Consider the following 121,896-nt stretch of genomic DNA (forward strand, 5'->3'; position numbering starts at 1 on the left):
TTATATCGAAAAAGCACTTAACAAATTGAAGCAACGCAAACTCGCAGACCGAAATCACTTTCCGGCGAAGTTTAAAAGCGACACATTCATTATCAGTCCTGTCTCCATTATTTTTCGGCAATCAGCAGTGACTTAATACCACGTTCATACTTACGCGATCTCATTTAACTTTAAAATAATGTGATATTCCACTTGTCCCATTTTATATACGTAAGTTCAAAAAATTCTACCGCTGCAAACAAGTAACTTATTACAACTTATTATTATCTCGTAAAGATATTTTGTTGCGAAGGTCGGAAGAGAATGTGGAAAGTTACAGCTTTATCATCCTGAGAGTATCTCTTTATATTTCTAAAACAACAAATTCCATTACATATTGTTTGTTTGAGACACACAGCGTCTTTTAAATCCAATTTGTAACAAGCGTTGTTTTGCGCAAAATTATTACCAATCTTTTTACTTTTGTCAAACAAAGACAACGGTATTTCTTTAAAAGGAAGTAATTTTGCCCGTGATAAAGCGACGACTGTGTTCCAGTTAATACAAAAAAATCGCGATAAAAAAATGTCTCGACAATAGTATATGCAGAACCGGATGCGCGACGGATTTAACAGAAATTTGCGGACCGTGGACTATATTCCGCAGAATTTACCTTTGGTAATATATCACCGACACATAGTGACACGACATAAAAGAGATGCATCGCTCTGTATTTGAAATACAAATGATTGTGTAATGTTATTTATAATTATATGCCGCGAAGCCATGCGTTTGAACGCATTATGTACACGCATCTTCCACGCACAATATCACAACTGAGAGTTAAGATCATACGTTTAAACAGCGCAATATGTCGGCCATGCGAATGCAGAAATCGATTCTTCAAACGCTCTTTTATTTCCCCGGAGAGCATATTTTACGACGTAACTGGACGAAACGCACCGTGACGGTGCCCACGCGCCGTTTTATAACTAGATTTCGGCTAAAACAAGAACGCTTATTTCACGCGACTTGCATTCTACACCGAAACTGCATGAGCACGCATAATAATCATACATTATACATATACAATTGTCAAAAGATGTAGAAATAGTGGAATTATTTTCCACACAGCGGAGTTTTCCTCCTATCGTACATTTTCTCTTATTAAAAAAATTCTTATTTTTTAGCTCTTTAACAATAAACTAGAAATTATTTTTCTCTGAAAAATATTGTCAGTATATTAAACCGTTAATTATCCAAGTTTATTACAAAAAATAGATATAGATAAAAAGACGATTATAAGTTATTTACAGTACACTTTGTACATTACTTCGCAGAACATACATATCGAATTTCTCGCGTCAACAAGTAGAACGAGTTAATATTGATCAGACGGGTGATATTACGCCTCGTATTTAAGGCACTCGTTTTTAAGATTAATCAATCAAAGTCAGTCTCTGCCTAAATATTTGCATATTTAGGCGATATTTTATATTGCATATTTTGCGATATTTTATATTGGTTAATTACGGTAACCGACGGTAATCGACAAAACCTGTGTATATTTTGTATATATTTTAGAAACCAGATTTCGTCGCTTTTGCAGATCATATTCAGATATTTTAAATCTCAGTCTTCGCACGACTTTTTATCTTAATGCACACATTTGTGTGCATACTAATATATCATATGGTATAGTCCACATATATCTCGCAGTAACATCAGAAAAGCATATGTTGGTCAAAAATACTCTACACCAGATTTTTTTTAAAGACTGACCTCCGCCGTGCACATGAAATATGTAATGCAAAATGTGTGCATATAATAAATATTTTAGAAATGCTTTAGAAATAAAAATCTTATAATGAAAATGAAAAATGTTTTTTCTTCAACATTGGACTGTCGCGCTCGTTGAAAAATCGATGAGAACAAGCTAACACCATTCAAATTAATTCCTTAAGGATTCAGACGAAAGAATCGCGTCACTAATGCCACAAAGAACATTAAAAGATCCATTTAATTTCATCCGCGTTACACCCCACGAGCACCACTCGAGGGAAAGTCGCCATCCGATCGAAGACCAAATTGGCGTCTTCGTTCTCGCTGAATATTTCAGCCGGATCGCTTGAAGAATCGCTATTGTAACACTGGTAATACCGAATTAACTCGGGATCCTGCATAATATATCTAACATCGGCTCCCCGGCGAGTCGGAGCTTTAAGGGGAGGAAGCGCCGACGGAAATAAAACACGATGGGGCCAAAATTCGAGCGGTTTATTCATAGGTGACCTGTTCTACTCGCTGAGAATTGCCCTGCGAGTCGTAACCTTGACCGTTTCCCCTAATATAACATATCAATCCCTGCGGCTGATTGATGGATCCAGGATCTCTCCTGTGGGCGAATCTCTTTCCTTCGTAACGGAGGGATCGCCTCCTCTGGCGGTGCGTCATGTATAATCATTAAGATAAACAAAAGCTCGTATCGACTATCACGAGGTTTGCAGCTTCGCAAAATGACGATGGGGTATTTTCATCCGTATCCAAGATGCTTACATTTCGAGATTCATATATCGATCAGATATACCTCCGCTCAAACTTTCGTCTGTCCTGCTTAAAAAATTATTCAATAATATAGTCATCGAGTAGTGCGATCACGTTATAAATAACATCGCTACTTGTTCACTCTTTCTCCTACGACTCGTAAATCTCAACGACACAGCTCTCTAAAGCGAGATCGTCTGTCTCTTTTATCGCACGTAACTCTAAAAAAATCTTAAAATATAAGGGTAGTTATAAAAAAAAAATGACCGTTTTTTTTTATTCTGCAATATAAACCATACATGCCATAGAATTTAATTTCTCGTTTTACCTATATAAATATACTTATCACTTGCTATATATATTTAAATCTATATTACACACAAACGCTTACATCCACCCTTGGAGACGGATATTCCGTTTTTCTATTTTTATTTCTATGCCCCAACAATCTCGGTTCACGAAGGGTTGAGCTCACAGGGGTCGCGGATTGATAATTTCAGCGATTTTCTAGCCAATTAAAATTAATTTAGTTCTAAAATTACAAACGAAATAGCTCGCACTTGTTACATATCGATCTTTCCATTCCGATTTTCACATTTAGCAAAGAGGAATAACGATGCGCCACTTATTCCGATCAAGTGGAAACTGTGCTCGAGCACAGCCCATATCTGCCGTAGTAGCGATTTGACCGTTATATGTACACTCATATCACCTACTTTCCTCAGAGCACAAGGTCCCTCGTTATACCCCGATGTCGATTACAACATTTATAGCTGTTCGATTACATTGTTCCGTACAGCCAACTATCCCGACTGATGTTGCTCCCTGAATATAACGTCCGACGCGGTACACACACACAAACGCGTGTGCTTTGTCATAAAACCAATTCTATCTAATTAAACCGCCCTTTCCTATGTATTTATGGAAATTAGTTGAACCGCATTGGCGGCAAAGTAATATTGGTAATAGCATCGTAGTACGAATATGTAACAGGTCATATATGTTTTAATCGGAATGTATAGTGCGGAATAATTACGAGACAGAGGGATAACAATGTATCGTTCGCTCTCCTTCCGTCTTTGCAGAAACAAAAGCTAAAGCCAAAAGAACTGTCATAATACGAGATCGATAGTCACCGAACCCGTTGATACCCACGTCGAAACAATTTTGACACAGGATTTTGACATCTATCTTTCGACTCAATCGGACGTTCGTAAATTTTGACGACGTGAAACATCGTTTTATCGATGTCAACGTGACTTCGCACGTACCTTTGATGGAGACATAAATGAAACAAACAAATTACCGTCCCCCTCTTCCTCCCAATAACGCGAACGCACATATGGTGAACTAGACCGGAAGAACCTCCGTCAAAACTCGTTAATTCGAATACGAACCCTGGAATGAAGAGGGTTGAGAAATTGCGTTACCCCACAGAGGTAATTTCAATCTCCCTCGTCGCTTATTGAAAGGCGACCTCGGGGCAGGACGTACTTATCGCAGTGGGTGATGAATCGCGTTAATGCCAGAATACCTAGTTTATGTAACAACGACGGAAGATAGTTTTTTCGAAATCGGACGGCCGTCGGCTCTGCATTAAGATTCTCTTATCGACGCCTCGTTATCACGCGGTCGTCTGCGCGATAAATTATAAAATCCAAGGCGGGACGGGGGAGGGGGTGGATGGGAGACATTAACGTGTCGTCACGGGAGCATAATAAATAATTCAACAAGGCAAATAAACTTAGCACGTGTCGTCCCAAGGAAGAGAATTCACTTCGAATCTTGGCAATGCATTCCGATATTTGCGTCTAACAGCCGAACGACCGATATCGATTTTCGGACCGTCAATGTCTTATAACTCAGAGCATTCACTATCGTCGGGATTAGAAGACTGGTAAAGAACAGTTAGCTGGATCAATCGCGTGTATATATATATATATATATATATATATATATATAAATAACCCGAAGTAATTGCGCGGGAAAATGTGAAAACTAAAGCGGATTACACCCAATTTATTTCCCTAAACTTCTTCCTTTACAGAAAACTATTTCCAAGAGTGAGACAAAGGGGGCGTGAAATTTATTGATGGGAAATATATCAAAGAATTTAGAGTCCACGAGAAAAATCCAACATTGAGAAGTCTACAGTTTTTTTTTTATAATCTGCAAAGTTAAAATTAGACGTAATTTAAAGTCACGATTAAAATGTAATTTAAAATAACAACTGAATTCTTATTTCTTGTTCAATTCATTTAATGATTCAATATATATAAAATGGCGTGATAAAACATTTCGTTTCTTTAAAGATTGAAAGAAAAACTACAGTCAACATACTATCTCGTTTATTAAATATTTTATTAGTAGATTGGCCTCTGCTAGTATAAAAGCTCAGTAAACTTCAGCTCTGTTGAAATCGATTTCGAATTACGCGATGAACAAATCTCTTTCCCTGGTATCTATCCTTTTAGAACAGCCCCGAATAATTTGTACGGCAATCGTGAAATCAGCGATTTCTGGGTATAAAAATATCACGCGATTTTTCAGCTCAGGTTCCGCTGATACAGCCGGAGAGGGTGTTAAAGTCGAGATCAGCCGTGCGCGATGCAGCATGATCAAATTGCGACGGGATGCACTGAGGGATACCGCCGTTCGATCTCTCAGGCGAGTCGACAAATGCACGGCAGCTGTACAGATCCGCAGGAGATATTTCACCATTATATTGAAAGTTACAGTTCAGACTTTCGCGCATATGCGACTTTCATCGTGTTCTTAATGAGACGCGGACATTCTCCCGAATTAATCGCGCGCACGCGATGCCGAAGCGAAAAAAAGAAGGAATAAGAAAGAGGGAGAGAGAGAAAGAGGGAGAGAGATCAAACGTGAAAATAGGTACATGCAGAATTGAATATTTCAAAAATATATTCAAGCCGTGTCTCATATGCAAATTTTATTATAATACATATGATCATTGTTCTGTAAAATAAAAATGATGTAGGAAGGAGTACAGCTATTTTCATATAAAAAAAAAAATTTTTTTTTTTTATTTAAAAGAAAAATTTACTTTTCATAAATAATTTCTGTAGGAAATGCGCGTATGTACGTTGTTAAGAGATAAAAGCAGACAATAACTTTACTGATTCTTAATCCACTATCTATACATATACCATACATACTATTATCCTTAATTCATTACGTTCCCTGGAGGTTAGAGAGTACAGAATCCTAAGAATTTGCATACTCGTACAAACACATGTATTAGTGTATTGGTATATTGTTAGCCCTTAATTCTGGACGACATTCTCTCCTTCATTACGGAATATTGTGCTCAGAAATGTCTGAAATTGGTGGTATCTGCATCAAAGTGAAGTTATGCTTGTGGTCTCCAGTTGTAAAATCATATACAGCTAGATTGACCAGACCTTAGAATTTATGTTTGCGGTAAAAAGCTATGCCTAGGTTGTTAAAGAGATAAAATAAGATTAGAATCTTTCTCTTACGTTTTCTCATATAACACATAAAACATTAGTAAAGAGAATCTCGTAAGAAAGAGTCGCAAAAATGAAATAGATATCTATCTTTACACGGAAAGAACACTTCTGCTGGTAAATCTAAAAATTTGATATAGATCTGAAAACGATTTTGTTGAGTCTTCTAAAATTATTATATACGATGTTCAAATTGATCGTTAGAAGATCAACAATTTTTGCAGTATTATCATTATATTTAAGCGTTCTACAAAATAATTTTGACCGGTCAACAAAATTATTTTCAGATCCGTATCTGGTCAAATTTTTAGATTTGTCAGCAAAAGTGTTCTTTCCGTGAGTATACTCAGCGTGTATACTCACGCATCAAGCATAAAATATCTTTCAGACGTAAAAAAATATTGCCACAAAATTAATAAGATCCGTTCACATTTACAAAATGTTTCAGAAAAGTATTTGATTCAATCACCAACAGATTGGTCCAAATAAATTATCTGTAGATACATAAACAAAAAGCGTAAAAAAGAAAGAGAGAGAGAGAGAGAGAGAGAAAGTAAAGTATTCTTTCTTTACATAAATCTATACACAATCTATATATAGTCTATTATATCTGTCTACATTAGCTAGGAGGAAACTACGCGATCGATGATATCGATTTCCTGTAGCGAAATTTAGTTCTATTCCGCACTGGCGGAACAATGAATCACACAGAGTCATTTTCTGTGTATTTAGGATAAAATTTATGTTAACGCCAACGACGTTTCCGTATACGCGTTCAAGTAGAAAATCGCTCCTATTGAAAATGTCACGCTCTGAAAATCGCATTGAACGAATCGCACGCTAAGCCTGGCCTAATTCCCGACGAGAGCCTTCGAGTAGGCATAAAATGTGCGTATTCTACCCAAAGCATATTTATATTCCATTTTATGTGTCAGAGAGAGTATTTTGTACTATCACGTCAGAAAAGTGTTTTCGTTCTTGAAAACGAATCGTCATCGCCTCTCATGTTACATCGATACGCGAAATTTCATAAAACTCGCAAGCGTTTTACGCAGCTTGTGATTAATGATTTGCTCGGATCGTGATATTTTCTCTCCGCCCCCGACCTCTCGACACTTAAAATCGGAATTCGCCCTTACGGAGATTAAAGACATTATAGACGAGCGAATGTTGAAAGACGGCAAATTCACGTGACTTACCGATAATTCGAGGATGCAAGCCTATCCTATCCTAAATCCTCATTAAAGCTCGAAAAGGGCGGATGGGATGGAGCCCGTCCGACGAGATTACGCGCGTTTACATCCTCCAGGAGGTGGAAATCACCTGCAAAGAAAACAGTGATTTATCAAGGGCTTTCGGTAACGAAGCTTACCACCAAGCATTCTACTACAACATGTTTAAGAGTTTAGCGTTTTAAATCTGCGTAAATCTTTTAATAAAACTAATACTTTCTGCTGTTTACATTGCAGCTTGAATTTTACATTTTTACTATTCTATAAAAGGAGAGAAAAATCTCCTTTTAAATTAAAATTAATTTTTCTTTATTACAGAAAAGTAAAGAGTTCAAAATAAAGTTATAAAAACATATAGAAAAATCTCCGTTCGTTTAAAATTTTCGAATCAAAATATCAATATAATATAGATTTGTGTTTTAGATAGGAAAGACGTGCAAGTATTATTAAAGCGCAAGTATTATTTTTGAAATTTTAGATCGCAAATTGTAGATCGCGCTGATCTCACGACAAAAGCCTCTCGGGGGAAACTAAATATATTTCTCAGCAATAACGATACGGATAGGTCGGTGTCTTATGGAGACACGCTCGCATAATTAATGCCTGCCATCACAATCAATAACGGACGGTGACGCGCGGAGAGGCGCGAGGGTGAGGCTAAGGAGGGTCTTCGGATCGGAGCGCAAATCTCAAGGAGCGTTGTCATTCCTCGAGAATGATGTGTCCATCTCGTGAGACCAGACATCCGATCAGAAATTGAAATTCGAGGGACCCGACGGAGAACGCGCGCGCGAGGGGTAATTTAAAGTCGCTCATCCGCGCAATCCCGCCGTGAGTTCGGTAATTTGGCTTGCCCGGTAAGTTTCCTCGCCTAAACTTTCCCTTTGCGCCCTTTCTCTGCTCAGCTCCGTTCCGCTCTCGCGCGTTCCCTCCCCGGAAACTATCGCGCGCGGCGTGCGAGCATGAAAGAGCGTGCACGACATATGTAAAACCGCGTATCGATTGCAAGACGCGATATACGCTCCATATTCCATTCCATTCCATTTGCACTGCGGACGGACGGACGGACGGACGGGCGGGCGGATCAGCCGGCAATTAAGCGAAGTAGCTCAATTGTTCCGGCCGTTTCCCGTGACAGGTCCGCGCTGTCGATAACGCTCTAATGCCATGTGGAAGCTAAAATATACGTTACGCGCGTCGCGGCCGACACATACACACACACACACACACACACACACACACACACACGCCGGCGTGTGTCGGAAGCTAACGCGCGAATGTCACACGGCTGATGGATGACAAAGTAAGACTTCGTGCGAACGTTACACGGAATAATAATGGATCTCCGAATCGATGTCGCGAATGAACGCTAACGTGTTCAGTTCATTATTAGCTAGGCAGAAAAGCATCGTGTATAGAAACTTGCCACTTGTGAAATTTTAATAACCCGAGTAAAGAAGAGGCAGTTCTCCACCGTTTACTATATAATTTTTTAATCTTCAATCTTATCGCGCTCACGCCTAAGCCTAAAATAGAAAATGAAGTGCTAGAGTGGTTCGACTCTATCGAAGTGGGGATTCATTGAAGCTGAGAGTGAGAAGTTTAGTCTTATCTAGCTGCTTTCGGCTGCTTTCTCGAAGCTCGGTTCGTGAGAAGCATATTCGATCGCTAAGTACTGTTGACGTTTACGTAAACTCGATAGAAAAATAAATTCCAAAATCAACTTTGCAATACTTTGTAAAGTTTGCATCACGTTGTTACAAATTTCTTCTCTTTTTTTCTTTTTTAATCTTGCTCCGTTTGAGACGTACAAACGAAGCGCTACGTTAAATAAATCAAGAGATATTGTATCGAGCGCTTGTACGCCTCTGTTAATGTGTAATATTTATAGATTCGTGCGTGCAGAGCTGCCGGTGCATACTCTCAAAACATTCCCTTTCGAGATACAGTGACTCTTATTTGTTGCATGAGTCTCATAGTGGATGTATAAAGTGACCTCCATTTGGCAGTCACGCAGCGCCGTTGGCGCGTCGTGTCATTTACTGCTTCATGTGTTTGTAAAATTCATATTGAACGCGCGTATAGCGAGGCAAGATATTACACCGCAATTCCCATATAAAATACTAATACCCGAACAAAAAGCCACCTCCGCGAAATGCCCGATAGGAAATTCGTCTCCGTCATCTCTTTAAGTTCTTTTTTTTTTTTTTCTTCCAAATGCGTAGTGCAAAAGTAATTTTATTAATTCTCTCGATCATTCATCTTGCCTTCGTCATCAAGCCAAACTTCCGGGTTCGAGAAATGAGTAATAAAAAATTCATAAATCGCATACTTGTCCGCGTCAACGACGCGCAGTATTCGGAAACATGATTCGCTATTAATCATGCGCCTTGTCAAATATGGTTATCAAGAGGGCACTGTAATAACGATGTGTAATGAAGATTCCCCGCCGCCGAGACATAACCTGACCTACATTAATATTGGCTATAGGCGGTTTTCCTGGCCTGGCCTTGAAATCACGCAAGGGATAGTCCCGTATATTCGGTCAGACAGCGATGAATACACCGAGGGGGTGCACGCGAGCGGTATACGTTTCGTTTACGGCAAAAACAGGATCGGACACGGTCCTTCATACTCAGACTTGAAAGTAACATCCGTTTAATCAGTCAGAGCGGCGAAATCGGGATTCTGGCGGATTTATTTGCCGCGGCAGCTGCTTGCGGCATTTCCGTCGGATGTAATAAGACGTGTCTCCGACGCGAGCCGAGATTTAATTTGCGCAGCGATGCTTGAAATTGGAACGGATAATCGTCGCCTGTATCGATATGAGAAATCACTGGGTGTAATTAATAAAGTCCGTTAAAGTCCAAAAAAATCTGACTTAAAGATCGAAACGTTCCCGCGCACGTTTAATGCGGCCCGGCACGGAAAGATATTTAAAGCCGATTATATTTCAGCGATCAATTCCGTTATAATGCAGTACAATATATAATTAAGCTTGTAATTAGACCTGCCCGCTCCTCCATCCTATGAATACGCTATATTTTTCTGCGCTTTTTCACTCAACTCGTACGGACTACTCTGCTGCTGACCTAATCATCTCGTTAGTATTCCGCAACGTTAGTCCAAACAGATGGCAATCAAGACGGCAATTATTCCAGCTTTTCCCAAATGACGATACAACAACTTCATCGTATGTACCACTTAGATTTACGTCTGTACTTATTTATGCGTCATACGTCAGCAGCAGCCGTTCCGTGTCGCTACGACATTCGCATACGAACACGTTCATCCCAAATTGCGAATTTAATACAACTCGTAAACGAAAGTCGGCAAAATGCAAATATCTCAACAATGTTCTCTCATCATGTGATCTAAGTCTTCGTATTCATAAACTCGTAGTTTGCCAACAACGTTTACCGAGCGCCAACGCACTTCCGACCGCCTTTGAGAAATACTCGTTTTGTATGACGAACAAACGAAAATTTTGTCCACAAACAGGACAATTGGCAAAAGTTTGTGATTCATTAATTTTAACCGATGATGCCAGTTCGGTCCACCTGGGATTGCGTACTCAATTAACAGACATTCGTGCCATGGGAAAACGGAGCGGACGAGTTCCTCTCATTGTTAGCGTACTCTCGTAGGAGTTACGTTAATTGAAAAGTGATTATCTATGATTTGCTCCAAAATACGTACGTCAGTGTAATAACTGTGTTGATTAATTAAACGATGCTAAGCTACAGTAATCATCCACAAATGGCGATTTTCAGTAAGTTAAATTTCAAATTCAGAATTTTTATTTAAAAACAGCTACAATATACCGCTCATCTCTTTTCGATTTAATAACTTAACTCATTTCTACATTATTAATTTTGAAATTTACTTTAGACAATTTATAATTTGCTTCAAAATATTTCAAAATAGAATTCTCACACTTTTACTTATTCTCGATATTTCTTAATATATATTTGATATATGTATGTAGCATGTATATATTCTGACTTTTCAAATATTTTTTATTTCATGTGATATCATATAAAATTATAAATAAATTTTTATCTTAAATTTTAACATGAATTATAAATCGTCTAAAATGATTTAAAGTAAAAAAAGAAACAAATATATATATATATATATATATATATATATATATATATATATATATTTGTTTTTTATACAATGTTTTACTCTAATTGATATCATTTCGTTATCGGATATCGCGTCATTTCCTTTCCGTTCTAGTACAAGTGTCAGTCTCAATAAAAAACGGATGTATAGCATTGTTCTATGTGACATTTATCTTAATGGAAAATGCCGCGATATAAAAATGTCAGACCAATAATGATTCTCAAATTGTTGAAAATATATCAACAATGAAATATCAATTCATATATTTCAATTCAAAGTGGAATTTTAATGGAACCTTAGTTATTTGATCGCTCAAATATCAAATGTTAAAATGCAGAAAATAATGCGATATGAATATATTTTTTTCTCGATATTTTAGCAGTAAAAAAATTGATTCTAAATGTCACGGAGGATAACGACAAAGTCAAATTTACGTTCGATTATAGGACATTCTGTTTGAGCACAACGTAGTAAACGATATTCCATCTAGTATTCCCCGAGCCTTTGCGAGTCTCTCGGAGACTAGGCGGTAATAACTTCACCTCAGCGGGGGAACTAGAAAAATGGATAAGCAAAAGTTTCGGTGAGATAACGCGATCGGTAGATAAGCCCTAAGTCCGTGAATATATTATCGAAGCTTTGACGAGACCCTCGACCTTGCTCCCAGCTCACAATCTATGCGCGCACCGAGACCATCAGCTGGGCGTGTAGTCTTTTTCTAAAATAAATACGCTATAAAAGGGGCACACGATGGGCGTAAACTATCGATTTGTTGTTCTCGAATGAAGGCGGTTCGACGTAATCAGCAGCGGTCGCAAAAAACTGGTTCGCGCCTCGCCGCCGGATGTAAAGCGAAATAGCCGTTCTTATCGCTATGCTACGCTCCATTAAGGTGGGAATATGTATGTCACTATGCGTATCAACCGATATCATCGAGAAATCCCCTCTTCTAGAATCAATGGGGTAGTCTACTTTTCCGATAGCGACCGTCTTAGGCGATAACTCTTCTTTGCATACGATAACGTGTCACGTGTCACAAATTATGAGATTTCTCCAAGTCAAGATACTCTCTCGAACTAATTGTTACGTAATCGAGCTTTTTGATAAACGGCTAAGCCGATTTCGATTGATTTATCGAATTAATAACGTGATGTTTCTTTCAAGAATTAATTATTCAAAATGTGTAAATTATTAAAAAGGCGTAAAAATGAAGAGAAAATTTAACAAGTGCACCGCTTGCTGTTATTTCTGCTGGCTACTCTTTCTCGCTCTTGTTTAATCATTTTATATGTAAATTTCTGAAAAGCAGATTTGCACTTTCTTTCCTCGGAAAGATTTAATTAAACAAGAATGGAAGTACACGATAAAAAGTATATACATAATGTAGGAGCTATTATTATATTGAGACACTTTCTCTAGCAAATAACAAAATTATCTATGTATTTCCAAGTCCGTTAATCAAAAATGCATCTCGCAATAAAGTTTCCGAAAATAATAAAGTTCTGTTCTCGAATGTCATCACAAGTAATGTCCTCGTACACTTAATAGATTTTGCCGATGACGATAAATTAATTTCGCTCGACGAACGTGATAAATTTTACGATTGTAGTGAATTAACGCGTTACTTCAATTTTTGATAAGGCCCAAATACAAGGATCTATACCATTTGACATTTCTACCAGTGCAATATAAAGGAATTCGCGTATCGAAAAATTTGATCGTGACATATAAATGTGTTAGATATTTATGGAGCGGTAAGGATCAGATGTCGAATTTATCGTCGCTATACGCGAAAATGTACAGCCTTGACACTTCCGATATACGTCAACGGACTTGAAGCATTGGAATACAATTAATCGTAAAAACAAATCGATACGAATATCGATACATATCGATACAATACGAATTTTGGTGCAGCCGATTTCGAAATTTGCCTTCGATCGTTTAATTTTTCAATTTTTTTGTAAGATCGAGAACCGAAAAGACTTATCCAACAATATCAATTATTCAATCGTGTGAATGAAAATTTATTTTTCTGCTGCCAAATTTAACGTGGCCTCAAAGGCCGGGAGTTTTGAACCGTCGCGATTACCTCGCGTCCTCGAGTCGAATTCTGTCGGCTCGAGCGGATTCGGATCGAAGGACGAGTATCCGGGGGAAAGTATCAGGTACTCGCGCACCTCGCAGTTGGCGGTGCAAGTGGGACGAGGGTTTATTCGGGATACTCACGGAAATGGGGTACGGTGCGCCGCACGAGAGAAACGCGCACCGGCCGCGGCTGGCCGATGGAGGGGTACCAGCGCGGTTCACTTGGCGCGGGTGCACGTTTTCACGGGCAACACCTCGGGATACACTCAAACGGCGCACGACGTCTCGCTGCGTATCATGACGATCAACGACGGAGTCACGATTGCAATCTTCGCGGTGAACGCGCGCCACCGGGGACCAAGAAAGAAGCGACCGCCGGACGGGTCGCAACTTTGATAGCACGACAACGGATCGAGTGGTGGAAAGGGCGGCTTACCGAGAGGACAAGAAGGGAGGAGCGAAAGAGACGGAAACTAACAAAAAGAAAGAGAATAAGAAAAAGAAAGGAAGAGAGAAAGAGAGAGAGAGAGAGAGAAGGGGGAGAGAAGAGGGAGAAAGAGAGAGGATGAGAGAAAAAGAGCTGAAAAGGGTGGAAGGATGGCCAAATTGACAAATTACTACCGGTCACACTTGATTGTTACGAGGAGATATAAGTAGGGTGTTCCGATAGTGGGAATAGATTGATAAGACAACCGCGTGGCAGCCAGAGTCGCGACGCACTGCTGCTTCGCGGCTTGCGAAGTCCCCACCATGGATTTTCACGAGCTCGCTCTCGCCTCCACCCACCCACCGCGCGCACAGTCATCCCCCACCTGGTCGCCGGCGCACCAGCCGAACTACGGGCACCTCGCAAAGCTGCCGACCACCACACCCCCGCGACTTGCACACGACTTGTTTGCCCCCGAAGGCTTCTCTCTTACGAACTGCGCGGTTCTCGCGGAAACAGAAAGTCGACGCGAAACTCTCGTACGACCGCGCTCGCCTTGATCCCGCGACTCCGTACAACATCCAAGTGGTCCATAAAGATATCTGAAATGTGATAAACTTCGCCGTAAACGCGCTATAACGCGAGGTCCGAAAAACTTAATCGCGCGAAATACCGAGCTGCGTCGCGGCGCAAGATCGATGAAAGCGATGCTTCCTCAAGCACAGCTTTCGATTATTTCGAAAATTATAAAAAGGAATAAAAAAATATTTATTATTTTATTTATTTTATTTTTAACTCTTTTTGATTTGTACGACCCAGAAACGCCTGACGTGCATTTTTATATTTTTATTTTTGAAATTCTAATTTTGATTTTATTAAATCTCGCGAAGGCAAATTTTGTAATATTTTGTATGCTCTGTGGGCAACATGTTTTTCTTTTTTTCACGAAACTCGTTTATAGACTGGAGGATATAGCTCGCGAATAATTTTAAAATTTTTTATTCAACATATTGTCACTGTAACAACAAATTCTCGCTTCCTTCGTCAACATTATATTTTATATCTCGTTACACTGCATCGTACGATGTGGCAATATTTAGTCACAATGTACTTCTATATGAGCAATAATTACGCTTATGTCACGCCATAAGAGCATGACATTTAGCATCTACTATATTCTGTTATCGACACATTAGTGAATTGACACCACGGCCATTCACAACCACTCCGCATTCCGACGATGCTGTTACGGAAAGGATTAAACTAGGTGAATGCAGTACGGGCGGAACGATGAATCGTAGGTTTAACTACGTTAGTCCGTGAAGAAAATGGAGAAGCTTAGCCCTATTTTCAATTTAACTATTAAATTCTATTTAATTCTAACAGTACTTGACTATTAAATAGTTTTCACGAGATATTAACTCTCTCTTCTATGCACTAATTTCGGATTCTTAACTCTTGTCCAGAAGGTACTTAACATACTTTAATTGAAGTTGTAGCAAATAACATTAGAATAAGGAGTTATTAGATCAAAATTCCTCCAAAATTAGATCAATATATATATATATATATATATAAAACAACAGAAACATGAAAACCAAACTAAAATCATTTTTCACATAAAACATAAATATTTAAACAAATGTAAAGATAAATTATTTTTTTAAAATAATTAAGTACCTAATGTTCCTAATTTACTTAAAATAAAATATAAATTATATTAATATTTAACAAACATACAATAATATATAGTAACAATGACAATACAAAGAAGAAAATAAACAGTTAAAAATTAAGATATTCTATTCTTATATCATGTTTTGCTTGTGCTAATCTAAAGTGATATGGTGATTAAGAAGACTGTCGACGGGTTCTTGACGATACTTGAATCGAAGTTGCTGCTTCAAAATTCTCTTGCATTTACCAGCATCAGCTACGAAGAGGAAAAGTTGGAATCTACGGCTCCGATTAATCGTATAACGAAGCGAACGAGCATAAATGGGAATTATAGGCGAGTTTGTTTAATCCATGGTCAAAATTTAACCTACTGGTTAGTCCGATTCGCGTTAAAGCCTTCGTGCGTTCACTTTGGGAGACTACTAATTAAACAGGCCTGATGCAACGATCGATCTTGAAACTTCAATTGGGCTCAGCGGACCACTTGCTAACAGTCTGACCAAGACTGATATTTCCACCACACTGCCTCATCCTAAATGGAGCAAGCAATAAATCCTTCAGTTTCGTGTAGAATGTGACGATGTAAAAAAATATAAATAAAGATGTTTGTTGGCATTAAACATAAACACATTTTTTTTATTCTTCATCGCTTTTTTTGCAATCATCCTTTTTGCCAGCGGTAAAAGACTGAATTAATAAACAATACTTTTAGAACACAAAATATTACACAAATCTCAATAAATATCAAAAGATTAAAAATTAAATTATTACTTTGATTTCTTCGATATATTGAAATGATATTTAAATTTTAAATGTTAAATGATCAATATTATTGCATGATATCTTATATAAATGTTTTACAATGGTTATGGATTTTTCAATATTTGTATTTTTTCAAATAATATTGCTTTTATATGTATTCATAGGAAAGTTTCATAACTATATAACTTATTAAAAGTTTTATTTTTTGATAAAAGGCACGAAAAACTATAAAAATTCTATTTTGTCGAACGGTTAGTAATCGAATTTGGCATAGACACATATCACTCCGACTGAAATATCGCAATCTCGAATCGTACATATTTTTGTCTGGATGAATATTGAACGAATATCGATGTATATGAAGCATAGCCCTACCATAAAATATCTCTCTTCGTCTCTTCTTTATTTTTAACAATATTTTTTGTGTTTTATTACTTGCCATTTTGTATAGTCTGTCTAAAATGTTCTTTTTTATCAACAAAATGACAATAAGAGTTAGACTGAATTATTTCACAATATAATACTCTAACGACACAATATATTGTGCAAGTTTCAATATAAATCAAATTAAATTGCTTTAATTTCTCTCTCTCTCTCTCTCTTTCTCTCTCTCTCTCTCTCTCTCTCTCTCTCTCTCTCTCTCTCTCTCTCTTCCCCTTCAATATACTGAGACAAATTTCAAAAGTTTAATCATTTCTAATATTTCTTCAAATGATGTTGTTTTCATACAAGTTACAATTTCTATCATTGATTTGTTAAAATCTTACAAACTTTTAATCGTTTTTCAAATTTTTTTATTATTATATTATTATAATAAAATTTTTATATTATTCGCAGAACAAATAGTGCACAATGAACTGCTGTAAAGAGATTTTCATATCAATATTATTATCGAAATTAATTGCATCAATAATATATTTATTACACAAGAATTGTTTAAGAAAACCATCAAATAATGATTATCTGCTTAATTAACAAATATCATCGATATGTATTATTAAATTTTTTACAAATATGACAAAATACGATGAATATCAAAAAACCATTCATTATATATGATTAAGAAAAAAATTGGTTATCAAAGATATTGATGTGATCATTGACAATTGATAAAATTTCAAAAACGTATTTTTTTGCGGTGAGATTAAATTAATATCAACTACGTGGCTAACATATAGACATATATTTTTTCATGAACAAGCTTTTTCTGAATATATCATTTTGAAATCTGGGTAAATAGGTCATAGATATCGACTCATATTCATATTACATATTTAGTATTATACATATTTAATATCACATATTTTTTATCATTTTTTTTATCAGTAGTATTAATTACACGATTCTTAATTCATTACAACACTGCATATAAATTTTATATTAGATAAATTAAATACAGCTTCAAACGATTATACTTAGCATAGTAGTACTAAGCATTTAATATAATACAACAAATAAATCTCCAATTTTATTAATTTCTTTATTGAAATAAAATCATATGTAGTTTCAATAAATTGCATATTATACTACTTGTAGTACAAATGTTTTTTAAGCCAATTTTAGACAATTTATAATACTTTTTAGATTTCAGGGTAGAAAATTTTATTTATATTTTTATATGTTGTACATGTACATATTTCAACAAATATTTTATATCTATATAGTTTAATTGTCTTTCCACATGATTTTGTCTAAAAAAGTTTTACACAATATACAAAATTATATCATAAATAATATTTTATATTAAATTTTTTGACAAAAATAACTATGGAATTGTCTGAAATAGACTTTAGATTCACGATTTCAGTACACTAACGACGATAATATTTCACACAATCAGAGTTGTATCTATCCGAGATTCAAACTGCGACTAATAGACGTGTTTGAGGTACGTACTGCACGACGGAATCTGCACATTGAATTACCATCCAGTGAAATTAATATTCATGCAATACGCAACATCAGCTAATTGTAAGTTTACGGGGAATGTTTATTAACTGTCAATAAAATTTTTTTTTATTTATGCTTAACATTGCATTCGCTATGTAAGATTTGGTTAATTAATAAACACAAGAAAAAAGCAAAGAGAGGAAGGAGAGGTAGAGAGAAAATTGCAATTTTATTGGAAAAGATGTCATATTTTTACTGTTATAGCTGCAAAAAATGTTCTAGATTCAGATATAAATGTTCAAATATCCTCTTCTCGTTTTGTATGCTTAATATTTTCATCTCATATAATCGTGCATTCTTTCGAAAATTTCTGTATTTGTTCAATTTCTCTACATATAATGGTATTATCTTGAATCGATACACAGTTATTTTATTTCTATTGTTAAAATTTAACTTAAATTTTCGACAAAGAGTGGTGTACAATTCTTGGCTTGCATATCAAATATGATGAATAGAAATAACTTCTTTAAATTGCCAATCTAAAAATTATTCACCATTTTAATATAATTTGAGATAATATAATCTCATTTATAATTTCAGATACATATAAATTAATTACTCAGTTTAGTACTAAATTTTTTAAATCTAAGAAATCTAATTTTTTAAATCTCTATTTTCTAAATTTTAGGATGATATTTTATATTGTGTGAATAAATAAAATCCAATTTTAACTATCATGTAATATAAAATATTATCTTAAATAAAATTTTGTAAAAACAAATTTGTTCATATTACATTTATAAATATTTCTCTGACAATAATCTCTCTCTTTTTCCTCTCTCTTCTTCCTTTTTTTTCTTCCTCTTTCATACACATATTTTTATACATACATATATAAATCACTTATCTCTGTACTTATATGTTATCTTTACATGGTTGAAATGAATTATATTATTTTGTAATCATCATTATCTGCAATGTTTGTATTTCATAATAATTACACAAAAATATAGAATGATGATTCAAAAGATCTAATCATTTATCACAAATAGTTTGTCTGCTTTAAAAAAATATAGAATATAGTTAATAACACAGCATGATTATCTTAAAATTAAAAAAAGAATACAAGTCAAGTCAGAGATATCAAGTCAAGTGTCATCAACATCTGTACTTTATATATATATATATATATATATATATATATATATATATATTAAAATTGTAGTGTTATTTACTTTGAAATCAATGTATCAATCAAATAATTACCATTAAGAAAATTAATAGATTGAACTTTACCCTAAATAATAGCATAAAAGTATCTATAATAATTTTTAACCTTCTATAAAAAAAACTTTGGTTTTAAGGTAATAACGTAAGAATAGTCATCCATATGCTTTAATTTATGACATGCTATATTGCATACATACAACTCATAAATAAACGATTTTACATCCATAGTTCTTACGATGATCCAAACACTTTAAATCTTTTATTTATAAAGTCCTCTGTACATAATCTATAATATACGAATTTTATAAGATAAATTTTTACTTATAATTTTATATGCCTCGTATTTTAATATTTTGCATACGTATTTTGAATCTTCAAACGTTTTAGCTTACTTTAAACAATTTACAAAATTCTATTTATAATTTCATATTGTATTTCATATACGAAAAAAATATTTAAAGACACAGAATACAAATCCAACACACACATACACATAAAATATATCATATCAGAATACGCAACATCTATATATATATATATATATATATATATATATATATATATATATCACATATAAAATATATACAAAATAAAATTATAAAACAGAATTCTATTCTGAATTCTGATGTGAATTATAGCTCGTCTAAAACAGATTTATGGTGCTTTTAAGTTTTCCGACACCTTGTATAGGCAAACTAATACCAGATAAATTTATTTTTCCTCTTGCGAAATCGCTATAGTGCGTATAGCGAGTATATGCAACACGCTGACTACGTATGAACGAGGAAATCCGTTCCAATCGCCGCGGAACGTTTTTTCCATTGCCTTTCGGGGAAAGACCAAGTCAGCAGATATGCTGACGTTCGCGGCGGGATCGTAGAAAGGAGGATCTGCAGTTTCTAACGAGACGTGTAGGTGCGGTAGTAGCGCTCAGCACGTGAGACGCTCGCGCGGTGAAACTTGTCGCAAACGTGTGCTGTTACCCTTACGTAAGTATGATTTCAAGTAATTATATTAATTTTTGTCAACCAATCCACTTGCAACTGTTGCCTGAACTCAACTTGCAGTTTATGCTTAGAGTGTTCCAGCTTCTTCCGTCGTAAACTTCGTCCGTGTGTTTCACGAATAGAATATTAGGAAAAAGCTTTTCATGCAAATTCGAGCTTCATCAAATAGTGATAACAAAACCCGAGAGGGATATTTCTATTGTGTGCCAACTACTTTTTCATTCTAGCTACTTACTTTCTAATTAAATCGTTATGACGAAATACATTAATATGCGCCATTTAAAAGCTTCATAATACCAAAAATATATTATATCACTATCACGCGGAAATGATTCTTCGTTAATTATTAGGAATTTTTATATTGTATGTCGATTTCGAAATCTTATATTAACACTCATAATGAATATCTTTTGTTGAATTTTTTAATATAACGGATTATTCAAGACATTACGACTGCTAAGAGCATTTAATTCAATTTGTGGAAATTATTTACAATAAAATTTCTAATGATACAATTTGTCATATGTAATTTCCAACTATTCTTTTTTCTACATTTACTAAGAATAATTAATAATTTCTTCTATATCAATAAAATATTGCACGTGTTACTTAATAAATTAACCATTAAACGTGTGAACCAAAATTTGTCATAGTTTAATTTTTCATTTTTTTCGAAGGTATTCGAAATTTATTTTTATTCGGATCACTCTTCTTCTTTCTTCCTTGTTATTTGCCTATTAATATCCAATTTTTAAAAAATATAGGAAAAATCGAAAACTACTTTATATGAAAAATGATTTTACTTCAAAATCATCAATTAAAAATTTCTAAATTCATCTACCCATCTACACATTATGCAAAATTTTAATAAAATTTTGCATAATGTGTAGATGAGTAGACTAGTCAGAATTTGTGAATTGGCGAGATTTGTTTGTCATTGTCCCAGATTGCTGGGTGTTTCGCCTATATGCAGCTTGGAATTGCAAAAACAGCGGAGTATACACGCATAGGAGATATTATAGAGGCGAAAGTTGATTCTAGGAATTGGGTACATCAAAAAATGTTTTAAAAAAACATATAATATATGCAATTAAATATAGTATATGCAATTAAAGCAAATAAATTAATATTATTATATACTTTGCTCCATTTTCTTGTTGATTTTTTAAAAATCATTTAAATGGTATTAAAAAAAAATTTTAAGAGATTGTGTATGGTACCTTTTCTTTATCCCTACTTCATTGCGTTCACCATCGAATTCACTACGCATGCGCAAATTCAGCTCGTGAGAAGATCAGATTGACTGTTTGGGATTCATGCCAATTCATGAGCAAAAACAGATTTTTGTTTCTGTGTTAGAGCTCGAGACGAGCTTCCAACTTTGCTTTTAACAGAATTGGTATTAATTCGATGAGAGAAATTGATTAGACATGTTCCAAAGTTTGTAGAGTGAAGACATTTATGATTTCGTGGATATAATGTATAAAGCATTGAGTCAGATGATAACCTAAACGCATTGAACATGACGTGAATATTTATAAAATATCATGTAAATATTTTAAGTCCATTAAATAACTGGCAGGAAGAATATTAGCAATATGTCTATGAATTGACAAATTGCTCAGAATATTGCATTAAATTCAGTATCATCTACGTCCGCACTAGCTTGTTTTGCTAACAGTTTGTCATCAATTTGTATTAAACTTACGTAACAAGTGTATCAAAATCTATTCGATACCTGCCTTCACGATCATATTCTGTTAACAAACTTTAATCAATATTCTGCCAATATAACTGACAATATTTATGATATATAACGAGTTAATGAATGTAGAAGTCAGACTCGTAAAGAACTTCTGAGGAGCTACTAATAATAATTCAAATAATAAATTGTAATAAAAATAATATCTGGCGAATGACCTTATTATATAAACACCTTCCTTGTTATCAATCGAAAAGCATAAATTTTAAATGTCTTATTGATATGCCAATTCTTATTTAAAATCTGTAATGTGTAGAAAATTTGTACTAGATACTTTGCAAAACCTATTTTCAATATATTTTCGATATATTTAGCTATCTAGAGATGTTCAAAATTATATATCTATAACATAAATTTGTATTTTATAAGTTATTTCATTTCCTCTGATTTATCATTGTATTCTATCCCTTTACCTTTGCCACCTTTATAATCTGTTTATAATGATTAATAATTCAAGTATTAGACATATATACACAAGTGTTAGATATAACTAAGTATCATATCTAAGTATCATAAATTAAAATTGATATAAACCGTTTTTTTATAATAAAATATATGCAAATAAAAATTATTAATTCATATTCCAAGATCAATTATCATATTATATATAAGTAATTTTTTTCAAGCAGGAAAAAATTAGACTACAGAGAATTTTCCTACATAAATTTTCTACATATTAAAATCTGCTCAATTTTTCCAATAAAATTATAAAATACTCATCATTATAAACAAAGTAAATTATTATAAAAGTTCTTGCTGATAAATACTTTTAAGATATTTTATTGTTAAATATTATCTTTTCTAAAATATATAAGCAGATAGAATTAGAGATTGCTTGTATAAAATTTCTTTTATGATTTTAAATTAAAAACAACTTGATATTTGCTCTTCTGTTAGAATTAGTTATCTCAATTCTTTATGATTGTTCAACATGATATATATGAATTATATTTTTTCTTATCATTTTGCTATAACTTATTAACTTTTTTATATAGAAAGTAAAATTATGGATAAGCCATGGCTTATTCTTTATCTGCTAATAGCGTGTGCACATCTATCATATCAGGTAAGCATAAAATACATTTATTTTACTATGACACATTTTTAATATATTAAATTTTCTTTGAAGTATTCTATTTTCTCTAAATTTTGTAAGTTGTATGTACATATGTTTTATTATTAACAGAAATCAACAGTAGATTCACCAACGTACACAGCAGCTGTGGTAGAATATCCTCCAATATATTTTCTAAACGACGTCCGAACTTTAAAACTAAACACTGAAGCATATATCAGATATATTAAAATAGCTAGCTTAAATGTAAGAGTTTTAAAAAAGGATCTTATATATCATAATTAGATATCACAGTTTATTTTATTAGATTATCTTATGAATTTATATATTGTTGTGTGTTATGCGTGTTCTATGTTAAACATTGTTATTTAAAACATGTTATCTGAACACTTTTTCAGAATACTGATATAATCGTTTTTCCTGAAGATGGCTTGACAACAGTTTATTTGCCGGAAAGAGAAAAAATGGGGGATTGGACAACTATTATTCCTAGTGCCTCATTTAATTATACACCTTGTATTCAAGATACTATTAAAGTTAGTGAAGTATGTATCTGAACATATACTATCTATACAACTTTTTACTATAAAAAACTAATGACAATAGAAATAATTTTACCTTGTTTAAAACAAGAAATTACAATCCTCTCTCCTCAAAAAGGCTGCATTTTTAAATAAATATTTTTAATACTTTCTGAAGTTATATATTTTAAATTATCTAAAAAAAAATTTCAAATCCACAGACATTGAAAAACATATCATGTGCTGCAAGGAATAATGAAATCTATGTGGTAATCAATATCGCTGAGAAAGTTCCTTGCACTGATGTCTCTTGCCCGAAAGATAAAGTGTTGTATTATAACAGCAACGTCGTATTTGATCGCACCGGAAAAATTATTGCTAGGTATCTAGTATTTCGTTATTGTTGCAAAATGTATTTAACAATAATATACATATATATATATATACGTCTAATTAAAATAAAATAGGTATCGTAAAACAAATCTTTTTATGGAACGACAATTTAATGTGACAGCAGTACCGGAGATAGTAACTTTCGATACTGATTTTGGAGTAAAATTTGGGACTTTCATATGCTTTGATATATTATTCCGCGAACCCGCTTTGCAATTAACAAGACTTTATCAAATTACTGATTTTGTATATCCCGCATCATGGTTCTCTGAGGTACCATTCTTAACAGGTAAATAAAATGTTTAGAAATACATAAACTATTACTGCCTTTCAAAATTTCAAGGTATATACATTATATGATGATATTAATATGTACATGTAAAAAACGTAACAAATATATAATATGATGTTAATATTAATTATTCTAGCTGTACAAACTCAAGCAGGATGGTCATTTGCTGAAGATGTAAATCTTTTAGCTTCGGGTTATAACAGACCTGCTGCTGGCAGCACAGGCAGTGGAATTTACTTAGGTGAGATAAAATTACATTTTCCATATTAGTTGCAATTAAAGCCTTCTTCTATGCAAATATGTATATGAGATAATATTTCATACAGGTCGTAAAGGAATCGCTAAGGCAATATTTTCTAAAACTACACATGAGGAAATATTAATATCTGAAGTACCTAAAATAAAAGGAGAAACTAAACATCATAAAAACCATCATGACCATTCGAACGATCAAGATCAGAAAGTTTGGCCGTACTTTCATGGGCAGGAACAGATATATGATAAACCACGAAAGAAGCGGCAAGATAATATAATGGCAGTTGATGATACAATATTCTTGTTACACGAAGATATTCAAGTCTATCAAACACTTTCTTTGAAAGGAAATGCCACGGAAACCGTCTGTCAAAATGACTTCTGTTGCGAGTTCGAAGTAAAAATTGCAAAAATAGATCCAAGTACAAAATATCGTTTAGCGGTTTTCAATGATATTCGTCATCATGTTGCCGCTGAAGCTGCTTTACACGCATGTGGCATAATCCAATGCTCGAACGATTCAATCTCGTCGTGTGTTTCTGTGCAAAAATCGGAAACGGTATTTAATAATATTGAAATTACGGCAACTATCCATGATTACAAAAACCATTTAATCATGCCGTCTACACTAAATACTGATATATTTCCGCTGAAAGATTGGACATTCAACCAGCACATTCACAACGATCACGTACATATTAGCATGTCTTTAAATAATAATAATACGAAAAACTTAGTAACATTTGGAATATTTTCAAGGAACTTTAATACGAATAATGCAAATAGATCCTTCTATAGCATTAATTGTTTCATATTATTCGTTAGTCTCATATTACCAAAGTTCTAAGTTTTATATATATATATATATATATATATATATATATATATATGTGTATGTACGTATATATGTAACGCGCCTATATTTTTATTTATCATTATATTTTGTAAACAGATTTTTATATGGCATAATTTTTAGAGATCTATAATTTTGTTAACGATTCTGGAATAATTAGTTATTTAAATTTTTTGTTAAATTTTTTTTCTCATTTAGATTTCATTTTCTCTCTTTAATTGAAAATTACTTACAGTAAAATTATAATCATCAATTTTTTTATCGGTTTACACAACTTATGGCATACGAATATGAAATATAAATGACATTTTAACGTTTTTAGTATTATACAATTCTATATATAATAATATAGAATTCTATAGATAATATTATATATAATAACATTTACGATTAATATTTTATTTTTGATAAAATTATATACAAATATACATTATAGAATTCTATAATACTTAAGCAAAGTGTCACTATTTTAATGTTTATTTTATTAAACTATTATTATTATACCAAATGTGATCTGTCTGTGAAATTGACAATTGAAAAAATTTTTGCGAAACTTCAGATGTATATGCCAACATGATAAATAATTATAGTGACATTTTAATGTACTCAAATATATATTTTATTTTTAATAATAAAATATTTCTTTTATGAAGACACATTTTTTTATATTTCTCGAGAAAGATGACAAATCCTGCCTTTCATCTTTGTCACAATTATATTTAGTAATTATAATTATTTGAAAAATAGATTTTGTGCGTACTTTATCTTGGAAAAATTTTAAAATCTATATTTAATTACACAAATAATAATATTTAAAAAGAAATTTATATAAAAGATGCATTATGATATTCTGCGGTATTTATATTTTATTCTATATATTTATTAGGCAATATCATATTCCTTGAACGACGTTTAATCATCTATAATTATTTATCGTATTTGTAATTTCTACATTTAGTTTACTAATCGATCAATAATATAAGTAGCAAGATGTCGTCAATATAACGTTAATTTTAAGTCATAAATATTACCAAACTCACGTCATAAAAGACATCAAAAAGGAAATCATAATGATGTCTATAAGTCACAGACCGATGACGTGATACTTATAACGACAAAATTACGATTGCATTCTGATATTGACTGCTAGTACTGAAAATCTAATATATGTGACATAAAATACTCTTACAAAAAATAAGTGAAAAAAAAAAATGAAAAAAAATGAGAGAAAGTGATGAAACATTTTTTATTTCGTATCATCATATGTTTCTGAAACCGATCACCCATCCACTTGGTTCTGCTCGATGCTACTCAACCTCGATGTTGGGATGAAATCTACTACTGAAATGACCAAATAAATAATTACAGGATCCCTCCTTAAGATATGATAGATCTAGTTAATAAATGTTACTATATTGTATAAATAGTTATTTTAAAATCTCGATTGCATATGTGATAATTTAATTACATATATAGAGCCGTAAACCTATGTTTAATAAGAATCATCATTCTTATGAAAATGTTTATAAATTATTGCATATATTTTATTTATTATGTGGGAGCTAGATGGGAAAAACTATGTGGGAACTAGATTGGAAAAACTATGTGGGAAGAAGATGGGAAAAACTATGTGGGAAGAAGATGGGAAAAACTATGTGGGAACTAGATGGGAAAAACTATGTGGGAAGAAGATGGGAAAAACTATGTGGGAAGTATATGGGGAAAATTATGTGGGAAGTATATGGGAAGAACTATGCAGGAGGTATATAGGGAAAATTATGGGAAGTATATGGGAAAAACAATGTAGGAAGTATATGAGAAAAACTACGTGGGAAGAATAACCTGTGTGAAGGTAGCCCCCCAACATTGAAAAACATAAAGTTTCTATAGCTCATTCGATTGCTTATCGTTTGCACGTGTATGCACATTTCGAATTTTCGTTTGCACACTTCTAGTTAAGAAGTTATTAACAAACAAAGTCTTGGGGAGCGGCAGTTCTACATAAAAAAATTCGTTTTCAGGATGAATTCCGAAGATACGCGATTCAAGTTCGATAGATGAGGTGAAAACAAAAATATTGTGTTTAAATGATATCAATCGAAAAATTGTGGCGTTTTCATTCATATTCGGTTCTTGTTTATTTCTCATAAATCTATTGCATGTTTTCGCTCATCTTTAATATCTGTATCTGAACGTTATATCTTGTATTAACTGAAAAAATTCGAACTCGCTCGTTTCTGAAACTTTAATTGTTAATAACTTTTTAACTAGAGGTGTGCAAACGAAAAATCGACCTGTTTGGCAATGTGCAAACGAATATCTATCAATGGAGCTATTTTTTATTTAATTTACTCATAGTTGGGGGGCTAGTGTGAAGATGGCCCCCCGAAATTTGTTTTGTTAATAACTTTTTTACTAGAAGTATGCAAACGAAAATTTGAAATGTGTATATATTTGCAAACAGTGAGCAATCGAATGAGCTATAGAAACTTTATGTTTTTCAATGTTGGGGGGCTATCTTCACACAGGTCCTGCCGACCTTTAAAAAGAATTTTATGAAATTGTATAGTATCTTTTCTTTATCCCTAGTTCATCGAGTTCATCCCGAATTCATCACGCATGCGCAAATCCTAACTTGCCCGGGATCACCGAAGGTGTGATTCACTTGCTGCCACATATGTTTCAAAACATTTTTTGATTGGTCAATTCAAAAAACTTTTTCTTCTAATTGGTTAATCACATGTTTTAAAACATTTGTAGCAGCACTCTGAATTGACTGTTTACAACTATACCAAAGCTGCACGCTATTAGCACTATCACATTATTTCATCTTTATTACTCTGTAAATTAAGGATAGATTGATGCGATAGTTCTAATATCGCGCTCACCGAACTCAGTCCAAATCATATGCGGAAACACGTTTTTGTTTGTAATGCAGACGTGAACTTCGAACTTTGTCCTGAACGGAATTAGTAATACTTCGATAAGAGAAATTGATAACATATGTTCCAAAGTTTGTAATGTGAAAGTATTTATAGTTTCGTGAATATATTGTGTACAGCTTTGAGGCAGATATTAATCGAACGCAGGTAATAATCGAAATGCATTGAACATAACGTGAGTATTCATAAAATATACAAATATTTTAACCTCTTAGTTTCGGTCCACAATAAGTATTTAATCTTTAAGCCGTAAGAATCTAATCAATCATAATCGATTATTCTTTTCATTATTCTTTTCATTATTCGATTATAATTGGTCAATTTCTTACTTCTTAAAGCTTAAATCATCTATTGTGGGCCGACACTTAAATAAGTAGCAAGCAAAATATTAGCAATATATCTATAGATTGGCAGCAGGTTGGTCAGAATAAATTCAATATTATTTTCACATTAGCTTGATTTCCTGCCACTTTGCATTAAACTTATGTAACAAATGTATCAAAATCTGCCCAATTCCTGTCTTCACAGTATTATTTTAATAACATTTAATATTTTGTCAATACTACTGACAATATTTGTGATATATAATGAGTTAATGCATGAGAGTAGAAATCAGACTCTGTAAATAAAGAAGAACTCCTACTCAAGAGCTAATAGTTAATAAATTGTAATAAGGACAATATCTGTCCAATAGCCTTACATAAATGTCTTTCTTGTTGCAGGTTAAGAGGCACAAATTTTATATGTCACAATATTGATTACGTTAAATCCTATTTCAAATCTATAATATGTCTACAAACAAAATATAAGATATCAGATACTTTGCAAAATCTATTCTCGATATGTCTATCTATCTAGAGATCAAAATTACATATCTATAACATAAATTTATATTTTATAAGTTTTTCATTACCTTTGGTTTATCATTATATTCTATCACTTTATTTTAGCAGCTTATTAATGTATTTTATGTATGTAATGTAACATATAATGTTATTAATCTGTTTATAGTAATTATTAATTCTAATATTAAATGTATATACAGCTGTTCTGTACCTAAATATCAAGATAAATTAAAGTTATAAATCATTTTTTATAATAAAGTATATAAGAAATTTTTAATTCAAATTCCAAGATCAATTATTTACATATTAAGTAATTTTTTCAAGTAGGAAAAAATTAAACTAAAGAGAATTTTCCTACATAAATTTCTTATGTATTAGAATCTGCTCAATCTGCCCAATAAAATTGTAAAATACTCTTTATTATAAACAAAATAAATTATTATAAATAATTGTTTTTGCTAATAAATACTTTTAAGATTTTATTGTTAAATATTTTCTTTTCTAAATATATAAGCAGATGTAATTAGGGATTGCTTGTATAAAATTTCCTTTATGTTTTTAAATTTAAAAAAAAAAGATATTTGTGCTTCTGTTCTGTTGCGCTTCTCTTGTTATCTCAATTCTTAATGATTGTTCAATATGATATATAAGTCATATTTTTTCTTATCACTTTACTATAACTTGTTTATTAACTTTTTTAAACAGAAAGGAAAATTCGTGGTTCATTCTTCAAATGGATAAATCGTGGTTCATTCTTCATCTTCTGGCAGCATGTGCACATCTATCATATCAGGTAATCATAAAATACATTTATTTTAATATGACACATTTTTAATATATTAAATTTTCTTTGAAGTAATCTATGTCCTCTAGATTCCATAATTTGTACATATATATTTTTATATTAATAGTTTTTTTATTAACAGAAATCAACAATAGATTCACCAACATACATAGCAGCTGTGGTAGAATATTCCCCAATATATTTAACAAACAGCGCCGAGACTTTGAAAGCAAATACAAAAGCGTACGTTAAATATATTAAAACAGCTAGTTTAAATGTAAGTATTTTTAAAAAAGAATAGTTATGTATCATACTTAAATTAATGTTATTAAAGATTATTTTATGAATTTGTATATCCTTGTCAATATGTTCTATATTACCTAAAGCATATTATCTGAATATATTTCAGAATACTGATATAATTGTTTTCCCTGAAGATGGCTTGACAACAATACATTTGCCAGAAAGACAACAAATGGAGGATTGGACAACTATTATTCCTAGCGCCTCATTCAATTATATACCTTGTATTCAAGACACTATTGAAGTTAGCGAAGTATGTATCTGAACATATACTATCTATACAACTTTTTACTATAAAAAACTAATGACAATAGAAATAATTTTACCTTGTTTAAAACAAAAAATTACAATCCTCTCTCCTCAAAAAGGTTGCATTTTTAAATAAATATTTTTAATACTTTCTGAAGTTATATATTTTAAATTATCTAAAAAAAAATTTCAAATCCACAGACATTGAAAAACATATCATGTGCTGCAAGGAATAATGAAATCTATGTGGTAATCAATATCGCTGAGAAAGTTCCTTGCACTGATGTCTCTTGCCCGAAAGATAAAGTGTTGTATTATAACAGTAATGTTGCATTTGATCGCACGGGAAAGATTATTGCTAGGTATCTAAAATTTTATTGTTGCAGAATGTATCTAATAATATTATACATATATGTCTAATCACAATGAATAGGTATCGTAAAACAAATCTTTTTACGGAACCACAATTTAATGTGACAGCAATACCAGAGATAGTGAGCTTTGATACTGATTTTGGAGTGACATTTGGAACTTTTATATGCTTTGATATATTATTCCGTGAACCTGCGTTACAATTGACAAGGGTTCATAACGTTACTGATTTTGTATATCCTACAGCATGGTTTTCTGAAGTACCATTCTTAACAGGTAAATAAAATATTAAGAAATGTGTAAAATGTTATTTCATTTTTTCAAAATTTCATCAAAATATATTTTAGAATGATATTAATATTAATTATTCTAGCTGTACAAACTCAAGCAGGATGGTCGTTTGCTGAAGATGTAAATCTTTTAGCTTCGGGTTATAACAGACCTGCTGGTGGCAATACAGGCAGTGGAATCTACTTAGGTGAGTAAAATTACATTTTAAATATCAGGGGCAATTAAAGTCTTCTGTATTGTAAATATGTGTGTAAAATAATTTAATTTCGTACAGGTCGTGAAGGAATTGCCAAGGCAGTATTTTCTAAAATTACACATAATGAAGTATTGATATCTGAAGTACCTAAAATAAAAGGAGAAACTAAACATTATAAAAAATATCACGACCATTCAAATGATCAAAATCAGAAAGATTGGTACTTCCTTGGGAAGGAACATATGCATGATGAATTACCGAAAAAACGACAAGACAATATTATAGTAGCTAATAGTGAAATAGTCTTCTTATACGATAATATTCAAGTTTTTCAAACGTTTCCTTTAGAAAGAAATGCCAAGGAAACCGTTTGTCAAAATGACTTCTGCTGCGAGTTCAAAGTAGAAATTGCGGAAATAGATCCAAATACAAAATATCGTTTAGCAGTTTTCAGTGGTACTCGTCGTTATGTTGTCGTTGATGCTAACATACGTGCATGTGGCGTAATTCAATGTTTGAATGATTCAATCTCGTCATGCGGTTCTGTACAAAAGTCGGAAACGGTGTTTAATAATATTGAAATTACAACAACTATTCACGATTACGAAAATCATTTAATCATGCCGTCTACACTAAATGCAGATATATTTCCGCTTAAAGATTGGACATTCGACGAGCATATTCAGGACAATGACGTACATGTTAACATATTCTTAAACAATAATACGAACAACTTAGTGACATTTGGAATATATATGAGAAACTTTAATAAGAACAATTCAAATAGGACATCCTTCTGTAGCATTAATTATTTCGTAATATTATTAGTTACTTTCATATTGTCAAAATTCTAAGTTATATATGTATATATGTAACACGCTTATATTTGTATCTATCATTATTTTTATATAGAGATTTTTGATGTGATATGCTTTTTATAAATTGCTTTTACTTCTTATCTACAAATTATTGGCGATTATTTATTGGCGATTTCGATATAATTTAGTTGTTTATCTTTGTTAAATTTTGTTTCACGCTTAGATCTCAGTTTCTTTCTTAAATAATTGAAAACTTACCTAAAATAACATTATAACCATTAATTTTTCTTATCAACTTGGGGCATTTACGTATGTAGATGTGAAATATACATAATTTTTTAATGTTACTTGTATATATAATATCGAATATATTATAAATGTTATTATATATTACATAAATACATATTATGTATATAAATATTTAATATTTTATTTTTGATGAAATTATATACAAACATATTATAGAATTATAGTAATTTTATAGTTTAAAATAAATTGTTGTTATTTGTTTATTGATCTATTATGCTTATATCAAATGTGATTTGTCTGTGAAATTGACAATTGACGTGCGAAAATGTGAGACTTTTGTGAAACTTCGGACACTAAAGACACATGTGTCAATGTGCCAAATAATTTATAACGGCATAATAACATACTCAGATATATTTCATTGTTAATAATAAAATGTTTCTTTTAAGAAGACACGTTTTTAATGTTTTTACGAATGGCGATAAATTCTGCCTTTCATCCTTGCTACAATTATACCCAATAAATTGTAAGTATTTATATGAAAATAAATTTTTTTATAATTTATCTTGGACAAAACTTTGAAATTTATGTATTTAATTACATAAGTAATCATATCGAAAAAGAAATTTGTAAACGATTCACAATGACACTGCAACATCAATTCATATTTTGCATACATATATATATATATATATATATTTGTCAAACAATATCGTATTCCTTGATTGAACGATCTTATTGTCTACGACTATTTATCATATTTGTAATTCATATTTATTATTCAGTTTACTAATCATATGATAAATTAATTATTGAACAACAACAAATGATGATAGAGATTGATTAATAACGAATGTAATTGAGAATGAACGACATGCTAATTTTATTTGATACTCATGGACAATAATTGTATATACATAATTATGTTTCCGCGTTATTCAGGTTCAAGTCATAAGAGATTGCGCAGATATGCTCATACTGATATACCAAAACCCAATTTTGATGAATATCGACAAAAATGTACCGAAGATCCCAATATATCCTACAGGAAAAATGTTGATGAACGAAGAGCTTTGAAATCCCTGGTCTCTTTTGGTAACAATTCAGAGAAATTTTTTTACAGCAATCATTATTTTTCGGTATTTTTATTATTAAAGCATGTCTTACGCGATGACGATAAAACATTTCTGTAGATTTTTTTTTTTAGCAGAATCAGATATATGTACAATTGAAACATTTTCAGTTGGTTGTGTTGCTGGATTATATGCCTTTAAGGCTCACTTATTACATTATGTACTCTTTATGTCACCCTCGCGAGACATCTTGGCGGAGGCTCAATTGGAAGTGAACTTAAGTAATATACCGGAAGGAAAAGTGTTAGTCGTCAAATGGCGCGGCAAACCTGTCTTTATCTATCATCGGTAAGAAAAGCAATATAGCAAATTAATAATTAGGAGAAAGCAGGATGAGATAAACATCGATGCTCATGCAACCATCATCATAAAATAAAAATAATAGTCGCTTAACCACTACTTGCAAAATAAAAATAATACATGGATATAAAATTTTCTTTAAATAACAATTTTCTTTTTTTACGCTTTTATAACTATAAAATAATAATATTTTGGATTGGATGAAATGCAGTTTTAACTTAAAGATTTTAGAAAAGTAAATTTCTGACATGAAAGTCCGCAGAGTTTTTTTTTTACATCGATAATAAACCGTTCGATCGCTGACGAACGATAATATTGCAGATCTCAATCGATCATCGAGCAGGAGAGAGCGGTGGCTCTGTCAGAGCTGCGCGATCCAGAAACAGACGATGCCAGAGCGAAAAGATCGCAATGGCTAATCGTGATGGGTATTTGCACACATTTGGGATGTGTGCCGATTCCGAATGCTGGCATCATACCGGGTGGTTTCTTCTGTCCGTGTCACGGCTCGCATTTCGACGCAGCCGGTCGCATACGGAAAGGTCCGGCGGCGACCAATTTAGAGATACCAGAATACGAATTCATAAATGACGATAATATTCTTATCGGATGACGTGTCCCTTCTGAATTGAAACGCGTATTAAATAATGAAATCATCTTGAAGAATATAATCTACGTGTTTGTGTAAAAATAAAATATGTTTCTGTCTTTCCACTTGAATTTCATGACGATTTTATAATAAAGCTTTGCGTCTTCGAATAATGTGTTAAAAAAGATTAAGAATTCTTCATTTCTACAATAAAAATAATCATAAGTTGTCATAACGTATAATTTTTTAAAATAGTATAATTTTTTAAATATTTTCAAAAATAATCCTCTCCTAAAATTATTAGATAACGCGATATTTAAAATATTTAAATGGCACACACAGCTCTTTCTCTTTTATTAAATCCTTTCAAAGATTTGCGAATCTTGTCTATTTTGAAGATGTGTATAATTTTAAGATAAAATACAATCATTTCGTATAATAAAACCAAATTCAACATTTTAAAATCATCTTAAGTTCAATTTTACATGATCTTAAAATTCTTCTTTCCAACTTATAAAATGACACAGTATTTTGAGATTATACTAGAAATTGAATATACTTTCCTTGAAACTCCACCATACCTTTTGCGCATGCGTAAAAAATATGAATTCTCCATTAATGTTGGCTTAGAGAGGGCTCTGCTCAGATTCTTTGAATTATTCTAACCTAATTTGAGACCTAAATATTGATGTCGATTTATGTTTATTATTGCTCAGTAGTTTCGATATTTAACATTTTTTAATATTTTGTGATTACGAGCAAATTAGATATGAATAAAGTCTTTTGAAGGATTTTAGCAGAAACATTGCACGAATTGTCTGATCAAACACAGCTACAAGTGCAAACATAAGCCACGATGACGCCGCCGATGGAAAGAATTCAGATTTTAGAAACTATCGAAAAAGACATTATAGTATGTTTACAAAGCGCAGGTAATTGTCGTTAAATATTTTTATTCACCAAGATTTGATCTATCTATCTAGTAATCACATGTGACAAAGTACAAATTCTAACTGTTTATCAAGTACGCAAAACAAGAATGCAGATATACGAAAGTAAAAAGAAATTTGATGTACACGCAATCAAGATGCTTTATGTTATACAGGGCAAGCGTGCATGGAACTGAGCAAGGAAAAATCAAGCTTAAAACAAGCAGAATCACAGACACACCAATTTTTGAAAACTCTAGGACAATTGGAAAGTAAATTAAGCGATCAAATTAATTATCTCACCCAGGTTTCTACTGGTATGTATCTAATGATATCGATCATTTGCGTACTGTTTCCATCGTCAGTGTATATTTTCTACTAAAATACTTTATAGGTCAACCACACGAAGGTTCAGGATATGCAAGTCAAAAAGTTCTACAAATGGCATGGCACAGATTGGAGCACGCGCGAAGTAGAGTTAACGAATTGGAACGTATAAAGAATAAATTACGATAAGTACATAATTTTTCTCAATTCAAAATATGTATATATAGCAATGTTTACTGTGTGACATCTCTTCAATATAATTATAATAAATTTATAAACTTTTCTTAATTAAAATTTTTCTTATCAACCTTATTTACATTCTTGTAATAATCATTGCGACAAGTATAGAACTTCATGTAATATAACTTTACTGTGAATTGCATTAATGGCAATATTTTATGACCAAAATGAAACTTTATATAATGCAAAATAATATTCTGAGTATTTTTTTTATTGTCGAGTGTACAATATACTAAAAAAATACATAAATAATTTTTTTTAATGTATGTCTCCATTTTATATTTATCACATATGTATCATAAAAATAGTAAACTTTATGAAAACATTCCAACAACACGCGACACATATTATGATTAAAACTTTTATAATTAAAACTTGTACATATGAGATGAACGTTATGAACAATTTATTTTGAACACTTCTTTCTGGTGATATGGTTACACATTCTTCGACATTAACGTCATTATTATCCATCTATAACTCCCATGCTGCGTTTTACTGTAGCAGCTAATGAAAGTCGAGATCTTCTCTCTTCGTCTAATTGTTTTGTTAAGAGCGACATTTGCGATTGTAAGTCAGTCATTTGGTTCTTCAAGGTTTTAACCGTTTCCGATAATGTCCTGCAAAAAATAAATAATAAATATTAATGTTTATAGTAATGAGATATATAATAATTAAGTATAGATATTATTATGATATTGTTATTATCAATTGATATCAATTTCTGATATTGAAATATTAACTCTTTCTTGATTTATATAATATATAATAATAACAAAATAATACAAATTGATGCAAGCAATATTTTATCTTTATACAAATTATCAATTACAAATTATCAAATCTAAAATTTATGTGAAATTTTTTCAAAATAATATATTTTTATACTTACCTGTCATTATAAGATTCCCAATTGCCTCTATTATGCGTCAATGATATCCTATCTCTTGATTTTTGTGACTCATAATCTAGTATTGCTGGAAAATAAGCATTTCTTCGTGACTAAAAGATACTTTAGAAAGCAAATTACATAAAGCAATACTTTGATAGACCAATTATAGCTTGTATGAACTTACAATTAGATTCCCCAGAATGTACAGTAAATCTAGCATTGACAGAAAGACAATAACCTTCTATTACTTTCAATATGATTGCATCTTCTTCAAATTGTCGCTCATCTGTAATAGATATAGAATACATAATGGAAAATAAATTGAAAACTTGATCATATATGTCAATTAATTGCTTAACAAGCATTGAAATTTTACATGATCGTGATGGACGTGATGTATCTGTAGTAGTATCTATTTTTCCAAAGTTCTTAAGAGAATATATAGGAGGAGCAGGTCTCAATGATGCAATACTCCAAGGTGTCTTAATCCCTGGAGATATACAATGTTCCATTGCCGGTCGTTGAAGCTTCCCGTTCGGCTGATTGTTCATCTGCTACAATATACAATATTAATTATATCTCAAGAAAAATTAAGATCGTTATTATCATGTGCGTGCACAAGTAATATTAAGACGTGATGTATCTTGTAAAATTTTTATATGTTTCTATTTTCTATTTATATTTTTTTCTATTTTGCAGAATCCTTTTAATAAAAAAATATTCTAATGTGAAGATACAAAGTAGAAAAAGAAAAATCTTATAATAATATCATTCTAGAATGCACGCCCTACCTGAAGACTAAAACGTCAACTCAAAATCAAGCTAATTAGAAATTTTTTGTGAGGTAAATGAAGGTGATGTGGTGAAATAAAGGCGTACGTGTGAAAATTTGATATTTTCCGAGACTATTTTATGACGTATTGTGTTAGTAAAGCAACAGCTTACTTCACACAACATGGCTGTGAAATAAGAGCATACGATTTTCGGTAGAAAAATGATAATTAGTAATAACACCAGAATGGTTAAGAAACTGAAATGATCAAAGAAACAGCCATGCTATGGAAGCTTGCCTTGTTCTGTGCAGCCAAATATCGGGATAGATTTCTTGAGCCACCAATGAGCATATAATCCGGACGAATAAACTTGATTTGTTGGCTCATCATGCTCCTCCATAATCGGCTGGATTGGACGAACTATGCGTCTCCCGACTTTCTTAATTACACGCTGATGTGCATATGGTATCGGTTGCGTATATCTTTTTCCTTGTACGTTTCCATAATTTATTAAAGGATGAATTAATACAGTTTCTTGAAATTTCTTTCTACTATTATTGGGATCGTCATTAATATCACTATCAACAGCATTAGATTTTGTAAGATTTGTACAGTCATCAATATTTTTAGATGAAGCCAATGAATGAGCACTATCTCGAGGCGTAGATCCAAATGGCGAGGTGCAAATACATTGATGCTCAAATTTATTCTCATCGTTATCGCTTTCGCTGTGAGATGTTCTCACAGGATCTATATATTTAGTATGACTAGACGCATATGATTTATAACAGGAATTAATTTCAGATGAACGTAAATGATAACTCTCGGCCATTCCCGAATCGGAAGATCGTAAACTAATATTGATACATGTTTCTCGAAATTCTCCCCCAATACTATCGCAGTTATCTATTTGAGTCGTGGAATATCGAACTGGGGCATTCAAATTTTCTGGATAAGGTTCGAGTGCTTTCAAATATTTATAACTCATAGTTAGATCACCGTGATCTCTGTCACATGGAATTTCCAAATGCTCCCGATAAAATTCGTTACGTGCTTGAAGATTCGAAGTATACGACTTGCTTAACGCGAGTGGAACATTTGGCAGGACGTGACTCATTGTAGCACCAGCAGGTAAACTCTTACTAGTTTCAAAGGTACATCGATTATCGCAATCAACTCTCGGTGCGAAATTCGTGAGTGAGGAAGTGCTCGCTATTCCCACAGTACTAAGATCAGTATTATCTGTTACATATCTAACATCTAGTATTAACGATGATTTGCGCAATACTCGCGGCTCTTCCTGCATATTACTTTGAGTAGATGCATCTGACTCTGATCCTTCACTAGTAGGAAAAATAGTATAGGTCACATTGCACTTTCTCATTTTCACGTTACTTAAATCTGGCTTCAGAACAAATTGGATATATAATAACTTCTTCATTAGTTCAGGATATATAATTTTTCTCCTCACGAGTTTCGCAAAGTATCTCGAGAGTCGAGCGTATGGAGGATGATGGCAACTCACACGAGGCATGGTTGGCGATTTCAGGAGACTAGTGCATTGTTCTTGAATTAAGAGATCGATCCAATGCTGTCTCTCTTCCTTTGTAGCACACAATACAACGATACTTTCAATCATTGGTCCTTAAAGCATAGATATTATATTCCATTTAATTCTGTCATTGTTTTAAAAAACAATTAATATCATTTTGTGAGACAAAGAATATATCTATTGATATATTTTCTTGCTGTTCTAAGTTATAAGATAGCATTTCTTATCTTTATTGAGAAAGTCATGGTACATTTGCGTAAAACATTAATAGACATACCAGTGATCTCCAGAGCATTTCTTATTTCATCCGTATCTTCAATTCCAGTTACATTAATGCCAGTTAACGGAAGTTTTCCCTATGTAAATAATCACAATACGGATCAAAATCTCTGTATATTTGGCTTATGTTTTTAAAATAATAGAAATGTTTCCAATTTTACCTCGTAAATAAAGGAGCTCATCCTATTACTGGTACTAAGTACCAGCAGTGTAGTAGGAAACAAAACAAAATATCTGTCTCTACGATCTACGCCGGTTGCTAGAGTTACAGATCCGACGTGAATAATCTCGCCTAGTGAATTTAATTCTTCACCTTCCCAACCTTTGATTCCGCTAGTTAATACTTGGAGTGCTAATTCACGTTGCTTGCGTATGGAAGCGCAATGTTCCTACGAGTAAAAGTAACACAATAGAAATAATATCATATAATAAACATTGATAATATTTTTTTAAGTATGTACATAAAATATAAATTATCATACCGCGATTTCTCTGTATACAGTTATACTGCGTTGAGTATCTCCTCTGTCAGGATGATTCTTTTCAGTATGTCTTTCTAATTCTTGAAGCATAGCAGAATATTTATCCAATCTGCGAAATGGCTTGCTAAGACCGGTGGTTAATACTAATATACCAGGCGATATCGCTCCACTGCGCTCCATAAATTCGTTTAATTCATCTCTAAAATAATAATAGATAAATATATTTGCAAGCGATTATTTTTTTAGAAATAGCTCAATATTAAAACATAGTTATGTCAAAAGATTTAATCTGCAGCATCAGTAAAGAAGATATTTTGCAATTCTTACCTATATCTATCTAATATGCAAACAGCTTGCGGATGATTATTACAATATGTAGTGTGAATCGATTTTAATCTTGGTGCAATAGTTAGGAAAAGATTTCCTACTCTTGCAGAAAGTCCTTGCACGGTTCCTTCCAAATTTGCCAACAAACATTGATGAGTTTCCAAGATTTCATGTATATTACCAAGTAACTGCTTATATTCTTCTTTTTTCAATCTATAGTTGCAAATTATTGTATAACATACTTTTTTATTGTTATTATTAGGATTGGTTAAAAGTTATTTTTTGAAAATAATTAGTTACTGATTTTGAAAAAAAACTCGTTACAATTACTTAAAAAGAAATGATTTGTTATTATTTTCATTATTTTTTTTAATACTAAAACGAAATCAGATTAAATAAAAAATTTATTTTTCTAATATTTTTTGTTGAATTATCAATATTAAAAATATAATTAATTAAAAATATTAAAACTTTTGATCTTAAATTTGCAAGAAGAAAATTAAAATTATGGCTTCCATTAAATTCATCATAGCTAAATTTACATTTTTTTCTATTCTCAATTATATATTCACAAATTTTTAAAAACCGATATTTATAAAGTCTATTCTTACACTAATATAACTCTGTGTGTACATTGGTTTATGAAAAATTATTTTTAAGATGATCTTAAATATAATAACAGACTATGAATATATTGATCTGATTAAACATTGAATATACAAAAAGAATATGCAAAAGAATAAAGAATATACAAATAAATTTTATCATAGATTCCAAATATAAAAAGTAATGAGAATAGTATAAAAAGTAATTGTCAAATTCATTATTATTATTGAAGAAATGTAACATTACTATAATAAAAAAAATAACACTATTATCAGTGAAAATAAAATAACTAATGATATACAATATTACAAGTAATGCATTGCTTTTCACCCTGCATGTTATATAATATGACTTACATATTCGATGTTTCAAGAGGTTGTAGAAAATTATTCATTAATCCTTGCAATTCAGCTACGTTCACTCTTTCGGAATCAACGATATCTTTCAACACTATGTCACGATTGAGTTTTTGATGCACAGGTGATTCCTGTGGATTTCTTTCTGGAGATGTCTTAATCGACGCATGGCCACCATCTATATTAAAATATATAAAATATCAAGTGAAAGAATTATAAATGGATCAAATGTGTTTAAACTTAAATAATAAAAGATTATTATACCTGGAATTCTATATTCTTTGACATAATTTGAAGGAAACCAACCAGTCTTATCATGCAATGTACCCTCCCACCAGCCTTCATCATCTACCTGAGTTATGGTTATTACATCTCCCTTCTTGAAGCACAGCTAGAAAAATAAAATAGATATTTCTAGATATTATATAAATACATTTTTAGAAATTATGACATTGTTCTAAAAATGATATTCAGAATATTCTACAAGAAAGGAGGAAATGAGAGAAGTAGCTCACATACTTCATCATTATTCTTCCCTTTGAAGGAGAAAAGAGCTATGACAAATTTCGGTGGCTCAAGCTTCGACATAATTCTCGTGTTGGTCAATCACGAGTCATGAAAAAAAATGTCATAGATTTAATTTCGAAGTCGCATCTTTGCGCATCGTTCTCTTGGGATTAACACGTCAAACTGATCGCAGGCCTTCGTGACACGGGAAGCTCATCACGGAGCAAACGTGTCGTCCTATTTTTAAAGAAGTTTGCTGCGTCAGAACGCTGTAATGCGACGAATCACATGTTCCAGCAACACCCTTGCGCCTATCACAAAAAAGTTCGTCGCGCCTATTATGCACAAATGTGATAGTACAGTTGTACAGTATTTATAGTTACATATAGTTATATGTGATATATACAAAGCATTCACGCAGTCACGCGGGCATCTGCCAAAACCCGATAGACCAGTTGCATCTATAAATAATCGCAACTGTTGTGTCACGTGACCATAATTATGAACACATCCGCGGGATGATACATCGTCATGGCCGTGAGGATATTTTTTCACCACATTTAATTCATCGCTTCTAAAAGATGTATATTTATACGATCGAGACAATGCTGCATGCTAGCATTTGTGATCCAGATTGTATTCAACATATAAATTTATTTTATGATGTATCAATTTAAATTTCCCGCCATTGCCAGTTAATTAATTACGATCTTATAAATCTGATGTGCAATCCACATTCAAAGTGTAGCCTTCCACAAAAAAAATATTGCAAGAAATACTATACTATATATAAAAGTATTTCACTTGTCAAACAAATTTCTACAGCGAATAACAGAGAGACTACCTTGTGTTCCGATATGGTAAGATTGAACTGCACTTGCACCGAGCCCCTCCCTCTCCTCTAAACCAACTGGTCAACCAATCGCTGAAGAAGACTTGAAACGCAGCGAGATTTATAGAGGGAGAAGCTCGGTCCAGATTCTATTTACTATATTATCTGAATCTGATTCTGAACCTGAACCTGAACCTGAATATTTATGCCCGATTCCACCAACATAGATTTATTTTAATTTTAATTTAATTTGCTCTTTATCTTTTTCTCTAATTCTTAAAACTAGAAAAAGATGAAGAATAAGTTGAACAGAAATTAAAATTACATCTACGTTAGTGGAATCGAGCATTATATATTATTATTATTATTATTATTATTATTATTATTATTATTATATCTTAAAATTGAAAATTACTCAGTATATATATATATATATATATATATATATAATTTTTATAGCACAATAGTCAGAAGCGGCATGTTTTATATATATATATATATTGCAATAAAATACTATCACGTGGGCAGATCGCATGTGCACTAATAGTCAATCAATGCTGAAGTTGCATGCTAAAATCGTAACTAATATCGATACATCGATATTTTGAAAATCGCACCTTTGCATTTCGATAGATTTCGAATCGTCACAAATTTAAGGGACTATCCTTTGTAAATATAGCACTTCACGTGAAAAACTTTGCCTGTGCTAGGAAACAATATAAACGATTTTGCCAATTTGATTATCTTAAAACAAAAAAAAAATTAATAGTGTCATAAATTAATATACTCCTTGTCATTTGACCGACTTTTTTCTATTTTTTTCAAAATTGAAAATATAAAATGCTTGAATTTTTGTATTATTGTATTGTATAGTATTATAATATTTTTTGATATTATAAATGTTATTATAATTTGTAAATTAAAAATATTTTTGTTGGCAAAGATGCGTTAAAATCAGAATCGTGAGTTAGAAAACTTTTATTTTCCTAAATAGCGATTCTGTAATTTGGTAATCAAATATTTTTGATATTGATTAAAAATCTTTTTTATTATCCTCCTTCAACGAGAAAAAAATTTTGATTTTTTTAAAAATTTCAAAATAGGATAACGCGTTAAATTCGTCACAAATTTGCATTTAAATTATTTCGCATCTGTCTCGATTGTCATATTTAAAAGCAAATTCCATACACTAAAAATTATTGTAATTTTAAATATATTATTATTAAACATTGCTATCATGCGTCACATCTTGAATGATTCATTTTAATGTACATTAGCGACATCTATTACAATTTGTCTGCATTTTTTAACAAGATGCCACGAGAGTACGAATAGTCCAGTTTACTATCAAATATGTATAATGAAATGCGTAGATCTTTTCCTATAAAATGCCATTTAAGAATCTGAATTTTAATCTCAATTTTTTTTATATATTTTAATAATTAACATCTAGTAATTATAATTATTAAATCTACTAATTATAATATTTTAATAATCTACGTACAACTAATTATAATTAACAAATCTCGTTGCAATTTAGTCTTAGCAGATCATACATCTCAACTACCATAACGACACAACGGAAATTCATTTAATGTCCGGAACAATGTTATTAGGGCCGGGACGCAAACCGGATGCGAAAGCTGATTGTCTTGCGATGCAGTCGATCGACTCGAAAATTATATAAGTCTATCTATTGATACAAGTATATTGATTTAGATTATCTTTTAAATAATTAGATAAAATAGAGATTACTAAAATCTAAAATTACAAAATATTTACGGTATATTTTTCGTATTAATCTCAATAGATTTCTTTTAACTTTTAATATTTTTAAATTAGTACATTTTATAAAAAAAATTTATACATCTAATATTATTAACAAAAGGAAAATCTTAAAGAAAGAATATAACCTATTTGAATTACAATATTTTAAGCACTTATCATATTATTTATTATATATAAACAAATTTGATTATATATTAAAACTTAAGACTAAAATATATTTAAATTACAACATTGTATTTTTAAAAGTAAGAACGCTTCTTTCAAAACAGATTCAGGGTAAAAATTTTCTATCATTGATTACCACTGATATATTTCGGAGATTTCTTAACACAAATAATTTGATAATTACAGTTTCTTATAATATTAATCGTAAGACCTCAAGCATATATCGTATCCGAGACAAAAAAAATCATCATTAATTAACCTTTCACATAACCGACACCTTTCACATAACATTGTCACAACACGACCTACGCAACGTACGCTAATTCTATAAAAAGAGAAATGAGAATCGGATGAATAGGAGAGAAACAAGCGGGTAAGGGGAAGAAACAAGGCAAGATGAAGGGTAACGAGGGGAGTACGAACAGAGATAAAGCGATTGACCCTCGCCCTCTCAATGACCTATCGGAGATATCGTTCCACTAAATTCACTGACGTGCCTTCTCGGCCAGTCAAACGCGTGAACACACGCCTTCAGAGTCAGATACTGGCTATATCGCTCGTCGTGATAAGCATTTATACTTTAGTAGAGAGAAAAACATTAGTGCTAGTGAAGGACAAGGTGTGTTGCAGATCAACCGTAAAATTGGCCGTGTTAATTAATATACTACTTCGCGAATGTGTTAATTCGAGAATAAATAGTGAAAAATTTCTGAGGGGCCGCAAACAGAAAATAATTAGAGAAATTTCTGAGAAATTTATAAATTTTTATTACACTTTATTATACTTTCTTTTTTTACCGGTCACATCGAACTAAAAATTGTTTACTAAAATTGTGAGAAAAGTGACGTTGGAAAAGTAACACGTGGTGCAAACAAGTACGCTTGATGAGATCAGAAATGAAAGTGTACACGACAATCTTCTTGGTGATATGCTTCCTGTGTTCCATGTGTGCAGGCGCCGAGTCAAAAACAAACGATGCCTTATCATCTTCGACGGGTACGGCATTCCTTGTTTAACGTGATTTTTGTCAACTCTGTTTCCCAGTATTAAAATCCAATATTATGTTTTTGTTATCATAAATTATTTAAATATAGGATGATCGAACTGAATATTGTGTGAATCAAAGAATCACGTTTTTCCTAATTGATCTTTATTTCCTGTTAACTCTGTGTTAATAATTAAATGTATAAATTATTTAAATATAATAATATAATATATAATATAATAATTAAGTATATAATATAATTATTTGATGAGTATAATAAAGTTAAGTTAAATATTGAACAGAAGACATGATTTTATTGTAATTATTTTATATTATATTCTATACTTGATAAATCATTTGATGAAATGATACATGATGTAAGCTAACGTAAGTCATAATTTTTCTTTAATAGTTGCTTATTTGGATTTCCTATAAATTATCGATATAATAAATTGTTGAAAAATATAAACTGATTATTTGAAAAAGTCAAATTTTGAAAAATTAATTTTTCAACTGTATTAAAAGAAATGATTAACGCTATTTACGCTATTTATCTGGATAATATATACAGCAGATTACTTATTACGTTACAGTTCATAAACGATTCATTTTTCTTGCGCAATAATGTACAGTTCAAAGAGCAATCATAACATTAATCGTCGCAAAATAGATTTATATCTTGCAAATACCGCGTAAAAATCTTAATAATTAATTTTCTGTATCTATGTTTAATAAAATGGTTAATCTACGTTTAAAATAAAAACTTTGGGACGTCGGCATTTGACTTATTGATTAGCTGAAGACTTATTTTTAATTTATTTTAGACAAAAGCAAGGCAGCTCAGATGGCAGCGGGCGAGCAGCGACTCGGGGATCAGATTCGCGCGATTCTTAAGCATTATCAGAAAGATGATCCGGTTGGACTTCCAGGCGCGCCGATACCGGATCCAATGCCAGTCCCAGACATGAAGCATTCCTTCTCCATGTATACTATGAATTTTAAGCAAATTAACGTTTACGGATTGTCTAAGTTCCGTATCGAACATGTAGAATCGGAACTGGCACGTATGCAGGTAAACTGAGAAAAAGAAAGAGAAAGTAATTATAAATATGATATTAATACGAAGCATTACCTCATTACGATGAGTATAATATTATAAATTTTATTAATCAATTTCAACCAGTTTCCCTGTCAAATCAATAATACAAAAATATAACAAAAATTCTAACTGTAACATTTAATTTTTAGCTAATAAAGAAATATGTTGTTAAAAAATAATATTAAACTTATATGACTGTTAAATAATAATAAAATGTTAAAAAATAATATTTTATATGCTCATATAACATGCTTTTAATAAACAAGACTATTTAGACTTTTATATGAACACGCGTTTGTTACATAAAAAATAAAATACGTCACATTTCAAGAAGACGTAGAAGAAACATGATAATGATACTGCAATGCTATATAAAAATGAAAAGAAACGTTTACACAGCAAAATGCAGTCTTTTGATTAATTCAAAGTAATTTTTGTTCAATTAAATGGAAAGATATTTAAACTGATAAATTGCAAAAATGTATCTTGAAATATTATTTATACTATCTATAGAATACACTGTAGATTATATATATTTTAATATTTTTTTCTAACTTTTGTGAATATAAAAGCAAATGTATTTTTAAGGTATCCGTCGCAGTAAAAATCGACAGTCTTGACATTCGTGGATTGTATACTTTGGCGTCATGGCTTTCGAGATCCGCTGGCAATTTTACTGTAAAACTCACCGGTGTGAACGTCGAAGGTGTCGCCAGGCTGGAGGTGGGCACCGATGGCAAATTGCAAGCTCAAAACATTGACATGGACCTGACTTTTGATAAAATTGATCTGGACTTCAAGAATCTAGGGTTCCTCGGTTCTGTTTTTCAAGGCGTCATCAATTCTGTAGGGACCTTTATTTTTGACAGCATCAAACCATTTATGTTGAAAGAAGTTAATACTAATGTAAGGTGGGTACGATTGATTGATTTTTGAAAATATATTTTGTTTATATCGAAACATATCTAAAATGATAAATAAAAAAATAATTTAGAAGAATAGAAAACAAGGAAAATATCGAGGAAAATTGCACGAATAATATTGATCAAAAAATTAATAATTCCAAACGATAATAAATAAATATTGTTGTTGATTAAAAATTTAGTTTAGATATTGACATTATTCTTTTTTTTATATATATATATTATATATTTTTTTAAATATATAATATATAAAAATATATAATATATAAATAAATTATATTTATATATTTTTTTAAATATTAATATTTAGCGATCTATTAATATAAATCTTACATATTCTTTTATAAAATTGTATGCATTTTTACAACATAATAAATAAATTCTTTGTTTTATTTTTCTTCTTTCCTTAAATAATTCAATTTAAATTGAATTTGTAGTAAATTCTCGAATTATGTTTTCACAATATGGCGTATTCTAGGGGTGAAGTGAACAAGCAGATATCAGAATTACCACAATACTTCCCGAATTCGATTTCACCCTTCGATATGTTAATCGCAGAGGCCCGTAAGCAAGTTTCTCAAATGGGCTATGATCCGTACAAAGTGAAGGATTATACGCAAAGCGTCGGTATATTCACAATGACTTTGTCGCATACTTGGATCACCGGCGTAGCCAGTTTCTATCGTATGGGGAATGTAACTCTTACAATGGAAAATGGAAATGTAAGTACAATGTTTAAAGAGATTTATATTAATTTATAATAACTAGCACATTTGCATGTATCAGCACATTTAAAGAACTTCAAATGTTTCTAGCAATAAAAGTACCGTGGAAGTGGCTCCTATATATACATTCTGAAGAAAATAACATTATTCAAATAAACGAGTTTTAGTCGAATTTGAATAAATTTTGTCCACGATGAACTTAATTAAGTTTTGCCAGGTGCAAATCAATTGCATTGATCATAATCGTCAATGTTGTTGCACAAACATTACGTAAGGTATCGCGCTTGTAGCCGATGCAAAGCGTGGTTTTGGGTGGTTTGTGCGCACGTAGGCGATATTTGTTACACTAATACGCACTACGACGCCTTGTACAGATATACGCGCTCGTGGATGTCGGTACCCAGGAACTGGAGGGCAAGACGCACTGGGAGGTGAGCGTGATCGGCGGCTTCCTGTCGCGCGCCGGCACCATGTCCCTCACCATCCAATACTTCCGGGTGCAGGTGAAGTTGAGGCAGCCGTTGGACACGCGGAAGCGCGCCACCCTGGAAGAACTGGAGCTCGAATTGGGCAACATCCAGACGAGAATCCACGGCGCGGTCACAATCGACTATCTTGTGGAAGCGGCAGTTAATATATTACCGAACCTTCTAAGGTAAACCGTAATAACAGCGGCCTTGCAAGATATGCGTCTCGCGCCAATCTCAAGGTGACGCCCGTAATCGGCGATTTTCTCACTGCGATCGAATGACAATGAGCATTAGGAAATTTATCCAATGAAAAAAAAACTGGTATTCTTAATAATCTTCGAAAATTCGAAACAAACGTTTTATTTAAATTCTCAGTTTTAAAACAGTTTTATTTTATGTCGAAAAAGTCTTTTGTCCACATTTTTTTCAGTTTTCGTAAAATTCTATAAGGTCTAAAGTAAGATATTATAAACAATGATTAAGCTAATCTGAGACTAAAGAAAATTACAAACATATATTTATGAATTTCCCTTTTAGCTATTCAAATGTTAAAGATATTAAATTTATTCGATGATCTACATTGTAACTATTTTGTTACTTAGAATATTTTAATTTAAAAAATTTACATTTTAATTTAATATAAATAATGTTTTTTAAAATTAACTTTTTAATTTAATTTAATTTAATTTAATTAAACTTAATTAAATTTAATTTTAACTAAAATTAGTTTTTGGTTTATGTATCTTTTAACGTAACTAAATTAATTTTATAAACCATTAACTTTAACTTAATTTAGTCAGAAAATAATATTAACTTATTCAATCCTACAAATTTCGCTTTTTTCGTTTTTATTTAAGATTTCTTTATAAATTTCCAACGTTCTTTTTTAATGCTTTATTTTCGTAGATATCAGATCATGGACGCGATTGAAGGACCATTGAGAAGACGTATTCAAGAGGAATTGGACAAGGTGGACACGGAGAAATTGATTGATGAGAAAATTCCAGTGATTGAGGAACAAGCTAGATGGATGCAAGGTCTAGTACCAGCAGAAGAAACGATTTTAGAAGAACCGACAATGTCATCCTACAATCAAGATGATCTAATGCCATTCTCTGAGAGTGAGGAAGAACGAGGGCCATCGTAAAAAAAAATTCAGCCATAATTAACAATCTAGCAATAAACATGTTTAATTCTATCTTAGACGATCAATAACTCGATAAAATTCTATTTATAATTTTACGTTACATTATACGTATACTTTACGTATATTGTAGTCTACACGTGCGTCCTTTAATTCTTTAAACGTTCCTATACGTCACGCGACATGCATTTGAATTGTAAATTATAAGTAGAATTCCATCACAAATTACAGATCGTCCAAAAACAGACTTCGCAGCATAAAAAGGAATGGAAGAAGTGAAAAATGTATGCATGTCTTTACACTTGCATTTAAGATTTGAAATATGCATAACTTATGTTGCATATATAATTGAGTAACAATCTGCTCAAGTTGGTGAAATATTTATTGTGGCCTATTTCTACTTTCTACGTACATATATTTTGATGTGTCACGAATGTATCGTTAAGATATGAATATTTAACAAGAAGAATGCATTTTTAAGAAGAAACGTATTGGTCTTCATAATTAAACTACTTATATTGAAATTGATTGTTCAAAGAAATATCGAGATTAAATCACTTTTATTACTTGTTTTAAAGACAAATATTATTGATGTTATTAGAAATATATATTATAATTAGAACATAATTAGAAATTTTTATATAAGAATTATATACATATAAAATGGTTAAAGACAAAATTGATAATAATAACATATAAAAATAAACTGAAATTCAATCTTTATTGAAGAAAATATTATATTAAGCGAAATATTATATTAAGCTTAATACAAAATGAATAAAATTACAAAAAAATATTCGAAAAATATCGCAAAAGTAATATTGAATGGGGAATATTTATATGCGTTTAATCGTTATTTGAACACAACTACAACCGTCTGACTCAAATATGAACACGAAATCAAAGATCATATTACATAATCTCACTTATAACTCTATTTCCTGGCTAGAGACAAGTAATTAATATCGCATGATTTAACTATGTCGTTTATATTCATTTTATGCAACTCGTATTCCTTGCCAAAAAGAGTTGTTACGTAAACAATCTATAAGTACAAACTCTAGATCGAATTATCAAGCTAACGTGAATAAATTAAGTGAACAATTACATAAGATCGATAAGCTCTGCAGAATACGCAATAGCAATTGTTACATTAATAGAGTGTAATTTTAATAGAGTCACGGCAGTATGAACTGTTCGAAACCAATCGCTGAGACGAATCCGAATGATATAACGTTAAACGCTATCGTGAAACTAACAATGTTGTTGTCAACTAATTAATGTATTTTTTAAAGCTACAAAAAAATAATTAATACGACTATACACATATATACCAGTTTTTGTACAATTTTCTATAATTATACCTAATTATATGTTATCGTCACAATCAAACGCGCAAAGAATGAGTCATGATACTTATCGAACAAAATTGATGGTTATTTCTACTTCTAAAAAATCTTAATTGGACGATTCTATTTTAAATAATTATATGTAAATTTACTTTTGAAGTTTTTTAATTTATTCTCCGTGAATCAAATATTTATCATAACTCGTTCTTGCTAATACAGGATGATTTAAAACAATCGTTTGTCCTTAAAATCATATTCCTGAGACGATTCTAGACGATTTTTTTCTCTACCAAATTTTTATCAGAAGCTTAATTTTTGAATATAGGGGAAAACAGTTCGCGAATTACGGGCCGCGTACAGAAGACAGGCAGGGGCGGTGCGACCCAGCGGACGTTTCTACGCGGGTGATTGCATGTGCGTGCATCCGCGCACGCGCGCGCGCATATGTGTGGTAAGATGCAAGGCATGCATGTATTGCATGTATCAATACTCGCGTGTAGCTATCAGCTGATTGCATCGAGTGCCTCACGTAATCGCCCGCATCGGATAGTGAGTTGTATTTCTATCTTCTGTATGCGGTACTTCGCGAACTGTTTTCTCTTATAATTAAAAAACTAAGCTTCTAATAAAAATTTGGTCAAGGAAAAAGTATCTTAGAATCGATTCAGGAATATGACAATTTTTTTAAGGACAAATGGTTGTTTTGAATCACTCAGTATACAAGACACAATACCAATATATTAATATCAGTAAGTGTTTACATTAAATTGAGTACATCGCATTGATCGGTTGAATATAATAATAGACATTCACGAGGAAAGCCGAACAACGCGAACCGGTCGTTAAAACTCGACGAAGATAGAAATATCCAGAGATCGTCCAAATATCCGAAGCTTTTCTCTCTCTTTTTCTCTTCGATTCTTCCTAGATTATAGAATTATTATTACAAGCAATTATTACACACAATTTTACAAACTATCGACCTTAAAAATGGCTTCAAAAGTGTTCTAAAAATGATTCGGATATTTTGGCAATCTTCGGGACTAATCTCTTAGACACTGGACCACTCTCGCGTTATTCGGAAACATTCCCAACGAATTACGAGGCCTTGATCGCCGGGAAATGGGTTCGCTGAATCGGCACGATTCGCTCGCCTGGCGCTGGTAATGCCAGTCTGGGCGCCGTGATGGTCAGGATGCCGTCGGACGATAACTTGGGCTTCACATGACCGATGTCGTAGCCCCTAGGCAGCAGATAGCGACGCACAAATTGTCGCGACACATAGCCGTGTTTGTCCTTCCTCTCGTGATGCTTGGCCTCAACTGTGATATACTTGTCATCGGTGCGCACGGTGATCTCTTCCGGCGCGAACTGTTGCACGTCTACGATTACCTCGTACTTGTTCTCGTCGCGTTCGACTGTCGCCGAGCCGCCCACCTCGCGCTCTATATTTTCAAACATATCGCGCCACGGCCAGAACGACGAACGTAACAACGGGACCGTCGGCGTTCGCCACAGATTGTTGTCGCGCGGAGTCAACTGTCGGAGATGCTCCTCCATTTCACGGTGGTAGCGGTCTATATCATCCCACCAATTGTTGAACATGTTCCTCGATACTAATGCCATGATTTTCTGCAAGCAAATAAAAATACAAGGAAATAGATCAATGTTCATCTGACTTACATCCGTCATATGTAATAAATTATTATCGTTTTTATTACAGATTTTTTGCTTCTGTGTTGGACGGCTTATTTATGGAAGGTAAAAAAACATTGACAATAACCAAACAAAATTTAAATAAGATATAATGCTAATAATAAATGGAAAATAATAAGATGATAATAATAATAATAAAATTAATAAAACAATAATAAAATAATGTTTATAATAAATAGAATATAAATAATTATATCAAATATAGATGTGTACTGGACAAAAATTGATGAAAAGAAATATGTAGTGTCGAATTCTAAAAAATTCTGATTAGTTTAAAATCTAGAAAGCAATATAAACGAAGTTTTCTTTCTCACTATGATATCTGTTTTTCAAATTATATAATTTTTCAAAAGAGAACAGAGATATTTATTTTAAATATTACTTTTAGATATCATTTTGTCCTTCAATGAGTGTAAGTAGTATAAGGACGTATAGAACAAATACGTCTTCAAAACAAACGAAAATCTCAAGTGTCAAATCTACAATTTAAAACAGCTATAATATCTTTTTTTCAATTTTTTTTTGTTAATCAAGATTTTTTTCCTTTTGTGCCTTATTCTATAATTCTATCAATACCATTCCTTTTCTTTTATTATTCTCTAACGATTTTTTGCATTAAAAATTAAAAAATTATTTAAAATTATTTAAAACTGATGAATATTTAACAACTTTGATTTTAAAAATCAATTTAACAATCACTATAAAAAGAAATATTAATTAAATTTGCACATAATAAATAAGATAATCGTAACGATTTAATTTCTCGTACGTAAAAGTTATTCAAACAAAAGGACTGTGTTCAAACAATTTTATAAACTGTTTTTTAATTGTGGCATAATTCTTTCTTTATATAACAAAACTTTAATAATCGTTATTTTAAACGCGGTAAAAAACTTGTAATTCAATTAATTTGCGTAATTTTTGGACAATTCGCTGATGCGATGAAACGCTAACGCGATGAACTTATAGGAAGTAAATCACTATACATACCTTTTTTTTTGAGAAATCACTTGCTCTGTTCGTTAATATCAATGTCAAGCACGTCGAATGCTCGATTCACAAAATTACTCGTAAAACTGCGCAATAAGAAATTATTTGCGAGACTCACTCCCTTCGAGCAATTCAGTGTTGCGATCAACTGCGCAACAGCTCCTATCGCCTCGGTTTATATTCGATTGCCGCACTTTTCGAGATAGTTCTACTGCAAGGTGCGCATGCGCGTTCAATTTCTCGTTGCTTCCAGTAAGATCACTTATTCAAATCGAAGTTTCTTTCAAATATCTACATATCTCTCGAAAAATCCGGAAAAAACATTTGCAAAATCGAAACATTATTTGTTAAATTAGAATATAATAATTTATTTTTATGGACAAAAATACAATACAATATATGATTCAATAAAAATTAAAACTGAATGACATTTAAGTGTCGGTCCACAATAGGTGATTTAAGCTTTAAAAAGTAAGAAATTAACCAATTATAATCGAATATGAAAAGAATACTCGACTATGATTAGTCAATTTCTTACGGCTTAAAGATTAAATACTTATTGTGGACCGACATTAATCCTTTTATTTTCAAGGCAGTTTCTATATAGCTACTTAGAATTATAAAATAACAAACTTACAAATTTATCTTTCATATGTTCTCGAAAAACGTAGATATTTTTATAATTACAATTTATCGAAAAATCTATTTTATTTAAATTAAATATATAAAAAAAAAAAAACATTTTCAAAGAGAAAGGAAAAAAGCAAAAAAAGCATATCAAAAATAAAATCTTTATTAAAAATTTATTTTATTCATTAGGTCGTCATTTTGTTTTGAATAAAATTGTATAGTACAAATACTTTATAGTAAAAATATTTTGTTTAACGTTTATATAATTAAATTGAATGCAGGCAAATGTGCACATATGCGAAAGAAGCTTTTTTGCATTAAATATTTAAATTTCTAATTGCTTGCTTCATTTATTTCCAATCTTCATATCAAGTACATATTTATATATCAATATAAAATTATATGTACATATATAACTATAAATGTTTAAAATATTCTTTTTGTAAAGATTATGGTGTATTTTCTGCTCATTTTTATAAATAAATACATCGATATCTTAAATATAATAATAAATGTATTGTATTTTTTTATTTTTTTACATTTACTAATAATTTTAAAAGAACATCGTCAGTCTTAGGTTAAAAGGAATAATTTTATAGTGAAAATTCTATTCTAAATTATATTTATAGCACTTTTATGTTATTCTTGATAGCTGTGCACCAATAAATGTGCTTAGATATGTACTTATCACATAAGAAAGATACACTATTGTGTTGATGACAAGACACACATTTAATAAATTTTAAATTTAAACATTTATAAATTAAAACAAATTTAATTAATAATATAATTATAAAGCATAATTTTAGTAATGCTTTTATAGTTTTCATGCATTTTGTAATTATCATTGACGGTATAAATATATCGATAAAAATGAGCTGAGAATATGGCTTGTATTTTGATATTCTTTATAGCTGTTACTAATTACGCCTCGTATCTATTTCAAGTGAAACATTAGTCACTGTAACATTTCATCTGCTTTTATCCACAGATGGAAAAGAGATAGCCAAGAGAAAAAAAATATAGTACTTGGATATGAAATCAGCACATATGCAAGATCGAACATATTGTATTAAGACTCTTGATTCTTTTAAATAAACATATTGGTTTTATAACATAGGCGAGAAATGATATATAATAAAATTATTACAACTTTATCTTTTAGTTCTTCTTAAAAAACTGTAAAAACTAAATAACTTTTACATGACAGATCAGAAACGTTTCAGTTTTCCACATATTTTACAAGTTTCAAGATCACAAAATTATTGTTTTTAAGAGAAAATTAAAACATGAAGCTGTGTATAGCAATTAATTTATTGCATTTCATTTCTAACTTAAATATCATAAACCAATATGGCTGTGACAAGAGAAATGAACCTTAACATACAATACGTCGATGATATGTCAACATTTTAAATTCAATTATAGATAGACATCATAGATATCAAGATAATCATTTAGATAGCGGCACAGCTTTGCTTTATCTCCTATCTATTCTACTTAAATGGCACATTAATGATATTAAAATATAAAATAATAGTAAATAATATTAAAAAATTTACATCATTTTGGCTTACGTCATTCTATGACAATCATGATTCTTCGGTAATTGGCTTTAAGACTTTATACGGATTCAGAATGCCATTTGGATCCATCATTTTCTTTAGATTGTACATCATTTCAATCTCGGAAGAACTTCTGTTCATATGAAGATATTTAGTTTTCTTGAATCCAATTCCATGCTCTGCACTTATGCTACCACGGCATTGAGAAACATATTCAAAAATGAATGGTTCCAATTGTGCGGCTACGTCGTTGTAATATTCTGGTATGGAGACTTGTACATGGATATTTCCATCGCCTAAAAATAGAAAAAAAAGAAAAAGAAAATTTATTCGTAAATATTAGATATTATTTCCATATACTTTTTAATCATCTTTATTTGAAAGAGATTATACCTAAATGGCCATAACCGCTTATTCTAACAATACGAGGATCACGTATTCGCTTACGAAGTACTTCAACAACTTCATAAAAGAACGAATGTGGTAAAGAAATGTCGTATTTGAAAACGTAACCATCACGTAATACACCTTCGCTGATTCTTTCTCGAAGTCCCCATATATTCTGCAAATTTAATCAATTTAAATTAATTAAATTAAAATTTAAATTAAATCAAACTTAAATTTTGACCAAATTTGAAAATTTTACTTTCAAATTTATCAATTCAACACGATTTAAATATATAGAGTGTCTTATTTTAATCTATCATTCCCTAAAATTTTATTTATTTTCAATTTTAGAAAAAAATGTTTTATACAAAAATTGTAAGGCTTCGAGGAAGATCATGATTATGATATTGATTCATTCGCAGCTGACGCCACTGTCAAGATTTTTTTATGATCGCTATTTTTTTTTAATGGAATCAAATATTTTTTGTTACGTAATATAATTCCTCTAATCTGGATAAAAAAGTTTTTTAAAATATAAATGTCAAAAAATTAATTTACATATTTTATATTTTATTCTTGCAATATTCTGACATAAAATATAAAATATTTCATAAATTATTCATTTTTTAATATTTGTATCTTAATTTTTTTTTATGTAAAATAATTAGTGCTCCTCGAAAATCTATAACTTTTGTATAAAATGTTTTACTTTAAAATTGGAAATGAATAAAATTTTGAGAAACAATGTGAGATACTTTGTATACAAACAATTAAATTTTTAAAAATCAAGTATAATATTGAAAGATATTTATTAGATTCAGAAAAATAAACGGAGACTGACTGGATTTGAACTCGGGAAGATCCCTCGCCTACTACCAAGACACTTAATCTGCACGACCGCGACGGCTTCTCCCTGTTAGCTGTTTATATTCCGAATCTCTTTCATGACCACTTATAGTCGTCTAATTCTTATAATATGAAATATTCTTTTCTTAAATTTCCAGTGTAAGTTTTTTACTTCAAATAATACAAATATAATAGCAATATAATAGCAATATAATAGCAAATATAATCCTTTAATTACTTACATTAAGTTTTGTCGTTTCATTAGTCAAAGTACCATCTTCGATGAGGTCGTTGTTAATTGCTTCCTCCAAGAAAGAGGATAACTTTTCTTCGTCATGAGTCAAGTGACTACCAGAAGTTTCAATAAGCATGTAAAACTCATGACCATTTTTACGGCTTGTCAATGGATTCTTCATGCCCAGATTAGTAATGGAGACATCCAAAGATAGTCGATCCATCATCTCACACGAAGACAAGATTTCACTTAACTGGCGTTTCGCTAGATGATATGTTTTTAACACCTTATCAAAACTTGCCAATCCTGAAATTACATAAGTGTACATCCTTAAAAATTAGGTTTTTTTCAGACAATCTAACACAATATACTACTATATACTACTTTTTATATTTTATTCATATTACATACCTAGAAACGCGACATTCACAGCTTTCGGTAATGGTGGACATTGAATAACAACTTTAGTTACAATTCCTAATGTTCCTTCCGAACCGATAAAGAGATGCTTTAGATGATATCCGGTGTTATTTTTCTTTAGCACATTCAGAGCATCCACAATATCGCCATTTGCCTTTACCTGAAAAAATAGGGACAATTATTTAATATTATTTCCTTATACATATAAAACTATAAAATAATTTTAGCTCGTATTTAGACTTACCGCTTCGAGTCCCAGAATGTTTCCATGAAGATTGCCGTAACGCAAAAGTCGTACTCCACCAGCGTTAGTCGAAACGCAACCGCCGATTAAACAGCTGCCTTTAGCCCCCAAATCTAAGGGCATCATCAATCCAACGGTAGCCAAGTGATTCTCCAAATCCTGTAAAACGCAGCCAGCCTCGCATGTCAGAACACCTAATATCGGAAGTGTATTTTTTTGTATTTTTAATATAATAACAGTATAAGAAAAAGAAACGCGTAATCAATTTGCATCTAAAATTTCAAGGAATCCTATTGCAATATTTGCACGTGCTATTCTCTGAAACATATAGATTTTTTTCAAAAGATATCAGCATTAAAAAGGAAAGAGAAAAATATTTAAAATTTTTCTAATTTAAAAATTTTACTTTCTCAAAAATATTTCATTTAAAAGATCAAATTATATTGCAAGAACATATAATTTATATAAAATAACATTTTTATCAAATAGCATTTTTTTAATTTTATTAAAATATATAAATAGAAAATTTGAATAATAAAATTTAAATTAATAATTAACTTAAATGACATACTTGAAATTTTCATTTAAGTTTTTTAGCAAAGATTTTCACAGAAAAAGAGAAATTTAGAATTATAACGCCATAATAATAGTTATCATCTACCTGCTAATTCATTTGTGTCCAGAATTTTATTCATAAGCTTCATGGAAATGACTATTTCATCAAAGATGGGATTACTACCTCCAACAAGACCGGTATTACCACTTTGTGGACAAACCGCTAATCGTCTCTTGTTACAATACTTCATAATGGCCGAAACTTCTTCAGTCGATTTTGGTTTCACAACTAGCTGACTGGCACCTGGCATAAAAAAAATTTTTAGGACAAAAAATTTTTTTTACATCATATATTTCTAAAATGTTGTAATTAAAAATTTATCCCTGTACTTCCTTATAACTACCCCTTATAATTACTACTTACCTCTGACGGTTTTAGGGAAATCGATATTATAGCTTTCAATTTCATCTGGATCTGTGATAATACGATTGGAGCCGAGCAACGAATCGAAGAAACGAATGTCTGCATCTGTGACAGTGGCATAAAAACCACGTTTCATTTTGTACCTGACAGACGTTAATTCGGGCTTTAAACTGCTGGTTGAATAGTGGCGACCCATCTTCCCCAAACATGGAGCGGCAGCCTTGTTGCACCGCTGAAGCAGGATGTTCATCAATGCGTGTCGCATCCTGACTGTTTTTCACGTTAAATATTTTCCACGTTAAACTACTTTTCACGTTTCCTAAAGAAAGAAAACATACCGATTGGATATTTGGATTTTTAATTGAACGTAAGCTTTTCTCTTTCCAAAACAATGGGGATAATACAGAAAAAAATAAAAAAATAAAAAAAATCTCTTATTGCTTCACCTGATTATCGACAAAAAAAACAAGAAATAAAAAATTCGCAAATAAAATTGTTATTATTAAAAAAAGGATATATATGAGATAATACTAAAATTAATAATTTATAAAAATAATAACAATTATATATGTATATATTATTATATATGTATATGTATTTTATATATATATATATATTATATGTTTTATATACGTATATGTAAAACATAGTAATCAGTTAAAACTAAATCACTTTCGTATTAATAGCACTGAGACAAATGTTTGGTATAAATAACAAAAATTTTATTACTGATGTTAAAACTATTTCTTGGTATATGACTAAACTATTGATTACCAAGCTGATATTAATTCGTTGAATTATTAAATAAATAATTAATCATTTAGTGATATAAATTTGTTTTGTAAAACATTCAGGAATATTTTACAATTAAGAGAAAAGAACATTTTATATATTTATTATATTAAGTATTTTATTTATTATTTATTACATATTTATTTTAAAAATGTTTGGTTAATTCAGTATCATACCATTTCTACACTTAACTCAGTATCCATTAACTCAGTATACCATTCTACATTTAACAAAAATATTTTCTCATAATAGATAATTTTTTTGAAATTACAAGAAAAAACTTATTTTCTAATTGTAACTCAATTTTATATTATTATTTATAAAATTTGAATAACCAAACAAAATTGTGTTATTAAATCAAAAAGTTTATCAAATTTTGCTTATCTAATAAAATATATTATATTTTGCTATTTTAATAAAATTGTCTAATAAAAATCGGCTTGTAAATAATTCTCTTTTTTTTTGTTACCATTAGTATAACTTTTTTCTCAGAGTGATTGTCGATAATCATTGGGCAACATTAAAGCATATTTTGCATTAAAGTCATTGCTCTTAAAATAAAAATTGTTCATGATTTCATGTAACCGCTAGATACAAAGTTTCATTTTCATAAAGACTCAAATAAAATTATCGATAAAATTGCTGTTAAAGAATTTTTAGTCATTCAATTGGATTGATGGAATTTTCTTCTCTTTCGGTTAAATTTTATTATGTACTAATATATATAATAAATTAAATATAAATAAAAATGTTATAATTATCTATCTAAAGGTATGTATAAATGTTATGGTATATAATTATTTTGTACACAATTACATTAAAAAAAAATTTTATAGAAATAAAATAATCTAAATTTTAATAATCTAAATAATCTATAAAACAATTTATAATGGATAAAAAATATCGATTAATTTGATATAAATAAATAAATTAATTAATTTTTACTTTTATCCTATTAATATTTATTTAATAATAAATAATAAATTTAATTTTGCACAATCGTAATTTTGTACAATCCTAAAAAAGCATTCAAAAGAAAAATCACAAAAGAAAAATTGCGAAAATCGAATTACTGATATGCATTCTATATTAATATATTCGGGATTAATATATTTGTTTTTATAATAAATTCGAATAAATTTCGAAATGCAGAAAAAACGCAAATTAAATTATACTTCTTATTGCATAAATTCGTGAGTTACAAATTGCAAGTTCCATTCTAAAATTCATAAAGAAATAAGATGTTTTATTCGCTTATTGCATTGGATGCATTGTTACGGTGACATTTCGTCCTACGACAAATGAGACAATGCCCTTGGGCATCCTTACAAAAATAGCATCCTCATACCATGCTCATTAATTCTCGGTAATGTGCTACACCACTACTGCACATAATCTGTACAATAACATAATTTGTAGTGTAGTATGATTTATCGACATAAATATCATAATTTGCTGACGGAAGCTACTGCCATCTTCAGGTTACTTGTCAACTTCGAATCTCTGCATGTTTATATCGACATGGTAATACTTTTTATCACAAAAATAGTTTATACTCTCCCCCCCTGCCCTGCAAAATCGAACAAGATAGTAAAGAATAATTTATTTATGTAATAATAAATCTGTCTTTTGTAATTGAATTTTTCACACTTTCTGATTTATGTTCTTCCTTCTCCTTTAACATCTATACACATTTCATTTTCAACATAGAAAATACAAAAATATAGTACAATTATAAAGGGCAAACTTAAAATTTTTTTCCATTGTAATATCAAAAAATACGATATTAATTTTCGCCATTTTGATCCCTCATAGTGATTAAATAAGATTAAATCATATATATGTTGCATAGCTTCAATGTTAAAACGATTTCACAAAATGTCGCAAGAAATATGCAAAGTGTTTATACAGATGAATATATGGAACAAACATTTTAGAAATCGCTTCTTTTATATTTCAATTTATGTTTCAATTTATGGTCCATTTTCTAGAAGATTTGTTTACACTTCCGTCACATATTACTCTATCACTTTTACGCTTTGGATCTGTTTGTCAGAGAAACAATTACATTGTAATCTTTCAGATAAATAAAGATAACATTATACATAAAGACAAATGTTTCTCAGATCAAATGTTTCTTTCTCGATTTTTCATAAACTTTGAGTCTATTCTCCATCTCAATAAAAATCTAGTATCTTCGTGACACAAAACTATTTGCGAGGAAAAGAACCGGCTCGGGTATTTGTTCCAGCTTATCTCCCACGAAGTTGCAATTCGCGGATTTACGATAACCAGGTAGTTCTTCTTTTATCTCTTAGCGAGCTAAATATATATTTAAATTCTTATCGACTTCTGCATCGTTTTGCATCGCAACTCCAGCCGTCGTCGCGAGCGGCCTGTTTGCAGCCATCGCATCCCCGGTGGACAGGATACGATGGAACATGAAATACGTATAGCGGATTGCAAAACGACCGCCTGTTGCAATAATGTCAGCGACGAGCGTTAACGGCCGCTATCCGGCGTTATAGTGATTAAGGCGTGGCTATCTTAGCGTGCCTATTTATAGCCGAACGTGCATACGGTCGGCGCGCGCCTTTCACGCGCGTGATCGTGCGGAAAGTGCGATTCGTCGTCCGCGATTGATGCGAATTGACCGCGCGCTTGCATCTCTCGCTAGCGATCGGCGCGCGAATGGCGCGCCGAAGAGAGGCGGTCGCGAAGAACCGAATTTCATCACTCGCGCGTATAAATCATCGTGTCCAAGCGGATCCACTTCTCACAGCTTGCGCGATATATATTCGACTCTCGATTTTTCCACGCCAAATCGTCACAGAGTCATAAGTTTCAGTTTATGGCGAATTCTCGGATGACTTCCCTCAAGAGAATTCTCGAAATCTTCCTTAACATCTGACGTTAATATGTGCCGTGTATGCGCATTGCTATTGAGCTTCTCGAGTTTCTGAGTAACGTAAAGTCAGCTTGGTTAATCTAAATGCAAAGAGATGCAGTTTACGTATTAATCGGATTTTGACATTTTTTTTTTCTTTTTCGGTAAGAGATAAAGCTACATTTTTTTTCTTAAATATACATGACATTTTTTTAGACACAAATCGCTTCTGCAAATTCGCCGAGGGAACCGATAAACATACAAAAAGATAACTTAGCTCTTCTATCGAGATATCTTTATTTTTCACGAGATAACATCTTCATTTTTAATTTTCTCCTACGAAACGATAATATCGTAATGAGTCTCCTCTTCGCTTCGTTAATAGTAACGTATTTTATCAAGACAGCCACGCGGTTAATCAAACCGTGACTGCAACTTTAACGCTTTTTATCTGCGACAATTGCATACGAGGTCAATGTTGCCGTTTCGCAAATTGTCGTGGAATGCGAAATTCCCATCACTTCAATTTCGAAATCAAATAAAACGCGGAGTCAACGAAATTAATACAGCTTTATTTAAAGATCTCTCTTTTAAAGATACGTCTCTGGAAGAACTTCGTGACACTGTCAAAGGCATTATTACCATTAACACGTCTTTCGTCTTCTCAATATACTCTTCATATTCATGTTGTATATACATATTTCTATCTATTCGTACAAATGGCATGAGACTTTCTGTTCCCACGTCGTCGATGAATTATATATATAATCGAGTAAGAGAAAACGTGAGACACAAAGATACTCGTATGAGACAGATTTCTCCATATGCGAAGAAAATTCGAATAAGAGGACGAATAAGAAACGAGATACTTCGTGTATTTCGTGACGTTTCTATCACTTCCACACTCTCGTTCGCTCATAACAGAGATATCATTAATTTCCACGTTGTAATTGTAATTCGTACAATTAGCAGTATCTCGTTCGAGTGTGACTTTATGAGCGCTCCACATTGTTCGATACATAAATCGTACCTTTTTCGCATACCACACTCGTTCAAGTGCCCCTCTCCCTCCCCCCTCCCCCATAAGTACACGATTTGACGCAAATAAATGGCAGTATCACGCAGGCTCGGTCGCATTGTGATTTTTCGATTGATCGCATGGAATGCATTTCCCGGGTGTTCCGGATAATTGCGTTCCATAATTAATTGGCCTCACGATAAAATGTCCTTCGCGATACGATAACTCGATCTGTCTGTCAGACCGTTCATTCTCGGCTATCACGTTCGCCAGAAAAACCAGAAGAGAAAGAGGGAGAGGGAGAGGGAGGGGGAAGGGGGAGGGGGAATTATTAAGAACTTAATTTTAGCATGACCGATGGCTCGGCAGGTGGAAAATAGATGCGATGGATCGATGAAGCTTAATCCAACCGCTGAAATCTTAAGTATCTAATCGATAAAACCCGTCGCGCCGTCAGTTAAGCGACATCAGGACGGGCGTAACTTATCTTCATTTTTCAAATTCGAGAAGCACAATGGGGAAGAGCACCGCCCAAGGAGCACCGCTCATAGCGATTCGTCGTAGAATGCGCCACGGGACTCGTTAAAGTTCCATTAGGCCTTTTGAAAGAAATAGTGGCACAATGGAGACGGACCTTTCCGGTAGAAAATTTTAGGAATGTTCATACTTAAAAGAAGTTCACTTTATCGATGATGAATTTTAGGAATGTCCATACTTTATCGATGACGATGATATTAGTGAAATGTTGCAATCAACTTGATGTTAGGAAAGCATACGTGCTTACATTGCCAAAAACATTATTATCGATTATTTATCTCTTGTATTTTTCAAAATGATGAAGATGTATATTAACAAGAATTTTTATTTCCAAGCAAAAAAGACAGTTGCAATTAATCTTCGAAAAAGATTACCTGAAATAAAAGAGATTATTGTGCAAAATACATTTACAACCTCAAGCAGTAAATTAAAAAAAGATACGCAAACTGTATAAACAACAAATATAAAAATTGAAAATATATTTCATTATTTTGTGCAATTGTTTTATATTTGTTTGACACTTCTCTTAAGTATAGACTGAATTTATATATATATATATATATATATCTGATATACCGATATATCTTCGTAGAGATAATATTTGAATGGCTCTTGCACGATAATGATCCTTATGTTTGCTCGCGAAATAAATTAAATGAGACATATGGTTTTTGCATATAACGTCAAAAATGAAACTTGCAAGATTATACCGGTTTTGATCTACGATAGTATGTGTATATAATGAATTCCAACAGATCATGGCAAATGACTTAACTTTATTAAAAGGAAATATTATGCAGATATTAGAAAAGAACGATTATGCAAAACTTTCATTCTGCTGTAAAGTCAATGAGATTATATCTTATGATAATCAGCCGATATAACAAATTAAAATTTATAGCGAAAAAAATGTGAATATGTAGCATAGACAAGTTCAGCAACTCTTCAACGATTGGAACTATCGTGCCGAGTCGGATTGTTAATCCCCTAATTGGTCGCGTGAGGGATAATAGCGGCACCACCCATTCCCCAAATCGCAATGCGTGAAGAGTACACCGAGTAAAACAGCCTTGCAAATATATAGACTTTTATATGTGTATAACATATACTCCTTTTTTTAATGCTCAATTTGGCATTAATTTAAAATTATAAACTGATTAATCTTCAATTATGACCAGTCCAACATAGCAGAAACGTAATGGCGTTGTGACGAATCCACGTAATTAATTACGCTAAATCAAGAATTAACAATAATTTAATGCATGATATCAAGAAAAGGCCAATCGACAACCAAATAATAGGCATTAGAAATACGTTAGAATTTCTAACACCTATTATTTGGCCTCATTAATTGGCCTTTTATAGCCTTGATAATCCTTGCATTGTACAATACGAGCGTTATTAATTTTTTATTAATATTAACTCATATAGGACAATGTACAAATAATAAAAGATAATCGTATTCGGAGCAAAGATTTCGTTGCAAATCGAATGTCGTGATGCATCGCAACGAAGAGGATGGCCCGGTGCCCTCGAGCACCGTTGCCTCAATAGGTCCGTCATGGCACTCGCACGGCAATTACGCCGTGCCCCCCGTCGCTACGGTCGCTTCCATTTTCTCGACGTTAATTCGAGGACCGATCGGACGCAGACATCGAATATATTATAATCTACAGCGAATCTTTCGATGGGGAGCCCTCCTACTCCTGCCCCTTCCCCGTCGTATATCGCCAAACGATACGCGGCGGTATATTACCGAGCCGGGGACCGCGTGAGGGAAAACGAGGTCAGGGGAAAAGAGGGAAGGGGCGGGCGAGTGTGGGAAGGAGGAGATGGCAGTAAAATGAGCTCGCGGTAGAGAGGGAAGCGCGATGGACATACGAAGAGAAGAAAGAGCCCGCTCCGGGGTGGGAAGAGAGAAAATACCAAGGGAGAGAGATCGAGTGTAGTGGGAAGGGAACCAATCGTCGCGACGACTTAAGCGCGGTGTGCGCGCGCGCGCGTGCTATATTACGTACGTTGCACGCACACACGTCTATAGGTGTGTAATCGCGCCAGTCAAAATCAAGCAGCACACGGCGCTGCGAGCCCGATAGCTATGTGTACACGCGTATGTGTACACCCGTGCATGTATGCGCGGCGCACATATACGTACACGAGCGCCGTGTGGCCAATTCACCGACATCGACCACCGCTATATCGCGACAGAGACGGACCGGGACAGAGAACGGGACGAATGATATAGGACTGTGGCTGAGCGCGAGCGAGAGAAAAGGAGTCCACTTCCCTGAAGGAAAGGGAAGAGGAAGGGGAGAGCGGAAGGGGGGCAGCGCGGACATGCGCGGCTACGAAACGACGCTTGCACGCGCCGACCGTACCCAGACCCAGGCCAGGCCAATTCCTCGGTGGCAGCCCGAATCATTAACTTGTTTCCCTGGCAACCCCGTCGCGACCCACACCATTGGCTGCGATGTTTCTCCCACCCGCGCGCCCCCACGCTCTACGGTCGAACGGCAAACTACAGATGCCGAGATACGCTCCATCGTTCGCAACATAGCATAGACGAGGACTATAGGGTGATCTCCCTTTCCCCTTACCCCTTCTTATCCGCCCATCCGCGGACTCGACCCTCGTCGAGCGTAATATAATACATACACACACAACACACACACTCATCACGCGCGCGCGCACGCATCTACATTCACTCAGAGACTTGCTTACTGGGATTGGTACAGCCAGGACTCTTCCTCCCCTACGCGATACGTCCTACCGTCGCAACTCGTGCATCGAAATCCGAGACCGGTATTGGGAGATGAACGATAAATCTGTTGTATCTCGCGTTGGCGTGGCTCCATTCTTTCTTTTCGACTCTCGCCCCACTAGAAAATGCAAGACGTAATCACCAACACGAATGAAAACGAATCACAATCAACGGATAATTTTTAATTAGCAATTGTAATTAAGTGAACACGCGGATTTGACACGTTTAACAGTGATCATCAACAAAATTTTCGTGTTTTTTGCATATGAAATTGCATGTAATAAGTTCGTTAATCTAATAAGCTTATTATCATAGTCAAATATAGATATATGCAAGAGAGTTTTAAGGGTCGAAATTCCTCGATCGCCGAAAGACTCCGCGTCCTTGATGTGGATTCTCGCCTCAGGCGAAGCGGGATGCATTATGCATGGAGACCTCGACATCAAAATTAGAGTTTTCCTCGACATCGCGTCGCGCATCAAGGACGCGAGATTTCTATGTTTTTGTTTCTCGAATTGTGCTTATACACATGCTCATTGTATTAAAAGAGAAAACAACCACAGACAATTCAAACGCACCGATTGGGCAGAAATTTCCGCAAGAACGCAATGGGCCAATCGTATGCGGTTCGCGCAAGTTCCGAGTTTCGAGCCGGGAAGCATAAAGTCGGCTTAGACAGTTGCGTCAGGGCCGTGTCGCGACTACGCGAGGCCACAAGTAACTAAACTTCACTCAATTCTAATGAATGCTACATTATGTCACATATTTTATTATAAATGTCACTAACTGCATATATATGCAGTTATTAACTGCAAAGTTAACTGCACATTATTTTATTGTAATTAAATTTACAACGTCAAAATTATTATCATAATGCTTAAATATTTACAAATATTTCTAAGCATAATAAAAGATAAATAATAATATATTTTTGGAATATTAAAATTAAATATTGTAATTTAAACAAACAAAAAAACTGGCAAAATTGCATGCATGCATATATTGATCGAACCGATATTCAGTGAATTCCCATATTTCAAATGATGAAGTTTCATTATGAAAAATGAGAGGGTGAAATATACACATTATATTGGGGCGAGGAACCTATTCCATTTTACATATACGTACACATGCATATGCACGTATTATATCACACAAAAAATACGTTTCGTTGGAAATAGTCATTCATTTCAAAGAATACAATCATGGAATCAATACAAAAAAGCATTTCATTCCACATAAAATTTTAACAACCTTCTGAACATTTTGCACATCGTAAACTCAGGGAGTTTTTAAGTTATATATATAGTTATTATATATTAAGTAAGTTATATATTTTATTTAATCAAATTATTTTCAGTTTCTATTTCAGTTTATAAATATAAAACAGCTTATATAAATATAAAATAATATTTAACTGAACATAAAATCATATGACATCTTATAATGAAATAATATAAAGAAAATTTTTTTATGGAAATAAAATATTTATATTCATATTATAAAATCTTTTTCATATAGTTATTTTTATTAATGTTGATTTAATAATCAATTGCGATTTTTTTATGATATAATAAATTTTTAATAAATTTTTTTTAATACTAAACTAATTTTTTGTATTTATATCTCTAGGCTATAATCTCAGATCTTTAATACATATAGAATAAGTATTTTAAATGTATAAATTATTAAATATAGAATTACAAATTGCATAATAATTGAATAATAATCATATTAATTATAAATAAACAAAACATTTAATATCATTTTTCATATGTTAAAGTATAACATCTTTTTATTGTCGAATGTAAATTAAATAACATAATAAATATAATTAATCATTACTATCAAATACTAAACTAAACTTATTAGCATTATAGCCTAGAGGTGCTAATTCCCAATTAAATGTAAAAAATATAAAAAATGAGATTAACAACAAATAACTTTGTATAGTAAAAGAAAAAATTTTTTACAAGTATATAAAACGAAATATCGGGGCGCGCGGAAAACTCCGCACGTTTCTGCCAACGCAATGCTGTGAAATATGGCATGGACTATAGATCTGTATACATACAGGCACAAATGGTTGTGCGTCCATGTATGCGTGCATACGATAGAGAACAACTGCGGATGGTAAGCAGCGGTGAGGCAGGGGAGAAGAAAAGAGATAGAAAGAGATGGAAAAAGAGAGAGAGACTACGGGTACCGTTAGTGAGCATGCGCCTACAGCCACCATATCCGATAGCTCCGCCTTTCTCGGCGCGCACGATGCCTTTGGGATTTGTCCCCGTCGAACCAATCAGCAGGCGTACAGAACGCTGCGCGACGTACGGCGGGAGGGATGGTGGGTCGTGTCAGGGACGCGCGGGCATTCAGAGAGGTAGTCGTATACCGTGTGGAATAGGGAGGTAGCTACAGCAGCAGCAGCAGCAGCAACGGTAGTAGCAGCATCAGTGATATCAGCGTGGAGGATAATTATTATCGTGGGTTCATACGCATATCGTGAACTACGTCTCGCACGGGTTGTGTCGCAAAAGAAACGGTGATTCGTGAAAAGTGAAAACACTCGAGACGAGCGAACGGCACACCGTTGGCATCGTGCGCTGCGACAGACGACCGAGTTGGTGTGTGAGCTGTAACACAGACGCACGCGCCATACACATCCACAAGCACGTATATATACGTGCGCGTTCACACGTATTAACCAAGCGAAGCGTGTATACGTGTGACTGCGCAGTCGCCATGTGAGTATCTGATTTACCGTGAGTAAAGACAGAGCGAGACGTCCGAATCGGAAGCTCCGTCGGAAGCTTTCGTGGTGGCGTCGCCGTCGTCGTTATCGTCATAAGACGATCGTTGAAGATGTACATTCACTCCGTTCTCGTTCTTGGTAAAAAAAAAAAAAATATCACTCGATTATTAAAAATCCGATCGTTCGCCTGGACGACGAAGATCCTCGTCAAACACGGTCCGTCGACACGATGCAACGCGCCACGCTATTCGATAACACTGCCGTGTGTTCTCTCCTTTTCTCTTGGCTCTCTATCTCCTTCTGTTCTCCTCATCTCTTTCTCGCTCGCACACCCGCCCCGTCGTTTCTTCGAACAGTGCTCTTCATTTTGTAATTCAATATGTCGGCATCCGCGAGACGCCGCCACTTTGGATTCGCAAAGAGAAAGAGGGGGGCGGGACGACCGGATACTTGCGTGCGTGTGACGCCAGGCGTGCACGTTTTATCGCGTTTTTCTCAGCCGAGCCTGTCGCAGAGAAAAAGTAAGAAAAAGCGTCTCTTTTTCTCGCACGAGGAATCGCGCACACCCTGGAGCGCCGCGTATTACTCGTTTTACAAGCGTCCCTTTGTACATCGTTCATAAATTGCCATGGCAAGATCCATGGCAATTTTCAGCCGTCCCCCTGGCACAGTTCTCTCTGTCTCTTTCCCCCTTCTCCCAATTTTTCTCTCCCCTCTTCCATCCCCTCTCCGTTACGCCAACCCGCCTTTCAATCATATTTTCCCGCTCTCCTTTGCATCTCTCGATACCTTGCCCCCTTCCTTTCCCCCCCTTTCTCCCCCTTTCTCCATCATCGCGATACTAATTATGGTGGGTATATGGGCCGAGACGACATTTTGTTTGTCGTTCGCGCGCGCACTCACGCATGTACGCGCGCACGCACGCACATGCGAAAATGGATATCACCGTCGTTTCGCGTCGAATCGATATTCCCGGGATGGTTTTTATTCGGATTATGGGATATATATAGAGTTCTGCATTATCATGCGAGTTCGGCGTCGAATCATGTTTCTCTCTCTTTCCTTCCCTCTTTACTCCTAGTGCTTTTCCTTTTAAAAGACGGCGTGTTTCTATTTTTTTTCTCTCTTTTACCGAGAGAAATCGAACTTCGTCATCGTAGGGGTGTCCCAAACGAATGAAATCGTCTTTTACAGGGAGATTGAACGTCAATATATTCCATGTACCGGTTTTACCTCCAAAATTCAATATTGTTGTATTTCTGTGTCGCAGTATAGACGATTCCAAATTTGTTACGGTCTCTTTTTGCCTATGAATGTATTCGAGCGAATTGATCAAGGAACATTGATTTTCTCATAACAAAATGAACAAAAAAATATTTTTCAGGTTATATCGAACGAATTTTTTTTTTTTTTTTGGAAATTTAAGGTCCTGTACACGAAGAAAAAACATTAGAAACAAATAAATATTAATATTTGATTTTTTTTTAATACATAATTTATAATCTTATTAATATTTTGTAAGTGTTAATGTTTTAGGAGTGAAAATTCAAAATAAAGATTGAGCGTGACGCACAATGGAGTAAGTATAAGGGTTTGCACACAATGGAGCAAATATTGAGAATAGGAATAAATATTAAATTTTGGAAATCAACACTCGAAATAAAAATTAAAAGTAACGTACAATAAATATAAATAGGATATAGTTATGTCTTCATACTTGTATTCATTATGCGTTACGTTTAATTTTTATTCTGAATTTTCATTTCCAAAATTTAATATTTATTCCCGTTCCTAATATTTGCTCATTGAGTGCAGGCCCTAAGATATAACTACCTCGTGCATTATCTTTAATTTTTATTTCGAATTTTCATATCCAAAATTTAATATTTATTCCTATCTGACGTCTGTATTGTGAGCAGGACCTTAATTATAGCGAGAATACAAAATTTTATTCGATCGATTTCACGTGATATTTATTTTAACGGACTCTTTTATATATACATAAATTTAGTTTAAAAACGTTTAATATTACAGATGTGCGATGAAAAATAAGTCTCGTCTCGTTTTTCATTAATATAAATAACGTTGAATTGGTCAAAATCCTTAAATAAAACGTGGTTGAGCTAAGTCTAGACGTTCTAAGATATTCTGTGTAAAGAACCGAAAATAAATTTTCTGATGAAAATATAATTGAATATTCTGTGAAAAATTAATATTTAAAAAATTAATTTTCAATAATATGCTAATGCAAATTCTTAACTTTCCATCAGCAAACTGAGGATTTAAATGTAATTAATTCTTTGTAAATTTTAAGATAATTAATAAATAGTAGAGTTCAGTATCTCCAGCTAAAAATCTTTTATACAATAAAAATTTGATATTGAAGATTTCATAAATACACGGGAATTTCTTTACATTTTTTTAGTCTACAAAACAAAATTCAATCAGAATTCAATCATCATTCAAATTTAGGAGACGAAAAGTTAATTATAGATAATATTTTAATTGCATTATATAAATGATGATAATGATTTGTTGTAGAGATAAAATGGAGAATTGCATCTTTGCAACTCTATTGAAATATATTAGGAATATTTCAATACATTCTTATAACTTCTGAATTTAGAATAAATGGATAAAGTTTTCTTCTCTGAGAGAAACAAAAATAGAAAAAAGCCAATTTTTATATTATATTCAAAATTGCAGAAATACTTTAACAAATAAGGAATAATATATGATAAAATGATTAAAATGCCATTAAAATGGAAAATAACTTTAATATCAAAACTATAATCTTTCAATAATATTAGAATATAACGATGAAATTAAAATGTCATTAAATAAAAACTTAAAATCACTAATTTTAATATTAAAGACGTATTACCCGATTAATATTTTCGAATAAAATTATATTGCAAAGTGAAATTAGAAAGTAATCAGTTTTCATTAAAGAGAGATTAATATTTTTATAATATTTTGCAGTGTCTGTATTATTCTTCTCGGAAAACGATTGATAAAAACATTACTTCCGCCATACATCCACATGATATTTCAAGACGAGATGCATATTGGGATACTCAGCATAATTCTTATCACGTTGCTAACGCATATTTATAGCGAAGAATTATTGCCACATAAAACATGAACATCCTATCGCGGAGAGGCTGTCTATCTCCGTAGAAACTCCGCGTGATTTTCGCATTAGCCCAACTACGATTTAATTTACGATATGTACATACGTATATGAAGCATAAACACGATGCCCTAACATAACCTATCGACCGTGTTTCGGTCAATTTAATTTTTTCGCACAAATGATAGAGCCATGAGAATTGGTTTTTTTCTAACGAAGCGATATTCGATGCGAAATAGAAAAAAATGCTATCGAATCGTGATATTTAATTGAACAGGCCGAGACAGAGATATCGAGCAGATTGGTAGGAGCCATATGCCGCGTTCGATCCCGCGCGTTGCTTCCGCATCGTCGATAACTTTTTTGAGGGGACTTACTTTGTATCGGACCGAAAGAAGGAGATCCCGCGTGCCGAATGACCGTCGAGATAGGAAGGAAAAGGAAACGATGTAAAAGACGCTGGGCTCACTTCACTCCCGGACAAGTCTTGCTCGCGACGGTGATCCCGTCGAGAGCTCGGGCGCACAGCTACACAAACACGTCTGTCGCGGCGAAGGTTATAACATGGGCGACACGCGACGCGACTACGCGACATGTAACAGCGGCGGCGTCGATGCCCGCTTCCCGCTTGGCTCGCAAATCCGAGTCCGATGGTGAGGTAGACACCTCGCCGCGATATTTCCATTTAACCATGGAAAGTAAACAACGCCGCGCGTGTATACGTACGCAGAAAAAGCGAAGTATGTTGAATATTCCGCGTATAATGTTCGATACAATAACGATATTGTATCTACTATCACAAGTAGAAACTCTAGCTTTAAAGAACAATGGAATAAAGTTTTTTTAATTATAAAAACCGTATGCGCTCAAAAAAATGCAGAGCTGCGTTCGGATGCCTCATCCGAATGCTTTCTTTCTCTCTTTATCTCATTCTTGTATCTTTTTCACTCCGATGCAGCAAGTTCACTCGGGTGGAGAATCGGAACGCAGCCCAGCAGTTAGATGATTACGAAGTACGAAGTAGGAATTAATTTTTTTTTCTTTTTTTTTTTTTATGTTACAGTATGATGGGAAGATTGGAGTTGATGTAGACATGAATGTAAAATGGCAAAAAAAAGGGCTATATGCAGTTGAACATTATCAACGAGAGCTACTTCTTTTTCTGAGAGAAAGTCTGTATTTCAATTACAAAAGTATAAGGAAACATGACAGATGTTAAACCGATTGGAATTTCGACATCACAAGCACAACAACAATCGCAACCACAGCAGCAGCAACAACCACAACAGCAGCAAATGATGATCGCAACTCATGACTTACAACAACAGCAGAATGTCCAGCAGTCACAACAGCATGTACAACAATCACAGCAACCTCAACAGGTCCAGCAATCTCAGGTACAACAGCAACAGGTTCAGCCACAGCAGCAGATGCAACAGCAAGTCCAATCACAGCAGCAAATACAAGTTCAACAACAAGTGCAACAACAGGTACAGCAACAGGTCCAACAACAGCAGCAGCAGCAACAACAACAACAATCGCAGCAATCGCAACAGCAACAAAATAACGGACCTCATAATGTTGTTCCAACTCAAGTTCAAGTGCAGCCGCAGGTAGCTGCGAGCATGCCACAACAAGTAATTATTTAGATTTTTTAATTCATTTTATTTTTTTGTAAATAGTATTAATATGTATTAAATTCTTATAAATAACTTTGATATTACAATTTTGTATTATAGTTGTTATTTACTACGTTTTATAAATAGTGTTTTTTTTTTATTCTCTGGTTTATATGATCATGCTGGTATTATTTTATATCTTGTTATTAAAAAAGTTGCAGGGTGCTGTAGCTGTGTCGATGCAGCACCAACAACAAGGAGTAGGTGGTGTGTCCATGACATTATCCGGTCAACAGGGTGCAACCACTATAACTACAATGGCTGCACACCCACAAGCAGTTCAAGTGATTCAACAACCAATTCAGAGTCAAGCTTATCATTTACAACAATTGTATAATACTCAAGGCACACCTTTATTGATGCCGGGGAATCTTGCACTCCATCCGGCAGGCATAAATCCTTCTTCTATTCAGGTACAGTTTAATATTTTTAATAGAACTCATAAGAATTTTTTTTTTTATTATAGCTTAAATATAATAATACATAACTTTAAACGTTACTTATGATATTTTTTATTTCTCTCCAATAGATTTAAAAAGCAGTGTATACTTCACAGGTAATAACGGCTGGAAAGCCATTTCAATCTGCAACTCAGCTGACTCCTCATGCCATGTTAGCTACAACGTCTACGCCTGGCCAAGGAGGTGGTCATCCCGGAGCTGGAAGCACTAAAGTTCCTGGATTTCCCGCTGGCTATTTACCAGTACCTACGTCCGCTAATCCTGGTGCTGGTCAAACATTGGTGTTTGGGCAACTCGGTGTATTAGGTTCTCCACAACCACCTCCTTCACTGCAACAACAGCAACAGCAACAATCTACGAATAAGCAAGATCAGGTGCAAAAGGTAAACATGGCAAAGATAAGTTTACTCCATGATATCAAAGTGTTATATTTTATATTTATTTATCAATTTTTATGTATCACTATTTCTATGGCATAATTTATTATATTTCAAGCAGTATACAGCGTGCACTACCGGAGCACCTTCAGGCGGACGAGCTAGTGGTATGCAATTTGCACCTTGGCCTCAATTCGCGCCTCAAGTATGGGCCACTGGATTGCAACAACCAACCCTTCTCACTGCCGCGCCTAATCAGATATTCATTCGCGGTCCCACACAAACTGACATGTTTATACAGAGTCCACAGCCGATACAGGCGCACAATGGTCAGTATTTTCATTCATTTGCTAATATATTTAAACATTTCCAAAATTGAAATTTATTAATACACATTTCTTTGCAATTTTTTGGAATTTTGTTTACAATACTGAAACGAAAAGTTTGTGCAAAGAATAATACGAATTTTAAAAAATCGTATGTTTCTTTTTTGATCTCTAGCTCTAGCGACACAGCAACAGATACAAGGTGTGCAACAGATAACAGCGACTAGTGGAAAACCTACTAAGGTAATGGATATTCAGCAACAACAATCTCAGCAGAGTAAACAGAACACAAATATACAGCGGCCGTTGAGTATTCTACCGTCGTCTTTGGCGGTGCAAGCTGCCAATATACGAGCCGCCAGTTCTGTTTCTACGCAAACAGCAGTTCAAGTCGCGGTACAGATGATTATTATATCAACAGCATATACAAAATAATAATCAAAATTATTTCGTATATTGTAATAGACTGTTGAGAGAACACTTACCTTTGTAACTCTTGCATGACCCTTGCATAAATAATTAACCCAATTATTTCTTAGCTTAATATTAGTGAAAAATATTAGTGAAATAGCAAACAATTGCCATATGACAATACAATTTAAATATTCAGTGTGGTAAAAGTGGTACTGGTGGTGGAAAGGGTCGTGGTAAACCAATACAGCCTCCACAACAACCACAACAGCAGCAGCCGCCACAACAACAACAGCAACAGCAACAACAAGCTCAAGCAACATTACAGCAGCAGCAAGTTTTTGTACCTCAAAAACAGCAGCAACAACAACCACAACCGCAGTTGCAACAGCAGTATCAAGTACAAACTTCTCAAATACAGACTAAGCCTATTATGGGTAAGAATGCTCTTTAATATATAATATTTATGATTTTAAAATATTAAAATATCATGGATAGTATTAATGTAGAAACGATGATAGATATGAAAATATAAAAATTGTTATTACAGCGAATATGACGTTGCAACAACCACCCCCTGGCGTTGTCTTAGGAACAGATCGTTCCATTATGCCGGTAGTTTCTGTGAGCGGAGTTGGAGTTGGAGTCGGAATTGCTCCTACATCGCAGATGAACCCGATGCCGCAACCTTCAATGCCAACTGTGCAACAGCTTCCTTTACCGGTACCGATTATTATATTATTTTGGAAATTACTGATTGATATTTCGGGGGAAAAAAAAAGATTATGTATAACTGTAAAATAATAAGTATTTTATTTTTTTCTGCAAGAATATAAAGATGCAAAATTAAAAATGGTATTTTTTTTCTCTTTCTAGGCTATCAATCCAACAATTATTGGCAATCAAATAATGAGCGGTGCATCGCAAGTTCAAACAATGCCGATCATGAATACAACGCAGGATCAACCAACACATGACAATACCAACTCAACAATAATGATTACATCGCCGGATCGCAATTCACAGACCGAGTGTTCTCTAATATTGCCATCTACCACAAATCCCCCATTAATATCGGTCGATGATAGTGTAAAACTAACTACAAAAAAGGATGATGCGCCTGTCACTACAGAAGATGTCTCAGCAGCACCTCAACCGGAAATAACGGGTATTAATCAATCATATTTTATCAATAGGAAATTCATTTGTTTTAATTCGTGTATGAAGGAAGATACAAACGTTTCGCAACTGTTTATACACAGATGGGGACCAATCTAAAACAGCAATAGTGAAAGAAGAAGAAACGGTTACTTCAAAAGTGGATGAGAAACAGTGCAATAACCCATTAGCAGGGCTTGCCAATGCAGTGAATGCGATTACGAACGGTGTGGTCGGTGATGAGTCACAAACTACACCACTTTCTACGACGGTAATAGTGAATAATAAACAAGCACCACCTAAAGCCATGGTGAAACCGCAGGTTCTTACGCATGTAATAGAAGGATTTGTGATACAGGAAGGTATAGTTGCGTCTTTCCTATTAATCATATGAGTTTTATATTAAATATTACTTCCATATTAGACATGAATATAAACTTTCTTCTCATCTTTTTACAGCGTCAGAACCATTCGCGGTTAGTCAGGAAACTACCAACATTCTTAATCGAAATAATACAGTCGTGGAAAAAGAAACACAGGAAGAACCTCCAAGTAAGTAAATTATTTTTGTTAGTAACCAATATTTCGTTTTAAGTTGAAATTAATAATGAAATTTGTATTATAGAAAAGAAAATATGTTCTAATTATTCGAACGAAGATGATGGGGCTAGTAGTCAAGCTAATAAATGCGAAAGCTGTGGTAACGCGATTGATGAACAAAATGTTAAATTAAAGAAAGAGAAGCGATTCTGCTCGACAATGTGTGCAAAGAGGTAAGCACTACTTTATATGTCAACAGAACATATGTATTGAACAAATTATATGTCAAATTATTTATTCTTCTAAATATTTTCTCTCGCAAATTCTTTAATGAAGAATTTGTCATCGTATTTACAGTAAAAAACGTGAAACGCGAGAACGCGATGCTACGGAGAAACAGTGGACTGAGATAGAGACTGAAAATAAAATTATTGATAATGACGTAGCAAAGAAAAATGGCGAAGAAAGATCATTATCTACGACTACGACAACTACTTCTTCCACTGACGAATCATTACCGAAAGTGAATCCAATTAAATGGACGGTAACTAGATATTTTTATGAAATTTTTTATTCAAATATTTCTTAATACTACAAGCAAAATTGTAAAAAATTATGCAATATTTCATATAGGTGGGTGAAGTATGCGAATTTATACGCGGTTTACCAGGATGCGCTGATTATGCGGAAGATTTCGCTATCCAAGAAATTGACGGTCAAGCTCTTATGCTGTTGAAAGAAGACCATCTCATGTCGGCGATGAGTATTAAACTTGGCCCGGCATTAAAAATCGTCGCCAGAATCGATTCGATGCGTGTAGAATCGAATTTGAATCCTTCGAATAATTCGTAACTATCTAAAAAAAAATTTCCAGAACGTTCTAGCCTATGGGCTACAGGGTTTGTGCAAATTTGATTCAACGTAAGTGAATAAGATTAATATTTCTCAGTGGCTGCCGAAGCGTTAGTATATGAATGCTATGATTCCATTATACTACATCAAATTGACATCTGACGTGAATCCTGATTTATTTCTAAAACAAATGTACAATTTAACTGTATAATTTTTATTGTATAATTTTGACTATGTTTGTATTAGTTATCATAGGTAAGTTACGGGAAACAAAACAATGTCCATTTTTTTTATTTTAAATGTGTAAATGAACATAGAAAGGAAAAAACAGTTTATGTAAACTATTAATTGGTATTTTATAATAAAAAAAAAAATGAGGATACTTGTATACTGCACGTATGGAGGATATTTCTGAATAGATTTTAAATCTGAAAGACGCAAATTTGCTCAACAAAAAAATTTTTCAAATTTATAAAAATTTACATTCAAAAATATCATCCATATGTTGTTTATAATTTGATTAATATGTTTTTAATATGTTTAATCGATTTAGTAGCAATTTAAATAAATTTAATGATATCGTATCCTTTTTTCTTTTAGTATTACATTATCGATTATTTTTTACGCACAAAAAAGGATTCAATTGGAAACATAATTGTACTCGTGATACACAACACTCTATTAAATGCATGGAATTTGATTATGACTTCAGATTTACACCGATTGATGTTCAAAAATTATGTACATATATCAACTAATGATCGTAATCAATCTAATGATCGCGAAAAGGTATTTTATTTGACACAAATGTTTTCTCAAAATGCACTATTTTGTGAAACTAAAACTGTCAAAGAATAGAGTACAAATTGTGTCCATTATGCAGTAACATATATTGTATATATCTGAAATAAGGATGCACGCTGTTTTGTACTCAAGAGTAAAGGCTACCAGTTAATGTACAAAATACCTTGCCTTCTGTACAATTTATGAATAGTAACTTTATAGTTACTATTCGACTAAGAACATAGCATTTTTTTATGTGCCGAAACAATAATTCCTATGTTGATCGCTTTTATGTTGAGAGGAAAAAAAATTCGTCTATTTGTCATTTATACTTTCGTACAAATATGTTTTCGTAAATATAAAATGTGTACTCGGTCAATCAAGTGTAAATAACAGACGTAAAAAATTTATTTAATATACATATTTTATACTATGAAATTTCAATTGCTTAGAGAATTATCTTTTCACTTATGATTAAGACTGCTCTTTCGAACAACTATCGGTTTTATGTTATCATAAGCGAGAAATGATATGCAATAAATTAATTGATATGTACAATTTTATCTTTCAGTTTTCTCTTAAAAATATAATAATTTCATCCCGAAACTTGTAAAATATGCGGAAAACTGAGATGTCTGTTCGATTTGTCACGTAGAAGTGTAAAAATAATTCGTGAACAAGTCATTCTTCAGGCATGTAAAATCGTCATGACTTATTTCAGAAATTATTTTACATTTCTATGTAATAGATCAAACAGATTCGCAAGTAATCAACTGAAGTCTCAATTTTTCGCATTTTAGAAGTTCTGTGAAATTATGTTTTTAAAGAAAAATTAAAAAATAGAGTACATCCAATTAATTTATTGCCTTTCTTATCTATAATGTCATAAACCAATATGACTGCGGAAAGAAAATCGAGTCTTAATTATTAAACACAGGAAGAAAATTTCTACTCTGTAAGGAATTATTTCTGCTATAAATGGTACAATATTATGAAAAAAATGACAAATTGAAAAAAGTGTCATTATATTTTTAGTGTTAAACAATCTCAAACGATGTCCAAAGTCGGGACATCTTCAAAGAATATCTTATGCTCTGATTTTGAACATTGTCTGGAATGTTTTTTCAATGATAAAGTTAAAGCTGACGTAACGTAAAATTTTTACTATCGTATTGAATATGAAATGCAATGTAAATATATTTATTATGTAAATTCTCGTCAATTCTGAAGATAACCAAGGGTTGCTGCTTTTATATATTTCTTATTATAAGATTAATTTTATATATACATATATTTCGATATTTTATGCAAAACAGCTGTAGAGAGAGATGTATTCCAAACTTAATAGGATCCATCTCGTTTAGATTAAATAATAATGTGCGATGCATTTATTATGCAAACGGTAAATGTAATAATAAATGTCTTTATATATTGTAAGAAAGAATTTGGCAGAGAGAGCTAAGCGATATAATTTTCAAAAGCATATGTATCATGCATTACCGTGAATTCATCCCATACTCTTCATGCCTATTATTAGAAAATAGAATTTTTATACAATGTTAATTCAACATATGCTATGCACCATGTCATGTAAAAGTTTCTTTGTTACAGATTCGGTTGCACCAACAATGTAAGCTATCAATTCTGTTTCAAAAAATAATTTTCAGATTATATTATATTAATTAAAAATTTATTTTCTTTTTACCTGTCATCTCATATAAGGTCTCTTAGATTTTTATACTAGTAGAAAAATATTAATTATAGATAGGAAAAGAAAATATAGATACGTATAAAGAGAAAATTTAATTAACCGCTGAGATTGGTGCAACCGTGGCTGACATAAGTTACATTAATGACAAAATTCCAATTACAAATTCATGGTTCAAAATTTAGCATCATTCTCGAAGTTTTGAAATAACTCAGGGCCAAATGTTTTACAATATACTTTTTATACAATATAGAAATAAACTCTGCAATGACATAAGGCTAAATTATTATTATATATTGGGAAAGTGGGAGTTAAAGTAATTGCAATTAAAATTTCTTGAATAAAGTAGACATAACACAATGAGTCAATTAATCTTGGGATACTCCTGTATAATTATTCAAATCTTCCTTTAATGTGTATATATATATATATATATATATATATATATATATATATGTGTATATATATATATATAATATATATAATATATATAATATAATGTGTATATATATATATATATATATATTTTATAATCTCTTTCTCTTCTTTATAATTTACATTTTTTTATATGACTAATATAATTTTTGAAAAATTATTGCAATTTAAGCATATAAAAATTTATAATTCAAAACAATATTCAAGATATGCCACTACAAAAGTTAATAATCAACAATACATTAAGATTATATCTGTTATACATATCTAATAAATTGATCAAGTTTATTTACAAATAATAAGCACAATTTCAATTTTTACATTAACTACATAAAACATATATACACAAATTCATTTATAGTCCATACAGGTCTTTAAATACATTCTGATTTTCAAAAATACATATTGTTCCATCTCGTGACATTTAATTTTTATTCTTTTCCTGTATATTGAAACAACTGCTCATATATCTTAACTGTATGATATTCAACTATGTTGACAATTTTATATCTGGAGAATCTTCTATGCTTCTGCCTTCAAGCAAGAGTTCATCCTGGGCCAATTTAGTTTGCGCTTGATGCAGAGGCCGAATATATCGAAAGTATTCATAGACCTTATACCCCAACAAAAGGCCACTGACCAATGTGACACCCATACAGACTTTCACAAAACCTCTGTGCAACTTATCGTATAACATCTCTTTTCTCCTTCTCCTGATTGGATCCATCTCGTCGATGAACGTGACGTCCTCGTTTTTATGCTGAAAATGCATTACATAAATATCATGGTCTATCGCTCAGGAGCACAGGTAACTTAACCTCAAAATTCTAGCACGAAAACACGAGACAATCAGACAAATTATGATTCTGTATACCTAAAGAGTATCGTTTAGTTGAGTTCGTTAACTCTTTCGTGGTTGGCAAGTTAAATTTTTCTTCTAATTAGCTTTTTTAACACATAATCGGCATATCAAACATAGATATCACGCCGCATAATAACGTGTGGGATAAACAAGACCGTCCAAATAAGGGATACTTGAATGCATCGTACTAGGGCTCTCGCTATTAAGAAATTCCGACATTTCGGCCGATATAACTATTTACACTGATTATAAATTATGATTACAAAAATAAAAGTTCTGGAGATTTTAATCGATAAATAAATAAAAGCAGCATTATTAACGATGTACAATATAATATTTTTTTGTGACTTTAACACATTTTTTCAATCCAAGTATGCATCAATTATTATTTCGGTCTGTCTTGAAATGTAATCTTATAAGCTAAAGTAAAAATTATATCAATTATTAAATTGAAAATTATCGTTCGCATGTAGACCTTGCATTAGCTTTTATACTTATTGTTATATTATTTGTTTCTTGAAAATTTATTATTGAAACATCTTCAAAAATCTATAAATTATTAAAAATTTATAAATACTTGTGCTGCTGATGTTATGAAGTTTTTATAATATTTAAAAAATTTTTTCATCAAGTTTCTTAAATAATATTAATATTAAATTTTTGAAATAAATAGAAAACTCTTTTTATCTTGCACCAGGATCCTGAAAGCCCTTTGTACGGCTCTGAGATAAAGTGTCACGATTCTCCGCCAAACGGCGCTATGATTTACAAAAATAATTTTGACATCGCATGCGAGATATAAAGATTTTACATGTTTGTGAAAATAATCAGATACGCAATAGATAAAAAAAAGTGAAATCTGTTTGCAAAATGTATGAATTTTATTAAATACATTCTGTTATAAATATACAAAGAAATTTTTGAAATGTACAATTTATATCGATTTATTGAACTGCATACAATTGGAAATATTCTTCCTTGTATCTATTTACAGCCGAGATTTTATTACAAGATAAAATTCGGGTTTCTTTTTAATTAAAATAGCAAATGATAATATATAGTTCGCAAAATATATTTGTGTCTATAAGAATTTTGTGCGGTCATTTATATCTTGACATACAAAGTTGCACATGTATTGAAGCACATGTATTCAGACCGTGGTCTAGATATTCCTGTATATAATGATTATTGATTATTCGGCAATGTTATCTCATTATACATATATTATCTTATAATAAAATATCTTATAATAAAATATATTGATCATATATATATATATATATATATATATATATATATATATATAAAATCAATATATTTTATTATAAGATTTTTATTTATAAGATATTTTATTAGATGATATATGTATAATGAGATAACACTGCTGCAAACAATCAGTAATCATTATATCTAGAGACGGAGTACACAGTCGAATATGCTTCAATACGCGTGCAACTTCGTATGTCAAAGCATAAATGACCGCGAGGTACAAAGTTTCATGAAATTTAAATGATAGTTTAGGCATTTGACATATGTAAGATAAAAAAAAATTATTTAAAAAAATTTTCATATTTCTTTTTTATATTATAAAAAAGATTGAATTGTCTGAGTCACAGCCCTAATATCTAGTTCTAAATGCAAATAAAAATAATATTCCACGTAACATTCAGACGCAACATTTAAATAAAAAAATTGTGCAGCAACATTTCTGAATATTTCGATTTTGCTGCTCTAATTCTCTAAAAACTCATCAAATATTTTTGAATCAACGTCTAACACTATTTCGTCCAAAGATGGGCCTTCCGTGGAGACTGGTAACTCTAAATTTGAAATAAACATTAATTTTACATAGGTGTGTGTGTGTGTGTGTGTGTGTGTGTGTGTGTGTGTGTGTGTGTGTGTGTGTACACATATATACATAACTAAACAAGAATATTCAGACCTGTATAAACTAACAATTGTAAATATCCGCGTGATATAATATTTACAATATAAGATACAAGATATTTATAATGTAAGATATTTATAAATGTAATTTACAATTAATTTAATTAGCCTGAATATTCTTGTTTAGATTTTTCTACATCAAAGAATAGCAAGGATTATTCCAATTCATTTTTATAATATATTACTTTCCTCTTCTTCTCTTTTTATAAGAATATAGAAATAATACTTGATATAAGAAACATACTTGGTATAGATCCAGTTGCTTTGTATTCCTCAAGATCTTCTTTGAAAGCTTCCTCAAAAGTTTCTCGTCGTTCCTTCAATTTTTTTTGCTGATTTAATTCATGTTGTGAAAGTCTCTCCGTGTGTTCGTTAGCTAGCTTTGCTAAAAAAATTAATTTGAAACAGATTATAAAAAGATATTGGTTGAATACACAAAATGTATTTTTTCATCGACGTACTTTTGAAGTTGTTCAATTCTATCAGTTTCTTCTCTTTATACAAAGCCAGTTGAAATCTGTGATCTAGTTGCCTACTTTGTAAATCCAACATTTCATTTAAATCTTCCAATCGATACAAAGCTCCTTCAACTTCCTCAAACATCTCTTGTAAATTTCCTTAAATATAAATGTGATAATTTTAGAAAAATATCGTTTCCATCTTGTTTCATAGAAAAATTTGTGTATTTTAATTTATCAAGTTTGATTTCTGAAGAAAAAGATTACCTATTTGGTCCATAAGATCTTGGATCGCATTATTAATCTTAGGAATGTAAGCTAGTGTATTATTTAAACACGCAACATTGTTCCATTCGTGTTGAAATTTTTCATAAATGGAGGATATCAGAGCATCCGCTTCCTGAGCCTTGCCCGCATTTTCTTCTGCTAGTTCGTGGAGTTCATTCCATTGTAATTGAAAATGATGTAGAACATCTGCTCCAGCATCGTAATTTACATTACGTATATTAGTTGACTTTTTACTCTTTGGATGCTCAGTGATAGACAATCCACGTATACTAAAATCATAATTGTGGTAATCTAAAGCTGCTGCTATCTATTGTTATTTTTCATAATTTGTCTCTAAAATATGATGAATTTAAGTAAGTAATATTTGTGATTCTATCATCGTTTGTTATTATTATCAGTATTATTTTTACACAATGAATGAAACAAAAGATAATATATAAATGTAAAAAAGCTTTTTACCTAGCAGATATACCTTCTTGTACTGTTTGAAACTTGCTACGTAATGATCCAAACATATTTTTGACTTGATGGCAAATATTCGCTGTCAATGAATTTCCAATACTTTCAAATCTGGCTATATTGGACAAAACTATATCATTGCAGCAGATATCGAAACGAACAAACCAAATCGTTTCACATTGAATTCGAAAGATGTTTTTAAGTTATCTATAACATATGAGGATTATCTTTAATGCAACAAGTTATTTTATAAAAATCACAGTTTATTCAACTGTAATGACCTAATTACATATATAATAAATCATGTTAATTATGTTATGATCAACTCAATCAACTTGTTTGACTAAGTATATAAATTCTCATCAACAGATAGTCATATCATTTCATAAAGAAAAAAATCTTCCTTTATTACACGCAATATTATCACTATCATTATTAAAATCATAACATCGCGATTGTTGACAACAACAAATGAAAGCTTTGTTTACACTCTTGACATCAGCTTGAAGATAAAGCAAATCTTAGTCAGTTATTATCGGTTGACAATCGAGAATGTCACAAGAACGAACTTCGTTGATGTTTTCAAAACAACACGGAGTTAACCAACACAAGTTCAAACGTAAATTGAGCAGCAACAGAAATAAAAAACAATTAGACAATTTGAAATTCGATTTACGGAGAAACGGTGTCCCGTTTTCGAGGAATGAAATTATATCAAGATACGAGAAAGAAAGCGACGTTAACCTTGTCGGTAATTTGATTCGTCGAATCATCGCGGAGATGACGATAGGTTCGTTTATTTCATCTGCACCCTCCAGCACCTTCCGCGTTCGGCACAAGATAGACACGTGTTTAGACGTCGGGATGAGAGAGAACGAATGTAACTTGAGTGCAATAAGTGCAAGGGAAACGAACCAGCCTGTTGTCAAACGGATATGTCGAGCGCCACGGAAGCGCTTGATCATCCAAGCGTGCTCCGAACTGCTCCGGATGGAAACACGGCAAGGAACCGACGTGTTTCCTCTTGACGCTTCTGCACGGAAGAATCTGTCAAAATCTGTAACTCTCGACGTATCGCTGCGGTTGCACTTCCGTTAGGCGCGCTAATCATCGCTAATTGGGAAGAATGTGATGCTTACCGACGCAAGCTCCGAATTCTATTGTCTCTTCCCAAGGATTTACTATTTAGACGTTATATATATTTTTTCAAACGCGAAAAAAATTGGGTCAGAGAATGGTACAATTCAAAGATATATATATATATATATATATATATATATATATATGTCCATTTCTATTAATTAAATATTTACTTTAATCTCGGTTTTTAACTTCCCCTTTTTATATTTTTTAATTTTTAAAATTAGCAAAAGAAAAAAATAAATTAAACAAAGACTAAAATTAATAGATATTGATAGAAATGGACATTAACTTTCTTACGTTTTTATTAATATAAATTAATTTCATTTTAATTTGCCGTTTATTTTTTTTTTTTAATTCTAAAAATTAGAAAAATAGGATAAAGAATAAATTAAACTGAGATTGAAATTAAACTTTGATTGTCTTTTGATTAAATGAACATTAGGGGAAATAAATAATTTCCAATATATTAACTATTATTTATTATAAAAAAATAATAGTTTTGTAATTGTGAAGCCATAATAGTTTGAGGCACAATACTCGCGTATAATATACGTGACATATCTACAATCAAATACAAATTTATTTTTACAACATATCCATCAGTGTAGTTTACTTTATCATTCATAATTTCTTCATGGAGTAAAATAGAGGAGAAGATTTTAACAATACATTTTGACGTGAAAAACAGAGATTAATAATCGCTATAAATAGATTGATATATAGTGTGCGCGCGCGCACGTGTGTGTGTGTGTATATATATGTGTGTGTGTGTGTGTATGTGATATATTAATAAACGATAAACAAAAATCGAAATAAAACTTAAAAACACGTACATATGTAACTTTAAAATATGAAGACAAAGCTTAATTAAAGTTTCAATACTATAATTAGTATATAACGAATTAATTAATGAACAATGAAATAGCATTACAATAAACTCATTAAGCAGAATGTTAGCAATATGTTAGCAATATGCTAGCAGTTTGTCAGCGAATCATAATATTCAAGTAGAATATTATGATAAATTGGCATCAATTGTGTCTATATTAAGCTCATGTTTTGCCAATAGAACCTACTAATATAATTTGATGGCAGATTGAAATCGCAGAATTTATTATTTCGTAATTGTTTAGATAGAATGTATAATTGAAATAGTTACAAAATAACAAATTTTCCTTAGCTCTTACAATTAATCTGACATCATTATCGATTAGCGTATCATAGATTCATAATAAATATACGATTATAATAATAAATATAATTTCAGGAAATATAACTACAGAGTAAAATTATATTAAATCTACAATTTTTAGAGTATTATTTGTAGACAAAAAAATTTGTAAAAATTTATAGATACAGTGGGAATGAAAAAAATGAAATTTATATTAAACGAATTAATAAAAGAAAGATTATAAATATATATCAAATATTAAAAATGAGTCGAAAAAATATTGATAAAAATTTAGAATACTGAAAGAAAATGATAATAGTTCAGACATTCTTAACAAATATATTTGTTATATTTTCTCTTTTACAAAGAAAAATCGGAAGAAAAGTCGGAAAGAAGAAATAATTTTTGTCTTTCATATAAAATTTCGAAATGCGAATAAAGCGTGAATCATATATTTTTTATTTTTATATAATCATAAAATTTTAATCTGATTCTGAAAAAATTATTCAATAAAAATGATCTATTATTACAAAATTAATGTATAATTTATATTATTGAGGAGCATGTTATAAATCTATTTACACACCGTTTAATACGAAAGTATTACTTTCACCAATATAATAAATAGAATAGAGTAGCTTACAAGATGCTCGTTAAAAAATACGGTCGAATGATGATCGTCTTAGAAAATAGGGAGGAAGCAAAAAGAAGATTCGAGCCCTAACCAATTTTCATAATAAATGTTGTGTAAGAGAGGGGGATCAATAAGAAGCTTATTAGCTTTTATTAACGGATTATTAACGGATTTATCTTAAGTATTTAGTAATCATATAACATTTATTCTATATTTATTTTAATTTTCATTTTCTATAAATTAAATTTCCTCATAAAATGTTAAATTATCTCTGTAAATAAATAGCAATTTTTTATGTTATACAACTTATGCAATTTTATATATGCTATTATAAATTTCAAAGTTCTAACCTTTCTATCATTATTAAAATTAAAAAAAAATTATATTTGTGTAATTATTTTTGTGAATATGACATTTAGACTAGACTTTAGAATAAATACGGAATACGAAATTGTATAACATAATAATAAAATTAATATAATTAATGAAGGGATGTAAAAATGAAAATCTTTATAATATAAAAACGAATGCTAAAAAGTATATGATGTTTTGATTCAAATATTTAAAACATATATAATTGTTCTCGGACAAAAGTTAGATTTTTTTTAGTCGATTATTATATTTATTTACAAAATTTGTCGTAATACTAAATTATATATCAGTTTAATAATGAGAATTATATTCCAATTTTAGACTAAAAATATGTATTATACCGAATAATAATTAGAACAGATTTGAAGCATAAAGTAAATATAAATGATTTACTAATGAAACATAAGATGTCGCCTGAGGACTAAAAATGTTGAATTTATTTATTTCGTGTCGTTCGCTATTTAATGCAAAAGAATCTTGATAATATAAAGTCCAAAATCGAGATATAAAAAGTCTTTCACAAAGCTGTCTTTAAGACGTCCTTTAGACTTCTTTAATACATCTTTAAGTTGCATAAGTGTCGGTCCACAATAGGTGATTTAAGCTTTAAGAAGTAGGAAATTGACCAATTATAATCTAATATGAAAAGAATAATCGACTATGATTGGTCAATTTCTTACGGCTTAAAGATTAAATACTTATTGTGGACTGACACTTTGACACTGACTTTTAATCTTAGTTTATGAGTCCTCTTTAAGAAATAAATGAAGTTAAAAATCTATACTTGAACAACTCAATTCTAAATCACGCAAGCTTTAATTTTAATTTTGCAAAAAATTCAAATCAAAGTCGAAACATTTGCATTTTTATATGATTTAACATATTATAATTTAAATAAACTTTTCAGTTATCAATTTTTATATTGGCTTTTCTTTATTTGTTTGAGTAACTATTTAATTTCTAAAGATTAAAAAAAATTAATTTTATATATTAATACAAATATATACAAATATATACAAATATATAAAATTGATTATATAACTCATTATAAAATTAAATGACTATAGGTTTGTTTTCTGTTTCTGTATTGGGTTGTATCAAATCTTTTTATTTCGCTTTTGTCAAACTTCAAACTTCAAATATGTGTTCTAGTTCATTTTAAGTACGAGTGTACACGAGTTAACTACAAAAAACAGGTCATATATGAAGTCATAAAGATCGTTTAATTTGATACAAAACTAAATTTTTTTCTTTTTCTTATTGTCACATTATCCAGAGGATAATTACCCTTCTTAAATAGCCTAATTATGCGAGAAGGGTAAATTTTCTATCTAGACTTACGCAACCCAATAACAATATTCAGATTCCTCTTAGGAAGGCTATTCATACATGAAAAGATACATGAGAAGATAGAAGATATTGAAGAGAGAGAAAATAATCGGATTATCTTTTTAGTTTAGCATCTCTTGCATGAGTGCTTATAAGGTCATATATTATTAAAGGTGACAGATGCGTATGATGTGAAATTTGATCTTACGATACGTGCGCGCGCGCGCGCGCGCGCGCACGCACACACACACACACACACACACACACACACACACACACACACACACACACACACACACACATCAGCATCAGAAAACTTATTTATTATCTTACAATAATATTTTAAATAAGGAGTTTTGAATTAATATTATATCTAATAGAATATAAAAAAAAATGCTGTATAAGTGTTTTTAATTTACGTACCTAATGTTTACGATGAAATATTTTAAAACAGCTCAAAATATAGAAAAATACATATTTTTTTATAAACTTAAGGATTATAGTAAATTTTCAAAATTAACTTTTTGATTTAATTTTATTTTTATTCTCACAGAATACAGACATTCTGAAACTATATTTAATTTGAAAAATAAATCATTTTTTTATACATAATTTTCGTATTTGCGTAAAAACATAACACGTCAAGTTGAAAACGTTGAAAACAAATTTTGCAGATAAATACAATAATCAAATAAACTCTATCTTTTGTCCAACATAATCATTATATATGCTTTAAAAAAACTTTTGAATCATAACGTTATATACTCTTTAGTTTCCATATTATAGAGATTCATTTCTACAAATTATATTAATTTCGTTATCTCATACAATCTCATCCCGGTATTCGTTGCCTGAATATCACATTCACGAAAATAATTATATATACGCGAATATAATTTCTTTTTATTTTAATATCATATATAATAGAATGGTTAGATTTTCGAAATTAATAACGTATACCTGATAATATAATATCAAACTTTTTCATAAAATCGTTATTTATTTACAAAAATAATTTCTAATATTTCATGAAAAAATAAAATTTGTAAGAAAATAAAATTTAAATTAAATATGTTAACTGATTATTTAAGAGAAATATCTTACGATAAAGGCATAAAAAAATTTAATTTTAATTTATTTAAAAAATTGTCAAAAAAGCTATGTGATTCCGGCTTTAAACTTAGATTGTTATGCTTCAATTCCGTTTTAAATAACAGGCACAGACGGAATTGTCGGCAAATAGGATGCAGACAAACGATGCTGGAGACAAATAATTTAGAGGCAAACGGAGTTTTCCCATAACTATCACGCAAACGTTTCGATCTTCATATAATCATCCTTATTGCAAAAATAACTATTAAAAAACAAAATTAAAACAAAATAAATTCTCCTAATACATGTCAAATTCGATTAATAAAAAATTAGAAACGCCTTACGGTTCCGAAATATAAAATTCATAAATGAAATTGGAACCACAATACTTTGTCACAAATCATGTTGATAAAAATGTTTTTTCCGGATCAGGCGTAACCATACATAAACATGTCTAATAAACAAAAAGTTAAAGTTAAAATTAATAAGTCCATAACTATAAATTATGGAAAAAGAGTGAGAAGGAGCTGAAAAAAACAAAAAGAGAAATAAATAATTGACATATGTATAGTAACAAAATAGGGAATATAAATGTGAAGGTAGTATTAGATATAGAAGAATAGGAGCATGAGTAGTGTGCGAGTGTATAGGAGTATAGGAATTTAGGTATAGCGATATTTATTTATATATATATATATATATATATATATATATATATATATACATATGTATGCATGTAATCTATTGTATATTCATAAATATTATTTTTGAGCGTAGATAGGAACATAGGCAATTAGAATGTAAATGAGAGGCAATACAGATTTAATTATTAGTTAGGTTATGCTGTGAATAGGCAAAAATTGTAAACGAATAAAGTCTTTTCTTGGTAATGTAAACTGAAGAAATCAAATCTATCTAGCTAATAAATCACCATAAAAGCCAAAATTAATAATAAAAAAAAGAAAATTGTATAAAGAAAATAAAATAATAATAATTGTGAAATAGTCATACCTGATATCGATATCACTTACAAGGGAAAGTACACAATTGTTCTCCCCACAATTTTAATGAGCTTCGAATATGTTAAAATATAAATAAAAATAAGAGACACGTATTTTTTTTATCTGCGTTCTGGCACGTAGAGAGGGTGAAATCACCCCTTGAAAAAAAATCGGCTTTTTTCTTTCTGAGTAAATATCGTCTAAACTGTTAAAGATATTTAGAAAAAATTATAGAAAAAAAGTTTTAAACAAAAGTTTTATAGCTGCAAGTGTACTGTACAAGAATGCATTTGAATTTTTTAAAAATGTTATATTTTCGAGCACCTCCCTTACCTCCCTAATTTAAAAAAATTTTTTAATTTTTATAAGAATAAAAATTCAAGAGCATTTTCTGTTGAATACAACAGATATAATAAAGTATATAATAAAGTCATTTTCTGAAATCGCATTTTTGGGAAATGAACGAGAAATACCTCTATATACGCGTTCCACACGTATTCGTCATACCGCATTGGCGGTATAGAATATAAACATATGTATGTATTAATGATATTATTGAAAATGAAAATATGCATATATGCAAATATAAAAAACATATATTATATTAATTAAATCAATTAATATTATTTCTTTGCACCATAAACAACGGTAACAACAACACAAACTATATTGCGCGGAACAACGTTAATGGTGAATATAACGCAATTCGTCAGTACAGTACCAACAATAATTGCAAAAATAATTATTGAAATAAGAGCTTTTTTATAATAACAATAATAATAAAAAGAATAGTAATAATAGTAATAATGATAGCAGGTTTTGTTAAACGGTATTTAAATATTTTTTTTTATATATTTGAATGAGCGAACGTGACACAACAGCTAGCGCAGTGGTCTACTATGCTAGAGATCCCGGATTTAATTTGTAAAAAAAAAAATACGTAGTACCTTGTGTTACTACGTATGAATAAGTAAATTTATTTAATATTTTTAAAGTTATGTTAATTGTTTATGATGCAAAGAAGTGATATTAATTTATTTAATATCGTATATATTTTTTATATTTGCATATATGCATATTTTCATTTTCAATAATGTCATCAATACATACACATGTTTATATTCTATATTAAATTATTTATTCTAAACTAAATGTGTAAAATTATAAAATATTTAGTTATTCGATCTAACCTACTACATTATTCTTATGTAAATATAAAGCTATTAATTAATTTTATGTTTCTATAATTGTTTTATTACACGCGTTAATTATTAATATTTTTATAATATAAAACATCTATCTTGTCAAACCAATAAAAAAGATTTCTTTATTATTAATAAACTCCTCTACACATTTTTTACATTTTTGCGTCTTAATATAAATAAAATTCTTCCACATGCACAACAGTTTTGCTTGAGTTTGATATCCTCAGTTATCTTACACAGTGTGTGCCATTTTCTTACTTCATTATTAAACTGATATATTTCCAGATTGAAGTCCCAATAACAATTTTCACATAGTCGACAATAAGGCTGCTTAGTTTCTCAATAAATTATTTCCTGGTAGATCGCAGTTTAACGCGTGTAGTAAAACACGCGAATTAACGCGCGTAATAAAACAATTATAGAAACATAAAATTAATTAATGCACATCATTGATTCACAGCAAGGCCTCGTATGTCTCTAAGTGTTCTTGAGGAGATACGCTGTCTAACTGCAATTTCTCTTCTGCCGGGAGTTTTTAAAATTAATAAAATTTAATTCTTTAAAGGTAATTTCTTTTTAAAAAGCAAATTAGAATGTAATTTCAAATTTATCTGATTTACTTTTGAAAAAGAATTTGTCACTTTTAGTACTACTTTTAATTATTTAATTATTGTCACTGCAGGTTTTTTCTTTTACACGACTGAAACACGACTTTCAACTAATCATTAATCAGCTCTATCATAATTTTTGATAAAAGTAATAAAAAAAACATATATATTTTATTGATAAAACAAATACATACATATACATATACATATAATTGACTCACACTAATATTAATGATATTATTGAAAATGAAAATGTGTACATATGAACATATATGCACATATGAAAAATATATATCAAATATCGTATATATTTTTTTTATTTAATTAATAAATTAAATCAATTAATATTATTTGTTTGCACCATAAACGATTAACTTAAAAAATATTAAATAAATTTACTTATTTATACGTAGTAATATGAGGTACTAACATAAAGTACACTATGTCTTTTTTTTACGAATCCGGGATCTTTATCATAATAGATCAATGCGCTGTCTGTTGTGCCATGTTTGCTCATTCAAATATATAAAAAAAATATTTAAATATCGTTTAACAAAACCTGCTGTTATTATTGCTATTATTACTATTATTATTATTATTATTATTATAAAAAAGCTCTTATTTCAATAATTATTTTATTTTTCGCTCATTTCCCAAAAATGCGATTTTGGAAAATGACTTTATTATACTGTTGTACTCAATAGAAAATGCTTTTGAAGTTTGGCCGTATAAAAATTAAAAAATTTTTTTAAATTAGGAAGAGGTGGGAGGAGTGCTCGAAAATATAACATTTTTTAAAAATCCGAATATGTCGTTGTAAAATACATTTGCAGCCGTAAAACATCTGTCTAAAACTTTTTTTCATATCTTTAACGGTTTGGACGATATTTACTTAGGAAAAAAAAAACTGATTTTTTTTCAAGGAATAGTTTCACCCTCTTAACGTGTGAAAACGCAGATAAAAAAGTACATGTCTCTTATTTTTGTCTATATTTTCATATTCATATCAATTCACATCAATTCAACATATTCGAAGCTCATTAAAATAGTGGGGAACAGTTGTGTACCTTTCCTTGTTAGCTTCGGCTCGAATAGTTTGTATTGTTTATATTGTTTATATTGTTGATTTATTTTCACATAAAGCCTTAACTTTTATTATTAATTTTTTATAAAAAGTCTCTTAAAAAAAGTTTTGGAAAAAATATTAATATATCAATTGAAAAGACTCAAAGAACTTTACTTTAAGAACTTTTATACATGAAAATATAAACATATGTGGTGATGTTAAGTATGTAGTGAGTTTAGAGAACTCAAGTTGTCAGAAATAAAAAATTCTTGAAAATTTCGAAATTATATGAGTATAGCTAAGTGTAAGAATTTTTTAAAATAATTTTTTCATAAAATAATGGTTTTAAAATAAAATTCAAAATTTTTTTAGATTTTGACATCTTCAAACATTCTTACATTTAATCTTATATTTAAAATTTATATGGTTACTTTTTTCAAAAAGATTAATATAAATATTATCGGTGTCATGATACATTATGCATGCTAACGTTTCATGAACATTATAGTTCACTTCATCAAGTCGAGGAACAATCTAATAATGTTTAATCTTATTTTCAGATTAATCTCATTCTAAAAATTAAAAAAAAAAGAAATCCCTACGCCTTATTGAATGATCATTTATTTTATAAAATTAATCTTGAAATTTGAAGCCAATCAAAAATTGCTTTAGTTATAAATGCCGTTAGTTGAAGAAAAATGATTTTGAAAAAAACGCATTTAAAAAGTTTCAATATTAATTCGATTATTAATTTAAGTCAAATTTACTAATTTAAAATTGCTATAGTAAATTTATTGTTGATGAAACAAATACGATAGACTACATGATTGACGGAAAGTCTAAACACATGGAGCTGAGTAGGACTCAAGTTAGACTAAAGATTGTTTTAAGAATGATCGGTCAGCTACGTTTGTTATTGAACATTCTTTCAGCCGTTTTCAGTGTTTGAGACTACAATTAAGAATCCGTTTACTTTTATTTTTCTACATGATCAAATTCTAAATCTGTATTCTAAATCTAACTTTAAAATCTGTATTTTTTATGCAATATGCAGGCCAGCCATTATTTTGCCTTCCTTTTCTGAATAAATTTCACTTTTTTCGCCATCTATGATCCGTTAATATTCTCAGAGACATATTTTTAAAATAATATCTCTATTAACTCCTCTATTAACTCTCTATTAACTCCTTTTTTATTTTTATCTGTTAACTTTTTCGTTATTTGATATCATATAATATCCGGAAACATATGTGATTTTATTTAGATTTACTCAATTTTTCAAATTTACACGCGAATTCAAACTAGAAATAATTCTGTAATAGGCTTGACAAGTATTGCTGTTATACTATCAAAATATAAATTTCAATACGTAATATGACTTACGACATTAAAAATAAACAACAAGATAAGCAAATGACACACAAAGTGAATTATAATAAATTTCTTCAGAAATATAGATATATTAAAAAAAAAAGATAGATTTTTCTTTTTTTGTAAATTTTTTTTATACAGAAAAGAATTTTGCATATTTTAGCTTTAAGAAACTTAGATAACTTTTTAGAAAACTTAGAAATGATTAAGCTATCTTAGAAATACTCTCTCTTTTTAATTCTTTTCTAATATATTCATCAAAACGATTGTAAGATAGACTTTATCTCCAGGAATTTCATAGTTCTTATAATTATGTTCTTATTATTTTTCAAGAATTTCAAATCTCTCATTAATTTTAGGTTCGAATATTTTAAATAAATAGTTTTTCCCTTTAAATAAGAGTCGAAAGAAAATTTATTATTTAAAAATCAACCATATAATCACTTTTTAAGAGAGTATATTATAGTAAAATTTTCAAAAAAATCAATTTTTTTACATTTTTTGAAAAATTGATATCTTAAAAATACGCTCCTAAAAGATTTTAATAAAATTCAAAGTATTTCTTGAATTGTATAAGTATAATGATACTGCACACTAGTTGCCTTAAAACCTTTAGACTAATTGAGCCCTGTATGTATTTAGACTATAAAAATTCTGTATTTCATTGACCATGTAGTCTATCATGTTTGTTTCACCGGAAATATATAAACTAATAAATTCAACTGATAAATAGTCGGTACTAAAACTTTAAATGCGCATTTTTCTCAAAATCATTTTTCTTCAACTGGCGGCGTCCATAACTAGAACAATTTTCGACCGATTGGTTTCAAAAATAACTTCACAAAATAAGTAGTTTCAATTTTGCGTAGAAATTTTTTTTAATTCTCAATTTTTAAGAACGAGATGTTTAAAGATGTCAAAATATATATGTATAGTATAATTAATATTTTCTAAGACTTATTATTATTTAAAACAAATCCCCAAAAAGGCTTTTTTATTTAAAAAAAAATCCTAAAAAGGGCTCTTATTGTACGTGATTTCTTAAAGAAACCTTCTCTTTAATTTAAATTTTAATAGCTTTCTTATTCATTACTAAACACCGGAAGACAAAAAAAATTTCTTAATCGATCGCTAAAATAAATATTATATATTATGTGACTAGCCAAACACTTACCTATATTATATAATCAAATGTTAAACATCTTTTCTGTATTTTATATTTAGTTTTTTATATATATATATTCGAATATTTTTTTAATATATTTGGTATTTTATATATATATATATATACCATATATATATATATATATATATATATATATATAATCTTTTTTATCTTTTAAAGTATAGTACAGTATTAGTTATTTTATTATCATATTAAAAAAAGAAAATATCAAGAAAGAAAGACATACTTAAGCACATAAAATAAAATATTTAATATATCGATATACATGTGTAATGTATATATCCATGTACAAGAATTAGATCATAACTTTCTATACTTCACGTAGACTAAAAATAATTCGTAGCTTTGAATTGCTCCAAGTTGCTCATTAGTTACGTAATTATACTTAACGTGGCCAAATGTAGCAAGTCAGCATCCTATTGCGTAACAATTAAATGCATATCAAATATTGTTTGCTTTGTTTTCTTGATTATGTAATCGGAATAATTTATTTTGTGTCACATTATCATCTAATTTTGAAATGACAGAAGAATAATTTTACAAAAAGAAAAAACATTCCATTAGTCGTAAAAATTCTTTTTAATTCGCATATTTCTATATATTTTGAAAATATGTTAAGTGTATGTAGTGGAAGAAAAAGAAGGAAAGGAAATGATAAAAAATGATAAACTAAAAACTTGTTTAACTTAGTTGCATTCTATGATTTCGTCTTTAATTTTTTTCAAATCTAAAGTATATCTATATCTTTAGAGTATAGTTAAAAAATGAATACATTCGTAACAACTCTACACCAACAATAATTACCCAATTTATTAAAAAAAAAATATTTTATCATAAAAGTTTATTAAAACACATTTATTTGTCAATATTGTAATGTGTATTTTATATTTCATAAAGTGTATCAGTTTTTCGTATCAATTTTTACTATATTCTCAATTTACAAAAGTAGATCTGTGAAATTCATATATAAAAACAAAAAAAAAAACGACTCAACAGTATAATGGAAAATATCTTGGAGAAAGAAAACGCCTGTTAATTGGATAATTAATCGTACTAATTCTGCATATAATTGGCCAACTGTTTCGTACACCAAGAATTTTCAATGTATTAAACGGCGGTTGGCTTGCTGATTGGTTGGTTGCATCGCGTTGGTTGGTTAGATCATCATCCACGAGCAATTTGGCAACATCGCTAAAGCTTAACCCTCTCCCCACCCTCACTCCGCCGTACCATGCCAGTACGACTGTTGTGCTTAGCAACCAGTGAGGTCAACAAACGAGGTCAAATTATACATTAACTTTGTCGCGAGAAAAGATTATTATCGTATTGTTGATGAACTATTACCACGTATTCTTAGCGCTATTATCCTTTGAATAATCAAACAGTCATCCATATAATAAAAGAAACTAAAATATCTGAGAAAACTATTTATGTAGCTGGAGGAAGAAATAATTTCGTCATTTCTTTTAATAATTCAACATTTACAACGCAAAGAATACATATAGAGCTTAAAATATAATAGAAATAGGAAACTATTATAATTATTGTAATTTAAGCTAATAATTATTGTAATTCAGCATGGAAATATAATTATTCGGTCTTCTTTATCTTTTATGAAAAAGAACAGTTATTTGAAGTTTTCGCATGACGTTCCGAAAATAGATATCAAGAGAAACTCTGCTATTAAAAAATGTTACTGTTGTCATGTTAAACATGAACTAAAGTTATATATAGTTTCTATGGTAATGGATATCATAGAATATCTGGATATATAACTGCGCAGCTGTAAAGCAAAAAAAGATGAAAAGAAGAGTGGAAAAGAAACATTCCATTATGGAAGAAGAGGGCATTAAAAGATTCGAACCAAAGCGAGACGTGAATTTATTGGTAGAAACGTAGAAGCTCTAAGTAGATAGAATATCTCTGGGGTAGATGCGAGAGGAGAGAAGAGAAACCCGGGAGAGGCGAGGAAATGGATGCAGTGTCGGTAGTGGGGTAAATCCGTCCCTTTCCCCCTCTCCGCTGCGTTCCCAAGCATTCGCTCTCTGTTGAGTCGGTCGGTTCTGCTGTTCCATCATGTGGGATGAGGACAAGCAAGCGCGCCAGCAACAGCAGCAACGACCAGCAACTGATTGACCAGCAACAGCGACACACAGGCGCAGTACGAACATGGAAAATTCCACTCCCTATTTTGCCTCCACCCTTCGCAGCAGGAGAGGCGAAATGAAAGATGGGAGAGGGGAAACGCTATTATTTTTATTGCGCTCTCTACAGGCGTATTAACTCACGTTGTGGTTGAGTAATGTTAGCCTGTACTCGGTTATTGCATTCCCGTTGGCTATACAAGCCCGCATACATTTGCAACTATTCTATTATTATACTGAAACGTAGTTTCACATGATTGTTTGGTATAGAAATTGAAATACGATCATATTGCATATCTGAATATTGAATATGTGATTATTAAGTTGTAATAAATACTATTATATTTATATCTGATATTGCTGAAGCTTATTTAGTATACATAAACAAATTTCTAGTATTATAAATATTCACTTATGTTATAAACGCATATTGCTGAAGTAAGAGAAAAAAATAAAAGAATAACTAGAATAAAAGTTTAATAAATTTTAACAAATTTACTATTCGAATTTTAATAATTGAGAACTTTGAAATATTATATATTCTTTATGATTGAATTAACATTGACAACAGCAGTTAGTGTATGAATTCTACAATTATATAAGATACAACTAATCTACAAAAATGAATATAAATACATGCAGAGTGATAAAAGAAATGATTCAGATATCAAAAGTTTATGTAAAAAAATTGCATTGGATGAAAGAAGTCGGTACGATAAACACGAACAAATTATAAAATATATTTTTAGCTTCGTTAACGAAACGCTATCAAAAATTCTCCTTTTCTGTCTCTATTTAGCATAAATAAAACTCATCAAGAAAAAATCGAGCTTAAAATATTGTGCGCAACTCGTGGTAAAATTGAATTTGAGGGGAAGTAACAGAGGGAAATGGTAGGTCAATGTACGTTACGAGTCATGTTCCATCTCTTTCTCTCTCTTCCTTCTCTCATTCCCGATCTCCTCCTCTTCCACCTCTTTTTCTTCTCCCACTTCTTTTTTCCGTACCCAAGTTACACTGCTACTATATCGTGATAATCTTGCCTGCTCCATAAAGGGGATTACCTTCTCTGCGCCAAACTAACACTCATTGCTCATACTAGTACGGAGTTTCTACTAGCCGTAGAACGGAAGTTATGTGGCGGAGTGGGGACAGGAACGATCGATAGTCAAGTATTTCTCGGAATGTAAATACTAGTAGCAACCGGGTGCATATTTGACCACCCAATTGCATGCTTGTAGCTTTACAGCGCAAGGTCGCAGCAATATCTGGTTGGCTGATATCGCTTTTATTTAAACATTGAGTATTGTGTCGATTTATTAATGAGCAACAGCAAAGTGCCGTAACGAGTTTTCTTGTTATGATGATAAAAAACGAGTAAAACGAATAAATAATAAGCCTAATGACTTTCGTCTGCAACTAAACACAATTTGTAGGCAACGACTGAAGCGTTACATTCCTTGACAGATTTTTATTCTTCGTGAGTGAAGATACCATCAGAATGTGTCTACTTCGTAATACATATAAGACATCTTGATTAATGATAGCAATTTTCAAAGCACATAACTATAACTCCAAAAATATTTATTTAAATAATTTATGTACAACTGCATCGCTTTTCCTTCCTGCTCGGCGGGAGGAGAAGGGAGGGGTGTGGCATACAAATGAGCTCAGAACAATCGTTCTATTCATCGCACACAAGATCTTTTCTTTAAGTCTACCAAATAAAATAAAGTCAATTTTCTATAAGGGTACGTTCTAAATATAGAATCCAGGCATTGTGCTATTCGAATATCTGGGACCGAGATTCGTTACGATCAATAGACGGCAGATTCGGCCGTTTTCGACATGTTCCGTTAAGTTCCCCTACTATATTCGTCCTCATCGACCTCTAACCATTACCAGCCACGCCTTGCTCGCTGTATAAATTCCATCAGCTAAACCGGTTATCCGGGATGCAATTATACTATTTCTGCATACTATAGATTTTCCTTAGAAAAGCATCTGGAAAAAATACGGCTCGCTTATCTTTTCAATTTACATACTAAGCGATGCATTTTAAATATCACATTAATTAATATCATTTTTTATTTTGAATCAAGCATTTTCCAGAAAAAATATTTTAATAAAAAATTTTTAATAATTTAATTGTTAAAATATCATTAACATTAATATCTCAAAAAGGTGACATAATTCACATATATTATGTAATCTTAAAATTAAAATTTAAAATTTTATAAATATAAAAATTATAATTTATTTAAAATTTCAAAATTTATGAGAAAATATTTGTTCGAGAAAAAAAATCGACGTATCCCTTATGAATCAACCTCCCATATATGTATAAATATTAAATGTCGTGTTTTATTGCATTACATAAATGCAATATCATATAATGATACTTAATCATATTTTTTATCACGTAAGTTTCTCAGAAGTTTAAATTAATTAGCATTATGAAATAAAAAACTAGGAAAAATTAAATTATCAATTAATCATGCTCATATTAGAGAATTTTTTAAAAGATGGAATAAAATAGTGTGACTTAAGATATTCATAATAACATATATATACATTATATTGATTGCAATTAATAAACTATTTTTGTAAAAAATTGAGACATAAATTGATTATCATTATTGATATAAAATAACGGTTGATAAAGAACAAAATAATGTATTTAATAATTGGTTAAATACAATAGATGCCTATTCCAATAGAGTTAATTATAATAATTTTATTCGTACAATAATTTAAATCACTGTATTGAAAGGATTTTTGTATGATAAATATATCATTTGTACAAGATTCGACCAATCGCGAGGGATTTAATTATGGCTGAAAGTAAAGTATGACGTATCCACCATGACATTCTGAGACCAGCTTTGAGTCGTTGAGATTGTTGGTTGGTATCTCCAGCTTCTTACGGATCAATGTCACGATGGCTGTCAAACAGCATGTTCTCAGGGAAAAAGCAAATGCCGTTTCCCTTCAATTTCCACAGAACCAGAAGAACCGCCGTCGCGAAATTATGGATATTAAACGTCAGCGGTGCTTTTAAATACAATGGATGACAGGCGGCAATTGGACAGTTGGCGTTGACGATTTCGCTGGGGAATTGCATGGAATGAGGGATTCGGTTGAAAGCCACGGTATTTGGAGCGTGAGTGCGAGCGAGAAGGAAGGAGCGAGGGAGGTGAGGGGAAGAGGAGAAAACTTGGTAGAAGAGGGCGGCGAAGATAGGGGGAGGGGAAGAATGGTAGAGGAAAAGCGACTACGCGCGGCAGAAGGGGGCGAGTGGCACAGAATAGTTTAACAGGTTGTGGTTACGAGCGACTCCAGTCGCTCATTGGTTCCCCACCCGTACTTGAGTACACGTTAGGTTGACTTAATTTCAATTTATACTCCTTCCACCACCGCTCTTTCTCCCCTCATCACTCTTCTCTTTCTTAGCCTCATCTTCTTCCTCCACACTTGTTATTTTCCGTCCGTCCGCCCGCCCGCTTGCCTGCCTGCCTGCCTGCCTGCCTTCCTGTCTGACTGACTGCATCACACGTTGTGATAATACTTTTTATATTTGCTGGGTTCCATGTGAAGGATTCAACATCCATGCATGTGTAAGTATATAATACGTACATAAGCATAACGAGAGTGAATCCTCCAAACGCTAAGAGACGCGGCAAGAGCAGACAGCAAAGAGGAGGAGAAAGAGAGGGCGGGGGAAGGAGAGAGGGGAGGTGGAGAAGCATGGAGCGCAATGATGATAGCAAGAGAGCAAGAGAAAGGGAACGGGGAGGAAGGAGGGAGGGCGACGGATTGGAGTAGAGGGTGGGAGACAGAGGGGAGGGAAAGTAAAATAATCCCGCCGCCTGGAACGGCAAACGGCGCACGCTGCCTCACGAGTGCGCGCGCGCGCGCGCGTCTTTACAAAACGACACATCTGAAAATCCTGAACTCGTATTCAACAATTCATATCGAGTTAATTATCCTGCTGCTCGTGCGCGATCGACATCGACTTGCGTCTTTTGCTACCCCCCATATCGGTACCTCGGTACTAATAATAAACTCAGACTGACTGGACGCGAGTAGGGCGATGGATCATAGCCGCGGCCGCCGCCGGGGACTGCACGTCACGTCACTGAAATTCCGCTTTGAAACGAATGAGTGTACTAGTAGTAGTAGTAGTAATAGTAGTAGTAGTAATAGTAGTAGTAGTAGTAATAGTACCGCCGTAACCGATCACGGCCGGAAGAGTGTGGATCATGCTATGACATTGTCGATCATGTTTAAACATGATGTGTAAAAGAAAGCTCCCGCGAAGAAAGCGCAGGAATATAATTGTATTCGCACGATGGCACCTACGACAGGAAGATGGACCACTTTTTTATGTTTACCCGCCGCCGCCGCCGCCGCCGCCGCCGCCGCCGCCGCCGTCATCATCATCATCATCGTTGTCATAGCCACCACAACTTAATGCCGCGCGGCGCCCACGACGACGAGATGAGAAGCCAATTTTCTCTCAGCGTGTTGTCTCACCGATGCCGCCTAATGCGCCGAGAAAGCGCGCGTGTTTAATTGACTTTACCTACCGCTGAACAATTTACCGGTTCGAGAGGTTTTAAAGGAGACATCGGGTCGCCGGTGTGTAGTCCCGCATGTAGTGTCGCGCACCTCTCAAATCTTGTTGTGCTCGCGAGAGTACGTATGAGTCTACCTGCGCTCATTCGCGCGACCACCCGCCCGAGCGAGGAATACCGAGTTCGCTCCGCTCGCGAGTATCTCGTCGGGAATCTCGGGTTGTTTCGGTGAAAATCGCAATCGGCGGTAATACGCGCGTACTAGTACTGGCCAATGACTCTCGCTGATAGTACGCGATGTTCGCGTTGCCGCTTATAATGTCCGACGGGATCTTTCATCTCAGGATAAACTGATGTTGATAACAATGTCTGTAAGTATAACGCCTGGCCGCGATATACGTGTTTAATTGCGCGCGAAAAAATGGAAACTTGTGACGAATCTCGCGGGGAAAAAAAAAAAAAAAGAAGAAGAAACACGAGATCATTTTCATTTTTATTCCATTAATCAAAATTTGCGCAGATTGGATAACGCGATATAACGCGATCGGATATTGACGTGTAAAAATTTTTCGTCCGATCGACAAAAACTTCCGAGTATCGTTTATTCGTTCACCGATTGAAAAATAATTCGTTGTATCACGATTTTCAGGAATTTAAATTTTCTCCAAAAAATAAGATCTATAAGGACGGCGCTGTGGAGCTGTTGCAAAATTTCGGTACGTGTGTTTGTATAACAATAATCAGTTGTAACATAGACTAATACTAATTCTATAAAGTATAATTCTGTAAAGACAGACCAATAATTAAAGAAAGCATATTTTTATGTTATAGATCTTGATTTCTAAAAGATTTTATAAAAAATAATTTTTTACATTTTTTTACAAGTATTTAACATACAATATTTATTTTTTTATGTCACTATTATATTACTATTATTTCAAAAATGTTCAATTATTAACTATCTAATTTATTATTATTTAATTTAAATTGAAAATGTTATCAAGATTTATTGGATAACATTTGTGTCAGACATGGAGGAATATTATTTATAGTGAATCAATCAACATTGTTGTATTACTCAGTATTACTGTTGTTCTATTTGTAAAATTTGTTCTCTATTGAACCGGAACTCTATACATTATATTCCTATTATATTTTGACTTTGCTTTTTTCGCTTCTTACCTGGAAATGAATCCTATTGATATTGACTTTGTCTCTGATCTTGAGAAAATCAATCTATATTCATCTTATAGATGTGCTGATAAATGTGCATACAGATATGAATTAAATTTTTTTTAATTGTAATATTTGTTATTATTTTGAATATATTTATTGTTTTATAAAAAAAAATTTATATATCGTTTCTCGATCCCTGCCAACAATTTTTTGTTTTCATGATTTTCTGATAGTATTGTACTTTATAATGCTAAGTATTACTCTATGTTACTCTGTGTTATTTTGGAAATTATTATAATTTTGTAATAAACTTCCTATGAACGTCAATTCATTAATGTAATATATTCCTGTTTCTATTGTTTTGCACAAAGAAATTGATGTCTCCTTTTGTCTCATTACATGTATCTCCTTTTAAATGTTATAAAATTATATATGAAAGATCCAATAAATCATGAATTGTGATTTTCAACAGCTACAGCGTCTGATCTCGTTGTGCCATAAGCGCTTTTTTCAGCAACATCCTATTTTCTTTCGTATATCTATGTCTCTCATCATTGTCTCTCTAAAAAGATATCTCTCGAGATATCTTAAAATATTTGTATATTCGGTACATCCTCCGCATCTATTTTTAATGAGTCGTTGTTAGCGTCGTTGATTTTCGAAAAAAAAAAGGTCACTCAAAAGTCACTCAAAAGTCGAGGAAACAGCAAAATCGCGCCGGGCATGCTCGCGTTAGTTATAGGTTAGGAATTAGTAAACACGCGGCAAGAAGCGCGCGCTTAATCACACCATGCGATAATGACCGACATCGCGTAATAACACGTCCCACCTCTCCCCCTCCCCCGGGACTCCGGAAATCTTACTTCTCGAGTGCCGGCGAATGTGTCGCTGCACGGTATCGAACTCGCTTATAGTCGGCGTCATCGAATAGTCGAGCATCTACCTTTAATTCTTCCGTTCGATCGTGCCAATTTTATGATTTCTCCGAAATGATCCTCGCGTTACTTTCCGTTTCTTTCGGAACGTTTCAGATCAAACAGTCTTCGCTTTTGTTTATGCGAGTCCTCGAGTCCTCGAGTCCCTACTTTTTTTTCGTTGTTTGATTTTCTTCAAAAAATGGATCTCAGATGTTGATGAACTTGAACTTATCTTTGTTCCGTCGAGGATCAGGGACGAGGCGAGTAGAGCGCTCGAACCAAGATTGAAATTCATTCGGTCAGTCGGTCAGTTAGTCGGTCAATCAATCGGTTGACATTAGTTGTCAGTTGACGTTGAGCGAAGAATCGAGTGTTCGGCGCGCGAGCGCCCTGTCTCTCTCTCTCTCTCTCTCTTCTCTCTTTCTCTTTCCTACTTGCGGAACTCGTCGCGGCGTGTATAGAGCATGCCGCGCGGCCGCTGGACCAATCGTCGGCGGGAAATCACGTGCGGATACGAAAGCGACCAATGCGCTGCGCGCTTTAACTGCGTATCGATTGGCGAGTCGTGTTTTCAATTCTCGACGAGAGCGAGAGAAGCAATTATTCTCCGGCGTCGGCCATTTTGCGTGATCCATGACCCACGACCGTGGCACCCGCGTCAGCCCGCGACGACGCGACACCGCCACGCGAAGAAATCGCGCGCGTCGATTTGTTTACGCACCTTATATGTAAATAAATATATATGTGTATACATACGGATATATGTGTATACATACGGATATATGTATATATCCGCGTGAAACCGCGCGCCGCTCGATGTAAAGCGCGTCTCTTCGTGGCTTCCGCGTACTGGCATATACTGTGCTGCGAGAACGCGCGCTCGCGCATAACCGTCAAGTTCGCCCGAGGGGAGGATTTCGAGGCCGCGAAGACCGATTTTGACAGTTGTGTGAAGGAAAGCGCGGTAAATCGCAAACGATTTGCCGACGACATTCCATCGGCGATCAGCGTTGACGAAGAAACAAAGCAGAAACGACTTTGCTCCGTCGGCGTGTCACCTCGGTGCGTTTGTACCCGACCTCTCTCGTGTTCTCTATCTTTCTCTCTCTTTCTTTCTCTCTTTTTCTCGCCTCTTCCGCGCGTTCGTCCCTCTCTTTCTTTCCCTACCCCGCAGGAACGATGTAACTTCTGCGCACCAAACAAACTTTACATGTACACGGGAGCGCGACGGTGTATGCGTGGTGTAATGAAATACAGGCGCGCGATACGACGGGAAGATGTAACCTTCTCTGGAGGAAAGGTGTAGTGACGGCACCGATGCATTCTGTTTCAGACGAGAGTGAGGGCATTCCCAACTCGTCCGACGACAGTCTGAACGGTCAGCAATTTCTACTGGATTGCGACATTTGCGGCGAACGATTCGCCTCCAAAAAGCCGCTTCGCGTCCACATTAATACGCACCTGAGAAAACTTCGCATTGTCCTCAAGAGGGTGGCAAATCCAAAAGTGGTGAGGGTGAAGAACGATACGTACTGGCTGGATCCTGAGAAAACCGGCTTGCTGAAATTGACACTGAAGAAAAAGAGTGTGGCCGATTCTCTCAAGCTTACTCTGAAAAAGTCTTCAAAATCAGAAGATTTCACTGTTGTGAATAATAATTTTTATCCGGTCATTAAGTACTATCAGCAGAGAGACGTGGCAGGTGCTAAGGAAAATGATACTAGAAGCAATAAGGCAGTGGAGAACTCAGTTGATGAACCTTTTGAAAACGTGATGGTAGATCAACAAGTGAGTCTTTCTTTAGATATTGTGTTGAAGTTGAGATTTTTTTTTTTATTTTCCTGGTTCTGTTTATAGGATGATTATGACAATGTCAAGTTGGATACCGACCATCACAATCCTCTTGAAGAAAATGAAAGACCATCCACAGACATTAATGAGAGTGACTCTGATGTAGGGAGTGATATGGCAAATCCATCTGAGAAAGATGATCAAAATGTTGATGATACACAAAGCACTGACAACTTTGACAATTCTGAGAAAAGAGTTTCAGAATCCGAGGATCACGAGGAAACGGATGCTTTGGAGGCAACCTGCAGGGAAACTATTGAAAATTTGAAAAAACTTGGTGAACAGTCAAGGTAAATCAGTAGATTATGCTATTGAATAACATAGATACATCACATTTCTATTGATCATTTAAGATGAGAACTTAATAGTAAAATGGAATCAAAAAGAAAATATAAAAATAATAAATTATTATCTTTGTTTAGATTATATACTTTTTATATATTTTAATCTTTTTTAATTTTTTAAATATCTAAGGCTATTTAAACTGTTACATGTACTAACTATGTATCCTGGTTGTGATATCTTTCTGGATTTAGATCTTTTTTTATAGTTCCAGATCAGCGAATCAACTAATTGACAGTTCATCAGTGGAGGAAGAAAATGACAGGAATCATGAATCCAGCATGATACATAATCTCGAGCAGAGTTCTTCCATCAGTATCAATCCAAAATCTTTTACGTTTTCCAATCATACAACTGAACGTACCTCGATATCTGACAGTGAAGATAAGAACAGAGAATCAACTGATACATCACAGACACAAAATTTCAATTGGAATCAATTGTCTGCTGATTTATCAAGCAAAAACAATGAAGATTTCAACAAAGATGATAGTGAACAACAGGGAGATACCGACGCTAGCATGGACAATGCTGGATCAATTTTGCAGAACTTTCTCATCGAACATCAGAGACGCAATCCGAATGACGTATCGTTATCGAATAATTTATCATCCAGTGAGACGGCAGAGTACGTGCCCCTCGAGAAACTGGCGGAGACCGTCAACATGTGTCGCGTTTGTAATGAAAAATTCAAAGACATTGCGCACTTGGATGAGCATCGTAGCAAAGCCGGTCATTATCAGTGCAATATACCGGAATGTGCTAATCTCATTTTTCATTCTTCGATGGAGGTGTCGATACATCGAGCGCAGGTGCACAGCACCCCGCTCTCACCAAGCGTGAGTCAATTGTCACCTCATCATTTATCGTCAAACACAAATACGTCACATCTAGGCCAAACCACGCATTCGCCTCATACTGTTTCTGTTGCATCTGTGGAGACATCGTCGACGAACGGCTCACATCAACTCAGTAGGACATCGCCATTAACATCGCCGCATCAGACCAATTCACCGACATTCAATGCGGTGGCAGCGGCGGCAACCGGCAGTGCTGCTGGTCAGCAAATGCAAATACCGCCGGTAAACTTTGAACAACTACCACCACCTGTACAGCAACTGGCCCAGCAAGTGCAGCGTATGCCTCTTCCACAGACGCAAATGCCCCCTAGTCTTCCTCCAGGAGCTAATACGATGATACCTGCACCAAGTTATTTTGTACAACCACCAGGGCGACCACCTTTGTACAGAGTATCTGGTCCACAGGGTATACACTATCCACCTCATATGGCGCATTTGTATCAGTATGGACCAAATCCATATCCTCAGATAGCTGCGCCTCCCCCGCAAATGCATCCCCAAATGCCCCAACAAGTTTCACGGGGTCGATATCCATCGGCGTCTGTTATTCAAAACAGCAGGTAAACGTATCTTTCGTATATATGCGCGAATGTGTTTATTAAATGTTGCCTTTAATTTTCAGGGCACCACGATTACCACAAACTACTGGTCCAGTTCCTCGCCAACGCATGAAGAGGCCTTTGCAGCAGGCTATACAACCACAAAATAATACCTCCGCAAAGAGACGTATGGACGTTTTATTACCTGATAGAAATGAAGATGCAGACTGCCATGTCATAGCTCAACAAAAGAGAAATGACGGATTACCTGTTATTCAAAATGTTCAGGGGGCTACTACACAACAAACCAGTAGAAATGATTCTACGATACATCTTACAGATTCGATCACTTTAAGTGTTCGGCAACCTGGTAAGATTATATCATGCTAAAAACGTACTTTATTATAAATCAATTATATACAATTATATATCAATTGTCCTTTAAGTTCTGTTATCGCTTGCATTTTTTTTAATTCGCTACAGCCTGTATAAAGTGCCTCTTCTATGAAATTTATTTCTTATGATTTTTATTAATTGTTTTTTACAAAAAAAGATTATATTTATTACATTTGCAATTTCGAAATTTAATTTTAATGAGTTTTAGTTTTAATTTTTCTATTTGCTTTATTTTGTTGCATATGTATGCTGCATTGTGTATAGAATATAGATCTTTTAAAGAAAATTATTATATTACTATATTCGCAGAAGGGGTGCATTACAATAAAATAGCGTTGTCTTTTACTAATCTGAAGGTTCCATCCCAGCTCAAGTCCAGAATACGTCAAATCCGGGGGGAAAGAAATCCGATGCCAAGGCAGTGGCGAATGTCCTCGCGGCTCGAGGTATAACCGTTACTCCAGCTGCAAATAAAAATAAGACAAATGAACAAAACAAACAGCAAATACCTTCTCAGCAGCAGCAGAGGCCACCACCTTCACAGCAGCCTTTAAATGTTACAGCGCTCAATCTGAATTCCGCTATTTCTATCATACCAACTAGTTCACAAAGAAAGCAACAAGAGCAAGGACAATTTGCTGTTCCGCAAAATAAACAGAACAAATCGCCCATTAATGACCAAGTCGAGCGACCACCGAGACCACCGACTGTGGATCTTACGCAGGATACTCCACCGCAGATGCCAGTGGTTAGACGTGGTCGACCGCCTAGGTGAGAAAATTATATCATCTCATCTAGGTTTTTTATATACTATTTATATTGTTATATTTACTAGTCAATGATTAGCTTATGAGAGCACAAGAGAGCTCATGAGATATATATATATTTACATTTTCCAGAGCAATGTTAACGTGTCAGGTATGCGATAAGAATTTTCAAAATCAAGATATGTTAACACAGCACATGGCAACTCATCGAACGACCAGTAAACTGCTTCACAGGTGAGCTATAATTTTTTCACTCATTTTTTTTCTTAAAATAGTGACACACATGGCGACAGAACTGATCAGTTCCTTTTTTTTTTTTTTTAAGGTGTAATCTTTGTCCAGCTCAGTATCCTACAGTTCAGGCATTGACAACGCATAAACAGACTTACCATAAAGAAGTTGATACCGTGACACAAAACGGAGGCACGGAATTGGCTCTACCGGTTGTGGATCTAAAGTCGCCGCATGTTCTGAACCGCTTGGCGAATTTAGGCATTCAAAGCTACATACCGTTGTCGCAGTTAAGTGCTCAAACCGGTGGTTACTTCGGTTTGCCGATTATCACGATAGACGGTGCGAGAAATACGAGCACCTGCAATCTAGGTGCGCTTGGTGCTACCTCTATATTAAGTCTTGGTCCTCTTAAGCATATATCGAACGGGTAACTGCGGACGAACTCGCATTTGGCCTATTCCACGTGTGCAATCACGCTCCTCTTTGGTTATTATTCTCATATTCAAATTGCTTTACTTGTTACTGTATTGCCAATGACCATGACATATGACATGTTCTGATTTCTGAAGAGAAAACCGTGATATAGTTTAAGTAGAGTCGTCTTAAATGCCACGTGTTGTGTATAAAGAATATATTGAAATGTTCTTTATATGTATAAGAAGTACATATATGCGAGATTTATTTATGAATCTTTTTTATCTTATTGTGAAAAAAATAGTTGACGACTGAACTTAGACATAAAATTTGTTAATTTATTTATAGACTTAAAGCAATACAGTATTCTTCACATAAAACTTTTCTGATTAAAATTATACTACATTTTGATAAAATAAGATTTTAAGATCCAATTAATCTAGGTAATTAACCCTTTCGCTGCAGCAGAGCACTAACCGAGAAATGCTACCGTCGTGCGGGAGAGCGAGCTGCAAGTGTGATTGTTGCGGACAAATTTTAATTTTTTTTATTATTTTAATAATGCGGTAAAGTCATATCTTATAATAAGTTTATTTTCATTTATTATTGCTACAGATAAACATTGTTGCTTTGTAGTAACTTAGTTTCGCTTTAGCTTCGTACGCGGCAAACATGTGTCGGCTGTGCATTACAGTGGCCGTTCATAATGCAATGGTAGCCTAGTACTCGGTGGACATGCACTGTGGCCATTCGTAGTTAAAGGGTTAAAGTACGAGGTATGTAATATATCATTATAAAAAGAATCTTAAACCCCATGAATTATTTTGTATATTTTTTTTAATAAAGATATCAAAAATATAGAAAAAGTTCTCTGCTAAACTTACACGTTCCAATGTATAAATTATTTAGCAAAAAATAACTATACAGCTAAATCTTTCTTTATTGTTGAAGTATTTTAACTTTAAAATATATTTAATGAAAAATTTTATAACTTTTTGTCGATTGAAAAACTATACTGAAAAACTATATAGTATCAAATATAAGATGTTGGGTTGTATCATATCAAATTGTTGATGTTCGATCAGTTGAAAGTATTTAAAATAAAATACTTCAAAATACACTTGTGTTATTGTGTTCATAATAATATTGGACTTTCCAATTTTTTTTTATTTATTATTTTTATATAACTTCCTTTACGGAAATAGAAAATATGGCAAGAATACACGTGTACATTTCTTTTAAATAAACTTAAATTTCTTTAATAAACTTAAATAAATGAGTTTTATAATTAATACAATTCAGATTAATATAGTTTTAGATAAGGAAGTTAAAGAAACTATTCAATAGTGATTCGAAAAATTTTATTTTAAATGAAATTAATGAAATGGGTTAATTTTGAAAATGAATTTACATAATCGCAAATGTTAATGTATTTAAAATAAATTTTGCTATTTTCAATATGTGGCATTTTTATTTTGTCTTATAAATGGAGATTCAGCAATTTCTTATGATACAACCTAAGAAATACAGACAAACTATGTGTGCAATATGCGATAAACTAATGTACCTAATCAGACAAAATTATTTTGCCAGATAATAATAAAAAATTATATGGATAAAATACTATATTTAATATTGTTATATCCATATATATATGTGTCTCTATTTTAAAGAGTTTACCCATTTGATTATTCGGTAAAGAAATATATTTTGAGATTAAACAGAATCATTTTCATAAAAACTTTTATTAAAAACTTTTTTTTTAGAAAAATTTTCAATTTCTTGATACAAAATATTAATCACAAAATTATTACCAACGGAGGTTTAAACTTTAATATATATATATATATATATATATATATAAAATAAATTTTTAATGTCAAATTGTTCAATACACATTCAAAAACATATTTCTTTACCGAACACGTGGAATGGATAAGTTCTTTTAAAAAGATTACAATCATCGAAACAAGCATTGATATGTTAATGAGAAAAATATCTTAAACATTTTTTGTTGTAAGAGAAGAAAGCAATTTTTATTTTGTAAAATTGATAAAATATTAAAACACAACTAGGTTGTACATACATTTTGTAAAAAGAAAGACAAAAGTGATTAAAAATATATTCCTTTATACTTGAAACATGTTTTTATAAACATATTATCATATACGCATAATATCATATATGCAATCTTTATTTATTATCATTCCTATATATTATACGCAATAAGTGGTTTTATTTTTTAATTATATACTTAATACTTTATGCATCTTCATATTATGTTATATATTATTATACATTTATTCTTTACATACATTATTCTTTATATTAATTTATATACTTTAAATAAACAGTCATCTGTCGAATTCATAGAGAAACGATTTATCATCGCAAGCGACTGGTAATGAGATATTCAAATATTATATATGTGTGTATGATAATAAAAAAATAATGTATATATATATATATATATATGTATATTTTATATATATATATATATATATATATATATATATATATATATGTATATGAATATTTTCGTCGCAGATCCGAATGTACAAGAACGATTGGGCATTGTATCGTTCATCTTCGTTTTTAAACGGGATTCTTAACATGTATATTTAAATGAATATTTACATATAGACGATTTAAATGAATATTACATTTAGACGAGCTTGTTCCTTCGTAGTCGAATACAAAGCGAGACATTATTCGATTTCTTGTTTTACATATCTGAAGATATTTTGGCTTCATTAGTTCCTCAAACGATCCTCGCCATTTAAAGAATGAAAAATAATATAGACATGTTACTTTTTCCATTTGACTTTTTTTATTGCAATTTCCCCACCCGTAAAATCAAAAGTTTAACGATATAACGGTACTAACAGTATTGCACTTTATTTCATATTTACATAATCACACATCATAATTTTTCGTTACTTATATTTAAGCGGCATCAACGCACTTTAATTTTATATCTTTTGGTAGCTCTATAAATTCTGTATTTCTCTTAGATTTACGATGGCTTTGTAATAAATTTTATCTTTTCTACAGACTTTCTCCTCATTGTTTCTGTTTGCATTGAGATATGTTGCTGACAGTATCTTGTAAATCCTATTTATTTATCTTCGCGCCTATTTGAATTGTCGCTTCTATCTTAGCAAGCAATATTTTTGAAGAGGGCGCAAGTGTGCAGCAAGCAAGTTTATCAAGTAACGCAGCAAAGCATTAATCGAATGGCTTTTCTAGATGGCAGCATATCCTCTTGTCAAGTGTAAGGTTATACATAATGTCCATATCTTTCAATACAAATTAATTTTAATCGGTTCTACTTGTTATCTTTCTTAGTTCTAAAACTTAAAAAAAAGTAAGGAGTAAATTAAATCAAAATTTATGTTAATCTACAATGATAGAAATGGATATCAGAAAGTTAATGTCCATTTCTACCAATGTCTATTAATTTTAATGTTAATTTAATTTACTTTTTTTCTAATTCTTTAAACTAAAAAAAAAAAGTAATATTGTTTTAACATTTCAATAAACATAGAACTTGTACTTTTCGTTTATATATATTTGATAATTGCGATTAGTTTCAACAATAATAAATGTTTATATTTCAGCATAACGGAATGAGCTCCAGCACGATTGTTGCAAGAGCAGAGGAATATTTTTATAACATAAATCCTATAGCTCGGAGGATCGGTGAGGATATAACCGCGACGAAAGAAGCTTACGAGGGATTATGGAATACTCTAAGCATAACAGAGCGCAATCAAGCCATCAACGAGACTATAATTCAGCCAGAAGTAGCTTTGAAGTATACCTTGAAGAAGGTTGAATTGATCAAAGAATTACCTGAGTGGTATCCAAAGCTACGTATACAGACTGGAATGAAATATGTCATAGATGAAACTGGTTCGGTAAGTTCATGTTATCAATATTCATGGAAAGAAATTAAAGATAACAGATTGATAACTCATCTCTTTGATTATACCTAATGTTACAGACATTACGATGGCGAGATGAGCACTCTGCACCATTTTCATTTATGACTCAATCGCAAATGAATCTTAGTTTGATAGATTCTAGCGAAGATGTGACATCTAGGTCAATGAAGAGTCATTTTGGAGAATCACCACATTTTTCTAGTCCTGGAAAGGCACAAAGGAACAATTGTTCACTAAATGACAACTACAATTCTGCACATCAAGTCACTTGTTATCCATCAGACTGTTATACCAATGATTTATTCGAGAACGACCAATGTAGCGATTTACTCACGAATGGAATCGACAGTGAACATTCCGATAGTATATTTGCCAAACTGATTAATAAGACTTCTTTATTGAAATTGCAAAACAACGTTGAAGATGATATGGAGAGCTTAGTGAGGGATTCCGATACAGATAAAAGCCAATCGAACACCTTGGTAGTAATGTCACGAACGAAATCAAGCGATATAAACGAATCGACTGCTTTATTAGAAACACCCAGTTCCTATAGTAGCTTTCAGTCATCCCATTTAAATCAAGAAGACGAAGAGAGAAGTATACCAAAGACTGGATTTGAGTTTCTTGACAATTGGTAAACTCATTCCGTTGCGAAAAATGATGCAATTTTCTAAACGCACTTCTATTATATGAAAATATTCTCATAATATCTTATATATCTTAAGAATGTACACTGCATATACATATGAATGCAGATGTTTGAACAATGTATTTGATTATTCCAATGCTATATTTAAAAATATGTGTATGTGAGGTTTGCAAAGACAGATTATATTTATATGCGTAAAGAAATTATAAAGAAACTAAATAATTTTTATAGTATGTAATCTTCATAGGTAAGATTTTTTATGTTTATTTATGTCTATATGTCTTGTGTCTTTTTTATGTTTTTTTATGTCTATATTTTGTAATGCTTTATCTTATTATTATCTTTGTACTATTGGATACCATTTACATGACAGATGATTCAAAGAGTTAAAGAGACTGAAAAAGAATAATTTCCAAAAGGATATGTTCCCAGTATATTTAAACCCACTTAGACTTTGATAGACGCATTTATCAATCGTTTATCCTAAATGGATATCGAATAACATAGCCAGTTTAGATTTGTTACCTCTTTTACAGTATTACATTTTATAATATAAAAAAATAATTTATAATATAATACGAACAGATAGATAGAATGCTTAGTGCATTTCATAAGTATCTGGTCACTATTTACAAGCAATAATTTAGCTTGAAAAGATTTGTAAACTATCTTATTCATTATATATTAATATATATGTATCACATGAATTCGTTGTAACTTACTTCCCATACGTACATGTATATTCATAATATATGCATAATATTAATTATATTACAAACCATGATTTGCTTTTTGGTTCTGAAGAATTTCTTCGGCTCGAGTCTGATATCGTTTTGGCGACAGAGTCACGGAAAGCCTTCAAGTTTTCTTAAGAAAATTCCTTTGATTGATTTTCTTTTAAGTAGTCCAGAATCCGGACAACCAAACTAAAAATATCAGGAAGCTTTTTCGTTTGTTTTTATTAACGTAAATATCGTTATGAAAGAATAAATTTTTGATCAATGTAATTTCAAATTTAGAATGAAAAAATAAAAGAAATTGATGAAGACTTGATTAATGAAAAATATTCTGATCTATATGTTTGTCATATTTTATATGATATTATACCTTCACTGCCGGGCGACTGTACAATCGTTATATTTTCGTCACCGCTACCATTCTGAGCGATTTCGGAGGTCCGATAGTAGTCAAGCACATTTCTCCTCGTCTGGGAAAACGAGCAACTAGCTCGCAATTCCGTCGCTTTTATTATTCGTCTGGCTTCTGATTTACGCTCGAAGGGTGACATCAGTATCAGACGCCGTTTCGACGATGTTCGAACTGAGACTTTAAAAATAACAACGATTTTAAAACCGAATAATTACGAAACTTAAGGCTCGGCTTTGTCGAACAGCCAACTCGGTTTTGTGACATCATCATAGGCGAGGAATGAATCGTTTTCAAGAATTTCAAGAATTTCAAGTCATTTTTCAGCCATTCTTAAGCGGCCAGTGACAGCTCATCATGTTTGAAATATAATCCGTTATTTTAGGAATTATTTTTCACTTCTACGTGACAGATATTTTAGTTTTCCACACATTTTACAAATTTCAAAACCACAAAATTATTATGATTTTAAAGAAAACTAAAAAATAGAGTTCCTCATCGGGAATTATCGCATGCCATTTCTTGTCTATGATGTACTGATCATAAACTAATATGACTGCAGACGAGAAAGCCAAGTAGATACGGATTGATGCGTGAAAGAGAAGAAGTTATGTGATTTTATTTACCGAAGGTTCTATTTAATAATCAACATAATAAGAATAGTCTCATTAAATTTTTCTACGTCTTTTCTTTAAATCTATTGTTCATTTCACATATCTGCAATGTTATACATTGCAGATATATTAACATACCACTCGCATTGATTTTATCTCCTGATGCACCCCTACATATGTTTTTCGATTCCTTCGACGATCTGTCAACTAAGGTGGATAAACTTCTTGAAACGATGGCTGCCTGTCGATTACTATCATTACTCGATGATCCGTGACAGACATTCGGCAAGGATTTACCCTTTGGCTTCAACAAAGTGATTTGTGGAAGAGAAAAACCTGACAAATTATTTAAAAAAACTAATTTTTATCAAAGAATTTTAAAAATGTACTACTTAACAAATGCATTGTATAGCAATTTTAGTAATTTTATTGCAAAGTCATGCTTACTTTTTCTTTCTGGATGTTCTTTCAGAGGACTGCATTGCCCATACCCCGAGCATCTTTGTCCATCGAGACAATCCTGATCCTCAGAAGATATCGACCGCTTTTCGTCTACGGTATTACTATTTCTATATTGTTCCAACGCTTGACGTTCCAATTCCTACAAAAGCGTAAATATCAGTATAATTTGATTATTCTATATAGAAGATAAAAATAAATCAAATAGAACACTGTGAATTTGTGAAGCTAAATATATAGTCTTTGGCATTAAGAATTAATTGAGAGATTAGTTTCTTTTCTCTCAGGATGTTTAATAATTATCAAAGTTGAAGGAAATATTATAATCCGGCTTATTCGTACTAAATCCGATCTGTTTTTCGAGAAATTTATGTCTTATAATCTTATCATTTCTTTTTTGAATCATTTTATCTTTTGTGAGGATATTTAGTCACGAGATAATATTCAAGTTTAGTTCATTGCCTGATATCTGAGTGCCAGCGACTCCTCCGAGTTCCTGTATTGTTCCATCGCTTGCTGTTCAAGCTCATCGTATCTGAAAATCCATGAAACGCTCAACTATAAGTAAATCTAATTATAGAATATCGTCCATTAAATCAGTTGATGCTTCAAAAATAAATTGACAAAACTTCAATGTACCTCTTCTCGAAGACATTATCCAGATTTGTTTCACTCGAGACATTCGCCAGAACATCTCTGTAAAGAGGCCGCTTTATCCTATTATCCTTTTCTTCAACATCCATAATCCTGATCTTTGAACTTTCATTTCCTAAGAGTCTGTCCTTTGACTTGTATCTTGAGTTTTTTTTTCCAAAAATTTTACTCTTCGACCGAAACGAATTTTCGGATGATCCTTGTTTATTTTGCGATGATTCAGCTGGCCTCCAATTGGTGTCAATTCCTTTACAATATTCATATTTCTCTTCAAAACTGCGTAATTCGGACACGAGTGTATTCATAGTCACGACCTCCTTTGGTTTCTTTACACAATGATCCCTATTGAACCACTGCACTTGCACATTATGACCAGAAGTCTTCAGGTTCTGTCTAGAATCCAGAAGAAAAGGTTGCTGAATAGCAACCTTTGAATGACCACGTTGAGTCTTGATGGTATTCTTTGTCAATAGAATAAGATTATTGAAGTCGACTCCTTGACTTTTTCGTTTTGTTACTGGCTCCTGATATAATTCTATTGGTCGCTGATACACAGGTATGGGTGTCATTGAATTTGGCTGAGTACAAGGTAAAAATTTCTCGTATATCTGTAAAATTATAAGTTAGAAATTTATTAGAAGAATTTAAGCGTTTTATTTACATATAAAAAACTGTGAGAATTTTTAGCAACACATAAATATAACATTATAAAGGGTGTTTCATTTTAAAATATTGAAATATCTTTTTAGAAAAGCGTTTTAAAGAAAAACATTTTAAAAGTTGTAGGGTTCAGAAAGGGACATCTGATGATGACTTTGTCTTTGTCACAACTGCTCTTTCTCAAGATCATTTAAAGATCAACTTTTATTTTTTAAATGAAAATATCCACTTTTTATTACATATTATTGTAGTTGATCTCTGCAAAGCACTATAATAAAGTACTTCTTTAGTAAATACTTTCTGAGTTATGAGGCTTGGGTTTGACATGCAATTTGACATAAAATATAAAATATCTCGTAAATTATTCATTTTTTTAACAACATATCTTAATACTTTTATGCATAGAATAACGAGATGAATCAATTGGTGTAAAGAAAATACATAATTATTTTCCAAAAAAGATACATCGTTGTATATTGCAAATCTCTATTTTTTTCTTAAACAGCAACTAAATATTTTTTTTTTTTAAGGGGATGTTGGACTTGTCTATATTATCGACAAAATGCAGTAATTTTTGTATTGCTCTCATTTTTTATTAACTTTATAGATCTGGAAATCCTTTTCCACAATTAAGAATATACGATTATTATTCATATTGTAACTATTACAAAAAAACTTTTAAAGAATCGATTAATTATTCTGAAGTATAATTATCCTTTATATATTTACGAGAAAACATTTAAATATATAAATATTAATTATATTTTAAAATAATTAATAGATTCTTTAAATTTTTTAACCAGGTATTTTTATTAAAAAAATACCTGCAAAGGATGATGAGTAATCGCAGTGTCATGAAAAGGTTGTAACGACGTGCAAATCGGCAAAGGTGACGTGGAAGATGTCAACTGTAACTGTATGGGTGGTGCTACTCTCTGGATCCATTCTTGAGGCGAACGAAACACATTCGTCTCTGTCGCTGGTAGTATGGACATTCTAGTATTCTGTACCAGAAATAAATAAGCATAACTAAATTACTAGAAATTAATTATAAAAAAATATTTAAGAGAATATTATCTGTGCCAAATCCTTGTTAATTTTATATACAAAAGTGTGATATGATCTTTTTGTTTTTTAACTATGCAATTATATTTTAGTTATTAATCGTTGTTTTTGATTGTCATCAAATATTTCAAGATCAGAAAATACATTCTATTTGTAAACATTTTCATTCTTAGAATTTATCATTGTGACATTCGCAAAACACGTCGATAAAATCCACACGTTGCAATCTGATGTACTG

General features: G+C 32.0%; 14 protein-coding genes and 1 long non-coding RNA gene across 46 annotated transcripts in view; 8 read left to right on the forward strand and 7 right to left on the reverse strand.

The window, feature by feature from the left end:
• The window catches only part of Syt7 (Synaptotagmin 7), a 160,999-nt gene extending 146,811 nt beyond the window's left edge, over window positions 1-14,188 (reverse strand). The window contains exons 1-2 of the mRNA XM_089079514.1: window positions 13,607-14,188; window positions 7,214-7,337 (exon numbers count right to left, since the gene is read on the reverse strand). The gene's annotated coding sequence lies outside the window, so the exon portion shown is untranslated. The remainder of the gene's footprint in view (window positions 1-7,213; window positions 7,338-13,606) is intronic.
• Window positions 14,189-20,190: 6,002 nt separating this feature from the next.
• LOC148936098 (vanin-like protein 1) lies at window positions 20,191-30,188 on the forward strand. Of its 3 annotated transcripts, none has more exons than XM_089079787.1 (10): window positions 20,191-20,440; window positions 21,405-22,007; window positions 23,216-23,286; window positions 23,407-23,541; window positions 23,694-23,840; window positions 24,038-24,198; window positions 24,284-24,498; window positions 24,638-24,742; window positions 24,828-28,726; window positions 29,274-30,188. In XM_089079787.1, the coding sequence occupies exons 3-9, from the start codon at window positions 23,227-23,229 to the stop codon at window positions 25,601-25,603; spliced, it is 1,599 nt and encodes a 532-aa protein (XP_088935913.1). In that variant the 5' UTR covers window positions 20,191-20,440; window positions 21,405-22,007; window positions 23,216-23,226; the 3' UTR covers window positions 25,604-28,726; window positions 29,274-30,188. The 3 variants fall into 3 exon arrangements, with proteins under 3 accessions (XP_088935913.1, XP_088935916.1, XP_088935912.1); XM_089079790.1 differs by having other exon boundaries at window positions 21,405-21,857; XM_089079786.1 differs by lacking the exon at window positions 21,405-22,007 and having other exon boundaries at window positions 20,193-20,440.
• On the forward strand, window positions 28,558-33,109 carry LOC105431321 (vanin-like protein 1). 4 transcript variants are annotated; one of them, XM_025219308.2, is made up of 8 exons: window positions 28,558-28,698; window positions 30,102-30,189; window positions 30,323-30,457; window positions 30,590-30,736; window positions 30,934-31,094; window positions 31,166-31,380; window positions 31,478-31,582; window positions 31,670-33,109. In XM_025219308.2, the coding sequence occupies exons 2-8, from the start codon at window positions 30,130-30,132 to the stop codon at window positions 32,443-32,445; spliced, it is 1,599 nt and encodes a 532-aa protein (XP_025075093.2). In that variant the 5' UTR covers window positions 28,558-28,698; window positions 30,102-30,129; the 3' UTR covers window positions 32,446-33,109. The 4 variants fall into 4 exon arrangements, with proteins under 4 accessions (XP_025075093.2, XP_025075092.2, XP_088935910.1 ...); XM_025219307.2 differs by having other exon boundaries at window positions 28,587-28,726; XM_089079784.1 differs by lacking the exon at window positions 28,558-28,698 and adding an exon at window positions 28,756-28,968.
• LOC105431280 (cytochrome b-c1 complex subunit Rieske, mitochondrial) lies at window positions 33,046-34,915 on the forward strand. The gene is made up of 4 exons (XM_011645373.3): window positions 33,046-33,184; window positions 33,601-33,753; window positions 33,902-34,079; window positions 34,413-34,915. The coding sequence occupies exons 1-4, from the start codon at window positions 33,094-33,096 to the stop codon at window positions 34,702-34,704; spliced, it is 714 nt and encodes a 237-aa protein (XP_011643675.3). The 5' UTR covers window positions 33,046-33,093; the 3' UTR covers window positions 34,705-34,915.
• A 394-nt stretch (window positions 34,916-35,309) lies between these two features.
• On the forward strand, window positions 35,310-36,230 carry MED11 (mediator complex subunit 11). The gene is made up of 3 exons (XM_011645362.3): window positions 35,310-35,612; window positions 35,786-35,926; window positions 36,004-36,230. The coding sequence occupies exons 1-3, from the start codon at window positions 35,537-35,539 to the stop codon at window positions 36,123-36,125; spliced, it is 339 nt and encodes a 112-aa protein (XP_011643664.1). The 5' UTR covers window positions 35,310-35,536; the 3' UTR covers window positions 36,126-36,230.
• A 141-nt stretch (window positions 36,231-36,371) lies between these two features.
• Window positions 36,372-42,900, reverse strand: RtGEF (Rho-type guanine nucleotide exchange factor). Of its 7 annotated transcripts, none has more exons than XM_025219328.2 (12): window positions 41,963-42,773; window positions 41,708-41,834; window positions 41,444-41,621; window positions 40,482-40,694; window positions 40,155-40,353; window positions 39,834-40,061; window positions 39,671-39,749; window positions 39,367-39,485; window positions 37,445-37,619; window positions 37,253-37,354; window positions 37,069-37,153; window positions 36,372-36,796 (listed from the first exon to the last, which is right to left on the reverse strand). In XM_025219328.2, the coding sequence occupies exons 1-12, from the start codon at window positions 42,029-42,031 to the stop codon at window positions 36,643-36,645; spliced, it is 1,728 nt and encodes a 575-aa protein (XP_025075113.2). In that variant the 5' UTR covers window positions 42,032-42,773; the 3' UTR covers window positions 36,372-36,642. The 7 variants fall into 7 exon arrangements, 2 of the variants coding, with proteins under 2 accessions (XP_025075113.2, XP_025075111.2); XM_025219326.2 differs by having other exon boundaries at window positions 37,445-37,622; window positions 41,963-42,772; XR_016139891.1 differs by lacking the exons at window positions 36,372-36,796; window positions 37,069-37,153 and adding an exon at window positions 42,795-42,900 and having other exon boundaries at window positions 37,445-37,622; window positions 38,139-39,485; window positions 41,963-42,261.
• A 2,263-nt stretch (window positions 42,901-45,163) lies between these two features.
• LOC105431263 (uncharacterized) lies at window positions 45,164-50,344 on the forward strand. The gene is made up of 6 exons (XM_011645350.3): window positions 45,164-45,731; window positions 46,545-46,792; window positions 47,408-47,730; window positions 48,221-48,464; window positions 48,842-49,122; window positions 49,844-50,344. Exons 1-6 carry the CDS (start codon window positions 45,620-45,622, stop codon window positions 50,082-50,084), a joined length of 1,449 nt encoding a protein of 482 aa, XP_011643652.2. The 5' UTR covers window positions 45,164-45,619; the 3' UTR covers window positions 50,085-50,344.
• Window positions 50,345-50,783: 439 nt separating this feature from the next.
• Window positions 50,784-54,295, reverse strand: LOC105431244 (protein lethal(2)essential for life). Its single transcript, XM_025219337.2, has 2 exons — window positions 54,137-54,295; window positions 50,784-53,062 (listed from the first exon to the last, which is right to left on the reverse strand). The coding sequence occupies exon 2, from the start codon at window positions 53,054-53,056 to the stop codon at window positions 52,529-52,531; it is 528 nt and encodes a 175-aa protein (XP_025075122.2). The 5' UTR covers window positions 53,057-53,062; window positions 54,137-54,295; the 3' UTR covers window positions 50,784-52,528.
• On the reverse strand, window positions 54,208-73,926 carry D2hgdh (D-2-hydroxyglutaric acid dehydrogenase). Of its 9 annotated transcripts, XM_089079793.1 has the most exons (11): window positions 73,700-73,840; window positions 70,199-70,323; window positions 67,398-67,555; window positions 59,443-59,761; window positions 59,125-59,322; window positions 58,464-58,657; window positions 58,211-58,379; window positions 57,807-58,105; window positions 56,725-56,893; window positions 56,344-56,627; window positions 54,208-54,347 (listed from the first exon to the last, which is right to left on the reverse strand). In XM_089079793.1, the coding sequence occupies exons 4-10, from the start codon at window positions 59,705-59,707 to the stop codon at window positions 56,359-56,361; spliced, it is 1,563 nt and encodes a 520-aa protein (XP_088935919.1). In that variant the 5' UTR covers window positions 59,708-59,761; window positions 67,398-67,555; window positions 70,199-70,323; window positions 73,700-73,840; the 3' UTR covers window positions 54,208-54,347; window positions 56,344-56,358. The 9 variants fall into 9 exon arrangements, with proteins under 9 accessions (XP_088935919.1, XP_088935921.1, XP_088935917.1 ...); XM_089079795.1 differs by lacking the exon at window positions 54,208-54,347 and having other exon boundaries at window positions 54,914-56,627; window positions 73,792-73,926; XM_089079791.1 differs by lacking the exon at window positions 54,208-54,347 and having other exon boundaries at window positions 54,914-56,627.
• On the forward strand, window positions 69,740-81,977 carry LOC105431301 (uncharacterized). 5 transcript variants are annotated; one of them, XM_089079777.1, is made up of 14 exons: window positions 69,740-70,181; window positions 74,386-74,959; window positions 75,157-75,414; window positions 75,558-75,845; window positions 75,958-76,168; window positions 76,341-76,561; window positions 76,776-77,013; window positions 77,127-77,299; window positions 77,453-77,744; window positions 77,839-78,096; window positions 78,194-78,286; window positions 78,360-78,507; window positions 78,611-78,818; window positions 78,908-81,977. In XM_089079777.1, exons 2-14 carry the CDS (start codon window positions 74,528-74,530, stop codon window positions 79,124-79,126), a joined length of 3,039 nt encoding a protein of 1,012 aa, XP_088935903.1. In that variant the 5' UTR covers window positions 69,740-70,181; window positions 74,386-74,527; the 3' UTR covers window positions 79,127-81,977. The 5 variants fall into 5 exon arrangements, with proteins under 5 accessions (XP_088935903.1, XP_088935905.1, XP_088935906.1 ...); XM_089079779.1 differs by having other exon boundaries at window positions 69,741-70,181; window positions 75,961-76,168; XM_089079780.1 differs by having other exon boundaries at window positions 69,742-70,181; window positions 78,632-78,818.
• Window positions 81,978-82,670: 693 nt separating this feature from the next.
• On the reverse strand, window positions 82,671-87,220 carry Dysb (dystrobrevin binding protein dysbindin). 3 transcript variants are annotated; one of them, XM_089079803.1, is made up of 6 exons: window positions 86,348-87,217; window positions 86,067-86,273; window positions 85,587-85,876; window positions 85,323-85,478; window positions 85,106-85,246; window positions 82,671-82,812 (listed from the first exon to the last, which is right to left on the reverse strand). In XM_089079803.1, the coding sequence occupies exons 2-6, from the start codon at window positions 86,120-86,122 to the stop codon at window positions 82,808-82,810; spliced, it is 648 nt and encodes a 215-aa protein (XP_088935929.1). In that variant the 5' UTR covers window positions 86,123-86,273; window positions 86,348-87,217; the 3' UTR covers window positions 82,671-82,807. The 3 variants fall into 3 exon arrangements, with proteins under 3 accessions (XP_088935929.1, XP_088935928.1, XP_088935927.1); XM_089079802.1 differs by lacking the exon at window positions 82,671-82,812 and adding an exon at window positions 82,926-83,463 and having other exon boundaries at window positions 86,348-87,220; XM_089079801.1 differs by lacking the exon at window positions 82,671-82,812 and adding an exon at window positions 83,773-84,734 and having other exon boundaries at window positions 86,348-87,215.
• Window positions 87,221-102,070: 14,850 nt separating this feature from the next.
• LOC105427868 (uncharacterized) lies at window positions 102,071-103,453 on the reverse strand. The gene is made up of 2 exons (XR_016139893.1): window positions 103,253-103,453; window positions 102,071-102,392 (listed from the first exon to the last, which is right to left on the reverse strand). It is a non-coding gene; the product is annotated as an uncharacterized LOC105427868 (long non-coding RNA).
• Window positions 103,454-103,488: 35 nt separating this feature from the next.
• On the forward strand, window positions 103,489-114,602 carry LOC105427866 (uncharacterized). Of its 6 annotated transcripts, none has more exons than XM_011639836.3 (10): window positions 104,505-105,336; window positions 105,615-105,681; window positions 108,392-108,846; window positions 108,916-109,199; window positions 109,460-110,333; window positions 110,406-110,671; window positions 110,734-111,020; window positions 111,403-111,817; window positions 111,946-112,047; window positions 112,139-114,602. In XM_011639836.3, exons 1-10 carry the CDS (start codon window positions 105,319-105,321, stop codon window positions 112,476-112,478), a joined length of 3,108 nt encoding a protein of 1,035 aa, XP_011638138.2. In that variant the 5' UTR covers window positions 104,505-105,318; the 3' UTR covers window positions 112,479-114,602. The 6 variants fall into 6 exon arrangements, with proteins under 6 accessions (XP_011638139.2, XP_011638138.2, XP_011638141.2 ...); XM_011639839.3 differs by having other exon boundaries at window positions 104,506-105,336; window positions 109,460-110,671; window positions 111,403-111,492; window positions 111,610-111,817; XM_089079776.1 differs by having other exon boundaries at window positions 104,506-105,336; window positions 109,460-110,671; window positions 111,415-111,492; window positions 111,610-111,817.
• A 367-nt stretch (window positions 114,603-114,969) lies between these two features.
• On the forward strand, window positions 114,970-117,767 carry LOC105427865 (uncharacterized). Of its 2 annotated transcripts, none has more exons than XM_011639832.2 (3): window positions 114,970-115,735; window positions 116,082-116,381; window positions 116,468-117,767. In XM_011639832.2, exons 2-3 carry the CDS (start codon window positions 116,091-116,093, stop codon window positions 117,047-117,049), a joined length of 873 nt encoding a protein of 290 aa, XP_011638134.2. In that variant the 5' UTR covers window positions 114,970-115,735; window positions 116,082-116,090; the 3' UTR covers window positions 117,050-117,767. The 2 variants fall into 2 exon arrangements, with proteins under 2 accessions (XP_011638134.2, XP_011638135.2); XM_011639833.2 differs by having other exon boundaries at window positions 115,719-115,828.
• Window positions 117,375-121,597, reverse strand: LOC105427896 (uncharacterized). The gene is made up of 7 exons (XM_089079783.1): window positions 121,418-121,597; window positions 119,919-120,541; window positions 119,742-119,814; window positions 119,268-119,421; window positions 118,959-119,156; window positions 118,168-118,386; window positions 117,375-117,986 (listed from the first exon to the last, which is right to left on the reverse strand). Exons 1-7 carry the CDS (start codon window positions 121,586-121,588, stop codon window positions 117,958-117,960), a joined length of 1,467 nt encoding a protein of 488 aa, XP_088935909.1. The 5' UTR covers window positions 121,589-121,597; the 3' UTR covers window positions 117,375-117,957.
• Between the last annotated feature and the right edge of the window lie 299 nt (window positions 121,598-121,896).

This window comes from Pogonomyrmex barbatus, unplaced genomic scaffold, assembly GCF_055798465.1.
Source record: "Pogonomyrmex barbatus isolate J1 unplaced genomic scaffold, ASM5579846v1 scaffold3, whole genome shotgun sequence".
In the NCBI taxonomy this organism is placed as follows: domain Eukaryota; kingdom Metazoa; phylum Arthropoda; class Insecta; order Hymenoptera; family Formicidae; genus Pogonomyrmex; species Pogonomyrmex barbatus.

Excerpts from the sequence above, each read along its gene's own strand:
- LOC148936098 (XM_089079787.1), top strand. The coding sequence starts at position 23,227 with ATGGATAAGCCATGGCTTATTCTTTATCTGCTAATAGCGTGTGCACAT. Across the intron at positions 23,542-23,693 it reads TTAAAATAGCTAGCTTAAAT|AATACTGATATAATCGTTTT; the intron begins GTAAGAGTTTTA and ends ACACTTTTTCAG. Across the intron at positions 24,199-24,283 it reads ACCGGAAAAATTATTGCTAG|GTATCGTAAAACAAATCTTT; the intron begins GTATCTAGTATT and ends AAAATAAAATAG.
- LOC105431321 (XM_025219308.2), top strand. The coding sequence starts at position 30,130 with ATGGATAAATCGTGGTTCATTCTTCATCTTCTGGCAGCATGTGCACAT. Across the intron at positions 30,190-30,322 it reads GTGCACATCTATCATATCAG|AAATCAACAATAGATTCACC; the intron begins GTAATCATAAAA and ends TTTTATTAACAG. Across the intron at positions 31,583-31,669 it reads AGGCAGTGGAATCTACTTAG|GTCGTGAAGGAATTGCCAAG; the intron begins GTGAGTAAAATT and ends AATTTCGTACAG.
- LOC105431280 (XM_011645373.3), top strand. The coding sequence starts at position 33,094 with ATGTTTCTTTTAAGAAGACACGTTTTTAATGTTTTTACGAATGGCGAT. Across the intron at positions 33,185-33,600 it reads ACAATTATACCCAATAAATT|GTTCAAGTCATAAGAGATTG; the intron begins GTAAGTATTTAT and ends CGCGTTATTCAG. Across the intron at positions 34,080-34,412 it reads CCTGTCTTTATCTATCATCG|ATCTCAATCGATCATCGAGC; the intron begins GTAAGAAAAGCA and ends ATAATATTGCAG.
- MED11 (XM_011645362.3), top strand. The coding sequence starts at position 35,537 with ATGACGCCGCCGATGGAAAGAATTCAGATTTTAGAAACTATCGAAAAA. Across the intron at positions 35,613-35,785 it reads AGTATGTTTACAAAGCGCAG|GGCAAGCGTGCATGGAACTG; the intron begins GTAATTGTCGTT and ends TATGTTATACAG. Across the intron at positions 35,927-36,003 it reads TCTCACCCAGGTTTCTACTG|GTCAACCACACGAAGGTTCA; the intron begins GTATGTATCTAA and ends AATACTTTATAG.
- RtGEF (XM_025219326.2), bottom strand. The coding sequence starts at position 42,031 with ATGTCGAAGCTTGAGCCACCGAAATTTGTCATAGCTCTTTTCTCCTTC. Across the intron at positions 41,622-41,707 it reads CAAAGAATATAGAATTCCAG|ATGGTGGCCATGCGTCGATT; the intron begins GTATAATAATCT and ends ATTTTAATATAG. Across the intron at positions 37,623-39,366 it reads AATCGCCAACCATGCCTCGT|CAGATGAACAATCAGCCGAA; the intron begins GTGAGTTGCCAT and ends TGTATATTGTAG.
- LOC105431263 (XM_011645350.3), top strand. The coding sequence starts at position 45,620 with ATGAGATCAGAAATGAAAGTGTACACGACAATCTTCTTGGTGATATGC. Across the intron at positions 47,731-48,220 it reads GAAGTTAATACTAATGTAAG|GGGTGAAGTGAACAAGCAGA; the intron begins GTGGGTACGATT and ends GGCGTATTCTAG. Across the intron at positions 48,465-48,841 it reads TTACAATGGAAAATGGAAAT|ATATACGCGCTCGTGGATGT; the intron begins GTAAGTACAATG and ends CGCCTTGTACAG.
- LOC105431244 (XM_025219337.2), bottom strand. The coding sequence starts at position 53,056 with ATGGCATTAGTATCGAGGAACATGTTCAACAATTGGTGGGATGATATA.
- D2hgdh (XM_089079793.1), bottom strand. The coding sequence starts at position 59,707 with ATGCGACACGCATTGATGAACATCCTGCTTCAGCGGTGCAACAAGGCT. Across the intron at positions 58,380-58,463 it reads ACATTCTGGGACTCGAAGCG|GTAAAGGCAAATGGCGATAT; the intron begins GTAAGTCTAAAT and ends CTATTTTTTCAG. Across the intron at positions 56,894-57,806 it reads ATGAAACGACAAAACTTAAT|AATATATGGGGACTTCGAGA; the intron begins GTAAGTAATTAA and ends TTAAATTTGCAG.
- LOC105431301 (XM_089079777.1), top strand. The coding sequence starts at position 74,528 with ATGACAGATGTTAAACCGATTGGAATTTCGACATCACAAGCACAACAA. Across the intron at positions 77,014-77,126 it reads ACAGACTAAGCCTATTATGG|CGAATATGACGTTGCAACAA; the intron begins GTAAGAATGCTC and ends TTGTTATTACAG. Across the intron at positions 78,508-78,610 it reads TCGACAATGTGTGCAAAGAG|AATTTGTCATCGTATTTACA; the intron begins GTAAGCACTACT and ends TCTTTAATGAAG.
- Dysb (XM_089079801.1), bottom strand. The coding sequence starts at position 86,122 with ATGTTTGGATCATTACGTAGCAAGTTTCAAACAGTACAAGAAGGTATA. Across the intron at positions 85,877-86,066 it reads CAAGAAGGTATATCTGCTAG|TATACGTGGATTGTCTATCA; the intron begins GTAAAAAGCTTT and ends TTATGATTTTAG. Across the intron at positions 85,479-85,586 it reads AGATCTTATGGACCAAATAG|GAAATTTACAAGAGATGTTT; the intron begins GTAATCTTTTTC and ends TTTATATTTAAG.
- LOC105427866 (XM_011639834.3), top strand. Across the intron at positions 111,818-111,945 it reads AGACGTGGTCGACCGCCTAG|AGCAATGTTAACGTGTCAGG; the intron begins GTGAGAAAATTA and ends TACATTTTCCAG. Across the intron at positions 112,048-112,138 it reads ACCAGTAAACTGCTTCACAG|GTGTAATCTTTGTCCAGCTC; the intron begins GTGAGCTATAAT and ends TTTTTTTTTAAG.
- LOC105427865 (XM_011639832.2), top strand. The coding sequence starts at position 116,091 with ATGAGCTCCAGCACGATTGTTGCAAGAGCAGAGGAATATTTTTATAAC. Across the intron at positions 116,382-116,467 it reads TCATAGATGAAACTGGTTCG|ACATTACGATGGCGAGATGA; the intron begins GTAAGTTCATGT and ends CTAATGTTACAG.
- LOC105427896 (XM_089079783.1), bottom strand. The coding sequence starts at position 121,588 with ATGTCCATACTACCAGCGACAGAGACGAATGTGTTTCGTTCGCCTCAA. Across the intron at positions 119,815-119,918 it reads GATAATGTCTTCGAGAAGAG|ATACGATGAGCTTGAACAGC; the intron begins GTACATTGAAGT and ends ATGGATTTTCAG. Across the intron at positions 118,387-118,958 it reads AGATAAAATCAATGCGAGTG|TCTCAGTTCGAACATCGTCG; the intron begins GTATGTTAATAT and ends TTATTTTTAAAG.